This window comes from Dipodomys spectabilis, unplaced genomic scaffold (genome assembly GCF_019054845.1).
Source record: "Dipodomys spectabilis isolate Male_0828 unplaced genomic scaffold, ASM1905484v1 ptg000085l, whole genome shotgun sequence".
In the NCBI taxonomy this organism is placed as follows: domain Eukaryota; kingdom Metazoa; phylum Chordata; class Mammalia; order Rodentia; family Heteromyidae; genus Dipodomys; species Dipodomys spectabilis.
In genome coordinates, this window is record NW_024870762.1 from 8,808,530 (window position 1) to 8,914,823 (window position 106,294).

A 106,294-nucleotide genomic window follows, 5' to 3' on the forward strand; every position below is an offset into this window, starting at 1 on the left:
AGGACACAAACAGCTGGTCATCCACACAGCCCAAAGCCCCAAACAAGGGCAGTCCAAGGTCGAGACCTGAGGAACTGTAGTGAGTGGGACCCTGGAAAGAGAGCAGCAGACCTTTAGCCTGGGAAGCAGGACTGACCAAGGGGCACATATGTGAAACATGTTATACTGCCAGTTCTGTCTGGTGAGAGTTGCAGTGCTGCATTCCCTCTATACATCACAGTCCTAGATTCTTTCTCACTATGCACTTGTCTTTGCCACTCTCTTGCTGTACTCTGCACTCAGGATGTCAGGTTATGTTGGGGCCAACATCACAGATTCTAGAAAATCCCGTGTCTCCAGTTATGATAGTTGAATTCAAGAGTGGGTGCTTGGAACTAATTAGGTCCAATATTTGAGAAATTTGCTGTAGTGATTTTTTTTATTTGAACACTGTTTTTTATCTGCATGTGCCGGGACTAAGGCTTGATTTTAGGGTCTCAAGCTCTCGCTTGGCTTTTTCACTGAAGTCTCTAGCCACAGCTCTACTTCCAGCTTTTTACTGGTTAATTGGAGATAAGAGTCTCAGATTTGAGTGCTTGGGCTGGCGTTGAACTGTGATCCTCATATTTTAGCTTCTTAGGAGCAAGGATAAGAGGGATTAAACCCTGGGACCCAGCAATTGAGGTGCAAATGCTGGCAATGAGATGCTAGAAGATCTGCTGATAACTAGGGGAAAATTCTTTGCAAACACAAAAAGGAGCTCCAAGAAGCTGGAAGGATGAGATCTCCAGGCAATATCAGAACAAGGGAGTTTAGTGATAGGGCTCTACTGCCTAGAAGGGCACCTGGCCTTTGGCAGATGTCCCACAAATTCTTGTTGGATAAATAAATCATGGCTTTTAAATTTCATCTCTGGTTCCAGACTCTAGGCTAACTAACATGCCCCAATCCAGGCTCTTGATTTTTGATGGCTTCCTTGGTCTTCACATATGTGGACATTGCATTATTCAATAAAATAAAAATAAAAAGCCTGGCACTGGTGGCTCACATCTGTAATCATAGCTACTTAGAAGGATGAGATCTGAAGTTTGTGGTTTGAAGTCAGCCTGGGAAGAAATGTCTTTGAGACTCTTATCTCCAATTAGCCAGTCAAAGCCTAAAGTGGAGGTGTGGCTCAAGTGGTAGAATACCAGCCTGAGCAAAAAGCCAAGTAACTGTGGAGCCCTGAGTTCAAGCCCAAGTATCAGCACTAAATAAATAAATAAGAATGCTAATAAAATACATAACAAAATACATATAACATAAAATAATAAAATGCATAATAAAATATATAACATAAAATACATAATTTATAACAATTATATTTGAATTTTTTCTTTCTTGCAACATGTAGATCCATTAGTAACTCTTTCAAATACATGTTTCTTAGCCCTCTTCTGCTCCCACTCAGCCTACTGCATCATTTCTTCTCTGAAGTAGTGTAGCAGCTTACTGTGGTTCCCATCCTTTTGATTTTCACACACAGCAATCTTTCTAGACCTATGACAGATCATGTCACTCCTCAGCTAAAATGTACACTACACTATGTGGTCCTTTGTGACCTTGTCTGTGGACCTCTTCCCATTTCTCTTCCTCTAGTCACTGCCTGTCCTCCTTGTTCTTTCTTTAGGTAAATTACATATACACTTTTCCTTACAAATATACACATGAATATGCCTGCCTGTAATATAGGCATATAAGCAACATAGACCTATTTCTTGGAAAAAAAGAACAGTTGTCAAGAGCCAGTATTTTATCATCCAAGGACACTTAACAATATCTAGAGACATTTCTGTTTGTCACACCCAACTGTGGGAGTGCTAGGAGCTAGAATCTAGAGTACAGAAAATAGAATGGGATGCTGCTAGGCAGACATCGTACAATGACAGTTCCTGTCCCCTGCAAAAAGATAATGACAGTAGCATTTAAGAAACCTGTTTCAGCCCAATTAGCTAGGCCTACCCAGTTTGCCTGGAAAGCTCTGTTCCAGTGTCATCCTTGCTTCTTTCAAGGTCTCAGTTCAAAGGTTACAGATGACAGCATGGCTTGTCCTGAAATCCCCACTTCAAAAGTCTTCCCAGCATTTATCAGCTACCATTGATGATTTGTACCTTTCTGTTCATTTGTTTATTGACATGTCTCCAATTAATATACAAAATATCAGAGGCAGAAAGTTGCTTCCTATTCTCTCCCCTGTGATAGAACAGTACAAACTAGTTGTAGTCACTCTGTATATCTGAACAATGAATATTTCTATTCAACATCAAAGTCTATGGTTCCACCTGTAATTTGGTGTGATGTTTAAGAATCATTTGTGGCCAGGCACCGGTGGCTCATGCCCATCATACTAGCTATTCAGGAGCTTGAAACCAGCTCTAGAAGATATAACTAAGACACTCTTTTCTCCAATTAACTAGCAAAAAGCTGGATGTGGAGGTGTGGCTCAAGTGGAAGAGCACCAACTTTGACTGGAAAAAGTACAAGGCCTTGAGTTCAAGACCCAGTGCTGGGGGAAAAAAATCATAGCTATGAAGTGCAGAAATGGTCTCTGCCAACAAAGCCTGGGGTATCATTGAACAGTGCTACCTGTAAGCAATTGGTGCCTTATTTTGTAAAACATGGACACAGTACATATCCTCAGTCTGAGCACATAGCTAGAAAACAAGGTAAAGATTACTATGAGCTAAGTGTAGCAACAGTGGTAGTACTTAACACCAAAGTTCCAAATTGCTTACATTTTTATAATCTGAGGGAAGTTATTTAACCGGAGAGCCACATAACCAAGAAACCTGTTAATTGCTCCCACTTTCCAATGCATAATGAAAGTCAATTTAGATCACAGAGCTGAAAGTGATTTAAAATTGAGTTCATCACTTAAATATCAATCATTATGGGCATCTTTTACAAATGGAGCAATTAGGCAGCACATTGCAAATCAAAGCCTAGCTTAAAACAAAAAGACAGACCTTCATATTCATTTGAAATCAACACTCAAAAATAACACACACTGGTCTTTCCAGGTAAACAAACGATTGCTAAGAGTTCAAGCAAGCCAAAAACCCTTGTTATCCTCGAAAAGATAACTATGGGTATTCGAATAGGATCCAGAGACCCAACCCCACTGCTAATGAGCCAATTCCCCACGTGGGTTCACTCTGTCAAACATCCACTCTTTCTTTCTCGGCACTCAGGTGTGGAAATACTCAGGGGCACCTGGCCAAGGTCGCCTTTGAGGAGAAATTCCAGGATGACAAAAAAAAAAAAAGTCACAGCTAACCCCAGGACCCATAAACTTGAGATCCCAGTCCTAGGATCTCCTCCCCTCCTAGCCCTAGCCTGAACTGAGCCACAGAGATTTACTTAGAGTCACAGTCGGAAACAGAGAAGGGCAGAGGCACCTGGCTCAGGCTGGAGGACTGGGAGAGGCTCGGGGCTAGGGACCCCCTTTCCTCTCATCAGCACCAGCAGGAGAGCATGCGGGTGTCACATCCCCAGCTCTGACCGCGCCCCCAGCGCGGGGTAGGGCAACCCGGATGGCTCAAGAAGTCATCCTGGAGCAGGGACAGAGCTCCAGGGATGTCAGATAAAACTTCCTGGAGAGCGAGAGCCCTTTCCAGGCCATTGGTGAAAGAAATGAGTATCCAGAACTTGAACTTTCTATCTCCCGAAGCCAAAGTGAGCTGTGGGTGAAAACTTCTCAGGGACTCAGCTGTGCCATGGTGTTCAAATCGGAGAGAATGTTGCTGATTGGGAGAAAATATATATGTCACATCTTTCTGATCTAAATGTTGAACGTTTAAAATAGTAAAACTTTAATTAGACATTTTCAAAATGTCTAAGGTTTAGCCTTAAAATGTTTCTTTATTCTCTCTCTCTCTCTCTTTCTCTCTCTCCAGTATTGGGGCTTAAACTCAGGATCTGAGCACTATCCCTTAGAATTTTTGCTCAAGGCTGGTGCCTTCTAACTTGAACCATACCTCCACTTCCAGCTTTTGAGTGGTTAATTGGAGATAAGTGTTTGTGTTTCACAAACTTTTCCGTTGGGCTGGCTTCCAATGGGGATTGATCCTTGGATCTCAGCCTCCCTTCTTGAGTAGCTAGGATTACAAGCATGAGTCATTTGCTCCTGACTCATCTAATTATTTTGGCATCCATGCCAGAAATCAATTTACTGTAGATGTGAGAATTCATATCTAGACTTTCCATTCCACTTATCTGTGTTTCTCTTTCTGTTAGGAAATATGGTGTGATTATTGTAGCTCTGTATGAAGTCAAAATCAAGAAGTCTGATTTCCCCAAGTTTGGTCTTCTTTTTCAAGATTGTTTTGGCTCTTCTGGGTCTTATGAATTTCCGTAAGAGTTTTAGGATCACTTGGTTGATGTTCATTCTACTTTTGTATATATTTCAAAGTTATAAAACATATTTTAGCCTTTTTTTGGTTTTTAGCATGACAAAAGAAAATAGTGCAAATCAGAACATTCTGATATATCTTAACATTTACAATTAGGAGGGAGATTAAAATTTAACATACAAACAAGGAAGGAATAGCCAATCACATTCTTTCTGGAATGGTTGTAAGTTCTGAAAGCTACAGAGAAATAAGATCAGATGTAGTCCTAAACTTTCCCCATTGTTTTTAGACATTGAGGGACCCCAGCAAATTTTAGCCACAAACAATTAGGAGGACATGTGGGGATAAATGGGTTGAAAGTGCATGGGAAAAAAAAATCAAGAAGCTGAAATTCCAGAACTAAAAATGGATGGAACTGATGGCAAAAAACTCCCCTTCCCAATCTTGAGCCATTTTTTGCTGACATGCAGATGGTAGAATAAAATACTCACAAATGGTGTTTGGCTGGAAATGACACCAAATGACTCCTGGTATATAAGAATCAGAATCAGGTTATATTGAATGGATTTAAGTTTTTATGTATACCTGGGCAAAGGCAAACTATATATTGGCTCCATGTATGTTCATAAGGTCCAGGGATAAGATAGGCCATCAAAGTTGGGAAATACAAATAAGTACATTTTATTTACATTTCAGAGAAGTAGTTGCAGAGCTACCTCCCCCTGCATCCCCAAATTTAGCAGAATAGCAGCAAATGTGTGTTGGAGAAAAGTATGTAAGTGGATGCTATGTAGATGCAAAATAACCTATCCATCCCCTCTATTATGATTTAGATCTAAAATGTAGCCCAAAGGCTGCATGCTAAATGCTTGGTCACTAGCCTATGGCTTTATCAAGGTGATGCGTCCTTTAGGAGGTAGACCTTATTGGAAGGAAAGGAATCTCTTAAAAGTGATAGTAGAACTCTGGCCTCTTTTCTTTCTCTCTGCTTCAGGGCTGCCACGTGATAAGCAGCCACCATTACTACATGCTTCCTCTTGGGAAGCATGGGCCTTGCACAGGCCTAAAGCAACAGTACCAAGTAACCATGGACTGAAACCATAAGCTAAAATAAACATTTTTATTGGAAAGTGAGGTAGAAGGAGGAATTTTCTATGTAGTAACAGAGTAATATGAAACTTGCTATGTAGTTCAGCCTGGCCTCAAACTCTTCATTCTCCTATCTCAGCCCCTGAGAGCTAGGATGATAAGTATGTACCACCACACCTGGTTTTTCCTCCTTTTAAGTGGTTTATCTCAGGTGTTTTGTTACAGTGATGGTAAGCTGACCAGCACACCCCCTACCATTTGCTACAGAATTTTCTAACCATTTATGGGTTGCATCTGAAAAGATAGAGGCCCTGTCTCTCAGTAGCTATGAATGTGATTCTATTTGAATAGGCTCATTGAAGATGTATCTGTTTATGTCATGATGCAGTAGAGTGAATCCTTAATAGAATATGACTGATATCCTTACAAGAAGAGAAGAGAGTTGGGCTCTAGTGGCTCACGCTTGTAATCAGCTACACAGGGGGCTGAGGTCTGAGGATCATGTTTCAAAGCCAGCTCAGGCAGCAAAATCTATGACTCTAATATCCAATTAACCACCAGAAAACCAGAAGTAGAGCTGTGACTCAAAATGGTAGAGCACTAGCCTTGAGCTAAAGAGCTCAGGGACAGCACCCAGGCCCAGAGTTCAAGCCCCACAACTGACAGAAACAAAATAAAACAAAACAAAAAACACACAAAAAAAAGAAGAGAAGAGATACAGAGACAGAAAGAAGAATGCCAGGGAATTATACTGACCCAAACTAAGGGATACTTGAAGCTATGGTAGCTAAGAAGAATCTTCCCCAAGAGGCTACAGATGGAGCCCGGCCCTGACAAGAAATTGAGCTTGTACTTGTGGGCAACACATCTGTGATAGAGTACATTTGTTTTAAGTTTGTGGCACTTTGTTATGTCAGTTCCAGGAAACTAGATACACATTCCCCCCCTTTTTTTAATAGAAGTATTGGATGTTTCAATTTTGCTTCCCCTGCTACTTCAGCATTAATTAATATAATTAATGTACTGCGCTTTGAAAAGGGAACTTTTTTTTGACTATTAGCAACAACAGTGCTTTAGTATGATACGATAAAATATTCCTTCTTAGCTTCAGAAAGAAAATACATCAGGTCAGTCTTGAATTCAAGACCTCAAATTCTCCCTTAGCTTTTCTAATCAAGGATGGTGCTCTACCACTTGAGCCATATCTTTACTGTTCACTTTTTCTTTTTCTGGTTAATTGGAAATAAGAGTCTTTTCTCCTTGGGCTGGTTTAAAATAATCAGATCTCGGCTTCTAGAGTAGCTAGGGTTACAGATATAAGCTACTAGCAAATTGCTTTTGCTAATTACCTATCTATCTGATAGACTTTTCTGTTGGGGCTTGATTTACTGCTTGATTCTCTGTGTCTCCGCCTCCTGAATAGTTAGGATTATAGGCATGAGCCACTGGATCCTGTCTTCAGTTTTATACTGCACAAAATCTCGAAGTATGGGGCTGGGAAGTTGGCTCAGTGGTTGCCTTGCATGCATGAGGCCCTGGGTTCGATTCTTTAGCACCACATAACCAGAAAAAAAAAGCCGGAAGTGGCGCTATGGCTCAAGTGGGGGCATGCTTGCCTTGAGCTGAAGAGCTGAGGGACAGCGCCCAGGCCCAGAGTTTAAGCCCATGACCGGACCCCCCCCCAAAAAAAAAAATATCTCGAAGTATGCCTGAGGTCTCTGAGTCCAGTGTCCTGGTTCAACATCATCAAATGCTGTATTTGGTTTACAGTTAACAGCTATTTATATAGAGAGGTGATGTGGGCTTCCACACAGTTCTAACTAATTAATCCACCTGTTTCAGTCCCATCCATATTCTAGGCCCAAGAGACACCTGGTGTCTTAAAATCTCAAATCCTTTTAGAGTTCTGTAACATGGAATTCATTTGTTTGTTGTTGGTTTTTCACCTCATAGGTATTGGATATAGCTTTCACTGGCCTGACATTTACCTGTCTATCCTCCTGCTCTCTAAATTCTTTTTATATTTGATTGATGAGATATGATGATCACTGGATCTCTTGTCCTATCTTTTTTTTAAATGCCAGTCCTGGGTCTTGAACTCAGGGGCTGAGAACGGTCCTCTAGACTTATCTGCTCAAAGCTAGCACTCTACCACTTGAGCCACAGCTCTATGTTCAGCTTTTGGGTGATTAATTGGAGATAAGACTCTCATGGACTTTCCTGCACGGACTGGCTTCAGACTGGGATTTTCAGATCTCAGCTTCCTGAGTGGCTAGGATCATAGGCATGAGCCACCAGTGCCTGGCTCTCATCCGTATATATACATATATAATGTAACATAGAAAATACGTACATATATATATATTTATGTATGTAAATTTATTTTCTTTGCAAAACCTTTCTCTGTCATTAGGTAAGGTTGAAAAATGGAGCAGAGATGGACATCTAGTCACAATACTTAACTGTAAGTGAATTCCTTTAAATAAACCATAATAATGAACATAGGATTAGTAGGGGTAAATTCTCTTTGCCAAACATTATGTTGAACCTTATTTAAACACAGTTTTATTTCTGAATTTATCTCCCATCTATCAAGGAATTTATAGCCAAGTTGAGAAGAGATGATACTCTATTACCACAGCAAAATAATAATGTTCTGGAAAGCTATGGTATTTACAACCAGTAGGGGGAAATTGATGAAGGTATAAAGATTCATGAGTCTATACTCCCTGACAATTCCATCTAACTATGCAATTATCATTTAAGCATGAGTTCAAAGGCTGAGTCATTTGTTCTTTGACCTCTACTGTTCTGTGAAAGTACTTTTGAGTCTCACAAACTTATTCTGATTCTCTATTAAATTGGGCTAATAATTTTGAATCACAAAGTGAATAACTTCTTAAAATTGTTATCGTATACAGAAATGAATAAAAAACAATTATTTAAAGTCTGGCAGATCAGGAGAAAATTGTCCATAGCACATTTTGGGTTAGAGTGTCATTTTCTTCCATTAGACCTTAAGATATGCTAGTTTGAAATAATTTGAGACCAACACACACAACTATTTTTGTTCAGTGTTATCCCTCAGTTCTTATATAGATCTTAGAAACATGAGAGGAAATGCTCTCTACTGCTGATATTCTTCACCAGAACTTTTATATCATATGTACTAATCATTACGATTGAGGAAAGCAACCTAGTCTACCCTTGCTCACTTTTATGTAATCTAAATTCTATGAACCTAAGCCTTTTTAAAAAAATCTCTTTTTGTGTATATATGTTGCTGGCATCTTAGGCTAAGGTGATGCCTGACTTTAGCCAGTCCCCCCCAAAACATCTGCCAAGTCTTTGGGAATGTCAAACAAAAAGTAAGGATGAAGGAGAAAAGGAATTGTAAACTTAGCCATTGCAAATTGTAACCAAATTGAGAGAACAAGAGGACAGGCATCTTCAGCTCTGTCTGCCAGCATGCCAACATGAATGTTAAATTTAAATATGGAAAGAAATGGGGTAGCAAACAAGAGATATGTATAGTTCAAGCAGTATTGGTCAAATTGTGATCTAGTTGATTATTATCTCACATCTGGTTTTGTAGGTTTGAGAAGTCCTTGTTAAAGGGTTAATTTTATCCCCATCACAAGATGATTACTTCTGTGTAGGGGAGAAAGCTTCAGTTCCCATCATGGGGTAATTGCTCGGATTAAGAGGGGAAGTCTCCTCACAGAGACTGTAAGGCTTATGGTTATTGAACAGAAGAGAGAATGATTCATACAAGGACAAATTGTCTTCAGGTTTAGGGCAAGGACTGGAAACTTTCAGAGGCTGTTTCATTGGTCTAGAACAGGACATTGTAAGGCTAGATACTGACAAGCTATTGATAATGATGTTTCTGAATCTTGAAGATGTCTTAATTACTCTTACCTGATGTTCAGCTGTGAAGGCGGAGAATTACTAACTTTAAATAAATTCTTATATGCATGCACATGCAGGTGAGCAGGAATCTTCATATCTTAAGACAGATAGGTAATGAAGGCTGAGATGCCTTTTATCTTGTTTATAGTTATCTATTGGATATTGGAAAGCCCAAGTGCATGTTACACACATGTACGTATTATAAATGTACAAGAATTATGATCAGTCTGAAAGGTAGTCAGTTATATTGTAAAATGACTTAATATCTAAATATCTAAATTTATAAAGAGATGATATTTAGGAAGATGCTTTTAAAAATAAACTGAAAATAACTTAAAACTTATAAATGCAGCTCTCAACATTATGCTTTTCATTTAATAGGTTAAGTTAATGTTGTTGTTAATACAACTAATGTAATACTGGTAATAATCATATCAATGGCATTGCTTACCTGAGTATGTAGCTCTCCATCATTTAAAAAAAAAAATCAGTTTACTTCCTGGTTGTAAATAGTGAATCTGACTTCTCTTGGTAGTTGTTAAAAATATAATTTTCCTGCCTCCTCATTTCTCTATCCTGTTCCAATCTTATTGCTAAAAGCCAAACCAGACAAAATCCCCCAACAAAACATGTTTTGTGTTACTGGTTTAATTCTTAACTTGCATTTAATACATAATATATGTAAATTCACCATGTGACTGCTTCTATTCCTCTGATTTTTTTTAAAGGCCATTTTTCTGACAGGATAAAACATTGCTGATTACTCTTTATTATGGCTTCTTCTTTTAATGAAACAATAAGCACAAGTGTTAGTTACTTCCTCTGCTTACTAATAGTTTCAAATAGTGAATGAGTCCACTCTTGGGAGTTTCTTCTCCATTGGAAAATTGTTCCTATTTAGGAATATGCTGGTTTTTAGGGCCCTGAGTACCAAAGTTATTTATTTGATTGACTGACTGGGTTTCTTACTCCATTCTTTGTTGGAGCTTTTCAATGCTATAACAAATGTCAATTGTAGGTAACGATCATTCTATTCATCAAAAGACATGACACCAGTTACATGATAAGAGTTCTGAAATTTGTTGAGTAATACAGTGTCAACTCAAAGTTATTGATTAGCCAAGGACATTGATCAATAATTGTTCCCGGACCTGCTCTTTTAATTTGGAGCACCATCTAGAGTTTAGTAGAGCAAACAATATCCTACATTGTTGATGCCTTTAGATAAAAATACATTAAAGTCAGTTTTTTTTTTCAAATTGCTATTCTCAACAATTCCCCTAGCCTTGGAAATTTTAAAAGCTTAAAAAAACTTTTATAGTCAGTAATTTACCCAAATCTTTTTCAAATTACTAGCTAGCACCTGAGTATACATTAAACAATCTATCTTTCCTTTCACAGATGTGAAAGCACCAGTATGTGTGACATGTCCATTGTAGTTGTGGTTTGGGTGTTCTTTGGAGTGTGCTTGTTTAAGGGAATGTGGGTTGGGTTAAGCTTGGTTACATTTGAAAGTCACAACTCCCTTAAATTTCTTTATTCTTATTAGTATAGTAATTATAAATTTGTTATTAGTATTATTAGTACCACTTGGTATAATTTAACAATGAATATCATATTTTTTCTCCTTATCTAGTAAGATACATCTTTGCACAGTGGTATTTTCTTAGGTCATCCTCTTCATTGTGGTTAGTTTTACTAGTGAAAAGAACTAGTTCACTATTTTAAAGATTTCCTTTTACCAGTTCTCTTTTATTTCTTCAGTACCCTAATTTTAACCTCTACCTCCATGCAAAATGAACTACTTCCTTTCATTTCCTCTCTGATCTCTTTCTCACATCCACTGCTATCTATCTTTTGCTAGGTCCCTATTCTCTAGCCCCCACCACAGAGGGAGATAGTTTCTTAATTTATTCTCCCTTGAGTCAAGTGCAGTGTTGAGCTTACTGACTGGGCTGATGAATTCTTTTACAGCGAATGAATGATCACATGGCAGACGCTTAGATAAGAGTTCAAGGCCTTTAATTTATTTTTGCCAACTTCTTTCTGGCCTGTGTCTTCCTCAGAATTATTATCTATTATGGGAATAGTCATTTCTGTGCACTGAAAGGGATGAAAAAATAAGACTATAGGTAAAGGTTAATAATTGCCCAGGTCAAGAGAAATTTGTACTACAGCTTCCAAAAACAAGCATTCCAGTACATCGCTTTCAAAACAAACGTTATTGTATTGGACTGCCATCTAGTGTGCATGAGAACAAACAGCGTCACACATTGTATGATTCTGAGGGGAAGATAAGATGTCCTTGGTGTATCTGCTGGAGTGAAAATATCTCAATCTAAAAATGTGTGGACCAGATTAGTGAGTAATTAATAGGGCTATGTTTTAGTTTTATGTACTTTATGCAAAATTATCTCTTTTGACTTTAGTCCAATTCATTTTAATGTGTGTGTGTGTGTGTGTGTGTGTGTGTGTGTGTATGTGCGTGCGCACGTGCACGCAAGTTTGGAATCAAGCAAAATCAGTCTGCAGTGCTGTGTTGAAGAAGTCAGAACTCTCTATCTAGTTCCTTTTTGGTGATGTGGTAATGATGTAATTGTAGTTATCTCATAGAAAATTTGTAGCTGGGATAACCATGTACATATACTGCGTGTTGCACAGCAAGTGTTCAAGTGTTATCTCGATTAGCATTATTGCTACATAACTGGACAGTTTTAGAATTATACCATTAGTTTATATGTAAATTTATGTATAATATTTTAAATTATGATATATAGATACCTAAAATATGCCAGACATCATTATAAAGACTGTATGAATATTAATTCAAAAGCCCACATAACAGCCTATGAAACAGGGGGTGATATTATTGCCATTGATCCGATGAGAAAACAGAATCACCGAGAAGTTAGTTAAGGCAGATGGAAATTAGCAAAGCTAACTCAGACATTATAGGTTTGAGTTAACCTAATTAGGCTTTTGGTTAATGAACAATGCTGCTCCTGTGGTTTTTCCTGGACCATTTAAAGGAACATTATGTATTTCAATTAACTATGAAAATACAGTTTATGTGTTAATTGAAGCATAACTAAAAACCTGTAGCTAAGTTAACACTAAGAATTTTTTTCCCAAACACAAGTTTTGTTTAGCTTAAGGAGACTGAGATGAAGAAAAGTGATGAAGAATCATGGTGTTTCTTAGGTTTTAAGTAAGCACAAGTGCTTGACATCAACAATATCTGGGGTGGATGATACAGGGACTGGGCAAATATGTGATGATGTTTCTTCACCTCTCCCCAGTGTGTGTTTCCATAAGCTTGAGTGATGGGCAAAGAGTGAGTTATCAAAAGTGCAATGTAGGAATAGATTGCATCTGAAAGTTACAGAGATAACCCTGAATTGTAACTCACCACTCTCCAAGATACATATATAATCACATGCTAATGTACAATGTGCGTACACACGTGCATGTGTGTGCACACACAAACACTTCTCTCTTCTCTGCTGGCTCAGCTCTGTATCCTAGTTAAGCTTCTTAAGGATAATACCTAGTAGGTTCTGTGACCTCACTAGTAGGTTCAGATGCAGGTAAGAAAAGCCATATAATTAGACAGAGTGAAATAGTTAGTTGGACTTGGTCTACCTTTATCTCTTTCTTCAAATTAAGGAACATTCCAACTTTCTCAGAGTTACCTCTCAAATAGGAGCGTCTCATGACACAAAGATCTAATGAGAGGGTATGGCTCAAGCGAGTGGCTGTTCTGAGCATACTCCAATCCCAGGAATGGAATGCATGTTATTTCATGTAATCCTCACAATTTTCTTGTTTTCTTTCCCTAATATTCTGATTTTACAAAAGAGGAAATGAAAGTTGGGAAGGAACGTCAAGGAATTTGACAAGGTCATCCAGATCATCAGTGGAGGAACTAGGATTAAATAAGCCCAAGGCTGATCTTTTATATCTGTAGATAACTGTATTCCCAACTACCAGGCCATTTTAAAACTTTCAGACTAGCCAGGCTGTGGTGGCTCATGACTATAATCCTAGCTACTCAGGAGGCTGAAATTTATCCAGCCCGGACAGGAAAGTCCATGCATGATATTTTTATTGCTAATTAATCACCAGAAAACTGGAAGTGGAGCTGTGGCTCAAAGTGCACAGATCCTGAGTTCAAGCCCTATGACTACCAAAAAAAAAAAAATCTGACTAGTCTGGGACTGCCAGATGTCTGAAATAGAACTTTCTAATTAACCTTCTATGATTACATACATGCATACATAAACACATATGCATAAATGTACACATATACATGTATGTGTGTATAGTTTGCAATCTATAGAATATAGTAAATATGTAATTATATTTAAGTAAATATATAAGTACTTATATAGAGTTGCATATAAGTCATGGGCAAATATTAATAAATGCCATTAAATTCATGATTTTAAGGTCATCAAATAAATCACTATAATAATTATTAGATAATTTATTATTAATTAATATTCTGTACTGATGCTGTGGTTTGAATTCAGGGCTTTGTGCTCTAGCTTGGCTTTTTCTGTTCAAGACTAGTACTTTATTATTTGAGCCACAACTCCACTTCCAGTTTTTTGCTGGTTAGTTGGAGATAAGAGTCACATGTAAGTTTCCTGCCTGTTCTGGCTTTGAACCACAGTTCTTATATCTCAGTCTCTTGAGTAGCTAGGATTACGGGCTTGAGTCACCAGTACTCTGCTTGTTTTTATTGTTTTCACTATTGTATTGTTTCTTTTGTAATAATTTCCATGCATTTACTGAGTTCCTGCTACATGCTTTACTACTATACTCTCTGCTTCCTTATGCATTTTGAGAGTATATCAGGGAATAATGAAGAAAATTTAGTTTTAGCTTTTTAGGTGTCTACAGGCTGTTGGGGTTACCTTAGATTTAATCTCCTAATTGTTGGACACTTGCCTGTGAAGATTAAAAAGAAACACAGAAAAATAACTTTATGTTATTTATATTAAAATATGGTTCCTGAGACTGAAATAAGGAAATAGATGAGAGAGTTTCCAGTGGTTTAGGCTGGAAACCTGTGGAGTTTTTCTTGGGCCATGTATATTTCTTAGCGCAACGTGGATGAAAATACTACTGCTTGCACAGGTGGCTCATACCAGTAATCTTAGCTCCTCAGGAGGCTAAGATATAGAAGATTATAGTTTGAAACCAGCCTCAGGCAGAAAAGGCAGGACTAGAGGCAAGGCTCTAATAGTAGAAAACTAGCTGTGAATAAGAAGGAGAAATGCCAGAGGACCCTAACACCAGCACAAAAGAAGAAGGAAAAAACTCCAACAACAAAGCCAGGACCCAGTGGGTCATACCCATACTTGTAATTTCAGCAATGCAGGAAGTTGAGACCTGAGGATTCAGGTTCAAAGCCAGCCCAGTTAATCTCCAATTAACCACCTAAAAATAAAAAAGAAAATGAAGAAACGAAGAAAGAGAGAGAGAGAGAGAGAAGGAAGGAAAGAAGGAAGGAAAAAGAGAAAGAAAGAAAGAAAGAAAGAGAAAGGAAGAAAGAAAAGAAAGGAAGGAAGGAAGGAAGAAAGAAAGGAAGAAAGAAAGAAACACTAGAAGTAGCACTGTGGTTCAAGTGGTAGAGCAGTATCCTTGAGCTAAATAGGTCAGGGACAACATCTAGGCCTTGAGTTCAAGCCCTCGGTCCTGAACAAAAAGCAAAACAAACAAACAAACAAACACCCATCACTGTAATTGGGCACTCTTTTAGTCAGGCTCTGCTAGTAAACTGGCTGTTATTATTAGCTTCATTTTTTATCAAGAAAGAGCAGTTTCTAATTCTTCAAAGTTGGGGCCTTTACTAGTATTTGTTGATGTTAGTTAACTATCACCAAATGCTGACAGAACCCCACTGGCATCTTAGAAGGAAGATGTGAAAGAAAAAGAATCTGTCATCTCCTGTCTGTCCTTTATCCCTTTCTTTTTCCCTTCTTTTTTTTCTGTCCTTTTTTTTTTTTTGTAGTCTGTGGGGCCTGAACTCTGGGCCTGGGCACTGTCCCTCATCTCTTCAGCTCAAGGCAAGTGCTCTACCACCTGAGCCACAGCACCACTTCTGGCTTTTTCTGCTTATGTGGTGCTAAAGAATCAAACCTAGGGCCTCATTCCCCTTTATCCCTTTCTTAGCAACTCCTCTTACCAGCCTTTGAGTATGTCTTGTTCTTCAGTTTTTCTCTCTTCAGCTCCTTCACAGATTTGGACCTGACATTTTATTCTGCATATTTCATTTTGTCCACCAAGATTTTCAGAACTTGTAGAGTATGCCATGAAACAAATTTAGCCACTCCATAGTATTCACCTTAGGTTTAAATCCAATTACATTGTAATATTTTGACTATGTCCTCAACTTATTGTGATTACCCTGAACTCATCATTGTTAATTCTAAAGAACCCATTCTTAACTTGAACTTTCCCTTGAAGCTCATATGAATAGACTCTTCATTGTTTATAGACATGTGCAATCTTATTTCAAAATTGAAGACTCCAGTGAACTCTAACTACGTCACAGATTCCTTCAAAGTTCATGGTCTAACGTTTGTGTTTCCAATTTTCAGAATGACTACTGATGAGTTTGATTTCATGCTCTTTGGACAAATTGACTAGTGTTACCATATAATTTTTTAACTTAAAAAACATGACTCACATGTAATTGCACATGAGCTCATGAATGGGTCAAAGGATGCTTTGATTAGTTAATAAGTGCGAGCAAGGTGACAAAGGTAGTTTTGGAGGAAGATTTAGGAAAATGAAACATGGATTTATTCAGGGAAAGAAAAAGTGCTGGAAGAAGACTAAAAAATCATATACAAAATTGACCAATGTCCTTCTGGGCAATTCAGTCATTCACTTTAGGTTCATATTTTGTACTAGAAAAATTAATTTGTATCCTTCTGGATAAAACCTTATTAATTCCTTAATTTTTACAATGCAACACCAAATTCTACATACTCTGGGCTCAATAAAAAGTAAATATTAAGTCAAACCACCTTCAACTAAGCCAGCTGTTGGTAGTTTACACCTGTAACCTTAGCTACTCAGAAGGCTGAGATCTGAGCATTTCACTTTGAAGCCAAGCAGGACAGGATCTTGTAGATAAGAATCTTATCTACAATTAACCAGTAAAAAGCTGACAGTGGATCTGTGGTTCAAGTGGTAGAATATTACCCTTCAGTGAAAAAGTTAAGCAGGAGTCTGTGTGAGGTCCTGAGTTTAAGCCCCAGTAATTGTGTATGTGCACACATAGGTACACAGAAGTTACCTTACTCAAAAGCTGTGCTAAGGCCAGGTGCCAGTGGCTCGTGCCTGTAATCCTAGCTATTCAGGAAGCTGAGATTTGAGGATCACAGTTCAAAGCCAGCCCAGGCAGGAAAGAACCTGAGACTCTTATCTCCAATAAGCCACCAAAAAACCAGAAGTGGTGTTGTAGCTCAAGTGGTAGAGTGCTAGCCTTGAGCTGAACTGCTGAGGGACAGTGCCCAGGCCCAGAGTTCAAGCCCCATGACTGACAGAAAAATAAATTAATTAATTAAATATAAAAGCTGTGCTGTCTGCCTAATAATAAAACTCCTAGTTGCAATTTGTTATTAAATACTTGGAATGTGCTAGTCTTAATTGAAATGTTCTATAGATATAAAACACATGAGATATTTAAGACTTACCATTTTAAAAGACTATAAAGTATATCATCTAAAATATTGCTTATAAATTCAAGTAAATATGCAAGTGAAGTAAAATCTATTATTAAAACAAATGTTGTGCTAGGAATGTAGCTCAGTGGTAGAGTGCTTGCCTAGAACACATGATGCCCTGAGTTCCTTGAGTTCAATTCCTCAGTACCACATAAACTGAGGTGATGCTGTGACTCAAGAGGTAGAGTGCTTGCCTTGAGCAAAAGAAGCTCAGGGACAGTGGTCAGGCCCTCAATTTAAGCCCTGTGACTGGCAAAAATAAATAAAACCAATGTCACTGCTGTCACCTCTTTTTTCAATGTCCCTAACAGATTTTTTTTGAAATGTATGTAACACAATTATTTTGTTTTCTAACACTCTCTTAGGTTTCAGTTGAGCCAGAAGTGTTTGTTTTGTATAATTTTTTAATATAGTTTGGAATGGCATAGCAAAATATGTTTGCCTTGTTTTAAAGTTTTATATCTCTTTTTTTCAACACAGGTTACAGAGTTTATGAATGATTTTGTGATCCTTTGCCTTTAAGTCACTTCCACCCCTTGGCCAGGAAATTTTTGAAGTAAGTTTCTGTCTATTTATTGTTTAGAGGTGTGATTAGATTGGTTCAGGATGAGTGATCACATTAGATAACTGAATTACAATCATCAAATTTACAGGCGCGGGATTTAAAAATCAAGATAAAAATTTATAGTGAAGAGAACACTAGAGACCTGGTAATTAAGACTTTACACAGCTATTGTTCTAATGAATATGAACACTTCACTGAGTTTCAATTGAAAAAGGGGCTCAATGCACACAGTGGAAGCAATTTGATCTTATCCTATTTCTTTTACTAAAACTGCTTGTATACTATATTGAAAGTGCTTCAATGATTTGTACATTTTTCATAATGTGTTACATTTATAGAATTCACAAATATAGAGAAGAATGGCAAATCTGAAGTTGTTTTCTACTGCTGCTAAATCATCCATCCCTAATCTCATTAGGCTGTTAATTCCCAGAGGGTATGAATAGAAGTAGACAGTTTCCACATGCCAAACAAATGTTATTCAGTGAAACTATACGGCCATTCTTATTTTAAAAGATTGTTTTGTTGTCTGAACATCACTGAATTTAATTTATATAACCCCTTTGATTGGATTACAATGTAAGGCTAACTTTAATATTTCCTTTCTCCCTAATATAAACACATAATCAATTACATATATAAGCAAAAAGGTTACCTTCCTTCTCTTAAGGAAAAATTTGCAATTTCTTGGAACCAGTGGGTGATTATGAAACAGCAATCTTTAACTAAGGAAAGCAAATGTGGCCAGTTTTAGAGAGGATGAGGAGGTGATATTCAGCTAGTTAACACAAAGGTATAACTTATATATTTTACTACATTTCCTTCTTTTTCTGTTTACAATTTTGGTATTTTCGATTTCAACTCTGATTCATCTCTTAGGTCAAAAGTGCATTTTATTACTGTCAATAAATAAAATGTCAAATCTGTGTTTTAATGATTTTATTTCCACCTTAACATTTCAGCTCATAGTATAGCACAAATAAAGTATTTTTTTTATTGGAAATAGCCTACAATTTTCAAGAATAAAAATTCATCTAACAAATGCTTGTTTTCTTTGAAAACAGATCATCAATGTCCCAAACTACCAGATCGATTGGGAATACTTTACAGGCCTACGGGGTCTCCTTTTCTCCTTTACTTCTTATAGTATCTCTCATTTTTAAGGGTCAGACCCCCTACCTAGTAAAATGTCAGAAGGGAATCTGAGGGCTTTTAAAATACAGCCCAATTTCTTGCCTTTGGAGAAGTGAAGAGGGTGCCCCGCCCCCACCCATAAAAAGGATTAGACGGTTTCAATGTCTTTAACTCAAATATATACGTCCTTAACCTCTCACCCTCTAGGACCCTCGCAAGGGTTATGAGCCCCCTCCCTTCCAGTCCTAACTGCTTTAGAGGGGCCTTGGAAATCCTTGTCCCAGTCCATAGTTACTATGGGTCTGTATGCAGAATTCACCAAGGACCTGTGTTACTTCCCTTGCGAAGAAACAGAATTATCGTGAAAATTTGGGTGGAACCAATTCCGTTTTTGTGCCTAAGATAAGAGAAGCATGTGCCCAACCACCCCTAGGAAAAAGAAGTTTCAGGGGCAAAGGAGCGACCAGGTAATTTAGAAGAAAAACAGAAAGTGGTCTCTGACTGCCCTGGACTTCCTTTAGAGTTGAGAGATTTGGAGACGTCTACACGCGTTGTCTTTGGGGTTACAAAAAAAATAAATGTAGAGTCCGAAGCCTGAGACCTCTAAGATCATTTCTTGGTCAAATCCGGGTGTTTTGGTGCGGGGCATTTTAATATTTTCTCCTTTTTGTGAGGTGGAACAAACACAACTTGGGCGCAGCGCGACGGCTCCGAGGCTGCCAGCCAGGCGGGCGACCGGAGCACCAATCAGCGCGCGCCTGCGCTCTATATATACCGAGGCCCTGCCCCAGCGCAGCTCCATCGGCGTCTTGCCACTTGTTTCCCAGTTCTAGAGCTTCAACATGTCTGAGACTGCTCCAGCCGCTCCTGCTGCCGCCCCACCGGCGGAGAAGGCTCCGGTGAAGAAGAAGGCTGCCAAGAAGCCTGCCGGAGCGCGCCGCAAGGCGACTGGACCTCCCGTGTCCGAGCTTATCACCAAGGCTGTGGCCGCCTCCAAGGAGCGCAGCGGGGTGTCCCTTGCCGCTCTCAAGAAGGCGCTCGCGGCAGCGGGCTACGACGTGGAGAAGAACAACAGCCGCATCAAGCTGGGTCTGAAGAGCCTGGTGAGCAAAGGCACCCTGGTGCAGACCAAGGGCACCGGCGCCTCCGGCTCCTTCAAACTTAACAGGAAGGCGGCCTCCGGGGAGGCCAAGCCCAAGGCCAAGAAGGCGGGCGCGGCTAAGCCTAAGAAGCCTGCCGGCGCAGCCAAGAAGCCGAAGAAGGCGACTGGCTCCGCCACTCCGAAAAAGAGCGCCAAGAAGACCCCTAAGAAGGCGAAGAAGCCAGCAGCGGCTGCCGTGACTAAGAAGGTGGCCAAGAGCCCGAAGAAGGCGAAGGTGGCCAAACCCAAGAAGGTCAAGAGCGCATCTAAGGCTGTTAAGCCTAAAGCTGCCAAACCCAGGGTTGCGAAGCCCAAGAAGGCTGCACCCAAGAAGAAGTAGGTTTTTAGTCCTACTTAACCCAAAAGGCTCTTTTCAGAGCCACCACAGATCTCGAAATAAAGAGCTGCAAGCATTTGGATTGCTTTCCCTCAAATCAGCTTTTGAGTTCTGGCTTAGCGGAGGTCAGGGCTCGCTGGCCTAAACGGGGGTTTGCATTTCCTTCCTATCTGCCCTGGTTGTCCGCTGGCTGAACTAGGGGTGAGCCCCAACCGCTTCCCACAGCTGCCCAGCAGCACAAACAAGTAAAACGCCTCCCCCCTAACCCTTTTCTTAGTTAAAGGTTTTCCTCGGATTGGGCTAAAAGGTAATTCAAAAGTTCCGCCCTGCTCTCTGGTTGGCCCACTCCCTCTCCGCCTCTGGCTTTCTTTCTGGGCTTAATTGGATGGCAGCCGGCATTGTGTTCTTCCCTATATGTTTTGCTTTAGTCAACTTGAAAGTTTACCATCTAGGAGAAATTTAAGTGGTCTTTCGCGCGCTTTCCTTCCGAGTTGTCAAAACGTCTCTCCTTGGGAGCATTTGTAGCCGATGAGGGTGTGTTCTAGCTCCTGTGGTTTGTTTTTCTATGCCGAGAAATTCACTGAAAAGCAGCTGCGGAAAGCCCCCCCCCCCCCTTTTTCCAGAGTATTTCTGGATCAGGGAACTCTAGTATCGCATAGCTTATTTGCAAAGCTGTGGTAGGGTTATAGTGCGTCAAAAACAACTTTTGGTCGGCCATTTTAGATCCGACGCGGGTAAGAATCCTCGCTTGTAGAAGGATTTCAACTTCCCCAAACCGGAGTTGCTTTAAACTTATTTTTGTTGTTTTAATGTGTGAGCTACCCATGTTTTCATGCAATTCTGCAAGTTTAGCCTTTGGTCTTTGTCAGTGTTTGAATTCATATCCATATGCATTCCTCTTTAAATGCAGAAGGTCTAGTTCCTGTTTTTGTATTCTGTTGGAACAGATTTTGGCGAGGCTGGTTACAAGGACCTCCAAAGAGGACAGCAGTTACTCAGTTTCTGCAAGAATGAATCTTGTGACATTTCATTACCTCGTGGGGTTTATTAAACAGGGAGAAGGGACCAGGAGGCAGCAAAGAAAATTTCCCTAGGCTTTCTTCCAGCAATTTTTAATTATCAGTTCTGCATTAATTGTAAGTTTTGACACAACGTATTTCTCATTTCTGCCTCTTCAATTCTGATTTTATTTTTAACATAGGCTGAATTCTATGGACATGTAGACTAAATCTCAACATTCTGTTTTTGTTCCGTTGTCTTTTCTTCACAGAGGTATTTTCATTGCTCAGAACACCTCTGATGCGTAGGATTTACTCAAATAGTAGTGTTTCATAAATTGTGATTTTTTTAAATAAGATGATTCGTTGTGGACAGAAGCTAATTCCATTACTGATGTTCAGAATTTTTGGTTTCCCCCACACACTTGCCTTTCTGCCACAATCACATATATACATATGTACATGTGTACCTTTATTGAGATTGTGTTAAATTTATGAATTGATTTGTGGAAGTGGCAGGATTTTGTGTAAGAAATTTCATGTTTTCTGTTTAACTATGTTATCTGTCTAGATAATTTAAAATTGTTTCCAAATAAAATATAATCTTAATATTTGTTTCCATTATTCTCAGCTATTTATCTTTTTATTGTTGAAAATGACAGCCTGTGAGATTTTAGATTCCTTGAAGCTAATCTCACAAAATAGACATTGAAGACACTTGGAATTTTTAGTTTGGGGGTTTTTGTTTTTTTTTCTCTCTTTGTTTTGAGTCTGGGTCTCATGAATACCAAGCTTGCCTTGAACCAAGCCTGCCTCTGCCTTGCAAGTGCTGGGATGACAAGCATGTATAACCAGGCCTTCACTATTGAAGAGAATGAACTATTGTCCATTTCCATGTAAGATGGACACATGCAAACCATATAATTTTAAACCAACCTAAACAAAAAAATATATATTATTTTATTTATTTAAATTTTTTTTGGGTCCAGTCGTGAGGCCTGATCTCTGGGCCTGGGCACTGTCCCTCAGCTCTTCAGCTCAAGGCTAGTACTCTACCACTTGAGCCACAGTGCCACTTCTGGCTTTTGTCTTTTCCAGGGCCTCATGCATGCAAGGCAAGCGCTCTACCACTGAGCCACCTTCCCAGCCCTATATATTTGTTTTAAATGGGTTTTGATATATTTAAAGCATATAATTAAAACTGATTTCACATGTTTCTTTTCTTGGGCAAGGAGAACTGTTATGTTAATTTCCAATTGCCTTCAGCATAAAATAACCTTTCAGCAATATGTCACATTGGGTGACATTCTTTTTTTTAATTTAATTTTATTGTAAAGATGCTGTACAGAGGGGCTACAGTTATATGAGTAAGGTAATGAGTACATTTCTTGTTGAACATTGTTACCTCTCCTTTGTATCCTTTCCCTACCTCTCCTCCCCTTTTCCCCTGACAAAATTGTAAAGATCGTTTCCATCATAGATCTCCTTTAAAACTTATATTTGTCATTGTTTTCTTTTTCTTTTATTATTAAATATATTTTTTATTTGTAAACATGCTGTATAGAGGGGTTACAGTTATGAGTAAGGTAATGAGTACATTTCCTATTGAGCATTGTTACCCCCTCCTTTGTCATTGTTTTCATTTTCAACTTTTATGTAGTTTTATCATTCTTCACTTTTTAAATCTACTTTTATAAAATTATATTGACAAGTAGTAATAGTATATTCAAAACTCTACTAAAACACTACTAAGTTCTCCTATTATTCTTCTTAGGCAAAACTCCAAATGTTTAGGCCATGTAAATCTATGTGAAATGTAGAAGCCTTTTTTGTGGTTGAATTCAATGCCAGAGCTGAACAGACCTCAGTTAGAGGATTTGATTTGGGAATAGGGATCAAGGATAGTCTCAACAACAACCCATCGAGTGAACGTTTTTTGAGCGCTTATTTACACCAAGCCACTTATTCTATATTTTCCCACACATACATTTTTGTCACAGTACTAAGTAGGTACCATTATTGCTCCCATTTTAAGAGATGAAACTGAATCCTGGCAACATTCGGGTAACTAGTGAGCTGACCAGCAAATCAAAGTTACCTTCTACATACTCACAAAATTCCTCAAGAATAAATAAATCATATAATTTAAATGTTTCTAGTGCCATTTTAAAATAAAATGAAACAAGTGAAATTATTTTAGTATCATTAACCCAATAGATTCCTTAGTGAACTGATTATAAGATTTTGTGTTGGGAGGAGTGGGAAAGAAGAAACAATAGGAGCTGGATCTTATCAAAGCCTTATATGGACATTATATATATGGGCATATCACAATGAAACTTCTTTGTACAAGTGATATTTGCTAATACATTTTCTTTGTTGTAAATGTTTGTGTCTGATATATTTTACGCTTAAAGCGTAGTTCATTTGTCTGGTCATATTTCAGTTATTAAAAATAGTCAATAATGGCTCCTATCTTTTATACATATTATTGGGGGTAGACCTAACACTTGTTCTGAAGCAGAATGTGTGCATGCTTCCAAGGAACTAGTCATTTTGTTCTGGTTCTGGTTCTGAGGTCTAGAGCGCATCACTGAGCTGATGCCCTGAGGGTTCATTCTAACCATGTCTCAGATCAGACTCTAATGTCAGAATTTAGCCTGTCAAGTTACCACAGTCCTCATCAGCTGACCCAGAAACAGTAATTTCTTTTGAGGAAAAAATTATGTTTGACACTATTTTGAGGGTTAAATTTATTAATCAGAAAATGAGAATGAAAATGGATTTGATGTAAGATTGTTGGAAGTGATATTTACTGGTAAAATATTATTTACTTTTAAGGGATTATTAAAATCCCTTGGGTTGGAGTGAGTGAACTTGCCTGGAAATATACTTAAGAATTATACACTATGGGGCTGGGAAGGTGGCTAAGTGGTAGAGTGCTTGCCTTGCATGCCTGAGGCCCTGGGTTCAATTCCTCAGCACCACAGAAGCAAAAATAAAAAAGCCGGAAGTGGTGCTGTGGCTCAAGTGGTAGAGCGGTAGCCTTGAACTGAAGAGCTGAAGGACAGCCTCTAGGCCCAGAGTTCAGGCCTCATGACTGGACCCCCCCCCCCCAAAAAAAAAAAAAAAACAAAAAAGAATTATACACTATAACTCAGGCCAGTCACTTCATGTAGTACTTAACATGGAGAACTCAATTTTGACTATTCCACAAGCACCAAATTTTGATGTTGAAACTAACAAACCCATTGTTTTATTGTTACACCTATTTTATTACCTTCAAAAGTAAATGTTACTCAATGCTGAATGGTTCTGTAAAACTAATGTTGTGTGAAAGAATTTACCTTAAACGAATGCTCAAATTGAATAACGTTAATTTTATATCCATTGAGATGTTTCTTCTTCAAATATCTTTGTAACACACCATCATCCTAAACATCATAGGAAGAGCCTGAAACCTGAGTCTCATCCCAGACAGCAATTTTTAACTCTCTGATTCTACTGAAGTGAAATATAAACAGGTTAGGATGCAAGGGAAGGCTGAATAAATTGAAAAAGATCTTGCTCAGAATTTTCCCTGAAGCTATTAAAACTCAAATGTTGATGTTCTATTTCTAAGACCATAGTAATCTGGAGCTTTACGATGGTATTTTTTGTCAAAAATTTTTTTTGATCATAGTGAATGTTATTTCTATTAATCTTGCAGTTGCAATTGACTTTTTTGTGACTTGTTAGAATGTAGACGAGAGTATTTGAAATCTTGGCAAGAGAAAATTTAGCTGTACCTTATATGGAGTTATATGTGACATGTGAACATATACATACATAGAATGGTTAATTCCTGGCAATACAGAGCTACATTTTTGCATGTGACACTCGCATACTTGACGGTAACAATAAGTATTTTTAGTAATAAAAATGCCCATGATGGGGTTTCGGTTATCATATTAAACACCAACTTTAACCAGCAAGAATCCTGCAGTTGCAAAAAACCGTGGCTTCTTGCGGCTGAATCAACATATTACAGCTACTTCAGTGAAACTGTGGGTGGCTCTTAAAAGAGCCTTTTTCAGTCAGAAACACTTGCTGGACTTTAAGCCCTCTCTCCACGGATACGACGAGCCAGTTGGATGTCCTTCGGCATGATAGTCACCCGCTTAGCATGGATGGCACACAAGTTAGTGTCCTCAAAAAGACCCACCAGGTAGGCTTCGCTCGCTTCCTGCAGCGCCATCACAGCGGAACTCTGGAAGCGCAGGTCGGTCTTGAAGTCCTGCGCGATCTCGCGCACCAGCCGCTGGAACGGCAGTTTGCGGATCAGCAGCTCTGTGGACTTCTGGTAGCGCCGGATCTCGCGCAGCGCCACGGTGCCGGGCCGGTAGCGGTGAGGCTTCTTCACGCCGCCGGTGGCCGGAGCGCTCTTGCGAGCGGCCTTGGTAGCCAACTGCTTGCGGGGCGCCTTGCCGCCGGTGGACTTGCGAGCGGTCTGCTTGGTACGAGCCATTTCGAATAACAGAAGACACACAGCAACCTGTAGCGAAGGTGCCTACAGGTTGGCCTTAAATACGCTTGTAAGCAATGTGATTGGCCTTGAAATGTTTTTAAAAACTCCCGCGCGACAAAATCATTGGCTGAAGAATCTTCCTGCGGATTGGTTCACGAGAAGAACATCTGATTGGACAAATTGTCCTCCGTCATCCTTTTATGATTTTGGTCTAAGTACAGCAGTGCCTAACGGTTTTGGACGTTTTGATTTTTCAGTAAAGGAGTGTGATCTGAGATTCACCACCCACCTCGGATGTTTGAGACAAGACCTTTCTTGGTAGTAAGGTTGTGGCTTTGCGGACTACCCTGCCTCCTCAGTGCTGGTCACGGGTTGGGGTTTGGGGCGTGGTCACCATGCCCCCAAATTAGAATCCTTAGCTGATGAAAGCTAATAGAAAATGCTGTAGAACAGCGTTTTGGTAACTCAGGGATCCAGTTTTAGCTCGTGTACTAAATGTGCCTTCATGTGGCCTTTTGTATTTATCTCTCTGCAAGCTACAATTTTTTTGGGTGGGGTCCGGTCATGGGACCTGATCTCTGGGCCTGGGCGCTGCCCCTCAGCTCTTCAGCTCAAGGCTAGCGCTCTACCACTTGAGCCACAGCGCCACTTCCGGCTTTTTTTTCTTTTTGCTTACGTGGTGCTGAGGAATCGAACCCAGGGCCTCGAGCATGCAAGGTAGGCGCTCTACCACTGAGTCACCTTCCCAGCCCTTCAAGGCTATAATTTAAATACAATATTAACAACAGCGTTAGCGGCTTTTCTGGTGAAAACGTGGGTGGCTCTTAAAAGAGCCGTTTAGGTATCTGGAAACAAACGGCCGGTTGTTCCCTCTTTTGTCCCTATTTACTTTCCCTTAGCCTTGTGGTGGCTCTCGGTCTTCTTGGGCAGCAGCACGGCCTGAATGTTGGGCAACACACCACCCTGAGCGATGGTGACTTTGCCCAGCAGCTTGTTGAGCTCCTCGTCGTTGCGGATGGCCAGCTGCAGGTGGCGCGGGATGATGCGGGTCTTCTTGTTGTCGCGAGCGGCGTTGCCGGCCAACTCCAGGATCTCGGCGGTGAGGTACTCCAGCACTGCCGCCAGGTACACCGGGGCACCGGCGCCGACGCGCTCCGAATAGTTTCCTTTCCTAAGCAGGCGATGCACTCTGCCTACTGGAAACTGCAGGCCCGCGCGAGACGAGCGGGTCTTAGCCTTGGCTCGGGTTTTGCCTCCCTGCTTACCACGCCCTGACATTGTGATTTGACTAGAACAGAATGAAGAGGAACCCGCTTTGGGCTGAAACCCTCTTTTTATAGGTAGCGTAAGGCTTAAGCATAAAGTCAGTCTATTGGTCAAAATCGGCTTAGGGTCTATCCAATAGAAACTGAGACTGTAAATCCACAATTTGCATAAACTTCCTTTACTTCAGGATTGTTTTGTAGCCAATCAGAAGGGACAAATGTTAAACCCTCATTTAAATCACTGGACTATACATAAAAACAGTACATTCCTCTTACTGTCCTGCTTTTTGTTAGTGTAGAACCGGTTTTCTTTGCTGTTGGACAGCCATGCCTGAGCCTTCCAAGTCCGCTCCAGCTCCTAAGAAAGGCTCTAAAAAGGCCATTACTAAGGCGCAAAAGAAGGATGGCAAGAAGCGCAAGCGCAGTCGCAAGGAAAGCTATTCCATTTATGTGTACAAGGTGCTGAAGCAGGTCCACCCGGACACCGGCATCTCGTCCAAGGCCATGGGCATCATGAACTCGTTCGTGAACGACATCTTCGAGCGCATCGCGGGCGAGGCGTCGCGCCTGGCGCACTACAACAAGCGCTCGACCATCACGTCTCGGGAGATCCAGACGGCCGTGCGCCTGCTGCTGCCCGGGGAGCTGGCCAAGCACGCCGTGTCCGAGGGCACCAAGGCCGTCACCAAGTACACCAGCTCCAAGTAATTGCCTTTAGACATTTCTTAATCCAAAGGCTCTTTTCAGAGCCACCCACTTTATCATGAAAAAAGCTAAAACTCTTGGCGTCCAACTCCTTAAGCTCTAAGGTGTGATGTTCAAAATTGGCTCAGGGCTGATGGCTGTTTGTAAATCTATCGTAGTTTGAATAATTTTGACTTAGTAAGTTTATACTGGGCGAATTGAGTTTTTCCTATTGGAAAGCTGTTAAGTGATTGCCTAAGGAAAGAGGCCTGCAGTCATTTGGCATTTATTTGTTCCCTAGAGATGGAACTGTGATGTAAATTGAGTACTATCACTTTAAGGAAACAGTAATTGATTCTCTACTAGATCTTAATGTGACGCACCTACATCTCCTGGAACAATTAAATTCCTCCCTTTTTTGTGTTTACTCATAACTATTTTAGAGCCTTTTGAATTTTTCTGGCGTCTCAGATAATCTGGGCTATTTGTGTACAGGCGTGTGCGTTGGCCAGAGCTCGGCATGAACAATGGGTTTGAATTTCGCGCTCTTTCCTGTCTGAATGCAGCTGACCTGAACTGACCACAATTGGAGAAGTTAGCAGTTTTCTTTTGCAGAGAATCTGGGATTTCAAAAGTAATTATTAGAAATCGGCAAAGGTCTGGATTAAGAAGTTAACATTTGCATCCTTGGATGTGGGAGGGGAAGAACAGGGAGTTGTGTGAAAGGGAAAAAAATTACTACAAGCTTTCCCTCCATCTAGTGTTATTCAACACCGTGTTTAGATGAAATAAAGAAGGGTTTGCCAAACAAGGTAAAAGTTAAAACTATCTTCTGGTCTCACACAAGGTATAAGTAAGTAAATCATTGTATGAGAAGTACTATCAGTATATGCAACATACTGTCGAGATGCCTTAATTTTTTTTTTTTTTTAATTCCCATACTAACTGAGGCTTCAATATCAGAATGTGGCCTTTAGGATTCTTTCTCTGGAAAAGATTCCTAGTAGTAACATTATTTCTCAACATTTTCACTGAGCTTTCTTGAAGTGGAGTTTATTTTCCTATCTTGTCTTCAATAACTTGTCTGCTTGCTTCCTTTCTCCCCACCCCCCCCCCTTCCCCTCTCCATCCCCAACCTCTTTCCTCCTTTTTCAAATAAGATGGGAATAAAACTATACCTAATTTGAAGGATGACAGAGTTTGGCATAAAGAAAAGCCCACAAAGACATAGTTGGCAAAGGTCCTGAGATTGTTTCTGAGATGGAGGAAGATTTAAAAGGTTAAGAATTAAAGGATTTGGAATTCCTTGGCCCTGATCTAGGGCAGGGGACTTGATTTTTAATTTTGCCTACTGCAACACTTGTTAGTGCTTTATTATCTTATTTCTATTAATAGCTCATTCAAGTTAGTTTTTGTGTTTTCTCTTAACATCCTGGGGGAAATAGTACATGACCTTTATTTAAAAGTGATAATCATTTGACTGACAATGGTAACACAGACCTGTAAATCCCAGGTCTCCAGAGATTGAGTCTAGTCAGCCTGGGCATGTAGCAACACTCGGTAGGAAAATTAAAAAGCAATCAAAAAGAAAAAGGGAGGGGAAAAGTAGGGTAATAATCACTAATAATTTCAAGCCAATTCATTGATATAGGACACATTATTAAATACGACACCTTGATATTTGAGAGAAAAGAAGCACAAAGGTCTCACCTTCTCATAGCCATTCTACCCTAAAATAAGACATTAAAAAGTAGCAAAGAATTCCTTGAATTGCTGAAACTGGTCATAAGACCTTATCTTTTCTCTGAAGACAGAATCTCACAGAAGACTCTGCACACAGGTCTTGCTGAGGTCCCCATGTGATCTCTCCTGTTCTGTCAATTTGAAGCAAGATACTTGTAGACACATTTCACAACTATCTACTTCACTGAACTGACCATAAAAATCCACAGGAATCCTTGCTTGTCTGGAGATTTACTTCTGGACTTCATTTTTGAATAAAATCCTCAATAAATTTGGGTACATTTATCAGTTATTTTAGAGGTGTCAGCAATGAATTTAAGGATAGTAAAGAGGGGGAAAAATCCACAAAAATCAATTATAGGTTCATTTTTCTAACCTACTAGAAATTTCCCTTTGTGCAAAAACTTTATACACAGATACATAAATGTTATATGGGAGATACTTTAGCATTGTTATTCTTTTAACTGAAGAGATTCTAACAATCACTTGCACGATTGCATTTCATTTTAAATTTCCTTTCTCTGGTGATCATTTTATTGTTATTCTGAAAATATTTTTGATGTTTTCCTACATGTAATTTATGAGATTCCTTTTGGGTATGTATTAGAAGTGAGATTTATGGCTCCAATCATACAAGAGCAGTACTTCAATCCATATTCCCAAGTTGCTTTATCCTCTTATAGTCTCACCAACAAACCTTTAAATCTATTTGCTGAAGACATAAAAAATTAAGTCTCATTGCTTTATTATTTGAACAATAAACATTTTAGGGCTGGGAAGGTGGCTGAGTGGTAGAGTGTTTATCTTGCATACATGAGGCCCTGGGTTTGATTCCTCAGCACCACATAAGCAGAAAAAGCCAGAAGCAGCTCTGTGACTCAAGTGGTAGGGCGCTAGCCTTGAGCTGAGGAGCTGAGGGACAGTGCCCAGGCCTAGAGTTCAGGCCCCAAAACAAAACAACATTTTATAATAATATTTATTTTACTGTGATATTAGCACGCCTCCTGTCCATCCTTTAGGGATGTTGCTCTATTTACAATCTTTTTTTTTTTTTTACCACATCGTTGCCATGGATGAACAAATTTAAGGATATATTACATATCTACTATATTCCTTATGTCTTATTAAATATAAATTCAGTGAGCTATGAATAATCTTGTTTTTACTTGTTTGACAAGTTGCCATAAGTGACAGATTTCTACAAGCTGGATTTCTATAAGCTGATGAGATGTATCCTGAACACTTTATAGTTGTATATTTATCCTTTCAGATATATCCTTTTTTGCTGCTCTTTGTAGTTCATTGATTTCACACACATTAAAAATTTGATTTTCTTGTTGAACGTGTGTTTTTCTCATTATGCCATATCCCTCTCAATTCCTGGTCATTTTCCTTCCTCTAAAGTCTTCTTATCTGATACTAAAACCTACAGATACTCTTGCAACCTTACAGTTGAAGTCTTTATGGTTTATCTTTTTGTCTCATTTAATTTTATTCTATAGTTACATTTGAAGTTATATATGACAGCATACTGTTGGCATGGAAATTGTTATTGAGTTAGCTAATCATTTCAATTGTTACGTTTAGGCAATATTCATTTAGTATAATTCTGATAATCACAGGGCTTAAGGATGTGAAAAGTAACGTAATATGAGAACTTAACATATCAATTATTATTGACATAATGCAACTAAGTGGATATAGTATAGGAAAAGTTTTCTTGGCCTCTTATTTGTGTAGATACAGGATAAGAATTTATAGGGTGTTCTTTATTTGTTCCACTTGAAAATGGAAGATAATCAAGAAATGTAATTCCCCTAACCTAACACTGCAATTGTCTTTTCTTTTCTCGCTTTTTCTTCTTTTCTTTTCTTTTTTGAAAATGTTATTAATTTGTCTATTTTTCTATTTCTGGTTTTCCTATGAACTTCTCGAACATTTTTCTGTAATCCATTTTAATTTATCTGCAATCTTGCCTTGTTTATACTTACCCTAAATACCTCCTTCACAGACATTAATAATTACTCATTTTGCTCTAAATTTTCAAAAGTATTATACTTATCCATAATTTTTGCAAATAAATTTTTATTCCTTTCCTATACTGTTCCCAGATTTCCTCTGTAAATTTCTATTCCACAAATGTCCTGTTGTTATGCTTTTGAGGATAGGTATGCTGGCAACAAATTCTTTTCTTTTCCCCCATCCTTCATCTGTAAAAGCCTTTACTTTCCCATTCATTTCTTGTAATTTTTGCATGTATATATACGTATATATGTAATGCTTCATCCCAAATCATCTAGAATTTGGTCAAGAAATTAGAAAATATGTACCTTCTGATATTTGGTTTTTGACATCCCTGTTTTGTTTGTTAATATATCTCTCATTTTACTGAGGTATATATTTTTTTCTAATAGGCTGGCTTCATGTCTGAAATAAAGACATGTTCTCTCCTTCTCATCCTGTTCTTGCCTATTGTCATTCTATATTCAATTTTTTTTCCATATCACTCATATGCTACACTTTTTCTATGTATTTACCTTACTGTGAGCCTTCTCAACAAGAACATGATCATCCTGAGGATAATGTTGCTGTCTGCTCACTGCTGTGGCCTTGGGTACCTAAAACACTCTGGCTTTTACCAGGGACTTGTTAAGCACACATTGAATAAACATTGGATATCTCCCTCAGGAATTCTCTTGATTTTTCTAAGTTACTGTGATTGCTCTTTGCTGTGCCCTTGTATAACAATTGCTCAAAACCTTCTTTTGGATGGAAAACAAGCACTGCTACTTAATCACTTAAATCCTTCTCAGAGATTATAAATATTTGGAATAGGTCAATCATAGGTTTTTTTCAACTTTCCAAAAACAATAAGCAGTTATTATTTACTGCTGTTGTTTATCATGAAAATAATAATCATAAAAGGGAGGCTATTAGTAAAAAAAATCATAGGGATAAAAAAAAATGAAAGAAATGAAAGGTTAACAGAAAATGAGTACCTTTACTCTCCTCCTAGGTTCTTTGACTAAAACCATGTACTGACTGACTACACTGGGTTAGGAAGGGATCGGGGGTTTTCTCACACCTGTTTCTTGTCCCTCCCATCATCTTATTTGTAAGTAGATCCTTGGTTCTGAGCCTTTAGAAATTCCTTTAGTGCATTGTTCACCTCCAGCTGGGTACCATTTGCTTAATTTCACAAACCATAAAATTAAAAACAGCAAGATTCAGCAATCTTTGTTGATTTTTCTATTCCTCAATGTATCAGCTTTAAGACCAGGCAATTAATATATAATATTATCATAGTGTGCTGTGGTACATACTCTCACTTTGATTGAGTATTGCCATAGTATAGAGTATTTGTATTCTAGTACCTTAAAAGTCTAGAGATGATTATGTGCTTCAGTGAGTTCAGAAAATTCAAGCCAAAGCATGGCAGTTTAGTATGCTGTTTATCAACTGAGGGTGCTTGGGAAGCGGCAAATGCAGAGGGACTGTCTGAACTCCCTTATCTACCTAGAGACATATCCTTCAAAAGGAAGTCAAATGTCATGAATCTGCTTCCAGGAATCTCAAACTAGGAAGAATAAATTTCAGGAGAGAAAAATTAGAAGTTAATGCAAGACAGACTGTACCAGATTCTGTACTTGTTCCCTTCAGTACCTATTAATGTTTTCAAAAAATCATTTTCTTGGAAGTGGTGCTGTAGCTCAAGCAGAACGCTTGCCTTAAGGTAAAGAACTGAGGGACAGTGCTCAGGCCCAGAGTTCAAGCCCCACAACTCACTCACACACACACACACACACACACACACACACACACACACACACACACACACACAGACACACACTCATTTTCTCTATTATCCCTCCATTACCAATATTCATCCTCCTTTGTGCTCCAGGAAGGTATATAAGTATGTTGATCTCACTGGGTGTTTGAGTATTCGTTTTTATTTGCTATATGCCCCCATACATGTAAACTAATTTATGAAAAATTTCTCGTTCATTTTTCTACTGTCACTGCCTTTAGAGGGGAGTAAGGAAGTGTTAAGTTATTAGCTAACAATGATCAGCTATTTAAAAAATGACCAGGAACAGAGAGGGATATTGAATAATGATAAAAACATACATTGAGTGAGAAAATCAAGGCAATCTAAATATGTGTGAATTTAATTAAATATAAAGTATATGCAACAAACAAACTGACAGATCTGAAAGGAGAAATATCTAATTATAAATGAGGGGTGTACAGGAATAATTATAATGCTATTTTGTAGGCAAGTGAGAAAAGAGCAAGGGTTAGGAAGGTTGGGAATGTCACTTATCAAGGTGTGAAAGGCTTTCCTAGCTAATGGGGGAGACTCTAGTCGTCTTAACTCTGGCAAGGTAAATAACTGTTGTGGTGTATGAAGCTTCGCAATCTCATTAAAATGGGTTTAACACACTACATATCTTCAAGGTTACCCTCACAGCTACATACATAGATAAAATGAAAGAAGACCTAGGTCAGGGACTGATCATCTAGTCCTTTCAGGAACTTATAGTCCTGGCAGTTTAAGAAGAGTTTGGGGGGCTGGGAAGGTGGTTCAGTGGTAGAGCGCTTGCCTTGCATGCATGGGTCCTGGGTTCGATTCCTCAGCACCACATAAGCAATAAGAAAAAAAGCCGGAAGTGGCGCTATGGCTCAAGTGGTAGAGTGCTAGCCTTGAGCTGAAGAGCTGAGAGACAGCGCCCAGGCCCAGAGTTCAGGCCCCACGACTGGACCCCCCCCCCCAAAAAAAAAAAAAAACAAGAAGAGTTTGGCTACAATGAAGAATCGTTTGCTTTCTTCCTCCATTTCTGTCATGAGGCCTAATGAGCAAAATAATCCCAGATCTGAGAGACTGCATGGTGGTGGACAGCAGTATAGACTAGATAGCAAGTTTTGGCCAGCCTCGGCTTAATAAGCCCCTTTCTCCACAGACACATAAAAAAACAATGCCTACCACACTAATTCTACATACTCAGAAATTGTTCTGAATAGATTACTTTCTAAAAATCCAAACCAGACTCCCCCAAAAGGACCACTGGCCAAGAGGCACAGCTCTGAGAATAAAACACTCCCACTCCTTGCTTATAGGTTTTTTTTCCCCCCCCAGTAATGAGGTTTGATCTCAGGGCCTTCCCACCTGAGACACACTCCAGAGCTTCTCCCTTCCCTAATTTTTAGTCTGAGGATTACCCAGTCCAGAGCCAGCAGGGCTGTATCTCAATCCTACTGGGCAGGACAGGGTGGGATTCACACCTTTTTTTGGTTCCTGTTGGCCTCTAACCTTATCTTTCCAATCTCTAGCTTCTTCAGTAGCTAGAATTGCTGACATGAACCATTGTGTCTCCCTAATAGTCTCCCATAGATCATTAAAGTGCTCCATGTTATTGGTATTCAAGTAAAAAGGCATCAAACCTGACTGCTGACTGAAGCAAACATAAATCCACAGGCTTGTATGCAAATGAAGGATGAAAATTCTTATTTTCCATTGGTAGTTAGGTTAGCCAATGGAAAAAGCCCGTACAGGCTCCCTTCCGTTAGTATAAATACTTCTCATTCCCCGTTTATACAGTGCTATACCTGCATTTTTCTTGTGTAGTTCTTCATTTTTGCCGCCGTTATGTCGGGTCGCGGAAAGCAAGGAGGTAAAGCTCGCGCTAAAGCTAAGACTCGCTCTTCCAGAGCCGGTCTGCAGTTCCCAGTAGGGCGCGTCCATCGCCTTCTCCGAAAGGGAAACTACTCGGAACGTGTCGGAGCCGGCGCCCCGGTGTATTTGGCTGCGGTGCTGGAGTACCTCACTGCGGAGATCCTCGAGCTGGCGGGCAATGCGGCCCGGGATAACAAGAAGACCCGCATTATCCCGCGTCACTTGCAGCTGGCCATCCGCAACGACGAGGAGCTCAACAAGCTGCTGGGTCGTGTGACCATCGCACAGGGCGGTGTCTTGCCTAATATTCAGGCTGTGCTGCTGCCCAAGAAGACCGAGAGTCACCATAAGGCTAAGGGCAAATAAGCCTGTTAGGTAACCGCTTTGCAATTCTGAGCAAGACAGATCAGGATAACAACAAAGGCTCTTTTCAGAGCCACCCACTATTTCTATAAAATGAGCTGTCATTTGAAATTTTTTTTTGTACCAATCGTTTTCTTACCGATCTATACCTCTATAAAACACAATTTTTGAGGAGAAAACAGCATTTGGTTATAGAAAGAAGTTGATGTAAGAAAAGGGCGAATGAAGCAATGCATCGCGTCTTTAGCCAGTGCTTTCAAAAATTCTGGCGTCCGAAATTGTTGCCAGTTCAGTAAAGCAGGCGTCATTGTACACCACTGTAGTAGCAGTGGCTAGTGTTGGATCTCGGTGTATCTGGCCAGCTTCACTAAAATGAGATTCTTTCTCAATAGAAAAAGTTACCATTTTACCCTTCACATTTAACATACTGAGATTAACTTTCAAATCCAGGGCTTTCCCCAGATGCTTACAATACTTGTATCATGCCAAGGGAAACCCTTTCATTTTAAGTGAGTTCTACTTAAAAGTAAAACCCATATGCAATTGACTTCAATATAAGTAAGGTATTTCAAAAAATGTAAATTGACGATATACAGGAGATTTTCCACGTTTCAAGTGGTTGCCTTGTTTAAATTTTTGAGTGAGAAGCTTGCTCTGCAAATTTTGTCGATACCTGCTATGTATGTAGAAGGTGAATAAAGGCTATGGTAAAGAGCAGGGCATTGGCTTCATTCACTAAACTGCAAGCTTTCTTTCCCCTAACCTTAAGAGGCTCAGACGCTTGCTCTGCAAATTGTTGTGCATAATAACAATTATACAATGATGGAGTCCATTGTAACATTTTTACACATACGTGAATCAACCACACCCTTCCTACTCTATAGCTCTGCCCTATTCCACTCCCCACTTCGCAAAACATTTAACTGGTTTCATTGTTCCTTTTTAAGGCAGTGAAAGCAGTTTGTAATCAGGGTTCTCTGGTACAGGAATGGACCAATCAGTTAAAAGCGCGCGCACTTTCGAATTGCGTGGGCCCAATCATTGGTAGTCTGATTGTATAAAAGAGGGGTTGCTCGCCACACAGTGCAAGTCTCCTGAGGACGTTCCTTACTCCCTGTCATGGCTCGTACTAAGCAGACCGCTCGCAAGTCCACTGGCGGCAAGGCGCCCCGCAAGCAGCTGGCCACCAAGGCCGCTCGCAAGAGCGCTCCCGCTACCGGCGGCGTGAAGAAGCCTCACCGCTACCGGCCCGGCACCGTGGCGCTGCGCGAGATCCGCCGCTACCAGAAGTCTACAGAGCTGCTGATCCGCAAACTGCCGTTCCAGCGGCTGGTGCGCGAGATCGCGCAGGACTTCAAGACCGACCTGCGCTTCCAGAGTTCCGCTGTGATGGCGCTGCAGGAGGCGAGTGAGGCCTACCTGGTGGGTCTCTTTGAGGACACCAATCTGTGCGCCATCCATGCCAAGCGGGTGACGATCATGCCGAAGGACATCCAGCTTGCGCGCCGCATCCGTGGAGAGAGGGCTTAAATGTAGATCTAAGCTTGTACCTGTTAACCCAAAGGCTCTTTTCAGAGCCACCCACATGTTTCAAAAAGCAGCTGTAGTCACCTGCTATGCAAGCCTTCCAGAACCTGAAGGGTGTCAGGTGGCAGTGTGGGCAAAGGTCCAAGGCTATTGACTCGGGCCTGCAAGTACAAGCTCTCGGCTTGGGTGGACAAAGTTTAGTTGAACTAGGTTGAGGAAGAATGTAATGCAGTGTCAAGTGTATACAGCTGGGGCTTTCGGTGGATTATACGCGTTGTGCCTTAAAACCTACCCTTGCACCTTGGGAGCCTTTCCTGTGGCCTTCAGGAATAGAGGTAGAGTGGTGCACAATAGATCCGATCACTGGACTGATGTGTTGGGAATTTGGATGCATTCCTTACCTGGGTCTTAAGTGACACTCTTCTGAACCAATTACTCCATACAAACCTGAGTACTAAGATGTGTTTATTAGGTGTATGTCCACCTGGATGATTACAACAAACGAGTATGGCTGGGTACATCTGTATTCAAATAGGAAGTTCACCGACTAAATACTTTCACAAATATTTCTCAGAATTTGGGGACTAAGTACTGTAAGGCAGTTAGATGGGAATAGTGTCTTAAAAGTAGTTTCTGCATTTTCAACTATTTAACTTGGGTATTATATGTAATAATATGCTGAAGAATGACAGACATACATCCTAGAGACCTCTTCACTTTAGAATTAGTGAATTTGTGATAGAAATCAACATGGAGTTGATTTCTACTTTCATCTTTGCTATGCACTATAACAATACCCATTTTACAGGTTTGTTATTGGGATAGCAGTCTATTTTTGACACTGCTGTATAGAAATTTTAATTTTTTGAGTTGTGTATTTCTTATACTCTAGGATTTAAAAAAAAAATCAAACCTCTACCTTCTGATTTTATTTGTATTACTTTGGTAGATTCTGCCTAGTTTAGAATAAAAAAACCGTCAACCTACATTGAAAAATCAAAGATAGAAATTTATCTCTCCTGGGCTGGGAAGTGGTAGAGCGCTTGCCTTGCATGCTTAAGGCCCCGGGTTCGATTCCTCAGTACCACATAAGCAAAAAGAAAAAAGCCAGAAATGGCACTGTGGCTCAAGTGTTAGAGCGCTAGCTTTGAGCTGAAGAGCTGAGGGACAGCGCCCAGGCCCAGAGTTCAGGCCCAAGACTGGACACCCCCCCCCACACACACACAAAAAGAAATTTATCCCTCCTTTCCCTCGAGCGCCCCCCCCCCCCCCATGTTAAGGGCTTTCATTTCTCTATGGACCCTAGCCTGTCTCACAAACATGAAATAAATGTGCGGTGCTTTCACCCTGTTAATCAATTTTATGACATTCAGAGACCCAGTAGGAGAGTCTAACCAGATATGGTCTTTCTTACCTCTTTATAATGGTATTGTCTGCATTAAATATTGGTTGTCACAAGGTCTTCAGTTAATTTTTCTTCTCCAAGCACCTTAGAGTGATCTACCAGACAGTAAAGTTTATAGCTAATGTTGTTTGAGTCTAGAAACTGTTTTGATTAGAGACACTGTATGAAAAGATCAAACTTCCCAAAGGAGAGAAACACATCAAAATCAGGGTACATTTTTTTCAGGCTTAAATATTTAGCAGTAGTGTCCAGCACAGAAGGAAACAGCAGTCATCACAGCCTACACTGAGAAAGGAGGATGACATGTCTGAATCCAGCTTGGGCTACACATTTTCTTAGGAACAACAAAAATATTGGCAGTAGATGTTCCAATGTACTCAGTAAAAGTGACTTAGTAAGGTTTTAGTAATTTTTAACCCAAAATTGAGAAATCTGCATGGAGATTTGAAAATTTGAACTGCACTCATGACATGGCTCTGGGTAACTTAATGTGATTGTCCATACACTTGAGAAAGAGAACAATGAAATATTTTGGGGCAATTGTTTTGAACATATACAAATAGAAAATAAAATGTGGCAACATCTTGCACTTTATTAAAAAAACTTTTAATATATATGCACTTTCTCATAGTGACATGGGGCTGGGAGTTAAAACTTGAAATCAAGAGCTCAGGTCAAAATTCCAATTCAAGGCAGATTTTAAAAGTAAAAGCTTAAAAACAATATTACATGTATGTAGCACTACTTTGTGACAGCCTGTTTTGTTTGCATTTGCTGATCCTAATTCTGGCCACCCAAATCCATGAAAGCTATTATTACTGCACAATTTTATAAAGGGAACTTTCTCTAAGGAGAAAGTAGAAGTGCCAAAACATGTTCAAGTGGCAAAACCAGACCTGTAGACTTAGTGTTGCAATTAGGCCTGAAAATTAAGTTGACACGAATAGACTAATAAGGCCTTGAGACAGGTATTTCATTGAGAAGTTACAAAACAAAGGTGCTTAATTACAAGGTTTACTTGAATAGAACCCTTTGACAAGAAGTTCCTTTGACAAGAAGTTACTGATTTTCTACTACAGGCAAGATACCTTTTAATTCTTGAAATAAACCATAGTGGTACATTTCTGAGTCTTTTCTGAGCAGTGTATTAAAGTTTAGGTTCTTACTAAAATGCTAAAACGTACGTACAGCAACTTGAGGTGCAAATAGCAGTGTTGGAGAAAAAAAACAGCAGGGGCTTAAAAAGCGAAAGCATTTCTCAGTTCGTAAGGATTGCTGGCTGAAGGGGGCGGAGCAAAGGCGCGGCAGCAGTACGCTCCCGCCTACAGTTCTCAATTAGGTCCGATTGCAGCTTATAATTACTCATGGTCCCAAAGTGAAATTCAGTGTTCTTACTGGTCGCTCTAGGCAGTTTTAGATATGTCTGGCCGAGGGAAAGGAGGTAAAGGCCTTGGTAAAGGCGGAGCAAAACGGCACCGCAAGGTGCTGCGCGATAATATCCAGGGCATCACCAAACCCGCTATCCGTCGCTTGGCTCGCCGCGGCGGAGTCAAGCGCATCTCCGGCCTGATCTACGAAGAGACCCGCGGCGTGCTGAAGGTGTTCCTGGAGAACGTGATCCGCGACGCGGTCACCTACACCGAGCACGCCAAGCGCAAGACCGTCACCGCCATGGATGTGGTCTACGCGCTCAAGCGCCAGGGCCGCACCCTCTACGGCTTCGGCGGTTAAAATCGCCGCACCCCATCACCTTTAAAAATCTTAATTCTAAAGGCCCTTTTTAGGGCCTCCCATTTGCTTACAAAAAGAGTTGCGCATCTCCTGGGAAGTGGGATTTGTGTCCTGTATGAAGTAGGTTCCCCAGGGCGTCATCGTAGCTCCTTTAGTGAGTTCTTTTGTCTGGCAGCTTTTCACGGCCTCATTATGAGGTGTGTGCTGGTGATAGCTCAGGAAACATTAAAAATGCTAAACTTGTAAAAATTTTTTTTCTGGTCATGGGGCCTGAACTCTGGGCCTGGGCGCTGTTCTTCAGCTCAAGGCTAGTACTCTACCACTTGAGCCTTAGTCCCACTTACGGCTTTTTCTGCTTATGTGGTGCTGAGGAATCAAACCCAGGGCGTCATGCAGGGCAAGCGCCCTACCACTGAGCCACCTTCTCAGACCAGTAGGTGTTTTTTTGTTTTTTGTTTCTGTCGGCCGTGGGGCTTGAACTCTGGGCCTCGGTGCTGTCCCTTTGCTCTTCAGCTCAATGTGAGCGCTCTACCGCTTGAGCTGCAGCGCCGCTTCCATTCCTTTAATCCCTAGGGGAAAACACCTTAGGGAAAAACAATTCAAAAAGGCAAGAACTTCCCACCTGAGTGAGACATTGAGACGTCAGCCAAACAGTTCACCTGGCATTTTGAGGGAAAACTGATACTTGGGCAACAGTACTTACGCATAAGAAAGCGATGTACCAGGCTTTCACCTGTAACTCCCGACACTATTACAGCTCTTTTTGAACAAGTGGGCGGCTCTGAAAAGAGCCTTTGGTTCACAAATGAAAGCGACAGCACGAACTAGCCGCCGAAGCCGTAGAGGGTGCGGCCCTGGCGCTTGAGCGCGTAGACCACATCCATGGCGGTGACGGTCTTGCGCTTGGCGTGCTCGGTGTAGGTGACGGCGTCGCGGATCACGTTCTCCAGGAACACCTTCAGCACCCCGCGAGTCTCCTCATAGATCAGGCCGGAGATGCGCTTGACTCCGCCGCGGCGAGCCAGGCGCCGGATGGCGGGCTTGGTGATGCCCTGGATGTTGTCGCGCAGCACCTTGCGGTGACGCTTGGCGCCACCCTTGCCCAGGCCTTTTCCTCCTTTTCCGCGTCCAGACATGACTGCAACCAGAGAAGTTAGGCGAAGGCGAGAGTTCGCCCTTATATATATCTGCTCCTTCCTTTCGCCCCGCCCCCTTGCAGACGCAGAGAATAGAAAGCGCGCCTGCGGCAATTCTGACGCAAGCGATCCCTCCCTTAACCCCTCCTCCAAGCCAAGAAAACGGCTGTAGGGAGGGGCCTTGGAAACTGGCTTTTAACTGTCCTGTAATTGATTTCAATTAGTACTTTCAGCAGCTGTTTTAGTAACCAAATTTGAAACTAAATGATTTTTAAAACTCGTGGTCACCATTCCATTCTTTTATATGAGGGTATCAGGACCTCGCTTTCTCCTTAAGACTTCTAGCTCTCGGGTCAGGAAACACCAACAGAACTTGGCTGTTTATTTTTGCAAAACAGGAATCGGCTTTCCACAGGCTGCCTTGGATTCGCAGACCAAGCCTTAGCCTATTGTCTGGCCCACGACTCAGGGTTGGGGATGGACCAGTAAGTAGTTAGGGGCGGAGCTGACAAGCGACCCGCCGACCACTTCCTACAGACACCGGAACCACTAACTTTCCCCCTCCCCACTATTACAAGGCCGGGCTCACGTTCATTATCATTGGGTACACTGATCTCACGTTATAGCTTGTCAGGGATGATTTTGTTAAGGCACATAGAGAAGCCAAGGAAAGCAGCTACTTCTACTTGAAAACGTAGGTGGCTCTGAAAAGAGCCTTTGGTGGGTGCTTATAGCAGTGCAACTACGCACGTTCCCCGCGAATGCGGCGTGCCAGTTGGATATCTTTGGGCATGATGGTAACCCGCTTGGCATGGATAGCGCAGAGATTTGTATCTTCAAAAAGACCCACTAAGTAAGCTTCACATGCCTCCTGCAGCGCCATCACAGCGGAACTTTGGAAGCGCAGGTCAGTCTTGAAGTCCTGCGCAATTTCACGAACTAGGCGCTGGAACGGCAGTTTGCGAATCAGCAGCTCAGTAGACTTCTGGTAGCGGCGGATCTCACGCAATGCCACGGTCCCGGGCCGGTAGCGGTGAGGTTTCTTCACGCCACCGGTGGCTGGCGCGCTTTTGCGAGCGGCCTTAGTGGCGAGCTGCTTGCGGGGCGCCTTGCCACCGGTGGACTTACGAGCGGTCTGCTTTGTACGAGCCATGATAGAACAAAGCCAAGATATAGTGGTAAGCAGCCAAGGTTGCTCATATTTATAGTATGCAAAGTGCAGTGATTGGACAAAAATTCTTCCATCTGTGACGTCACAGACTCTGATTGGTTTATTTTTAATCCTTCATTTTCTTCAGATTCACCCCTTACCCGTTTAAAATGTTTTGTTTTGTTTTTTCCTGCTTTTGTGCCTTCTGGTTGTTGTAGCCTGATACGTACTTTTTTTTATGTGTGAAAGCAAAGGAATTAACTTCCATAATTTTAAGATTTATTCCCGGGGGGAAGGGAGGCGGCACAAAACTAAATGTTGAGCACCTGTTCCCCTGAAATATTTTACACTTCCTTGTTGGTCTACACAATATGGAGTTTCTCGAGAGCTTTTTACAAATGCAGTGTCTTTTGTTAGGGAAATCTTGCTGAAATTTACAGAGCATAATCTCGTAGTAAGACACATGATTGCTCGAATACCACTTTCTGTTCAAGACTTTTTTAAAAATTAAATATCCATGCTCAACGTTATGCAGTATATCAACCTTTCTCAAGCTGTTATATTTTTTAAGGGCGAAGGTATAACTAGGCAGACGAAAGGAAGTGGCTGGAGCTAGCACCACTTACAGGCATATAAATGGGCCACCTTCAACCAGGTAAAAGTTGTTGCCCCTGTGAAGCAGGGAAAGAGCCCTACAGCAACCTCAGAAGTCCAGACAGCAAAGGGAATAATCTTGAGAAAGAGCACACGGGGTAGCTTTCTCATGCAGACATTAGCAGCAGGATTCCCGGTACTACCTTTTGATTGGTTCATTACACTTAACTCAGCAGCCATTAAAAAAGTAGATCCAGCATCCTTCATTTGCATGGAGCATCTCATTTTTATCTAAAGGCAGTTTAACATAATAGGAAACAGGAACCCCTATTTGAGTCAAATAATACAGCTGCATTTGGACCGAAGTTTTGCTTATTACATCGAGAATATCTCCCTCCGCCGTTTTTTTGTCTTTCATAAAGGATTTACTTAAAAATGTGCTTTGCGTTTATCCTTCAGACCAGGATTTGTGATTGTTTCCAATTGCTCTCTGCCAAATTCTTGGTACATGACACGTTTGGAAACCAATTCTAAATAAAAATAAATTGCTGAAAACACTGGTAGGGAAAATGGGCCTGAGCCTAGAACTTTATCGGCTTCATAGTTCAAATGCGCAAATCTCAGGTTGGTAGGCTCCTGCGGACTTATTTGAAAACCGCAACAAAACGCGGGAGAATAAGTTGTGGTTGGCTCTCCTGAGCACCGGGCATTTAGGACTGTGGGTGATAAGTCTGATAGCATTTTATTCTCCCATTAGTTTATTGATTCGCAATGTGAAATAGTGGTAGCGTGCTATTTGCTCGAAATGCTCTTTACAGCCATAAACAAGGTAGAACTTAAATGTTGCAATATTGCTCTTGTTAACTAAAGAAACCAAAGTTTGGGACAATGCCTGTCAGGAAAGCGATCTTGAGCCTCATCTTTTTGTGTAAAATAAGTAACTGTGTCCATATGCTATATGCTGATAGTGAACAGTTTGAAAACAGAGTCCATCTGGGCTAAATGTAAGGCGAAATGTTAAAAATCGTACTACTGAACTGTATTACGTTGCAGGAAATGTTTGCTTACTCTTTCCCAAATTGTACGAATGTTAATTTAGGTCAGTGAATTCCAGAGTTTTCTATGGTTCATTTTTCTGGCCAAAACATATTAAAAGTGCACCTTCAGCTTTATCAGGAAAATACAATAAGGATGAAGACCTACTGGCAATGCCTACAATCATATCTTCCTTTTCTGTGTTCCCCATTATTCAGGATAATCTCGCACGTTCCTTGATAAAACACCAGTGAACTTCTCCAAGGACTTTTCTAAATCCAAGTTAAACTGGGTATGAATCTGGGAAATGGCATCCTTTGCTGGTTGCAGTGCAACATTGATCTCCTAAGATTTTCACCTCAAAGAGTTGACTAGGAAAGCTTTGCGGGTGCATTTGCGCGGGAAAGCGAAGCCGAACCACAGTCCTAAACAATCCTCCAGGGGCCTTCCAGAGGCGCGTGGGTGTAGAGGCGGGCTTTAAAACGCCCACCAATCACAGCACACCCCCCTCTATAAATAGGCCTCGCCGGGGTCTCAGAGTCACAACTTTGTCCGATTTTGCTGGCTTGGGTGTTTTCCTGCAGCTATGTCTGAGACACCACCCGCCACGCAGGCTACTTCCACTGTACCTGAGAAGCCTCCGGCGGCCAAGAAGGCGAAGAAGCCTGCCAAGGCCGCCGCCGCCGCTAAGAAGCCTGCCGGCCCTTCAGTGTCGGAGCTGATTGTGCAGGCCGTTTCCTCCTCCAAGGAGCGCAACGGGGTGTCTCTGGCCGCGCTCAAGAAGGTGCTGGCGGCTGCGGGCTACGATGTGGAGAAGAACAACAGCCGCATCAAGCTGGGTCTGAAGAGCCTGGTGAGCAAAGGCACCCTGGTGCAGACCAAGGGCACCGGCGCCTCCGGCTCCTTCAAGCTCGCTAAGAGAACGGCTCCTGAGTCGAAAGCCAGCGGCACGAAAGTGGCGGCCAAACCCAAGGCCGCCGGCGCTGCTTCCAAGAAGCCCGGAAAGGCGGCGGGGGCCGCGGCTAAGAAGAGTGTCAAGACCCCCCAAAAGGCCAAGAAGCCCGCGCTGCCCAAGAAGCCTTCCAAAAGCCCCAAGAAGCCTAAGGTTGTGAAGCCGAAGAAAGTAGCCAAAAGCCCTGCTAAAGCCAAGGCGGTCAAGCCTAAGGTGGCCAAGGCAAAGGTGACGAAGCCAAAGACCCCCGCCAAGCCTAAGAAGGCAGCCCCCAAGAAAAAGTAAGCAGCTCTGGTTGGAAGTTTCTAGCAAACCAACGGCTCTTTTAAGAGCCACCTACAACTACGCAGAAAGAGCTTTAAACACTGCAGTTAGCCTTTGCACTTCTCAAGCAGTGGCTTGCTCGTACTGTTCTCCCATATTGGGAACACCCGGGAAATATTAGGGTCCGCTGGGGACACCCCACCTGTAAACCAGCCGCCCATCAAAGCTGAGGTCTGCCTGTGGTTTAGGCTTAAGCTTACACCTAATGTCAGAAGGCCATCATGGGTCCCCCACAGAACAGTAAGCGTGGAATTAAGGGGCGCTAGAAACTAGGGGGGAGCCAAGCCATACCAAGCTGTGCCCTCAGGTGTGGCTTGTTCATGTTTGTCCCTTACAGGGTGAATAGATGAGCCCCACTAGCTACAGTCCCGTGGGGCCCTAACAGCTGGAAGCTCCAGTTGCTCTTGCGGGGACTTGGCCCTGGACTTCCAGCTTCCAGGCTGTTGGCTTGATTGGAGCCATTGTCAAGTTCAGCTGTGGGGGTTCCAGAGCTGCAGTTCAAGATCACTGACCAGGTTCCTCTCAAAGAAACAAGCGCTCTCCCTGATTGGATATGAGTGGGTGATATTTCATGTGAAGGATTTTCCACCCTGGTGGAGCCACATCACTAAATCTAGTGACTTGTTAGTGGCACGTCCCTTTCAATGGTTGCAATTTTAATTCTGGGATTCAAATGCCAATTTTTTTCACATTTGACAGAATACCCTTCAAACTCCGTTTTAAATTTTCATTTTTACATATGTGTAAATCATACTTCCTAGAAAAAAATAATTTAATGACTGCCTTCCTCCCTCTGTTTGCATGTGTGTGTGTTGGTCATAAAATTTGAACTCCGTCTGAGTGCTGACCCGGAGTTTTTTTTGTTTTGTTTTGTTTTTGCTCAAGGCTAGCATTGTACTCCACCAGTTGAGTCACAGCCTCACTTGCAGCTTTTTTAGGGGCTTACTTGGAGATGAGTCTCAGACTTTCCTTGTTGGCTAGCTCCAAACTGCAATCCTCATATCTCAGCCTCCTGAGTAGCTAGGATTACAGGTGTAAACTACCAATGCCCAGCTGTTTTGAGTCCCCGTACTGGAACTACATGAACCCGTAGCCCCATGCTAGTTCATGGTTGGCATTATACCGCTGAGCCACATATATACGTCTAGCCTTTTTTTTCTGGTTAATTGGACATAGAAATCACAAGGACATTTTGTCTTGGGCTGGCTTCAAACTTCAATCCTCAGATGTTTACTGACAAGCTAGAATTATAGGTGTGCGCCACCAGTGCAGGCTGCTTTTCAGTCCACGTAAAGTTCATAATACAAGTACTTCATGTCCTTGCTCCCCTTTGCCAAACTTTGCCTGTTTTTTTATACATCCATAAACATTTATGGTTATTTTTTTTCCTGGTTAGGATTTTTTTTTTTAAGTTTAAGCTAGGAGCTAGGCACTGGTGGCGCACGCCTGTAATCCTAGCTACTCAAGAAGGCTGAGATCTGATTATTACTGTTTAAAGCCAGCCAGGGCAGGAAAGACTGAGACTCTTATCTCCAATTATTCACCAGATAACCAGAAGGAGAGCTGACTTAAAGTGGTAGAGTGTTAGCCTTGAGCAAAAGAGCTCCAGGACAGGCCCTGGGATCAAGCCACAAGTCCAACAATAAAGAAAGCTAGGTGCTGATAGCTCACACCTGTAAATCCCAACTATTTAGGGTGGTTAAAATCTGAGAATCATGGTTTAAAGCCAGTTAATTCTCTTATCTCCACTTAGCCAGCAAGAAGGCAAATGAGGAGGTGTGGGTCAAGTTGTAGAGTACTACTAGCTTTGTGCAAAAGGTATAAATGGGAGCTTACATAGACCCTGAGTTCAAGCCAGTACCAGTACACACACACACACACACACACACACACACACACACACACACACACACACAAACATAAGAATATACATATTTCTACATTTTGCTTTTCTATTTTAACAAAACTTTAGGAAATCATCTTGTATGGTAGCACATGCTTTTAAGGCCAGCCCCACCTACATAGTGACAAAAATGCCTCTCAGAAAAAGGGAGAAAAGAGAAGAGAGAAAGGGAGAGGACAGGGCTCCAAAGTTGAGGCTGTTTATTTTTTCTTAAACTTTAGGTATAAACATGCCCTAAAAATAACTCATACTTCCAGAAATGTGAGATGGCTTCAAATTATTCCAAATTATTACTTTAACTTCCATTATCATGGCCACTACTGCATCCTTTCAATTTATTGGGTAGTTCAAGTACTAGGGCTTAAACTCAGGGGCTTGTACTCTTGCTTGCCTTTTTTACTCAAGACTCATGATCTACAACTTGAGCCACACCTCTGCTTCCAGGTTTTTGCTGGATAACTAGTAATAAGAGACTCATGGACTTTTCTTCCCAGGCTGGCTTTGAACCATGATCCTCAGATCTCAGCCACCTGAGTAACTAGGATTATAGATGTAAGCCATAAGCACTCAATTGTTTTGGGTATGGTAATGAGCCTTGTATTTCAGTTTCCTTTGATCTTTTACCTCTATGCCCCACTGTTATTATTTGTTGAGTCCCATAGGTTTGCTTTAAAAAAATTTTAAATAAGAGAATATTTTATACTGCTTAAGGATCAGTTTGGCTTCTCCCAGATAGATAATCAGTTATTTTTAACACTATTAGTTGATCCACTTCCCCCACTGAATATACCATCTTCTTTTTTGGATTTTTTGTTTTGTTTTTACCAAACTCTTATTTAATAGGGTCTATTTTTGCAAATGTTTTCCAATGATTTCCCCATATAAGTCATATACTTTAAAATTTTTTTAATCCTAGTTAATTTATAAGAGTTTTTTTTTTTTTGGTCGATCGTGGCGTCCTAGTTAATTTATATTTATTTCTACTATGAACAGAGCCTTCCTGTTATTTCCCTTTTTTTCTTGGTCTTCTAATGAGATAAGAAATATGTTAATATTTTGTATTCAACTGACAAAAAAATTTGAAAATCTAGTCTTTGCTCTTTATGTTCCCTGGCCTGTTCCTTTATCAGAGCTAATTTTTTTTTCATCATTAAACTTCTTTTCCTTCATTTTTTGGCTATTCCATTCCTACACTGAATTTTATTACTTTTTGCAAGTGATTATGCAAGTTTCTCGTCTATGCTTCATAGTGGCCTACAGGCAGGTAGAAGTATCTATGGTACAAGTGTTGATCCTCTCTGTGTATCTGAGATCACAGGGAAGGAGGCACCAAGCCGACTGTGCAGACAATGACCAGAAAGGAACAGAAGGCAAATAAACTGATCAGCTTGTCTGTTTCCATAGAAACTTGTCTAAGTGGCCTCCTGGTGATTTAGGATATAGGACCCAGGTCTTCTATAGATTTTTTTTTTTTTTGAGAACCTTGGCTCAGTTACTATGCAGGTAACAACTTCTGCCACACATGCATCCCATTATATCATTCTCCCCTGTTCACATTTCTGAAGTTACATCTTCAGGTAATAATCACAAAATTATGAAGCTTTCAATGTATGCTTGCCAAGTTCCTTAACAGATCAGGCTTCTAACTCCTTGTATAGTAGATATGAAAACATTTCAATACAGTGAGTCATGCAAGATGTCAATGTAGGTAATAGTAACTAGTAATATCCAATTGACCTGTAAAATGTGACGTTTATAAGGATTACAATAAATATAATTTATCATTTTAAGCAGTGTTTATTCAGATTGTCACTTGTCACATACATGAAACAGTATATCTGAGGGCAAGTTTGTTCCTATTTGCTTAGATCTTCTACTTCATTGTGATAGTGGGATAAGTGCCTAATGATTATGCTCAAGGTTTAAAGCATGAGAGAATACAGATGACTTGTGTGGATGGAAATGGGAGAAAGGGTAGGCAGGCAATGGTCAGAAGGATAGAGAAGGCAAAAGGTTGGGTTGGTGAGAAGCACTATTTAAAATCTGACTTGTTCCTAGCTATGGGGATACACAGATTATAAAGACTGGTTCTAGGCCAGCCTGGGCAAAAAAGGAGACCCTCCATTTCAATCAATAAACTATACATGGTGGAGGTGGTAGATAGAAGGATTATGGTTTGAGATTAGCCATAGGCAAAAAAATTCTCTGAAAAATAACTAAGGCAAGAAAGAGCTAGAGGAATGGCTCAAGTGGTAGAGCATATGTCTAGCAAGCACAAACCCTGAGTTTATGGCACACTAGATAGCAAACCAACATTCAAACTGGAAAAAAATCAAAAACTACGCTGCCACAAATTGTCTCTTTCCAGTGTCAACACCATATTCTACCCACAGCTACTAGCCAGATCTCTGACAGCAGGCTTAAGTATGTTGTATTAAAGGCTTTACACTAGTTATTGAATCATTCATTCACTCAACAAATATTTGTAGTGAATCTAATCTGAGTTAAGTACTTTGCTAGCTAAAAAGGCAAATACTTTCATCTCTATAATCCTTAATTTCAGTATCAATATAACAGAAATGTTAATCCTTTCTTTACACATCATTCTGAGCCCCATCCTTTGTCTTTCTTGATTGACAGAGCTTTTGCTATTTTTTTAAACTTTGAAACTTTTTATCAGTCTATATAAGGGCCGTCTAATTGAGATTTCCATACATGCATGCAACATCCCCCATCAACTTCATTATCACTCTCCTTTATCCCCTTCTCCCTTTTATAATACAATTGACACAGATTTCATTTTGCTAGTTTCATAGATGTGCATAATTACTTCACTCATTTAATCCTCATTGGACCACCCCTATCCTTTCGAGACAAAGTCTGTCTATGTAGTTTAGGCTGTCCTCAAATTCATGATCCTCTGCCTCAGCCTCACCCTTGCCATCAACACTTGGCTTGGCCAAGCTTTATATCTATTTTTCTCAATCCTCTTCCATTTCCTGATGAGCACTGGCATGCCACAGAATTGAAGATGACTGTCCTGAGCACCCACTCCCTTCCGCCCTGCCCCTTCTGCAACACTGTTCTGCTTGTCTACAGGATTTTCCTCACTCTTTAATCTCTCATTACTCTTATACTACTCTGCTCACCTGATCTTATATGTACACAAGGCCCTTCCCTTTTCTATCCATGACCAGGATCTGAAATTCCAGAATTCTCCCTATACCACAGTGAGGGCTAGGAGAATAAAAGACATGAATAAAAGATACTTAGAAGTGGGTATCAGAGAAGACCTCTGTACATATTCATCAGGGGAGACTGGTTTCCAAGGGTGACTCAGGGATGCACCTTGCTCTACCTGTGGCTTTGCCATCTTTAGCACTTGGCTCCCAATGAGGTTTTCATGATAATTTCTAATCAAAATAGTCTATAGATATAGAGCATTGTGAGTATTAAATGATTATAAGCAGGTGTGAAGAATATAGATCCATCACATTTGCCACTACCAAACTCAATTTACACAGCCATAAAGAGTGACAAGTATGGTTTAGCAAGAATCTTTGAGTCTAAGAGAAAATGCAAAACTATGCCAAGTAACATCTGACATAGGAGCTTTGCATACTGTCCCCATGCTTGGCCCAGACCTGGCCCCCTCTCGTGCCTGGTCACAAGAGCCAGCATTTATCCCTGGACCTGATGGGTTGTAATATTCAGACCAGTAATGAACCATGGTAGCACTAAGCAAAGTACCAACCAGTAACATTCTGTTCAAGTCACATGATTCTAATTATGTGTCATGTTAAATAAGTATAATAACGGGTTATTTCTGGTTTTATTTTTTTAAGTCAACTTCTTAGAAAAATAGCTTACATACAATGAATGGTACAGAATTTAAATGTATAGTTGAGGTAAAGGTTAAAGTTTTTTTTTTTTCCTTTTTCCCACAAGGATATTTAGTTGAGAAATATTTGTTGAAAACATCTTTGGTGAGTTTTGATGAATGTATATGTACAACCATGTTATCACCAACCAAACCAAGATACAAAATATTTTAAAGATTTCAATTTTTGTTTTATTAATGTATCACTGAAGTCAATTCGGTAAGATCTAAATAATGGAAATACCTACATGTTCAAATGTTAGAATCCATATTCATGGATTGGTAAAATTCCAACTCCCTTCAAATTGATAAATACCTTTTTAACATAATTACAGTAAAGACTCTAGATGGATTTGTTTGTTTGTTTGTTTCAGTAGAAATTAGCTCCTTGATTTAAAATTTATATAGAAATGAAAGGATCAAAGAAAGACAAACCAAAAGTCTAAGTAAGGACTTACATTATTCATTTTTAAGACTTTTTAAAAAAAGAAATAGTAATCAAGACAGTATCTCAGAACATATTGATGTAAGAATAAACACAAAGGTCCATGGAATAGAGATTCAGTAAATAGACCTATATATCTATGGTGAGCTGGTTTTTGAAAAATATTGACAATATTATAGGGAAAGGTCTTTTCAACAAATGTTTTTTAAACATCTACCTGTGTTTGTGGAAAGCACAAAATTCAACTATTGCAACATTGGAAAAATTAACAAGAAAACATTCCTAATGGACTCAGAAAAAAGGATAACATCTGGAAATATAAGGATAAGAATATTGAAATGCTAAAGAGATTATTTAAAGAGATTTAAATAACATAGTAAGGGGCTGGGAAGGTGGCTCAGTGGTAGAGTGCTTGCCTTGCATGCATGAGGCCCTGGGTTCGATTCTTCAGCACCACATAAGCAAAAGGAAAAAAGCCAGAAGTGGCACTGTGGCTCAAGTGGTAGAGAGCTAGCCTTGAACTGAAGAGCTGAGGGACAGCGCCCAGGCCCAGAGTTATTATTAAAAATAATAAATAAATAAATAACATAGTAACATTAATATGTTAACTTTTAAAAAGTATTTTCCCACAGTGGGGAAAAACTGCAAATAAAACAAGAATGAGATATCACTTCTGTTAGGCTGGCATAAATTGAAATGTTAAAAATGCAATAGGCATTTTTAAGATGTGAGTAAACATAAAAACCTCAGTCATTGGTACAAGAATACTAACCAGAGCCAGGTGCTTGGTGGCTCACACCTGTAATCCTAGCTACTCAGGAGGCTGAGATATGAGGATCACAGTTTGAAGCCAGCCTGGGCAAGAAAAGCCATGAGACTCTTACTCCAATTAACCACCAGAAAACTGGAAGTGGCACTGTGGCTCAAGTGTTAGAGCACTAACCTTGAGCAAAAAAGCTCAGCACCCAGGCCCCAAGTTCAAGACCAACAGAAAAAAAATGAAAGAAGGAAAAAAGAAAAGAACAATCAGACTTTTGTAACTTGAAGTTTGGGATCTTTTACTGTGGGGGAGGGGGGGGTTGGGGGAAGATTGGAGCCCAGGATCCCTGGAGGAGGAGCATACATAATACATACCACAGAAGCAAACTCTGCAGTCTTAAGACAAATTCGACAATTCAACATGGCAACAAGGACAAGTCTCAAGAATATACAGGAGCTGGACACGGGTCACTCACATCTGCAATCCTAGCTACTCAGGAAGCTGAGATCTGAGGATCCAGGTTCAAAGCCAGCCCAGGCAGAAAAGTCCTAGCAAGACTCTTACCTCCAATTAACCACTCTTAAACCAGAAGTGGGGCTGTGGCTCAAGTGGTAGAGTGCTAGCCTTGAGCACAAAGAGGCTCAAGGACAGTGCCCAGACCCTGAGTTCAAGCCACACAACAGACAACAACCACCACCACAACAACAAATAGAGGGAGAGAGAGAGAGGGAGGGAGAGAGAGAAGGAAGGAAGGAAAAAGAAAGAAAGAAAGAAAGAGAAAAGAAAGAAAGAAAAAGAGAGGAAAAAAAGAAAGGAAGAAAGAGAGAGAGAAAGAGTATACAGGAATAAGAAACACCGTGGGATCACAGCGACCAAACCTGTCACTCTCCAAAAACCACATCGTGCAGTACACACTTAAATGTTCATTATGTTCATTAATGGAGAACATATGAATATTACAATTTATTCTTTGGACTTGAAGATTGCCAGTCGGTGGAAAAGATGCAAAATATCTACATAGCTCAGAATCAATACCAAGCCCCCTTTCTCAATATGGGAAGGACTGGGAAGGGCCAAAGAAATGATACAAAAGTATGTGTAAGACAGCAATTGGCAGATACTAATTTAAATGAGGGGATACTGCATCTAACGTGGGAAACTTTTTAATATCTTAAAACCAGGCAACAGAGAAAACACAATCAATCTTCAGAGACATGGATGCCTGCATGGGGGGGGGGGGGGGGGGGGAGATGAGAACTATTTATTTTTGTTTCATTTGTCACATTAAACATCATCTGAAGCAAATGCATCTGAAGTCACATGTTAATCTTCAAACATTGGTGGTGGGGCCTGCATACACATAGTCCCACTAGGTGGTTTTTTTTCTTTTTTTCAACCTATAGTCAGTCTCTCATAGGAAGGCCCAGTAAACTGTGGAGTGCAACTAGGAGGAGGCTGGTCGGGGCATAGCCTAGAGCCCTCCGTTCCTGGCCTCGATTATCTAGTCCTTTCCACCTATCTCCCCGCCATGACAATCTACGTACCTCTCGCGGACTCAGATTTGGGGTCCCCATCTCCAGCACCTGGAAATTTCTTCTGCCGGAGCTCTCTCTGTTAGAACTAGAAAAGTCACAACAGAGATCACCCAAAGCTGCCCTCAGGGTCTCGGATTTTCAAAGTGGCCTATTGGGCAAAAGAACGCTGGTCTGCGCAAAGGCTGGCCAATCAGAAGCGCCAGAAAACAAGCTGCTTGGTGGAGTGTGCTCAGCTCACGGGGAGCATTGATGCCCACAAACCCCAAAACAGTTCTGGCCGCCTGGCCTTTGGGCCCAGGGAGAGCATTTGCAGTGCCTAGACCATTGGGCCTGAGGCAGTCTCTTCTCCTGAAGTTCTTTGTTGCTACTGATCTGAAGCTGCAATCCTATAAATTCTCCTCTGCCTTGGAGCCCCGGCTCCTCCCTGAGCCTACCTAAATGGCCAGAATTTCAGGTTTGAAATACACTGAGACATCAAGGACAAATAGCTTTGAAATAAACTCATGAACATGTTGTCCTGAGTAGACTGGACATCAGTAAGTTATTTTAAAGCTCCTCCTATGCCCAGAATATGTTACAAGGGTCAAAAACTACTGATCTAGGATGAGCCCCACCCAGCAGCAAATATCCTATCTCTAAAGTCGAGTTTTCTAGAGTAATCAAAGGCCAGAGAAGATGCTGATGAATTGTTGATCCTACAGAGTAATGTTGGACCAATAATTCCTCGTTAACAGGTTCTGTATATCAGGTGCTTTTTCCATCATCTTTTTAGCAGGTTTTGTATATAAAAGTGCTTTTTCCTATAAATTTAACAGAAAGGTTACTTGGGTTATGTGCCTTGATGCCTGAACATCTGTCATTAACTGGATTGTTGCCCCCAAAATTTATACTTAATGGAAACAGAAACCAGAGAATTGGTGTCCTTTGTCCATCCCTAAGCACCTGATATGTGTAATCAGAAATTAAGCATAGATCTGGTTGTTCCCAAGAACCCTATTATCTTTTTTTTTTTTTTTTTGGTTGGTTGTAGGGCTTGAACTCTGGGCTTGGGTGCTGTCCCTGCGCTCTTCAGCTCAAGGCGAGCACTCTACCACTTGAGCCACAGCGCCACTTCCGGTTTTCTAGTGGTTTATTGGCGGTAAGAGTCTCACAGACTTTCCTGCCTCGGCTGGCTTTGAACCGAGATCCGCATTATCTTTAATGAAGCTGGAATTCCCAATACACTAAAGCAAATGCTCAGGAATAGCAGCAAGATGGAAAGCCAAATCCAATCCTTACAATACTTCAGTGTTAAAGAGATTAAGTGATACACGCAGAAACAAGGCTAAGTTAGAAGACAAGCAGCTCCTGAAGTCTGAGGACACAACCTTCTCTACCCTCATTTACAATGTTCTTTCCTAAGGCAGGACTGGTAAGAGTTCTGATTTCCAGAACAAGAGATTGGAGGGCTTCCTTCTCACAAAGATATCATTACTTTCCTAATCAAAAAGAGCATTAATTTTTTATCATGCTATCTTTCTGGCGGTATTATATATATTCTCAGTCCTGAGGCTTGAACTCCTGGCCACTGTTTCTGAGCCTTTTTGCTCAAGGTTAATGCTCTACCACTTGAGCCACAGCTCTACTTCTAGCTTTTTGTCCATTGGAGACGTGTCTCAGTAGACTTTCCTGCCTGGGACAAGTTTGAACACTGATCTTCAGATCTCAGCTTCTTGAGTAGACAGGATTCAGGCATGAGCCATCATGCCTGGGTAATGTATCTATTTTATACAGACATTAGGAGTTAAAAGTGATTATTTTGTAAGTTAGAAATTACAGGGGCTGGGAAGGTGGCTCAGTGGTTAGAGCACTTGCCTTGCATGCATGAGGCCCTGGGTTCGATTCCTCAGCACCACATAAGCAAAAAGAAAAAAGAGCCAAAAGTGGTGCTGTGGCTCAAGTGGTAGAGCACTAGCCTTGAGCTGAAGAGCTGAGGGACAGCGCCCAAGCCCAGAGTTCAAGCCCTATGATCAGACCCAAAAAAAAAAAAAAAGAAATTAAATTACAATACTGATTCTTTTAATTATCTAAATCCTATTGGGCATTTGATATTCAATAATGAAATATAATTAAAATAAGTATGGAAAATTTTAAATTCTGATTGGTTTTTGCATTCTTTCAGTGCTGGCAATCAAACCCAGGATTCTTGCCTAGTTTAGACAAATGCTTTTCCATTAAGCTACATCCTTCACTGATTTTTTTAAAAGAAAACTTGCCACCAATACAAAATTCAATGGATTTGCTAAGTGATAACCAACACAATAGGGAAACGAAGACAACTGAAAGAATATCATGAATTTAAAGATAGACAACTGCAATATGCTATTGATAAAACATCAAAATTGTGTATTGTGGAAAAAACACTTTTAAGATGTTAAAGTGAACAATATTAAAAGCCATTTTATTCCAATTTATGATAACTTTGATAAGCATTTTCCTTCCAAAAGTGCTAAATAGTGCTATTTCCTTGCCTGAAATAAAGTCAAATATTCAACAAAAAAATGTAATAGGACATGAACTTGTAACTTTCACCAGCTATAATATGGATTGAATTCTTGCACAAAAAGAGATGGTCGCTGGGCGCCAGTGGCTCATGCCTATAATCCTAGCTACTCAGGAGGCTGAGATCTGAGGATCACGGTTCAAAGCCAGCTGGACAGAAAAGTCCAATCTGGGCAGAAAAGTCCGATCTCCAATAAACCACTAGAAATCCAGAAGTGGCATGCCCACGCCCAGAGTTCAAGCCCCACAACAAAAAAAAAAAAAAAAAGAGATGGTCAAGAGAAAATAGTATTTAAGATATGAGAACTTCATTGCAAAAATGAGAAAAAAAAACTAAAAAATATTTTGTAAAATCTGAAAGTTTGAGTCACCAAACAATTGCTATATATACCTTGCTAAAAACAGCAAACATTAAGTCAATTCAAAATTTCAAAATTTGAGATTACTTTTATGTAGCTTTATAAAGCAAAATAGGGTATATTTTCTCACAACTGCAAATTTTCAAAGAAATGCTGAACATAGATACAAACTGAGAAAGTTTGCCACAGTCATCTGACAGAAGACTGTTATACAAAATATATGAAGAACATGAAAAGAAAATTAGCAAGCTATTTTACAATGGTCTATTTGAACAGTTATATAACCAAAGTAAATATAAAGATGAAAAGCACAAAAAAAAGATATTCAACATCATATATCTTCAAGGAGTTGCAAATTAAAAATATTCCATAACTCAGGAATTTTCTTTCAAAACAAACCTGAGACAAAATAAGAGTAGTTAAGACCTATTATATATAATGAAGCCAATCTGGACATTAGTTACAATTGGAAAAAAAAAAAAAAAAAACCAAACTTGAGCACATATGCAAGTACTTGAGCAATGCTAGTGACATAAAATCACACATTAAAAAAAGTACTTTGTGAAAATTCACTGAGAATGTCAAAATCTACATAAATGAGGTAGGTGATTTATCACATCAAGAATATTTGTCCTTTAGTAAAGGAATATATTTTACGGGACACCACAGTAAGTATATTAACAACCAGGAAGCTATATCTATTTCTGTATTTATACACTGAAAGGGAACATGAGGAGGAAGTAATACTGTGTCTGAAAAGCTAACTAGGACATGAATATGGTTGATCTGGTTATTAAGATGTGACTTCAGCACCAGAGGTGCCAAAATAGGGAGACTAAAGCAGAGATGGTGGCCAACCAGTGCTGTGTGCATTCTCAACAGTCACCATCATCATGAGCACCTTGGGCTCCAGGCATCCCACTGGACAGGACTCTTAAGGAGCAGTGCTCTAAATTTTCAGGCTTGTCCTTCTGAAGGTCAGAAAGCTGGAGCCTTTATCTACTCATGATAGTCTCCCTTTGGTTGAGGGTTCTCTCCTGGTGTTAATTCCCCCTCACTTTCACTCTGCCCAGCTAGCTGGTGACCTGAGTGAAATCTCCAGGGGGAAAAAAAAAAGCTCCAATAAAGAAAGGCGGATGGAAAAAGACTGTGCTGAACCAAGAACAAGGGTTTGATGAAAGGTATTGGAGCCAAAAATTATTTTGACATTGTCAAAGAACAAACAGAAAGCAACTACAAATTGAAAACCAAAGCCCTGAAACCCTCTGAAGAATGATGTACACTATGTGGCTCACTAGTGCTTTAACAATCACTATTATCTCATTGAAACTAACCATCTGTAGGATTATCAGTCTTCATATTCATTAATCCAAAAAACATTAAATACCAAGTAAAAGCCCAACACTGTTGTAGGAACTGGAGTTGCAGCAAAGAAGAAAAGGACCAATTTTCTGCCTTTATGGGATTTTCTCTGCTGGTTAAAACAAGGAGACTATTCCTTTCCTTACTCATCAGGAGGAGGCAGGAACAAAGGAGAATGTTGATAAACCTGGAAATAGGGTAGGAGAGTATCAGAAAAGGAAGCTCTAGGGAAGGTAAACATATGAGAACCAGTAGTCATGTTGTAAAAGGACACAACTCCGGCCTCACAGTCTACAAAAATACCCACAACTAGAGGCTGATCACTCAGACGAAGAGGAGTTGGGGGAGAGGTAAGTGCCACAATCTGTTTACACAATCTAATGGTCCAGAATCCAAACTCAGGTTCCTGCCTCATGTCAGTGCCCCTCTGTACATTTTCCAAACAAACTCCCAAATCCCAACCAGTTCCTTCTCCTACATCCACTTCAAAGTAGTGTCTTCCTGAACTAAAGCCCTCACTGCCCAGGACACAGGGGAAGGCAGTAAATCTCCTGGATGAAGCCTCAAGATTCTCCTTGGAGCACCCACGAGTCACTTGTCGCCGATCATCAGACAGAAATAGGTCAGGATGTGCAGTGCTTGGATCCAGAGTCACACTGACTGCAAAACAACCACCAAAAACCAACATAATCAAAAAATGTTTTTTGAAACTGACAATTTAATTTTAAAACTTTTGTTATTTTTTTAAAATTGTCTTGCTACATAGCTTAGATTTGTCTTGAACTTATGAACCTCTTATCTCATTTCAGCCTCAGGAATGTACCACCCCACCCAACCACAATTTATTTTAAATAAAACAGCCTATACTCAAATTCAAACCTTGCTTCTTACTAGCTATGTTAGCTGAGTATAAAGTGAACATTATATTATAGACAATAGCAGTAAAAACTAGCATGTAAGTTCCTAATTAGAAAATACTGTAGATAATATATAAATTTTTATATGCAAACTCACATTTCAGATTTATAATACAAAGTATATTTTATATGTATATATTTTAGTAGTTTTATTTTTAAAAAGCCAGTCTATTATACATATTCTGTATGTCCTAATATATATAAAATATAATGTATATTACACAGAAATACACAATTTATATATTTTATATATCAAAGTTTTTAATATAAATTCAATAATTGTTATAACTCACTAACTGATAATACTGAGATTATTGAGGTCTTCTGAATCAGAAGTCACCATAAAGGAAAGTATGTCTTAAGATGGGTGTCAGTAGCTCATTCCTGTAATCTTAGCTACAACAGGAGGTTGAGAACTGGAGGATCATAGCTCAAAGTCACTCAAGGAAGAAAAGTCCACTAGATTTCCATTTCCAAAATAACCAGCAAAAAGCAAGGCTAGAGGCATGGCTCAAGTGGTAAAATGTCAACCAAGCAACTGAGAAGCCCTGAGTTCAAACCTCAGTAGCAACAAAATATTGTGGGGTAGGGATATGCCTACCCTAAATATGAAATTTTACTGACCAAAAAGCAGAACAAAATTGTAAAATACCATTCACAAATCAGGAGAAGATACTAGCTACAGTGAGCTCTCAGTACTCAATAAAGAAAGAATCGAATAAATATGTTCATACCACTGGGAATTTTGGATAAATTAGAAATCTCTGAATGCATGGACATATAAAGAAAAAAAACTAAAGATACTTATGTCCATGATTAGCATTATTTGAAACCTTTAGATAGGCATACGTGATCAATTATAAACAAAAATTTAGGGAGCTATATGGTAGGGGGTTTTTGTTGTTATGGTATACAATTTCAACATCTGTAGTATCTAGTGAAATTATGAGGTGCATCTTTCACATCAACATTTGCATATCAGGCATGGTACTCTAAAGGATGTGTCCACCATATTAGGATGTAAGGCAGAGACCCAAGTAAAATGCATTAATATTTCCACAACAAAACATACACTCAAATAAGGGAGACAAAAAAAGACTTCAAATGATCTCATACCATTGCACTTCAGATTTAGCCACTGTGGGAGGCTAACTCCAAGGTGACCCTTCCATGTTCCCTTCCTTCTCTTTAAGTGTGGGAAGAGCCTGAGTACTGCTTCTGACTAATAGACTGTGGCAAAGATGATGGGATATAACTTCTGACATTGGTTAATACACCATCTAGCTAGGAGATTTGTCTTTCCAGAGCTCACTTTGAAGAAATAACTAGTCATATCAAGAACCCATGTACACAAAAGTTGAGGGCAGGACAGGCTCTAATCAACTGTCAACAAAAAGAAAGAGCAGGAAATTCTATTACCCTCAGGGAATAATTCTGCCATCAACCTGTGACCTTAGAAAAAAACTGGTTTCTAGAACACCACTAGACAAATTTGTATTAAACCATTAATTTGTGATAATTTATTTATAGCAACATAAAATTCACAGTCACAAAATAATTTGAAGTTAGTTCCAATAATAGTGAAGCCAAATATATCATTATAAGACTTGCTCTTTTCAAACCAGAAATAATGGTGCATGTCTACAGTTCCACTACTTGAAAAGCCAGCCTTGGTTAAATACCAAGATGGAAAACTCTATAATCAGAGTATTTTGAATTTTATAATTATAAATTGCACAAAAGGCCCAAGCACTGATGAACGCAAAGAAGCAGGAAGCTTAGGCCTTAACTTCAATAAAATCACTTCTTATAATTCTAACATTTACCTGAATATTCTCAGTTAAGATCCTAACATATATTGAAAATATATCTCATAATACTTACATAGCTTGCTTTCATAGCTCTAAGAACTTAAGATATTCATAGTAAGTCTATTCAGTTGTAAGAGCATGAGGTGGCCCTGATCAGATGACAGTCACTGTGCTACAGGCAACCATTAATGTACTCATTTCTCAGATGGGGAAATTCACTGACTAGCATTGCCTATAGTGGCATGGTAATCCAAGAAGACCAGATCTAGAAGGGACAGCAGAGATAACCAGTGTATACAGCATACTAAGTATGGGAACACAGCAAAAAGGGAAAATGTAACAGCACACTGAAAATAAGTGAACCAACTCTGGTTGAGAGCCTGTCCAGGACAGATGGTGACCCTGATTCCTAAAGACCCTCCAATCCATAGCATTTAGACATTATTGGTTCACATACCTTGATAATGCTTTACTGTTTTCTTCACATCAAAATAAAGCTCAGAGACATTACACATAGTATGGATCTCCAGGGAAAAGTTCTCAGGTTCTTCTAGCTTCACAGCTGAACTCCTAGAACGGCAGAGGCCACAGATTGCCTCAGTGTTACATTCCCTTCAGATCCCTATGCCCTCCAGGCTCCCTTCCCACAATCATGCAGGGCTTACCTGACCAAAGCATCTTTCACACCCTGTTATGGAAAAACAAAAACAAAAACCAAACAACAGGTAAGTGTGCCAACATCAAAAATTCATGGGCAGTTTTCCATAAACATTCCTCCCAAGGAAGAGAGCGAGCTACCCAGCCATAAATACAGATGCACACTCACATGGAATGATTCCCATCCCAATCTCTGAGCTGACTCTGTAAGAATCTGCAACCATCTTGTGGAAGCCCATGGGGAACTGTAATGTCCACAGTGACATCAGCCTATGTGCTTTGTAAGGAGAAGACCAGAACTTTGTCATCCTCCCTGTGGCAAAATTGGCTTCCAGTGAGCCCATATTAGAGGTCACATCACACAGGTCCTTTTCAGGTCAATCAAGCCATAGCCTGTGAGACTGGGATCCTGAGGTCAAGCAGCAACTATCACAGGGTGGTAGAACAGACATGCTCTATTCTCAACCCTGGAGAGTCACCACCAGTGCCTTGTGTGGAGCCTGGATTATGAATCTCAGCTGTTTATCTTAAGACGACACACTCATCATGCAGTTGCATGAAGCATGACTTCTACAAGTAAATAAGGGAACAGTTTAACGCTGCCATACTGTCACCATTTGTCACCTGGAAGAGGACTTCAGGAATGAGTTTTCAGTGAGAAATCTGAGTGCATGGGTCAAGGGGAAAACAGGGGCTGGAGTTAGCCCAGGGTTCCATCTGGCTACTGTACATCTGCATAATGAACAGAAATTATTGTATAGTCTAGTGGAGGCTATCTTGGTGAAACTAATGTAGCATCCAAAAGAACATTACCTTACTTCCCCAGTCTAATGTGCCATTTGGGTGGAGGCTTGCCTTCATAATCCTCCCATGCTTCCTTACCGTTCTCTCACCAGGTCAGTGACACATACCTTCTTTGCCTGCTTTAAGGCCACAGCCTCACCTGAAGCATATTCTGGGCTGAGCCTTGACATTTTGCCTCCAGCTCTAGGATATGGCTCTGGAGTTCACTGCTCTTCTGCTCTAGACTGGCCTTGCTGTCCCTCATTCTCTTCAACATCTGCTCTTCTTCTTTCTCCAGCTTCCAGATATAAGATTTCTCTTCCTCACGCAGAAAACTTTGGAGATTCTTGAAGTCAGACTTTATTTTTTGTCTCTTTCTATTTATCTCTTCCTAGAGTCACAAAGTATGGATGAAAAGTAGAGAAGAATCAAATATCTATTCAGATACATAAACAAAATATGGCGCATAAAATGGATATTCAATCTTAAGAATGACCCATGCTACAAGGATGAACCTTGATGATATGCTGCTAAGTGAAAGAAGAGAGAAAATAGAGAATAGATATTTCAAGTTCTTACTTGTATAAAGTACTAGTAATAGTTGAATTCATCGTCACAGAAAACAATACAGTTGTTACAGGTATTAGGGGAAAAAAGAAATACGGGAAAATTCATGTTTAGTGGAAACAGGATTTCAGTTTGGAAGATGTATAACATAATGGAGATGGCCATGGCAATGCGGAGCAATACACAAATACTTAATGCCCCTGAAGTATAAATTAAAATAACTAAGGTGGCAAATTATCCAAGCACTGGTAGCTGATACCTGTCATCCAATTCAGGAGGCTGAAATCTGAAGACTGAGGTTCAAAGCCAGCCCAGGCAGGAAAGTTCATTGAGACTTATCTCCAATTAAGCAGCATCCCCCTCCCCCAAAAAAATCTAGAAGAAGAGCTATGGCTCAAGTTGTATAGTGGATTTAGGTCCTAAGTTCAAGCTCCAGTACTGGCACAAAAACTATTGCAAAATTTGTGTTATGTACATTTTGTCACACACAGAAACAAAAAAGGATGTTCTAAGGTATTAACTTCATGTGGAAGAATTCCCAAGTTTCTTGCTGGCACCGAGCAAGAATCTTTCTGATTCTCTATGTTCATGTGATTTTTTTTTTTTCTTTTGAACCAAGATATTAGAAAGTGGGACGGGAGTGTTAGATAATCTAATCATGACATTTGGGTCAGGCTCAAATATGGACATTTTTCATATATGAACAATTTTCTTACTCATTTGGGATATAAGATGGTATCTCAGTCTGAGGGAATTTTTTTTTTTAAGCAGAAGCTGGCAAAAAACACTGAGTGGATTTTAAGACAAACAGACTGGTAGGAGGAAAGTTTTTACAGAGTACTGATGTGGTATACTTGGTTACAGTTAAGTGAGAAACATTCACCCACAGCTTATGGTCCTGCTCATCATCCCCGTTGCTGTGTGAGTTTCCCATGGAGACTGAAAGGAAGCACATTCCTGTGAGTGGGAACCATGTCCACAAAGCAAAGAATAACCTGAATAAGCCCATCTTTCCACGTGAATGAGTTTTATTTGGGGTAATTTACAGAGCAGTGGGTGATTCTGGAAGAGCTGTTCTTCAGACATCCCACCATTCCTTGATTATGTTTTTCCTTTACTCTGGGCAGTAATCTTTGCTGGGAGTGATGGCCAACCAAGCAGAGAGGGAGTGGTAACTAATCATCTCTCCTTAATAGTCACTCCTGGAGGGCAATTATAACTACACCCTTGTCCTAGGGAAATGGTTAACAGTCTCAGTATTGATTAGTATATGATTAGTCCTTGATTAGTTTGATGTTTATGATCCATAAACATTTTGTTTATGTTCTTGCCCTAATCCAAGGACCTCTGGTATATTATCATGGCAGTTTCTGCCCCAAATTGTGAGATTATGTCAAACAGGGATGACCAGTTTTTCCAACTAAAATATAAAGAAATGGATTTCATGATATTTGGCTCATACTCAAGATATTAAATTGCAATTTCCCAGAGTGCTTCCCAAATCATGCAGTATTTTACTGACCATGATTTTGTGATAGTGCAACTGCGGACTTTAGGAAAGTGAATGTTTTAGACAGGAGACAAGTACAGATCTAGACAGTATATGATAGGCTTTTCATATGTTAAATATAACCAAAGTCTTCTCAGGGCCTCAAATCCAGAATTGAGGGAAGAAAGAGCTTCCCCTTCCAACTCAAGTTTAAAATCTACATATAAAAGAGGTAAGGTTAGCGGGCGCTGGTGGTTCACACCTGTAATCCTAGCTACTCAGAAGGCTGAGATTTGAGGATTGAGGTTCAAAGCCAACCCGGGCAGGAAAGTCCGTGAGACTCTTTATCTCCAATAAACCACTAGAAAACCAGAAGTGGCACTGTGGCTCAAGCGGTAGAGCACTTGCTTTGAGCTGAAAGAGCACAGGAACAGTCCCCAGGCCCAGAGTTCAAGCCCCACGACTGACCAAAAAATAAAAAAGGTAAGGTTGGACAGGATCCCTTGAAAGGCACAATAAGGAATCTGACTGCAAGTTAATAGCATACATTTTCTGTGAAGGTGTTCCTTGGACACTGTGGACAGGCTCTACATTCAGTCATGGGAACTGTCTAAAATCATACTGTATGTGCAGTAGCTACTATGCTCCTTATAAATCAAATAGATTTCCTTCTATGTTCTCATAGGCTGGTTTCTGACCCTGTAAGGTTGAGAGCCCAACTCTGTACCATGATAACGTTAACAAATTAAGAATGATGTAAGCTTATCAGGTTGACATGTGAAACCCAGTAAGGCTAGTACCAGCGAATTCTATATACCAGTTTAGCTTTTCTTGAATGAGGTATGAAGAATCACAGCCCTTACTATTGGGAGATTGAAGGAATTGGTGGGAAAATCTCAGTCACACCCAACCACTGCATAAAATCAATGCTTTTACTATGGGTTTCATCTCTCTGTCTGGTGTGGTGTTGTGGCAATCAACCATCAATGTGCTTAATCCCAATCATCCTCTATGCCTAAACTTCACAATACATTGCATGCTCATTACCTTCCAGTCATCCATCTGCAATGTCAAGAACATTTTGTGTTTCATACATTCCTCTTGGAGTTGATTCAAGTTAACCATAGCTTTCTGGAGCTTTTCCTGAATGAAAATATTGGGTGAGTTAAGTTTAAGCAATTAGACTTTTTATTATCTACCTAATAGGAATCCCAGCATTCCAAGATATATTAAAATCACAGGAAACACTTACTGAGTTCTTAACAATTTCCCAAGAAGCATGTTGATGGCTATATATGGTTACACACAGATCATCTATACATCTCTGAACAGGTGGTATGTGAAATCATTTCGGTGATGTAGAAAATAGGACTTAGAGAGAGATTGAGTGGTATCTCCAAAGAGCTATAAAAGATAGGTAGGAAAGCTATGATCCAGTTTCATCTGCTGATCCAGGGCCTGAGTCCTATCTATGGCAGTCTTACCATAGAAAAGCATCCATAGAATATGATACCACCAAAGGGGGATATTTTATGAAATAATATGTTGACCCAAACATAATATCAGGTGTGGGGAGGGGAGGGGTGGGGGTATACAAGGGACTTTTTAAGTCAAAAATTAAAGGTGAGTATGAAACTTCCAATGAAGTTGAAAAGCTCCATTATTTGGCTACTTTCCTTAATTTATAAGAATTCATGGGGCTGGGAAGGTGACTCAGTGGTAGAGCACTTGACTTGCATGCATGAGGCCCTGAGTTCAATTCCTCAGCACCACATAAGCCGGAAAAAAAAAAGCTGTGGCGCTGTGGCTCAAGTGGTAGAGCACTAGCCTTGAGCTGAAGAGCTGAGGGACAGTGCCCAGGCCCAGAGTTCAGGCCCACGACCAGACCCCCCCCCCAAAAAAAAAAATCATAAAGAAGAGTTGTCACAAGTTCTGAAGAATGGTATTAAGAAACCAATTAGAAAGGACTCAATATACTCATCAAGCTTCTAGGATATTTATATTTATATGCCCATTGAGTAACTTGAAGCTACTGCAAAGTTCTCATTGTGGTCAAAGGTAAAAGAACTGGCTCCTGTCTTCTACAAGCACAAGTATACTCATTAATTTCCAAGCATTCTCAGTAAAAGGCTCTGTGTAAAATTACTTAATGCTTTGTACACTGTAATATCCTTAAAGCATTTACAACTTCAGGTATGTGTGTTAGGAAGGCAGAAGACTGCTATTACCCCCATTTACAGTGGGATGGAGCAAGACATGAATATTTTAATTAACTTGACCCAATATCAATACTAAAAAGTGCCAGAACTTAAACTGAAGCTATGAAGTCTGGTATTGAGGCTTAAACAATTACCCTGTGTTGTTCCTTATTATTTTGCGGAAAAGTACTATAAATGGGAACACCCTCATTAGTTAAGGAGTCAAAGAAGAGCCTCATGTGCTGAGGGGTGATCAGGACTGAAAGATCCTTATGAAAGACTTGGGACCTTCAAAAGAAACAATGCTGCTTTACAGAGGACAGAACAAGAAACCCATACTGAGCACATTTCCCTCACATCAAGCAGGGCAGTGAGAATGACACAGCAGGATTGGCTCTGCTGTTTCCAACTTGCCATTGTAAAGAGTTCCTGCCTTTAGAAGCTCTCCAGAAAGCCAAAGCTTTCCTTGCTCTTAATTGACTTAAAGTAAGTTGACTTGATCACGACCTCTTCAATGTTGGAGGTCACATAGTTGGGCAGTACTTTATTACTTTCCTGGTAGTGGTAGCAAAGCCTTTGCAATGTGGGGTATAACAGTTGCACAGACTACTTCTCAGGGGCCCAAAGGCTGCTTTTATTGAAAACACTGACTTCATTTGGGCCTGAAAATGTATAACAGGTGACCCCAAACAAGATGAAAATATTTAACATCTCTGTCTTCATATTATGTGGATGTCTTTTGTTGCCTTATTAACCTTTGTAGATCATCTGAGAAATACCTTGTCCTGAACTACAACACAGGGTTACAGACCTCTTCCCCTCTTCATGGATAAAGACCACTACCAGCCACCATTACTGGAAACACATGAAAAAGGAGTGACATCTAAGATCCTGGAAAATCTCTGCCTCTTTCCCGAAAAGACATGAATATTCATTCCTTCTATTAGCCAACCTGTCTCCCCAATAATTCCTATTCTGTATCTGTAACCCTTCAACTCCACTGAAATTGAAAAGCTCCATTATTTAGCTACTAAATAAAGCCTTTCTTCCTCAACACTGTTTCTCGAATATTAGTGTTTCTGTGAGATGAGCTCCAAGACCATGAACTAGTAACAAAAAGAAACCTATGACTTGCCCAAAGCGTCCTCTTCCCTTTTACCCTCTACAACCCATAATTTCAAAATCTTTGTGTTATGGTTTGGATGTGAAATGTTTCCTGAAGCCTATGTGGAAGTCTTAGTCCCCACACAATGTTCACAGGTAGAATACTAAAGAACAGATTGGATCATAATAGCTCTGACCTAAAAATGGTTTAGTTCATGATAGATTCATAATTTAGAGCGACTATTTGAAAGTGACAAAAACTTAGAAGTGACAAAAACCTAGCTGAAAGGAGTGGGTCTTTGAGGCATGCCCTTGGGGACCCTCCTCTCATTGCTTCTAAGCTTCTAAGGTGAGCAACCCCCTTCATGACCACATGCTCCTGTGGCCATGAAATTCTGTCACACCTCAGGCCCAAAATAGTTGAACAAACCACTCTTAAGACTGAAACCTCTGAAACTAAGAGCTAAAATAAACCTGTGTTTGCCAGGTACCAATAGCATGCCTATAACGCTGGGTACTTAGGAGGCTGAGATCTGAAAATTGCACTTCAAAGCCAGCCCAGGTGGGAAAGTCTGACTCTTATCTCCAATTAACCATACACATACACCAAAAAAGCCTTAAGTGAAGCTGTGGATCAAGTGGTAGAACACCAACCTTGAGGGGGAAAAGAAACCCAAGGAACACTGCCAAAGTGTCACCAAGGGACACTGCTAAGTTTAAGTCATAGTATCAGCACAAAACTATAGATAAGCAAATCAATTAATTAATTAATTAAACCTGTCCTCACAATTTTTCTAAGGCATTTAGCCACAGGAACAAAAAGCTGACTAGCACACTTGGACTCTCCTGGAATCTTGTTTGAAGCCCTTTTCCCCTCTCAGTGAGAATGTTTCTGTATTAATCAGCCTTTTGTCACAAATATCTGAATATCTTCTTTTTTTTTTGTCGGTCCTGGGGCTTGAACTCTGGGCCTGGGTGCTGTCCCTCAGCTCTTCAGCCCAAGGCAAGCACTCTACCACTTGAGCTACAGCACCACTTCCAGTCACAAATATCTGAGACAAACAATTTAAACAAAGGATTTATTTTGGCTCATGGTTTCAGACATGTCTGGTGCATAATGAACTGGATCTGTTATTTCTGAGCCTGTAAGACTGAACATCATGGTGTAAGGGCACAGTGGAACAAATCCGCTGCTCTCTGGTCTGTAAGAAGCATGAGAGAAGGTACCTAGAAAAGTCCCAGAAATTCACTCACCTTGTAGCCCTGGTATACTTCTTCCAAAAGAGCTGTGGCATGCCCTTGGTGCTGTGACCGTTCACAGCGCCAGCAAATGAGCTGGCCTTCATCTTCACAGAACAGGTGAAGCTTCTCTCCATGTTCCTTGCACAGCATCTGCTGGTCTATCTCTTCCATCTCCTTGATGACTTCAATCATGTTTTCCAGCTCCTTGTTGGGCCGGAAGCTGTTTTTATCAAACAGGCCCCGACAGAGAGGGCAGTCCAATTTTGTCATTGCTGGATTCAACAGGCGTACTCTGTTAAAGAATTCTATTATGCACAATTGGCAGAAGTTATGTCCACATTTGATGCTCACTGGATGAGTCATCAGGTTCATACAGATGGGGCACGTGGCTATGTCTCTCATCTTCTTGGTGCTAGAAGCTGAGGCCATGGCACTTCTTAAGAAGTTCCAATATTACCTCTAGAGATATAGATGAAGCAGGAAGAATTTCCACAGTGTTGGATCCTGTGAATTATGGCCTCCAAAAGCCTTGAAGATTTCTCTCTGGAAAGATTGGAATTTAGATGATGTATAAATATCTTGATGGTTTAACAGAGGAACCATTTTCATGTGAGGCTACTTATATTTAGCTCACTGAAAACTTAATAGTTTTAAAATCCATGTTGTCACTCTTGATTTTATTTACCTAAAAGCCACATGTGGCTAATGACTAATGAGAGCCCTGACATAGAACTTTCCATCCTTGTAGAATGTTCTCCTGAGCCAAGTGCTGAGATTAGAAGGCAGAGTTCCTCACTGAAGCTGAAGCAAGATCAAGAACTCAGTGACGGCCTGGTGACTGTTGCTCAAGCCCATTCCTAGCTACAGGAAAGCCTGACAGTATTGGGATTGATTGTTTTGATGCCAGCCTTGGTAGAAAAAAAAAAAAACAGACTGTTTTGATGCCAGGCTTGGTAGAAAAAAAAAAAATTCTCAAGATTCTCTTTTTTGGTGCTGGTCCTGAGGCCTTGAACTCAGGGCCTGGGTGCTATCTCTGAGCTCTACCACTTGAGCCATACTTCCACTTCCAGGTTTTTGCTGGTTAATTGAAAAAACTCACAGACTTTTCTGCCTACGCTAGCTTTGACCCAGGATCCTCAGATCTCAGCCTCCTGAGTAGCTGGGATTACAGGTGTGAGCCTCTAGCACTGGCTTCAAGATCCCTTGTCAGTAGTGGGGCCTGAACTCTGGCACGGACCATCCCTCAGCTCTTCAGCTTAAGGCTAGAGCTCTACCACTTGAGCCACAGCACCACTTCTGGCTTTTTCTGCTTATGTGGAGCTGAGGAATCAAACCCAGGGCCTCACGCATGCAAGGCAAGCACTCTACCACTGAGCCACCTTCCCAGCCCAAGATCCCTTCTTAATGAAGAAATGGACCCATGGTGGAACATGCTAACTAGCAGGAAGTCTAAATGTGAATTGCATTCTGATAAACACCTAAGGAGGAAGCAAAATCCTCTGAAATAGCCAGCATAATTCAGGGCAGGAGGTGTGGCTAATCCATAAGCACACTTACTTAGTAAGAAGCCCAAAGCTTTGAATTCAAACCCTTGTACCATCACTATCACCACCACCACCACCACCACCACCACCAAAAGCTTCAAAGCCTTAAAGCCTCAGTCATGAAGGGTGAAACACATTCCTAATTCTACAAAGTTCAAAAATAATTAGTACCAAACCTATAGCTTTATCATGGGTAAAAACACTCAAGTAACTGAGGGGTCGATGTAGGATTCCAGTGAGACTACCAATTTGACTCCAACTTGACCATGATTCCCAACCTACATAGATCACAAGATAAGGGGTTCATAAAGTCTCAGTGGTGACCTAACCAGGAGAATAGTGAAAATAACCAAGACAACCAGAAGAACTGGTTTGGTCTTCTTGTGTCCCAACCCTGCCTGAACTGCAGGGGGAAAGAGATTTAGAAAGAGGACCACGGAGGAGGGGACACTGTTTCTAGTGAGCACTTATTCTGGGATCCTGTTTTAGCAGAATTAGGCAGTTGTATGTGTCTTCTAAGGACAGGACTACCTCCCAGAATAAGCCCAGCACCTTGGAGAGCCTCAGATATAAGAAAGGTGGGAAGGAAGGAAGGGGAGGTTGGGCCTAGGTGGGATGCAGGTGCTGGGCCTCATCACGGTCCACCACTGGGCACCTGGCAACCAGAGGCAGTGGAGGAGTTATTTCCATCTCCCCCTCCTCCACTCATCCCACCCCAGACATTGGGTCTGGGGGAAATGTGGCCAGTGATTTTTTCTTTTGAAATGGCAGTGCGGAGAACTGAAAACGGGAATTCGCTGGGTGCCAGCCAAACGGAATGTTAGCTATTCTGGAGGCTTGAGAGCTGAGGATCATGGTTCGAAACCAGCTCTGCCAAAACCGCCCGGTGAGACGAGATCTCATGTCCAACACACACACACGGAATTCTAATCACATTCTCATAACCGACCAGGGCCTTCGATTCTTGTAAAGCCTCAGCTCCGGGCGGTTTATCACTCCGTAAGCGGGACGCTCGAGCGCCCCCTCCCGGGCACAAGGCCCCCTCACCCCTCTTGGGAGGCGCCTCGCGGGACGGTCCCCGGCCGCAAGCTCCTTCCAGCCCGAGCCTGCGCGTAGGAGGCGGGAGGACTCCGGAGAGCCCGGGGAAATCCGAGGAAGGGAGGGGAGGGTTCGGCGGGGTCGCGAACCAGAAAGTTCCGCGGTCGAGGCGGGGACTGGCTCTCCGCCCTTCCACGCACCCACGGCCCACGCGGAGCGGCCTCCCCCGATCCCCCCCCCCCACTACGCACGACCTTTCACCTGCACGGCAGGCGAGGGGCGGCAAGCTTCCCCCGCCCCCTCCCCACGCGTGACCTTTCACCTGTACGGCGGGCGAGGGGCAGCAAGTTGTCCCCAGCTTCCCCCTCAGGCTGCCCCTTCCTGAAGTCGGACCAACCTACCGCCAGACAGCAGCGCCGAAGTGAAACTATCGCGGGAGGCGGGGCCGCGGGACTTTGGGCCAATGAACGCGCTCGCGCCTTGCGCTCTCGGGTTGGTCCTTTCACGGAGGGGAAAGTGAAGGAACGCCTGCCTTCTCGGTCGCGTGCGCTCTTTTCTTTCTCTTTTTCTTTTTCCTCTCTCTTTCTCTCTCTCCTCGCTCTCCTCCCTCCCCCCCCCCCCCCGCTGGCACTCAACCAGGACGTGAGATCGTTTTACTTTGCCTCCACTTCTGTGAGCCTTTCTCATGTACTTGCTCAAAGAAAAAACAAACACAAATAATGAACAGATTGGAAGGATGGATGGAGCAACTCGCCAGGTGCATCACTGAGCACCAGCCCTTATGGCAAAGGACGGGAGCCACTGGGTCACTCAAGCACTACGTTTCCCATAGGTGTTAGCTACTTCTTCCCTGCTATCCTCTCCAGGAATGCCAATCCCTGAGAGTGAGTGTAAGTTTGTCCAGTAGAACAAAACCCCCCACTCCTCAGAGATCGTTTCCAGTAGGGCCAACCCGTAAGAAGGATGCTTTAAGAGGAGATATTTCTGTTAAGAAATATATGCTGACGAGGGGCTGGGATGTAGCTCAGTGGCAAAGCGCTTGCCTAGCAAGTGCAACGTCCTGGGTTCGATTCCCCAGTACCAAAAAAAAAGAAAGAAAAGACAAAAAAAAAAAAAGAAATATATGCTGACGAGAGGGAAGGTGGATCAGACAAACACACTTACGATGACCAGGTGAAGTATTTGCAGGTGAGGCCTTTGAGAAGTAATTAGGTTAGTTCAGTTTATGTAGAATGGGCTCCTCGAGATGGGGTTTTGAGGAAGAAGACAGTCATCCTCAAACCAGGTGCCAAATCACCTAGAAGTTGTATCTGTCTTCCTAGATTCAAGAAACTTCAGTTGTGTAAGTCACTATCTATATTTTGCTATAGTACCCCAAGCTGAGATACTTACAATATGGATTAAATTTATTTTAATTTTTTTATTTGGTGGATCCTGGAGCTTGTACTCCCAGCATTGCACAAGCTAGGCAAGTTCTCTACACTTGAGACATCATGCACCCAGCCCTTTTTTAGTTTTTCAGTTAAGAGTCAGTCTTTGTCAAGGCTAGCCTGTTCTCCCCTCTTTGCTTCCTGAATAGCTGGATTACAAGCATGTACATATCACTCTCAGCTCTCTTTTTAAGTTCTTATGTGAGTGTGAAGGCTTTTGTTTCTTCAGTCCATTAATGAAGACAGTTTACATATCTGAACAGAGTGGAGATTGTTAGCTGTCTAATGCAATGTCTTTTCTCCCTGTTTGTTTTTTTAATTAGGAAAACCTGATTTTTAGCTTGCCACCCTTAAATGTTTGTCAGAACTCTTAGTTGTAGCCAGAGACAAAGTTGGTGCTAATGTGTGGCCCAGGTAGAATTGGTAGTTGGAAGATGCTATAATGGAAGCTAGCTGAGACACTGTCAATTCAAATTCATAAACTGTAAAAATAAAAGAACTATCTGGAACTTTAGAATTGTAATTCAGAAGATACAGGTTCAGGCAGCTTAGAATCAGTATTCCCAGGCAATCAGAAAAGTAGGAAGTGATATGGAAAATTGAACTTTAAGATGGAACAGAAGCAAATGATAGAAGAGTATATAAACAGAATACAAATATCCATCAAACAAGAGAGCTTTATCTCCTTTTTTGACTGCCAAAAATAAAAGTTTATGTAACAAATAAACATCTTTACTTTTGCATGTAAAATACATGTTTGGGGGGGGGGCTGAGATGTAGTTCAGTGGTAAAGCACTTGCTACTCTTTGATCCTCAGCACCAGACAGAAATAAACACCTGCATATACAATATTGGGACAATAAATGCTATTGAATAAGAATTAGATATTATAACAGGATTTGTGCACATATTAATTTATTCTCTACGCTTTCACTGAAAATTTAGCTACTAGGAAAAAAAGAAAAATAATCAAAATTTGAGTTATCTTGGATTCTTCTTCTCTATTTTCAAAGTATTCATCCAATATCTACTCATAAGCTTAAAGTTAACCAGTATAGGCCCAAGAATAAGATTTTTTATGCTGTTGCTATTGTGTTGCATATCATGTCTCAGAAATTCAATTATCTACAGTAAGACTTTTAAAAAATCTAAAAAAATTTCATTTTTTATGGCTCAGTATGTATATCTATGGACATGTCACAGTGAAGCCTCCCCCATACAACTAATACTAAAAAAAAAACTTTTAAAAACTGTAAGCAGCTAGGTGCTGGTGGCTCACAACTGTAATCCTAGCTATGCAGGAGCCTGAGATCTGAAGATCATGCTTTGAAGCCAGCCCAGGCAGGAAAGCCCATCAGACTCTTATCTCCAATGAACTACTACCAAAAAAAAAGCTGCAAGTGGCTCAAGTGGTAGAGCATTTTGCTTTGAGCAGAAAAGCTCAGGGACATTACCCAGGCCCTGAGTTCAAACCCCAGGATTGCTATACACACACACATACACACACACACACACACACACACACACACACACACACACACACACATACACACGAGGTATAAACTCCTGATATACACCTTAAGACTTTAGAATCAATATATTGTTCCATTGTTAGTGACTTTAGGGGTTTTTCCATGTATGTCTGTGTACTAGTACTGGAGTTTGGACTCAGGGCCTCAAGGCTTGACCCCTTAAGCCACATCTGTACTTCCAGAATTTTGCTAATTGGAGATATTTCTTGGCTTTGTCCAGCTGGAACCAGCATCCTAGATACCAACGTCCTGAGTAATTAGGATTACAGGTCCATGCCTGTAATCTTATACTCAAAAGGTAATCCTCATTCTATACAAGCACCTATTCCCCAAGCAGGTCTGAAATCTGGATTTTTATTTGGTATAGGATATGAAGACATAAGTTATGTATGCTGTCATCAAACCTGTTAATTGCAAAGGAAGATTTTCAGGAATCAGAATGCCAACTCTTTTGGTCCTGAATAGTTATAATTATTTTTCATGGTGCCTTCGGGTAATAACTCAAGGTCATCTCAAGTGTCAGTGTGACATCAGAGCAGATGGAGCTCTCCAGAGCCATCCATAGGCAGTAGTTGGGAATATATGTGATTTGATGGTTGGCAGCTAGAAGTGTGTGCTTGTCAGTATTCAGCCTTTGGCTTTTCAAGCAAGCTATATTTCAGGACAGGAAACAACAAGCTATCACAATTTGGAAACTCAATCTGGTGACACCATTGTTCCAGCTAACTAGAGGTAAAAGATGGATGCACCACTATCAGGGAATAGCTAGTACCTGTATAAACCCTGTGTCCTAAAAAGCTTTCTCAATGTTGCTTTCACCATATTTTTCCTTTCATTTTTTCCAGAACAAGAAACAGTGAAGAACTTAGGACTTAATTGACTCAGTATATGTGGTTGGAAGACTCACTACTGTTTTGACTTTCCTGCTCTTTTGTTCAACTGAAAGAGGATTGCTTTCTTTCATCTCCTACACAGGAGTTCAAATGGAATCAAACAAAGTGAGAGGATCCAGATAATCTAGCTATTGGCATTACCCTACTCAACATCCAACCACTATTGAAAACCTAAGTGCCAAATCCTCTAAAGAAACATACAGAGGACAATGCTTTCCCCTCATTGAGGATGACCATCACTGAGACAGCCTTTCACTCTTCATATTTATTAGTTCAATATACATTTATGAAATAAATATTTAAAATCTTAAAATAGCAGCCACTAATCTAGGTACTAGAAGAATAAAAGTGAAGAAAATGGACCCAATACCTGCCTTGATGGGATTTACACATTTTTCCTGTTGGTTGAACAAAGAAAAAGACTTAGTTCCTTTCCTTATTAATCAGGAGGAGGCAGGAACAAATGGTAATTTTGATAAAGCTGGAAAAATGACAGGAGAATATCAGAGAAAGAAGCCTTTGGGAAGGTAAAGATAGGGGAACCAGTAGTCATGCTATAAAAACATACAACTCCTACCTCATAGTCTAGAAAAACTTACCACTAGGAGCTGCTCATTCAGATAAAGAGAAGTTGCTGTAGAGTAAGTACCACATAGCTATTCTCCTTGTGCAGCCTGATCATCCAGAATCCAAATTGAGGGTTAAGATTCATGTTAATGCCCCTCTGTACATTTTTTTTTCCAAAGAAACTCCTAAATCCCAACCAGTTCCTTCTCCAACATCCACTTCAAAGTAGTGTCTTCCTGCCAGGTGCTGGTGCCTCACACCTGTAATCCTAGCTACTCAGAAGGCTGAGATTTGAGGATTGTGGTTCAAAGCTAGCCCAGGCAGGAAAGTCCTTGAGAAAGTCCTTATCTCCAATTAACCACCAGAAAACTGGAAGTGGTGCTGTGGCTCAAGTGGTAGAGCTAGCCTTGAGCTGAAGAGCTGAGGGACAGCGAGCGCCCAGGCCCAGAGTTCAGGCCCCACGACCCGACCCCCCACCCCCAAAAAAAAGAAATCTGAGTGCATGGGTCAAGGGGAAAACAGGGGCTGGAGTTAGCCCAGGGTTCCATCTGGCTACTGTACATCTGCATAATGAACAGAAATTATTGTATAGTCTAGTGGAGGCTATCTTGGTGAAACTAATGTAGCATCCAAAAGAACATTACCTTACTTCCCCAGTCTAATGTGCCATTTGGGTGGAGGCTTGCCTTCACAATCCTCCCATGCTTCCTTACCATTCTCTCACCAGGCCAGTGACACATACCTTCTTTGTCTGCTTTAAGGCCACAGCCTCACCTGAAGCATATTCTGGACTGAGCCTTGACATTTTGCCTCCAGCTCTAGGATATGGCTCTGGAGTTCACTGCTCTTCTGCTCCAGACTGGCCTTGCTGTCCCTCATTCTCTTCAACATCTGCTCTTCTTCTTTCTCCAGCTTCCAGATGTAAGATTTTTCTTCCTCATGCAGAAAGCTCCGGAGATTCTTGAAGTCAGACTTGATTTTTTTGTCTCTTTATGTTTCTTTGTCTCTAGAGTCAAAACTGCAGATGAAAGTACAGGAACAAACCAAATATCCATGTTTATATGCATGGAAAAACAAAATATGGTATAGAGAATGAAACATTTCTCTGCCTTAAAGAATGAAAGTCTGACTCAGGCTACAACAAGGATGAACTTTAATAACAATCTGCTAATAAAATGATAGAAAATAGGGAATAAATACTGTAGGTACTAGCAGTAGTTAAATTCATAATTACAGAAGGCAGTTACAGGGATTTCAGGTACTGGGAGAAAAGGATATTGTTTAATGGGGACAGTGTCATTTTAGAAGCTAATGCAATGGAAGATACCTATAGTGATGCTGAATGTGAACATCTCAATGCCTCTGACCTCTATATTTATAGTCGATAAAAAGCATATCTTGTGTTATATATATTTTAGCTCACACAAAGACAATATGCCTGATCAGCCACTGTGACACAATTTTCTTGTAAGTTACTTCAGCTGAAAGAATCTCCCAAGTGCCAGTTTCCTGCTGGCATTTATATGTGAGGAAGATTGCCTCTCATTTTCTGTAGTTGATAGATTTTCTTCTTTTTCAGCCAAGATCTGGGAAGGAGTTGGGCCTGGAATAATAGGTGATTTAATCACCAAACTAAGGGTAGGTTTGAATATGTTATCCATTATCATGATCAAAGCTAGTTTTCATACTGTCATAATACCATATACCTATAATCCAAGCACTGGAAAACCTGAGATAGGAGGATTGAGAGTTTGAGGGCAGGCTAGACTACTAGGAATACAAAGTCTCACACTCATACTAATAGAATTTCTATTTGAGATGTGAGAAGGTATTTCTGAGTCTGAGGGGATTTCTTAAAGTAATAGATAAAGAACATTGTTAATAGGTAACAATAGGTAATAGGTAATAGGAGAACCATAATGATAAAAGAATTCTTGATTCTTGGTAAAGGAGAGTCCTCTCAATCTTCTTTATGTATAAGATAACCAAAAATGAAGTATCTTATTGGACTGAGAGTTCACTTGGGAAGATATAGAACTGTAATTTCCATGAGTAAATTTTTTTATAGGAGACAAGTGCAGTTTTAAGCCCTTGAGTTGATGGGTCTTCACATAATGTTTGTTTTTTGTTTTTTGTTGGTCATGGGGCCTGAACTCTGGGCCTGGATGCTGTCCCTCAGCAATTCAGCTCAAGGCTAGTGTTCTACTACTTGAGCCACAGCACCATTTCCAGCTTTTTCTGTTTATGTGGTGCTGAGGAATCGAACCCAGGGCCTCATGCATGCAAGGCAAGCACTCTAGCACTGAGCCACCTTCTCAGTCCTTCACATAAGTTTTAATCAAGGCCTTCTACCCAATATCTCAGAAAGAAGGAGAGAAAAGTAAAAGTATCCTCTAGAAGCTTGAGTTCAACATCCACTATAAAAGAAAGGGTCTCTGTCAGAGGCAGAACAGCTCACTGACCCACGGATTTTGAGTATAAGCTAATGGCTTACATATGTGTTTGCACAGAGGAATAACAATCTGGAGGCTGATTGAAAATTTGCAGTTACAAGTGAATAGGTCTACATTGAGGTTCTATGTAAATCACTTAGGTTTCTTTTTCTGGCCTCATCAACCTGAACCTGTTCATGCTTTCTGAATGCTCTCTAAGGTTAGTTTCGGATCCCAAAAGGCTGAGAGTTAGATGCTGCACTATGGTGTATATATATATATATATGTATATATATAAGCAGGTAAGAAAGCTGATGCCTACATACTAGGTTGATGCATTTAAAATGTGAAGATCAGTAAGTCTAGTTCTAAGGGATTGGACATAACAGTTCTGCTTTTCCAAAATGAGTTATGAAGAACCCCAGCCATTACTATTGGGAAGATTGAAGGGTTTGGTGAAGAAATCTCACAGACATGAACCATCGTAGAAGATCAATGGTCCCCCAACCCCATTCCACCTTGGGTTTCATCTATCTGGTGTGGCATTTTGACAAACAGCCATCCATGTACTTTGTTCCAATCATTCTCTGTGCCTAAACTTCAGAATGGAAAATATCTTGAGATCTGTGAGTTCAGATTCTTACCCTCCAGTCAGTTATTTGCATTGTCATGAATATCTTTTGATTCCTACATTCCTCTTGGAGTTGACTCAAGTTAGCCATTGCTTTCTTTAGTTTTTCCTGAATGAAAAATTGGATAAGTTCAAGCAATTAAGTTTTTTGTTACCTCATAGCAATCCCTGAACTTCAAGTTATATTAAATTTGCAATAAACACTTATCGAGTTCTTAAAAAAATTTCCCAAGGAGCATGCTAAGAGGCAGAGTGTTGTGTGTTTAATAACATATTGATGATCTCTGCAACTCTGAACAAGTGATGCTTTATCACTTAACATCATCTGTACTGTAGAAAATGAGGCCTAGTAGGGAGTGGAAATGGTTTTCTAGTCTTCACCAACCCAGTGTCTGAGCCATATAATTGATGAAAGCTATGCCAAGGTAAAGTTGCAATACAATATGATAATCATCTAAAAGAAGATCTTACAAAATTGGTTAAGTGGTTAACCTAACATAATAATAAATCAACGGTTAATCAATCACACATCAACTACTATAGGTCTTCTGGGTAAATCAGAAAGGAAAGACTAGAATGACAGCTGAAATTATTAGACAGAGTTCATTAAGAAAGGTAGTCCTGAAACATTTTGAAAAATAGCATCAACAAACAAATTACAAAGAACCAGTGTCCTAGTCAAGCTGTCATTTATTTCCCAAAATCATTTCTCTTTTTTTTCGCTTGGTGCCAGTACTAGTGCTTGAACTCAAGGCCTATCTCTTAGCTTTTTTGCTCAAGCCTGGTGCTCTACTACTTGAGGCCACTGCTTCACCTCTGGCTTTTTGTTGGTTAATTGGAGATAAGACTTATATGGACTTTCCTGCCCTGGCCAGCTTTGAACCATGATCCTCAGATCCCAGTCTCCTGAGTTGCTAGGATTACAGGTATGAGTCTCCAGCATTTGGGAATTCAAATGTTTGGTTTGGGGACAACATATAATAAAGCAAAGAGAAATTACTCATGACATGCAAAGAAGGGAAAAATGTCTGACTACCTGTCAAGATGAACGCTATGGTCTTGAGTCAGCAAAAACACATCAAAACCTAATTTTTACTACCAGCCATTACTTATGATGAAAGTTGTATTTCACGTTCATAACCTTAGGCTTCAGGCTAGGCATCACGCTCTCTTGCAAGAATCATGAAAGCAGGTATTTGCCAAGACCCTGGACATGCCAACTCACCTTGTATCCTTGGTATATGCCCCCTACAAGCACATTGGCATGCCCTTGGTGATTGCTCTGACTGTTCACAGCACCAACAGATAAGCTGACCTTCATCCTCACAGAATAGGTGGGGCGTCTCTCCATGTTCCTCACACAGCATCTTCTCATCCATTTTGATGACTTCAATTACATTTGTCAGCTCTCTGTTGTTCTGAAGAATCTGCATATTAAATGAGGCACAACACAGGGGATAGTTGAACATCTGAAACCCTGATTGCTTTTGCCTTAGTTCCTTGGAGAAGGCCATCATACATGATTGGCAGAAACTGCGTCCACATTTGATGCTCATTGGGTGAATCATCAGATTCATGCAAATGGGTCAGGTAACTATCTCTTTCACGTTCTTGATACTAGAAGCTGAGGCCATGGGTATTCTTGAGATGTTTCAGTATTGGATTAGTGGTAGATATGAAGCAGGTAGGAAGTTCCACGGTGATGGAACTACACCTCACTTGAGCTGGTAGCAACTGGCCTCCACAGGTCCTGAGGCTCTCCCCCTCCCCTAGAATGAAGAAATAAATTAGTATTTAGAAAATAAATATTTGTCAAATATGGTGGCTGATGCCAGGTGGAGACGTTTCTCTTAATGAAAACTTGATCAAATTTAAAAATCCAGTTTGCTATTCTTGATTTCATTTGCCTAAATGCCACTTGTGCCTGGGGGTTACCTGAGAGCCCAAAGAAGTAGTTACTGTTGTAAAATGTTTCTTGAGCCAAGTGTGGAGAGAAACAAAGCAGAATTTCTTATAGAACCTGATGAGTCAGAACTGAATGAGAAAGTGTGAAACTCATTCCTATTCTGATAAGTTCAACAATAACTAGTACCAATACTATAGTACTATAGCTTTATCAAGTAATTTAGTGGCCTATGGAGGATTCCAGGGACACTACCAAAGTTGATTCCAACTTGACCATGACCCCCCAACCTATATAAATTATGAAGCACCAGGTTAATAAAGTCTCAGTGGTGACCCAACCAGGAAGATAGCAAATATAAACAAGACAACCTGAAGAATTGGTTTCGTCTTCTTGTGTCCTAACCTCAAAATGAGGAGAAGAGACTGGGAAAGAGGACCAAGGAGAGAGAGACTCTTCCTGGTGAACAGTTATTCTGAGAGGCAGAGCTCCTTCAGAACCAAGCACTTTTAGGTATCTTCTGAGGACCAGGACTATCTCCCAGGAGAAGTGTGGGTAGCTGGCACACGGTGACTCTGCAGAGCCAAGTATGTAGAGGGTGGAGAGGAGATAGGAGAGGCTAGGTACAGGTGCTTCTGGGATTCTGGATCCTCTCATGTTCTACCACTAGACACTGGACAACCACAGGCAGTAAAGTGACCAAAACTTGTGTCCCCTTGCCATGGGTGGTAGCTACTTCTGAAAACCATCCAGTTTCTTCTGGCTTCCCCTAACCTGGGGGATGTTTGTCTAAGAGCAGAGAGGAATTGGACAGGTGTTTGATTTGTCCATTTTCTTTGAAATGGAAATCTCTAGAACTGAAAACTGAAAAAAGGAATTTAAGGAACTTTACCAATTAGGCTGTTTTCTTTCAAATTAAGACCAAGCTTCTGGAGAAAACCACCAAGGATTTGTTATAAAAAACTTTCACTCCCTGGCAAATTATTTTCCCCACAAGGATTCACAAGGAGCCTCACACATTTTTATAGTCTAGATTTTCTGAGTTTTGTGTAAGCACTGGTATAAGCAAAGGCAGACAAAATGTGAGTGGTATAAGGCAAAACCCTGAGTACTTTCACATTAGGCAGTGGGGCTCTGTTACCAGGAAATACATGCCCTATCCTTCCCTTAGCTCCCCGCCCCCCACATTGGCACCTTGTGGACCTTCCACCCAGAGGACTCAGGTCCAAAGCTGAATATTTCCTTCAGAGTGAAGGATTTGCAGCTAGTCTTCCTGAAATCTTGAAGCTAAATAAGGCGTCAGTTCAGAAGTGAAAACTGATGTGGGAGGCAGAGTCCGGGGATATAAGATTAATGGAGTTGCTCATTTCTTTTTGTCCCGAAACAGGGAGGAAAGCATAGGAAAAACTGCCTTCTTTTAAAGCAGTAAATACAAAGGTCCAATTAGTAATGCATGAAATCCCTTGTGACTCTACAATGGAGTATATGTACTCCTTCAGAGGCCTAGTTCATACACTGATGTGTGATCTTTCTATTTTGCTTTACGCCTCACCTTAGAAATTCAGTACACAAGCTTTCTTGGTTGAGCTTTTAAAAAATTCTTCCTAGGTTGCTTCTTGTTCCGTAATTGCTTGGCAGGGGAGGGGTGATGTTGCAGGATGGTAGAAAAGGGGGCACAACAGCAGTGGGCTCATTAAAATCACAAAACTCTCCCAGCCAGCTCCCAGGTGTGGGTTTGAAATATCCCAGCTTCCTGGAGCCGGTGGGACTCGAACCCATGATCAGCAAAAGGAGTGACCAGCCCTGTCAAACTGGCTGGGAGCCTTTTATTAAGCCATGTGGTAGCTGGAGAACAGCCCCCATTTGCTTTTCATGGGGGATTTTTATAGGAAGGAGTTTCATGTAGGTGATGTTTACCAAAGCAAGCAAGCAAGGTTACAGAAGCAAAACAGCCTTGAGTCACAAGAGCATAGGCAAAACATAATCTTGACTTGGTCAACATGACCAATACTATCGATGCTATTGGCACTATTGATACTTGATTACAAAAAGTCAAAACATATCCTTGGATTACAAGGAAGTCAAAATACAACCTCAAGTGAGGGCAGTCTATTTTACAGAAATGATTTTTATTATAAGCTGCTGATTAATACAGCCACTCAGCATAGCTGCTGATAAGCCTCAAGGTCATCAGTGGCTTCAGCAAAGTTTGTGGTAAACTGCCAGATTAGTAAACTTGAGTGAGGGAGAGATGGTCTTTTGCTTTCTAGCAAGGATGGAAAAGGTTTAGGCTGACTATTGGCCATTTGACCTAGAGTTTCTCTCTACAGAGGCGTTCTGCCTTTAATATTTGGCCCCATTTTTAATAATGATTTTGTTCTGTTTCTGATTTCACATGTTACAGGTTGTTGGGTCTCTGCCCTCATGGCTTCTCTGCCCAAGTTCAGTACTTCTTATCACCTGGAGTCAGGACCCCAGGACAAGAAGCAAGAGCCCAGAAGTAAGGGCCCTTATCCTAGGTTCCTATGAGTTTTAGAGCTCTGTGCAGAACAGGCTGTGTGTGGGGTTAGAGGTCAGGTTCTGAGTGTTTAGCCTTTACTTCTCCACTTCAAAAATCAGAGCAAAGTTCAGTCACCAACCAAGATAGAATTTATTTTTGAATGGGAAACTACACTGAAATATGACCTTTTTAGCAAACATACAGCTTCAAGCATAACAAGCATTATATGATAAGTGAAAAGTACACAATAAATGCTTGCTTAAGAAACAAATGCAGGGTCTGGGAAGGTGGCTTAGTGGTAGAGTGCTTGCCTTGTATGCATGAAGCTCTGGGTTTGATTCCTCAGCCCCACATAAGCAGAAAAAGCCAAAAGTGGCACTGTGGCTCAAGTGGTAGAGCACTAGCCTTGAGCTGAAGAGCTGAGGGACAGCACCCAGGCCCAGAGTTCAGGCCCATGACTGGAAAAAACAAACAAATAAATAAATAAATAAATGGGGGGGGGGGGGTAGGAGAGGAGGCTAGTGGCTCATGCCTGTATATCCTAGCTAGCTCAGGAGGCTGAGATCTGATTTGAGGATCGTGATTGGAAACCAGCCCTGGCAAAAAATAAATAAATAAATAAAAATAAAATAAAAGCTTGTGTCACGCATATCTTCAATTAACCAAAAAGGTGGGAATGAGATGTGGCTAAATGGTACAGTTCTAGCCTTGAGCAGTAAAATCCAAGGCTTTTCAGACCCTGAATTCAAGCCTTGTACTGGCACCAAAGAGGGGAGGGGAAGAGGGAAGGGAAGGGAAGGGAAGGGTGAGGAGGAGGGGAGAGGAAGTGGGAAAGGAAAGGGCCTAGGACACAGGAAGTAATAGGAACATCATCTTTTGTTTTTCTTCCCATAATGTACTGGTTATCATCTTTTATATAATACTGAACATAAAATGTGATATTTGGAAGTGGCACTGTGGCTCAAGAGGTAGAACACTTGTCTTGAACTGAAGAACTCAGGGACAGCACCCAGGCCCAGAGTTCAAGCCCCACAACCGACCAAAAAAGTGATATTTGATATCCCATGTTTCATTTCTTCCTCATTTAAAAATATTATTACACTGTATGTACTTTATTAGGAGAGCATAACTTCTATTAATCCTAGAAAATTTCAAAACTGCATTTCTCAATTTTGTTTCTGTCTTTCTTTCGTATTTTACACAATCAACATAAGGGGCCCATTACTGAAAGTTTGTTTTGCAAGGCTTAGTGTCTTCTAGAGTTAGTTAATATCTTCACCAATAGATGGCACTCTTACACTTTGGTGGTTATACGTATGTACAGCTTTGCCTTTAAGAAATCATTTTTGGATTAATATTCAAGTAAATTTAATTTTGTCCTTATGGATGATATTAACTGATTAAAGCTTACACATTAAATTTTATAGAAATCAATAAATTTAATTTTATTTTTAAGCATGTTTACTTACTCAAACAGTGACCATTTCTCTAACGTCTGCTCCATGGCAATCACAACTAGACTTCAGGGTTAAAACAATTAAGAAAAAAATTACTCTCTCTAAACGTTTTTCAGAAATCAAAGTTTAAAACAAAACAGAAACACTCCACTTTAAATGGCGTAAAATGGCAAGAAAAAGAGTTCAGGCTAACAAATCAGGATGCAATTCCTACTTGATCTGGATACTTCTTCAGAAATGATGACCAATAAGCCACACGTGTTCTGAAACAGAAGTAAAAGGCCACCAGGAGAAGAATGTAGTCCAGGAATTCCATAAAGATTGTATGTGGACATATCAAAAAAAATAATCTGGTGAAGTTCCAGGACCATGAACATGGAGTCAAGGAATCTAGAAGCAAGATTGGGTTCCAACAAATCTGGGAATGATCCATTGAAGTACCTAGCAGAGCTTATATGTCCTTCCTCCTCTCTTCCTTGTGCATTTGCTTATGGAGTAATTATGTGGATATGGAAAGTTCCAAATCACCACTGAGGCTGAGTACACGGATAAGGTGGAGAATGAGCCAACCTGGCTTGCTCTAAGAGCTTCTTCCTAGAACACACTTCCCTACTAAATCCCCCTCCCCTTGAAGTGATTCAGACAGCCCAAGCCCAGCTCTCAAAGGGCCTTACTTATAGGTGGAATTCGATCCCTCTCAAAACAGCCTAAAATTCAATTTCAGCCAGAACTTTTCCTCTGAAGAATATTTAAACAGCCTCCTGGATTAGAGCCACTAGCTCTGGAATGTGTCCGTCACCAATTTCCCACATTAGTTTCAGGAGGTTGTGTACTTATCAACCAAGATACTGGGCTTGAGAACCTGATAAATATTTATGTTTTGTAAATACAAAAAACATTGATTTGTGTAGCAAATTAAGTACATTTTAGAAGCCGAGTCCTTTTGGACCTTTGATATTAGTTTAGGATCCTTTTTCAATGGATCCTGTAAATACAGGAACGGATCCTATAAGTTAAAAACTGTAGCCAGAGTTGAAGTATGAGAGGTATATGAACTTAGTTGAATGTGGTCTAAGTTTTCAGTTAGGAATTCAGACACATTTAGTACCAAACTTCAGGAATAACTGCATATCCTGGGACCTAAGTTATTATACAAAATTTAGGTAGAAATATGATATTAGGTGAACTTGAGGTTATGATGGATGGAAGCTTTCTAAGAGAAATTTCTGGCTCTGTTTTCTAGAAGAAATAAATTGAGACTTCCAATAGCAGCATCACAGCAACACATGGATGGGGATGTGGCATAAATTTGATAACTAATGAGATTTACTACAGATTAGGATTGCATAAGACAAGGTTATGGACTTGGTTGAAAAGGTATCTGTTAGAAAATTCTTTATTATAATAATATGATTATCATAGAAAAATACTGGAAACAAGTTGGATATTTAAAAAATAGTCATGGGCCAAGTGTTGATGGCTTACACCTCTAATCCTAGCTACTCAGGAGGCTGAACTCTGAGGACTGCAGTTCAAAGCCAGCCCAGGCAGAAAAGTGCATGAGACTCTTATCTCCAATAAACCACCAGAGAACTGGAAGTGATGCTGTGGCTCAAAGTGTTAGAGTGCTAGCCTTGAGCAAAAGGGCTCAGGGACAGCACCCAGGCCCTGAGTTCAAGCCCCATGACAGAAAAAAAGTAATGGTTTGCTAGATGTGGTAGAATACACCCATAATCCCAGTGCTTGGGAATCTGAGGCAGAAGGATTGTGAGTTGGAAGCCAGGCCAGTTATACAGTGAGACTGTCAAAAAGGAAAGGAAGGAAGAAATGGAATAGGAGGCAGGGAAGGAAAGAAAGGAAAGGAAGAGGGAGAGGGAGAGAAGAAGGAAAGAATAAAGAAAGAAATAAGGAAAAAGGAAGGAAAGAGAAAGAAAGAAGAAAAGAAAGAAAGGAAAGAAGGAAGAAAGGAAGGAAGAGAGGGAGAAAAGAAGGAAGGAGGGAAAAGAGAAAGAAAAAAAGAAAGGAGAAATAGTAACTAAATGATAATTCAACTGTATAATATATTTGCAGTCACTGAAACAGAAAATAGCCGGGTGCCAGTGCCCTACACCTATAATCCTAGTTACTTAGGAGGCTGAGATCTGAGGATCACAGTATAAAGCCAGCCAGGGCAGGAAAAGTCCATGAGACTTATCTCCAATTAACAACCAGAAAACTGAAGGTGGCGCTGTGGCTTAAGTGGTAAAGTGCTAGCCTTGAGCGGAAGAGCTCAGGGACAGTGCCCAGGCCCAGATTTCAAGCACCACAACTGACCAAAACAAACAAACAAACAAACAAAAAACCCACAAAAAAACAAAAAGAAAGAAACAAAAACCCCCAAACCCAGAAACAGAAAACATTCATATATTCATAGATTTAAATCCTGTTATTCTATCCTTACATCTTCAATACTATTTATACTTCTGAGTTCTCAATTGTTTCTTTATGCATCATTTCCTGGAATTATAAATGAAGTCGATGGGGACATGAAGTATGCTTATTCATCTTACCCAGAACTAGAACATTTAGGATAATTTTAAATAGCAGTTAATAAGTAAGGTATCTTATATAAAAAATTGAAAAGAAAATAAAACCTATTTTGTGGGTTTTTTGTTTTGTTTTGTACTACAGGGGGCTGAACCTAGGGTCTTCTATTTGTTAGATAGGTATTCTACCACTTAAACCATATTCCCGTCCTTTTTGGGGCTTTAGTTATTTTTTGAATGGTGTTTTACTGCTCATTTGGCTAAGCTGGACTCAAACCATGATCCTCGCACCTATGGCTTCTGCTTAGACAGGCCTGTGTCCACAAGTCTGGAACTCATTTTGTCTTTTATAAAGAATTTTGGCCAAGATAAATATAAAATCAATATTCTTATGTTCCAAATATAAAACAATGATAGTTAAAATAAAAATTAAGAAGAGAAATAGGCTTGCAAAATTTTAAAACAATGTAAAGGAGGAGGAACCCATTGCTTTACACAAGGGTGGGGGTCACAGAACTACCTCAGAATCAGGAGCAGTAGTAGTGTCTGGGAATTAGACCACTACAGGTTAAAAAGACAGAGATGAGTACTCTCTCTAAAGACATGGGACCAGACAAAGACTCACTAGTTGAAATTCATGACTGATAGGTAGATTTTTACTGGTAGGTCTGTTAGAATCTATCACTGAAAAAAAAAAACAAATGACCACAACAGTGTAAAGCAGCAGACAATCAGAAAACAATACACAGTCATTATTACACTGAGTCTGCTGGTCAGAAGCTCTGTCATGGCTTAACTGGGCTCTTGCATCTGGGTCTCACTAGACTGCAATCCAGGTATTGATTGTCTCTTCCATTTTTTCCTTATTTCAATTCAATATCCACGGAATGTTATTAACTGAGGAAAGATTAATAGTTTTATGGTATTTAGATTTCCCATTCAAGAATACACCATTTTGTTTTATTGAGCAGTATCTTTCTTTGCGTCTTTTAATTTTAAAAAGTTCTTTTTTTAAAATCACAATTCTTCAAATTACACTTTTTTTTGTAGGGAACATTAAAACACATTTCTAGAGGTTACTTCTGCTATTGGGAAAAGCAATTGATCTCTTTAAACATTTATTGTGTTTCCTGTGTTTATTACCAGTCATGCTAGTGAACTCCCTTTATGCCTCTGAACTTAAATTGCCAATCATTTGGCACATTCAAATTTCCCACAAGTAGACTCTATGGCTTTGCTCTTTCTGGAAGGTCTTTCCCCCTAGATTGCTGACAAATTTATTCTTCCCATGAGAACTGATCACAACCCCACTCCCTCTGAGAGGTCTTCGTATGACAAAATAGAAAGGTTGACCAGGTCTTGGTTCTTTCCTAGTACCTTATGCAAGCTTATATTGCTCATGTTTGTTACCCTCCATCCTAGTTATCTGATCTTGTGTATAGTCTCAGTCAGTGGACTTTGTTTAATATCTGGTCCATGATCCCATGGGCCAGATATTAAACAACTTGATATTCCCTGAAGTTAAGGAACAAGCCTAGAATGCAGAATGTTTCTTTAAAGAAAGCATGGAATGAAACTATTCTGTTGAGGGAATAACTGATAAATAGTATTAAGCCAGAGAGATCTAAATATTTAAGAATTTCAAAACTTTTCTACTTCATTACTCTTGGTTATACGTGTACTTATGTTTTTTTTTTCTTTTTTGGAGACAAAGTCTCCCTATGTACTGGCCTTTAATTTATTATCACCTTGGATCAGCTTTCCTATTTAAATTCTATAAATTTAAATAGCTCACTGAGTTGATTTACCAATACTGTGTTATATGAAAATAGTAATGGTTGGGCAGGAGTTTGGATCAGCTACAGAAATATTGACCATGGATGGTGAATGTTACTCGAGAATTCATTTAGTAAACTACTCTGAATTGAATACATACCATCTTAGTCTGTTCAGACTTGTCAAACAAACTACCACAATATGCCTCAGGAGATAGCACAGCCCCCTCAATGCTTTGACTTTGGCCCAATGAAGCCCATTTTGGATCTCTGACTGCTAGGACTGTAAGAATTAATATGTGTTGCCTTAGGCCATCAATTTTGTAGCAATTTATTACAGTGCCAACAGAAAATTAATACAGAGAGCAAAAAGCCTGGCTAAGGTGCTGATTTTTAGTAGGTCGTTTTGAGTGGTAAAATAGGACAGACTGTCAGGGGAATTCAACTAAATAATTTAAAGATTATACAGCCAAAGAGGATAGTTTTCCCCCTTGTTTCATGAAGGTCAAGAGTCAAGGTGGGAAGACCCAATAACAACCACACTCCTAATATTAAGAATCATACATATAACACAAACCCATTCCAGTCACCAAGTAGACAGGCATTAGGAAGGACACAGAAAAGAAACAAGAAGGGAGGGCACAGGGTAGCTCTGTGGGAAGTGATCAGTGATCAGAATTCACATCTATTGAGCTGTGAGCACCAAATATTTGCTTCAGGATAGTGTAGCTCACCTGATCAAACTGCTCAATAGGACCATTTCACTTAGTAAGGATCCTCTACTATCTAGCAAATGTATCTTATTTCAATGGTTTAATATCCCGTTAACTGACTATCTCAACTCTTGCTTTACTACTGCAGAAATTAAGTAAAAAAAAAAAAAATGGAGTGACTTGTCCAAGGTCACAGAAAACATCAGGAAGTGAAAGATCAGCCTGACCTAATCTCTTCAAATCTCTTTCTTCCATGCCGTAAGGCCTTCCTCTCAGGAGAAAAGCATGATGACTAAATGGCTGTTGGTATAGTTCAAAGCAAAAAAACACAAGCGACATAGTAACATTTGCAAATGAAGTTAAAAATTAATTGGTAAAGCCAAATCCACCCTCTGTGCTCTGAGATCATAGGGTCATATCTGGTGCTGAATGACTCTCACATGGCTTATTATTTATCCCTATGAACCCCTGCAGCAGCTTTTGAAAGAGAAGGCAGAAATTCTCTCTCTCTCTCTCTCTCTCTCTCTCTCCTTTGCAAATTAGCTTTCTAATTTAGGGCTTAAAATACTGATTTAATGGTGAAGGTAAGTGCTTTTCTTGTTTTGGGGTATGCCACTGGATTTAGTGGGCAGTGGTCATTTCCTGAGGATCCCGTGAGTACGGACTATGACACACTGATGAGTTGAAATGGTTTTGGTTGTGGGATGACATTTGGGATTAAAGCCGGCAAGGATTGGGTGGAGAACTGTGATTTATGAAACTTTTCAGAATTCTATATTGATTTGAAATTACTTCTCAAGAAAAGGAGAATATGACCAAAGTTTAATAAGATGGAGAACAAGAACACTTGTATGTTTGTAGACATCATTTATATGTTTTATTCTTGATATAGCTAAGAAATATTGCCCAGAGAGGTTATGGTTGGAACATATCAATAATATGACAGAAAACCGGAGGGAAGAGATTCAGTGAAGGTAAATGCTTTAACCTATTCAGAGAAAAATTCCAGTTCTAAAGCACAGCTCCTAGCTGGGAGAAAAGGTACACAGGCACTACTGACTACTTCTTGAGCTGTGAGCCCTCCAAGATGCTATAACTGTACCTTAGTTTTGTCATAATCCCTCCTTCTAGAATTGTTCACCATTGGTGCTCAGTAGATAGGTAGATAGATAGATAGATAGATAGATAGATAGATAGATAGATAGATAGATAGATAGATAGAGATAGAGATATAGATCTTTTATGATTCAATTTATAAATGAATTGAAAGTATGATATAAATGATATGTTGGAATGACCACTTTCATTCTGAACTACCAAACATTCAGAAAAGTAAGCAAGTGATGAGTCTGTAGTTTTACTAACGCTGAACGACTTCTTTCTTATGCTCTCTGATATTTGTGACAGTGTCCACCCCCACCCCCAATGTTGTGAATTCAAGACTAGAGAGTTCTCTTCTAAAAGAAAACATTTAAAACCAATTTAGCAAGCAACCCAAAGAATTTTTATAAATGTACTTTTTGTATTTGATGAAAGATCCATGGATCTGAAGGGGTCTGAGGGCTGCTATCCTGGCAGTTACTTATGATTGCTATTTTTAATATCAATAATATTTTATGCCGTCCAAGTCCATTGTTTTCATTTCAAACAGCTGTGAAGTAATAGTGTCTCCATTTTTTTTTATTGTGGAACAATGAAATCTCTAGGAGTTTATGAAACTTTTTGAGGTTTGCATATATGAGAAATGGCAAAGCAGAATTCAGTCCCTGAATACCTTCTGAACTAAGGTCTGATGCTCTTTGAACTACATGTCATATTTACTCTGAGTAAACCAGGAGTCTCAGCTAACAAAGATGATGCAAGAAAGACAAGGCAGGAGAAATCAAAGAGAGGCAGAAAGACCATTGTAATATATGGTCTATGTTCTGGACATATATATATCTATAGATATAGATATAGATATATATTATATATTCAGTAGAGAACTTGCCTAGCTGTGCAAGACCCTGAATTAAAAACTTATATATAAATGTTATGTATATATATATATATACATATATATATATACATACATATATGTATATATATATATACATATATATATATACATACATATATGTATATATATATATATACATATATATATATACATACATACATACATATAAACCCTTTACTGAAACTGAGAGGTGGCAACATTAACCAGGAGAAACTACTTTTGTGTTGTACTTTGTATTATGTTTTCCCATAGATAAAAGCTTGTCGTGGTAAAAGAGAATTGGGGAAGTGGACACTCCACCACAGTGTGGAACTATTTCCTGGAGAAGCTAAATGGATAAGAAACCTACCACTAGGAAAGGTAAATTGTCTGTTCTCATTTTCACTGTTCTTCACACTTCTGCTTTCTCCTCCTTTTTCCATTATGTTGCTCCTGGCAGAGATTCGTAGCATCACAACAGACTCAGCTTCAGCCTCTGAATCTCCCACCTGCTGCTCCTTTCCTTAGGGAACCGCACAGATTTCCTCATTAGAATTTGAGCCAGATGACCAGGGATAAGGATGGAATGAATTTTGAAAATGTAATTTTTACGTATTTGTGTCTCTTACATATTTGTGGCTTTCTACACATTTTTGTTTATTTATTTTAAATTATATTTTATTATTTTAAGTAGTTGTACAAAGGATTACCATTGAACAAATCAATTTATAAGTACAAACGTTCTGATCAATGTCACTCTTTCATCATTCCCCCCATCCCTCCAAGTCCCTCCCCTCCTCTCAGTTTTCCTGGTTTCATTGGATAGGGGTTGGATTTTATGATTGCACTGAAAAAGTAATTTTAAAGCAAACTCCCAACCTATGTGTGAGTCACGCCTTTAACATCAGCCTAGAGGCAGGCTGTTCCTCTGAGCATGTAAGCTTACAGAAATATGGAAGCAATTCATCTGTAAGCAACCAGTTCTACTCCTGAGCCTACTTAGCAATTAAAGCTTATTTCTTCCATTATATTTTTCTCTGTTTCCTCACAGATGCTTTCTTTGTGTCCCTTTGGTCACAATATATGCTGAACAAAACCTAATCCATCTGTCACATGGCAATCTTTTCAATATTGGCCTATTATTTTACTTTATAGGGTATATACATATTCTATCTGTATATTGAATACTCCTATGCACTATTTTACCAGCATAAATAATAGAATGATTCTATATGTTAATCAATTCTTAAAAAGCTGAACATATATGAAGCCAGGGCCAAGTGATACATAGCAAAAATATAAAGACTTATTGAAGGTAGTAGAAATACTCATAGAAATTTAAAGTTCTAGCTTTCAGATGGGCATGGTGGTGCATATTTGTAGTCCCAGCTGCCGAAGAGGCTGAGGTAGGAGGATTACTTGAACTTAGTTGCTCCGGTCCAAGTTGGACATCATAGCAACATCCTGTCTCAAAAATAAGGAAAGAGAGCATTCAGATTAGAAAGAAAATAAATTACTGTATTTCAGATATCTCAAAGGACACTCTTTTGAATTCAAATTTATGCATAAACTCAAATGTTGTGATAAATGTTCATGGCCTGAGATACTCACTTGCAACCAGAGACAAAGGTTTTGTGATTTTCCCCACTTAGTTTATTTTGGAGTAATTTGACATGCATACTTCAAGTGAGGTTTTCCCTCTATTTATGATGTTTCTTACACATTTATAAGAAGATCATACGTGTTTTTCTTAATTATAAGATTTCAGATGTGTTGGGTTGATAGCAGCTGAAGAATATGATAAGGGAAGTTTGTAGAAATTGTTACTTTGATGAAAAAGGACAGTGGTATTACATGATTTTATTTGAAATTCTGTCAGGGTTAGCAGTGGGAGATATGGAAAGAAGAGAGTCTCATCAAAAAACTTATTTGCTATCTTTGTACTATCTAGGTCCACATTTTTGTTCATTACGGTATGGGCTGGCTCTCATCATGCACTTCTCCAACTTCACTATGATAACCCAGCGCGTGAGTCTAAGCATTGCAATCATCGCCATGGTGAACAGCACTCAGCTGCGTGGTCCTGTTAATGCCTCCATAGAGGACCACTGGATAGACACCCTTAACAATCAGAGCAGCTCTATGAAGGAAGTTAGTACAAGGGTAAGTATGCTGGAGAGCAAGATTCTTGGTTGAAAGAAAGGCTTAGATTTTTTTTTTTCATTTTGCAGACTATAGAATTATAACTTTTCAAAAGGCCTGAAATTATTTTTCAGACAGTGTTTGCCTCTTAATAATAATCCTTCACTAAGATTACTATTATCATAAGGTAAAGCAACTGTAAGAAAAATAGGAAAAATTCTAAAAGGAACATATAGAGTATTAGGTGTCAGTGAAGAACTAGTTATTATGTAGGAGCAGCTTTCTGGGTTAATCAATTTGATTTGCCTCCTCTATCCATGACTAGGGAAAGTCTTTCCTTTGAACCAACCAGAGTCACTCTTGGTTTCTGATTGTTTGATGTCATCTCAAATGCTACAACTTTAGTCTTTTTATTTTATCCAGTGAGAATGAATATTCCTTGTCCTCTTCATACAAAGCATACTCATTCTTCAAAAGAATACCCAAATATTGCTTTCTTTCTGGGGCCTTCCCAAATTGTTCATGCTTTTCACAAAGGCTGTATAATGTTTATCTTCAAATATCAATTCTAATAAGAATCATATGCCTTACATTATTTGTGGTAATTTTAAATGAATAATTATTTACTTTACTTACTGAATTTTATCAGAAAAAAATCTTATTTATGTGTATGAGTTTTAGGAATTGGCTCTGCCAGAGCAGCCACACTTTCTTTTTAAACAGATATTTTTTCTTTTTAATCAGAGGCTGATCGTGAAAATAATTCAGTAGTGTTTATCTTTTTCTTTAAAATGAGCATCAATGTCACTTTTATAAAAGTGAAAGGAAACTCTTTAACAAATGGCTTCATTTATTGCTTCCTATCATGGGTCTATGCAATCATTGACCTCTATTTCTTTTCTTTGCATCTCTTGTTTTCCTCTTCTAAGAAAAGCAAATTGCTGCTAGAATTGGATATTTAGGAAGAGTAGAATGGCTTGGAATAAAATGGTGAAAAGCTACAGTAGCTATTTTATAGTAAGGTCTCTTCAACTATAAGCAATTCTACTTAAAAATAGATTTTCATAAAAGGACTTCTTAGCGAAGATTTATTTTCTTTTTCCCTAGGCCTCTGTATATCAATGGAGTCCAGAGACTCAGGGGATCATCTTTAGCTCCATCAGCTATGGAATAATAATGACACTGATCCCAAGTGGATATTTAGCAGGGATACTTGGAGCAAAACACATGCTTGGTGCTGGTTTGCTGGTTTCTTCACTTCTGACTCTTTTTACACCACTGGCTGCTGACTTGGGAGTGATTTTGGTCATTGTGATTCGGACAGTCCAGGGCATGGCCCAGGTATCAAGATATCTTGTCATTCTAAGTAGGTTACAGATTGCCAAATTGTACAAAAGTGCAAACATCATTATGATTTCTATTGTAGGGAATGGCATGGACAGGCCAGTTTACAATTTGGGCAAAATGGGCTCCTCCTCTTGAACGAAGCAAGCTCACTAGCATTGCAGGATCAGGTAAGGTTGGGTTCATGGGTCACAGTTTTTCATCTCTTATTTCCTATTCATTCTATGAATCATACAATTTAGGCATGAGGAGGAAACTTGCTACAGAAAAATTCAACAATACAAGAAGAAATAAGTCATAAAGAGACTAAAACTGAACAGCAGAAAAAGACCATTTTGAGCTAGGAAAAAGGCTAGAGCTTTATGAATTGCACAGATGTAAAATAAAAAGATCAAGTGATGGGCTGAGAAGGTGGCTCAGTGGTAGAGTGCTTGCTTTCCATGCATGAGCCCAGGGTTTGATTCCTCAGCATCACATAAACAGAAAAAGCCAGAAGTGGCACTGTGGCTCAAGTGGTAGAGTGCTAGCCTTGAGCTGAAGAGCTGAGGGACAGCGTCCAGACCTAGAATTCAAGCCCCAGGACAAAAAAAAAAATCAAGTGAGTTTTATCAATACCATTTTATCAAATATGTTGAAAGGAAAAATAAAGCCATCAGAACACAGATTGCTTAAAAATGTTGGGGTTATTCTGAGTTCTTCACAATTCTGAGCAGTAACTATCTGATGTATTATTCTGCAATGCTTATTTTCCAGAGAGGGTAGTTAAGGTGTGTAGAGATTAAGTAAATGGCTCAGGTACAAATATCTTAATTAGCTGAACTCAGCCAATTATGTTTCAGGATTCTTACTAAGACCTCTAGAGTGTTATCACTTTGCCTAAAGACATACTAGTGAGCTGTGACTGCAGAGAATTTAAGTGACAAGCCAAGAGATTATAGAGTTAGTTATAATGGTATTAAGGAGCTCTTGAAGAGTTTTTATGTGATATCACTATTATTTATTAATGCTAATTACCTCCCATGATATTAGAAACATGAGGAAGAACCACCTATAAACCTTAAGAGTATATTCTTGAAAAACAGAACAGATTGTATGAAGCTTCTCACTCCTAAGTCCAATACATGGCCATCCCCTAAGGTCTAGTGCCTCATAGTAACTCTCTTGCTTTCTTGCTTTTTTCCATTTTCATCGTCAGCTCCTCTTTTGTTTCCAGATAATCTCGGTTTGTCTTTCTTCTCTTACATGGTTTCTTCCAACCTTCTCTTCCCATCAAATAATAGGATAGGATGTTGGGATGTTTTGCACTTGGTAAAGTTAACTATTAGTTCATGAAACTTTGAGGCACATGTGAGTGGTATGTATACTGGATTTCTGCATATTTGGCATTTGTTGTATTGACAGTAAAATGCATTTCTCACTGTGAAATTCTGCCAAATATGACTTTTTATACTGACTCTGAAAACTAAATTATATTCCATCTGTAAAAAAATGGTTTTGGTCACATTTTTCTCTTCCCAAAGTTCCGAGGACCGTATGTCCTTAATTTTTGCAAGTCATTCTTTTTCTTCACCTAGTTTTATATTACATCATTGCATAAGGACATACTTATAAACTGTTATTACAAGGAGCTTCTGCGACAAATTAAAGTATTTGAGGTGTATTACATTGGTGTTGAGGAGCCGTTGAATTAGCATTATTCATTAGTGTTCATTATTTCACATGATGTTAATGGGGGAGATCTGTGAGCAGGAACAAGCACCCTTATCACCTATTCATGCTACGCCTACCATCTTGCTGTTGGGACAATGTCCATGGAGGCCACACTGTCTCAACCCTTGTTATTTTTTTGTTTCTCTCTTGTCTTTAGGGGCAGCATTTGGGTCCTTCATCATCCTCTGTGTGGGGGGATTAATCTCACAGGCATTGGGCTGGCCTTTTATCTTCTACATCTTTGGTGAGTCACTTTCTCCTAAATTGCTGACACTTCTATTTCCAGGGAATTTATTTTAATATACACATTTATATTCTTCCATATAAAAGAAAATATCACTTGTTACATAGGAAATGATGAAAAATGTTGAGGACTGTTAGCTTTATTAATATAGTCTAGACAGCTTGGTGTAACACCTTCTTAGTGTTCTGGGAAACCCATATCATGAGGCAAAGGAGTTGACTCTTCACATGATGCCAACTTCTGAGAAATCTGCAGTGAAGCACTACCATTCTGTCCATAGCATCTGCTCAGAATCTCTATCACCACATCTGAAATGCCAGGTCTAATGGCTATATGCAATTACAGTGCTAAGGTAGTAAGTCTTCATATTTTGTTATAATTATTTCTTTCTAATACATGTTTAACCTACTCACTACCAAGTGAGACATGCAAAGCTCATTTCTTCCACGGGACCCTTCAAGATGTATTCCATCAAATGTAGCCATTCTTTCTCTATACTTTCTTACTAGTTGTTATTTATTTCCTCTTTCAGCTCTGTATTGAAAACTGGAAATTGCTCAAGGCAGAGAATCCATAATATAATGTTCTTAAATCACTTTGATGGTATATTAGCTGAACCTTAGCTTTAAAAGAGTAGATTAATCCAATAATACAAGGAATTTACAAAAATATTCACCACCCAACTTCTTTTTAAGTGGAATATTCTTCAAATGACAAATTCCAGTGAGATAAATAAGATTTTATAGACTGTTCTTTTATTATAGTCAAATGATAGCATTAAATATGATTCTTGGTTTGCATGGTTTTCTCACTAGTAGTGTCATTGCAGCCATTTTCTTTCACACATGTTAACCAAGTATTGTTAAGAAGTATTTTCTCTGGGAATCCATAATAGCTGCATAATTTGAAAACAAATAATACTGTCTTGGAAATGTGATGAAAATTTTTCCTCAACTCACTGACTTTAGGGCAGGTTGGGTTCAGACATGTGTAACTACTCTTTGACTTAGATTTTCTAAAACAAGATAATAATATCTGTATTAAGTTGATACGACAAAAAACCCTGTAACACTATAAACATTAGCCTCTTCAGGCTAACTAATCAGCTGTGAAATGATTTATGTTCATGCTCATACCAGAGTTTCTGATATTGACAAAAAGAATGATATATTTGAGAGGTATGTAGTATTTTAAAACCTTCAACGGAAGAAAGAGATTTGTAGGATGGAAAGAGAAAAATGAAAAAATTCAGTAATCATGACTTGATAGATGTGTTGGAGAAAGGTATTACACTTACAGGGAACTCCTTTCTACCAGTACACAAATCTACCTGAAAACTAATTTTGTCCCTACTTCCCAGGTAGCATTGGCTGTGTCTGCTGTCTCCTGTGGTTCACGGTGATTTATGATGATCCCCTCAATCACCCATGTATAAGTATCAGGGAAAAGGAATACATTGTATCCTCACTGACTCAACAGGTAGAGTACATCCACCCTTCTCCCTAGGGACCATTCTGAAATTTTCAGGGGAAGGGACATCCTCTGATCTGTGCTGAGATCTCCTGATTCCTATGTTGATTAGATATTTTCTTCCAGTCCAGTTCTCCTAGACGATCTGTCCCCATAAAGGCTATGGTCAGATGCCTACCACTTTGGGCCATTTTCATGGGGTTTTTCAGCCATTTCTGGTTATGCACCATTATTATAACGTATCTACCGACGTACATCAATACTGTACTCCACGTTAACATCAGAGATGTGAGTATACTTCCTAACCTTTTATGAAAATGGCAGTATTAACAATAATGTTGTGCTGCCTATTATTTTCCAGCATTAAACACAACCATTTAGCATTCACAGTTCCCTTAAGAATGGCACTGAAATGACGCCCTATTCATAGGTGTGGAAATGTGACACATAGAGGTGAGTTTCACAACTTCCAAGTCATAGAACTAGTCCAGCATCTGTGTCTTTAACTACTGTAGTAGATAGACTACCACATTGCCACACTAGCTGGTTCTAAAGTTTCTCTCAGACATTAACATCACTTTTCTTTGGGAATCAGTATGATTTAGTGCTGGTTTTTTCCTAAGACAGTGTTCTCTGAGCATGGGAAAGGACTCTTGTTTCCCTCCAACAACTCAGAACATTGAGCAGTAGACTAATGGCAGTATTTCTTAACTGATCGGTGTTGGTGCTGTCCGCACCTGTGTAATGTATTCCATGTAAATTTTCTTCCTTCAGAGTGGGGTTCTCTCCTCCTTGCCTTTTATTGCTGCCTCAAGCTGTACAATATTAGGAGGTCAGTTGGCAGATTTCCTTCTCTCCAGGAATCTTCTGAGCTTAATCGCCGTGCGCAAACTCTTCTCATCCCTAGGTAAGGATAGACATGTGGGCTCTGTTAAGCAGGGTGTCTGAGAGGGCCCCTCACATCATGTCTTCATTACCCAGGCTTACTCCTTCCATCGCTTTGTGCTGTGGCCCTGCCCTTTGTGGCATCCAGTTACATGACAACCATTATTTTGCTGATACTTATTCCTGGGACCAGCAACCTGTGTGACTCTGGGTTTATCATCAACACCCTTGATGTTGCTCCCAGGTAAGAGATTTACCTATTATTTCCCCTTCTGCAGACCACTTCAGAGGGATCAGACTTAGACTCTCATGGGGCAAAACCTTTGTGTGTTTATTGGCATGCATTCATGATGGCAGGATGACAACTAGGAAAGGCACAGCCATGACCCTAGCTGGCATATTTAGAAAAACAGTTCCCATTCCTGGCTAGGTTTCTCAATCAGAGATTAGACTGTGTGTTTTTGGAAAAGGCCCACAGATACATGTTTTGGAAGTTTCCACAGTGTTCATAGCTAGTGTGATAGTTACTACTTTGGAAGGTGTTCACAATGAGCAAATGCTATGTTAAGACTCTCATATATCAACACATTTAAGCATTATAACTAAATTAAGTAGATTCCATTGTTACCTCTAATCCAAGAGGAGTCTGAGGTGGGGAAGAGGATGAGGGGGGAATGGGTGGGGGTACAGGATAGGGAAGGGAGGGTTATGTGATATGTGTATGGTAGAGATAGGATTTGGACCCACCTGATTTGGCTTCAGCGTCTACATCTAGACTACATCTTGACTACATCTTGACAATCTCCTATTCTGGGGGGTGAGGTGGAAAAACTCAGTTCCCACAACAACTATTTCTGGTTATCCTAGTTATTCATTTACTGGACATGTGGTTTCAGGACTGGCAAATAAACATCTCCCTGAATATCTTTAGGTGAACCAAAAGCTGCTTGAGGCAACATTAGAAAGGAGCTTCATTAAAGTTGAGTTGTTGCACAAACCATGGATGGCTTTGTATATAATATAATCTTCTCCACAGATATGCAAGTTTCCTCATGGGAATCTCAAGGGGATTCGGGCTTATTGCAGGAATCATCTCTTCTACTACCACCGGATTCCTTATCAGTCAGGTTGGGCATGTTATTGAACATCTGCAAATGGCAGGTATTGTTTTAGGCATTGAAGATAAACACTGTGCTCTCAAAGATGGTATGATGGGGGAAGCAAGTGTCAATATCAACATAATTACTCTATTCATGGCAACCTTTAAATCAGATTCTGGTAAGCCAGGTTTCCCAGAGCAAGGAAAACAAAAGCTGAGTTTCTCAAAATGAATAGATTTTCAATTTATGAAAATGAGTTATTTGGCTATAAAAGATAGTTTATATGACTTCCTACTGATAAAAACTTAAGACAATTCATCTATATAACCAAAGTGAATTACATGTTAAGGCATAAAAAATGATCAAGACAGAGATGAGGAATATCATAAAGATTCTAGTCATTTAATCTAATTTTTAAAAATCACAAAAGGGAATGCAAAATATTCCAAGGCCAGTTTCAGAAGAGATTGCGTAGCAGGTTGAAAGAAAACTGTGAGGCTTGTTCAGTTCAGGACATGTGGGATAGCAAGGAAGATGAAAAGACAAAACCAAGCTAGGATTGAAGAACTGACAAGAGTCAACTTGCCAGGCAAACTTTGGTTTTGTTTTCAATACATACTATGTGACCTAATTTCCACGTTAATTTTTGACCAACTTGCTAGAAATCCACTGGGATTGTAATGCTGGCAATGAGCTATGATATACTAGGACATGCTGAGGAGGATCACAGAGGCAGACCAAACGTCAGTCATGTTGTATTGAGATGCCCATCCATCTAAGGGGTTGTGATGATTGATATCAGCAGCCAAGCGCAAAACAAAGCAGGAAGGCTACAAACATGAAATCTTAAGGATATCTTTTATGCACAATTGTGAGAACTATTATATTTTCATGAATATTGAAACCCAAACTTCTAGAAAATGTTAGTGTAGTATAATCTATTTTTTATTCAAAGAAACAGCCATCTCAACTTAGAATCCAATATATATTTCAGAGTCATTTTGCTTCTTGTTCTCTCTATATTTTTGTGATCAGCATTTAAATACACAGAATATGAGATTTCTATAATTAGATGAGAAGGAAATTGTGGTATTAGTAATTGTTATGGATTTGTTTTTGTATTCAGGATTCTGAGTCTGGCTGGAGGAATGTATTTTTCCTGTCTGCTGCTGTCAACATGTTTGGTCTCATCTTTTACTTCACATTTGGACAAGCAAAAATCCAAGACTGGGCCAAGGAAAGACCTCTCACTCGCCTCTGAAAGATGTAGTATTACAAACGTCAATACAGTAACACCTTTAATTTTTTAAACATTGTTTTACTCATCATAGGCCCTTCTTCATATTTTTGACTATGGGCATAGCACTTCTCATCTCTGGCTGTGTATAGATTTTCCTAGGGTACCTCAAAACGTCTGGATACTTGGAGGCTATTCTAGTGATTCTGAGTGACTTATTCAGGGATGAAACTTATCTATCATTAATTTATTTTGAGACTCCCTAGGATTTTCTAGCACATAGCCAATTATTGATAAGTTGCCGGAACAAATTGAAGCCAATTTCTGTTGCCCTCAGATTTTCCTCTTTGGAAAGTGAAATTAAAATATACATGAAAATTATCATTGATAAATACCTTCATGGGTATGGTTGTAAACAGAAAATTTACTGGAGAATGTAGCCATATGCTATAGAATTCAGCAGATGATAAAATTTTAAACACTATAATTGTGTAATTAACATGTTTATTTTTATGCACTATGAAATATGACTGCTTATTTATGGGGCTAAATTCTATTTAAATTCACACACTAAATTTAGACAAACCATTTCAGATTATTTATATCAGGTTTATTTCCATTTGGAAAAATGATATTTATAATTCTAGCTAAATCTAGGAGCTTAATGAACAAATGACTATGAAAAGATTCAGTGCATGAGGCATCTGGAATTTAGGTAGAGAAGTTACAGAATTGGAAATCTGTACTATGAGATAATGTGGGAAAGTCTGGAAGGGATGAGACAGTTTAGATCATATAATGAAAATTGGAGGATGATAATAAAGGTAGTTCAAGTGAAATGACAATTTATACTAGGGAGGAAAATATTAAGGTTCTAACAAGACAGAACAAGGCATAGGAAGCATCACATAAGCTTGTTTTGAATTTTCAAAGTGTGAAAACCTTTTTCATATTTGTCCAAATAGTCTTCTTCAACTTCAAGAAACCAATTTTGCCTCCTAAAAATTATTTAGATTATATCCATACATGCAGCTGATTTTAGTTTTACCTCATCTTTCTTGTAAAATAGTTTCCAACCTTACTTAGAATCACAAGGACTTGGATCTTAGACTAATTTTCAGCCAAAGAAAATGGATTATGGTTATGGTTAGGGCTAGAATCAAAAGGTAATTTCGAGCAGCATTCTAAAGGAAAACAAAGTATCAGGGGTTGAGGGTGAAAATAAGGTAAGAACACATTAGTGTGCTGTTCTTTGGGTAGTTATAATGTATAGAGAAAGAGGAGGTTGTAGAAAAGCAAAAGAAGGATGAAGGAGATTTATTCCACAATGGACAGGCAAATTATATCCAGAAAAAGAAAGAAAGAATGTAGGGAGAGAAAGAAGGGAGGGTGTCAGGAAGGCAAGATGGAAAGAAGGAGGAAGGAAAGGAAGGAAGAAGGCAGGCAGGAAGGAAGGCAGGCAGGAAGAAAGAAAAGAAAAGGAAAGGAAAGGAAAAGGGAAGCGAAGGGAAGGGAAGGGAAAGGAAGAGAAGGGAAGGGAAAGGAAGAGAAGGGAAGGGAGGGAGGGAAGAAGGAAGTAAAAAAGAAAATAAGACACACTGATCATAAATAGAAAAAATGGGTAAATGACTTAGTACTTCCAAAAGACTAATTCTTTATAGATAATGAACAGAATTGTTTTTATAAGTGTCTGTGCCAGTATTGGGGCTAGAACTCAGGGCCAGGGTTCTGTTCCTTAACTTTTTCACTCATGGCTAACACTCTACCACTGAGCCACAGCCCAGATTTTTGGTGGTTAATTGGAGACAAGAGCCTCATAGATTTTGTTGCCAGGGCTGGCTTCAAACCCCAATCATCAGATCTCAGCCTACTGAGTAGCTAGGGTTACAGGCATGAGCCACTGTGCACCCAGCTGATAATAATCAGAATTAATTTTTGAAAATACTTATTATTGAAGATATTAACAGGATATACAAGCTGTATCCTACCTAAACACTTATGTCACTGATTTTTTTTAATGTTTTCATACTTGCAAATATCTAATAAAAATATTGGATATGGACCCGATCTAAACATACATACATACAATTTCTAAGTGACTCATAAATATAAATATAAAAATGAGCTCAACTTCATTTAAAATTAAAAACCACAATGAGATTCCACTAAGCAGTTAACAAAACTGATAAAATGAAGATGGAGAATAGTATTTTGGAAAGGGTATAGGACATCTAAAACTTTTATATGCTATGAATAAGAGAATGAATTAAAAATTTGGAAAACTATATATTGACAATATATTCTAAAGCTAAATATACAATTCCAATGACTCAGAAATTTCACTTAAAATACATATGTATATAAAAACAAACATAGTGATGTTCATAAGAATACTAACTATAATAGTTCAAATATGAAACAACTAATTTACCTGCTAAGGGAATAATAAATAAATCATGGCATATTAATGTAAAATGAAAATTAGCAGAGCCCAAGGCACAACATGATGGATGGTTGTTGAAAAATACAGCAAAAAGACAAAAAAAAAAGACAAAGGCACATTCTCTTAAAGGCTTATAGCGCTCCTTAAAAACAGACAAAATTAATTTATGCTGTTAAAAATCAAATTGGTAATTTTCCATGAGGTAGGAATCATGACTGAACACAAGGTATCAAGAAGGACTTCTGGAGTCCTAATAAATTCCTTGACTTGGGTCCTAATCAAGAACATTTTGTGAAAAGTGTATACTTATAATAATACTAAACCATTTACTTAGAATAAACCCAATATTTCATCCACTTTGACTTAGGTCTGACCAATGGACCAATTGGAAAAGCTCTTGGCATTCTACTTTCATGTTCTGCCTCATCCCTTCCCCTTCCTCCTTTGCTGTCCTCCAGAAATCAGAAAGGAGGGAAGGAAACAGCACAATCTATGTTGTTAGCTTTTGGATCAAAGGATCAATTTTCTAAACAGCAAAAAAGAATGCGCTGAGGATTCTAAGAAAATTATGCCCCCAGAAGCCTGAATTTCCACAGGAGGTAAGAACCACAATGGTCTAGTGCGTCGAGGTTTCCTGAGCAGCTATTCTGTCTTGTGAACTGTTATCTGGTAGAAAGCATTGATGGTCCAGTTCCCCCACCAATTCCCACTTCCTATGGAATTGTTTCTAACATTAATGGTCTTGCAATTTAATTAATTGTCCTTAAATAGCTTACTGTCATCTACTAATGAGATAGTTTGCCATTTCTTTTTGACTATTAAATCTCACTAGTTATATTAACATATTTCTTAACATTAGACAATTTTTTCCTCAGGTATACCTTTAACACACAACTGGATCTGATTTAGGATTGGGCTGCTGTATTGTTGTGTGAGATTGGCACAGTTTTCATTTTTGTGATTTGTGTGTCTTTGCCATGTCTCGCTTCTGCTGATTCACAGAAAGAAAGATAAACTTTCTCAATACTCTGAGAAAACTTATCCAAAATGGAATTTTTACAGTAGCCATTATTGTTGGGAGGCTTGAAAGCACTGGTTTCAAACATTGGCCTTATTGACACATGAAAGTGATATCTCCTTAAGTTTTCATTCTGGAAACCTTTCCCTTACTTTAATCTAGTTCTGGGCACTGACATTTTTTCCCTCATGACCATCGCTATCTCGTCTCCAATTATTTCATTTTTTTTCTTATATTAGACCAGTTTTTGAATAATACTTTGAGTCCCAAAATAGTTGAAAATTTCTTAGTACATGATACTATAATATGGGGCCTTATTGTATTAAAACATTAATTTAGCTTTGAACAGAATTTTTGCTTCACAAATTTTCTTCAAAACACTAGTGACTTTCTTACATATGATGAAGAAGCCTGGTCAGCCACCCAATTTTTGTAGAAGTGTTGAGGTTGATGCTATTAGATTCTTTTCACCTTTAATTCCATATTTTCACTAAGATGCTCCAAGGCATTAATGACCTTTAAACTATGTTGAATCCAAAATCTCCACTTTTCTCTTACTGCTCAATATATAAAGTCTCAATATTTAAGTAATCTGCTTTTCAGCTCTTGCTCTTAAGAGTTTACTTAAGTTTTACTTAGCAGATCTCAATTCTTTATATTTTTATTTATTTACTTTTTGTGCTGGGGCTTGAACTAAGGGCCAGGTTGCTGTCCTTAAGCTCTTCTGCTTAAGGCTTGCACTCTACCACTTTGAGCCACAGCTCCACGTCTGGATTTTGAGTGGTTAATTGGAGATAAGGGTCTCATGGAGACCTTTCTGCCCCATGTGGCTTCAAATTGTGATCCTCA

General features: G+C 39.8%; 11 protein-coding genes across 12 annotated transcripts in view; 6 read left to right on the forward strand and 5 right to left on the reverse strand.

The window, feature by feature from the left end:
* Positions 1-978, reverse strand: part of LOC122111269 (hereditary hemochromatosis protein homolog) — a 2,746-nt gene extending 1,768 nt beyond the window's left edge. The window contains 2 exon segments of the mRNA XM_042683988.1: positions 1-91; positions 919-978. The exon segment at positions 1-91 is cut by the window's left edge and continues 85 nt beyond it. Coding sequence (XP_042539922.1) covers positions 1-91; positions 919-978 — 151 coding nt within the window.
* An 18,634-nt stretch (positions 979-19,612) lies between these two features.
* Positions 19,613-21,897, forward strand: LOC122111528 (histone H1.2). The gene has a single exon (XM_042684394.1). The coding sequence runs from the start codon at positions 19,655-19,657 to the stop codon at positions 20,291-20,293; it is 639 nt and encodes a 212-aa protein (XP_042540328.1). The 5' UTR covers positions 19,613-19,654; the 3' UTR covers positions 20,294-21,897.
* A 3,426-nt stretch (positions 21,898-25,323) lies between these two features.
* LOC122111530 (histone H3) lies at positions 25,324-25,850 on the reverse strand. The gene has a single exon (XM_042684396.1). The coding sequence runs from the start codon at positions 25,793-25,795 to the stop codon at positions 25,385-25,387; it is 411 nt and encodes a 136-aa protein (XP_042540330.1). The 5' UTR covers positions 25,796-25,850; the 3' UTR covers positions 25,324-25,384.
* A 759-nt stretch (positions 25,851-26,609) lies between these two features.
* Positions 26,610-27,082, reverse strand: LOC122111536 (histone H2A type 1-D-like). Its single transcript, XM_042684402.1, has one exon. The coding sequence runs from the start codon at positions 27,071-27,073 to the stop codon at positions 26,681-26,683; it is 393 nt and encodes a 130-aa protein (XP_042540336.1). The 5' UTR covers positions 27,074-27,082; the 3' UTR covers positions 26,610-26,680.
* A 269-nt stretch (positions 27,083-27,351) lies between these two features.
* LOC122111386 (histone H2B type 1-B) lies at positions 27,352-27,830 on the forward strand. Its single transcript, XM_042684194.1, has one exon. It carries the CDS (start codon positions 27,388-27,390, stop codon positions 27,766-27,768), a length of 381 nt encoding a protein of 126 aa, XP_042540128.1. The 5' UTR covers positions 27,352-27,387; the 3' UTR covers positions 27,769-27,830.
* A 7,282-nt stretch (positions 27,831-35,112) lies between these two features.
* Positions 35,113-35,610, forward strand: LOC122111385 (histone H2A type 1-B). Its single transcript, XM_042684193.1, has one exon. It carries the CDS (start codon positions 35,138-35,140, stop codon positions 35,528-35,530), a length of 393 nt encoding a protein of 130 aa, XP_042540127.1. The 5' UTR covers positions 35,113-35,137; the 3' UTR covers positions 35,531-35,610.
* Positions 35,611-36,638: 1,028 nt separating this feature from the next.
* LOC122111387 (histone H3-like) lies at positions 36,639-40,197 on the forward strand. The gene is made up of 2 exons (XM_042684195.1): positions 36,639-36,979; positions 39,867-40,197. The coding sequence occupies exons 1-2, from the start codon at positions 36,647-36,649 to the stop codon at positions 40,188-40,190; spliced, it is 657 nt and encodes a 218-aa protein (XP_042540129.1). The 5' UTR covers positions 36,639-36,646; the 3' UTR covers positions 40,191-40,197.
* An 802-nt stretch (positions 40,198-40,999) lies between these two features.
* LOC122111388 (histone H3.1-like) lies at positions 41,000-42,479 on the reverse strand. Its single transcript, XM_042684196.1, has 2 exons — positions 42,151-42,479; positions 41,000-41,342 (listed from the first exon to the last, which is right to left on the reverse strand). Exons 1-2 carry the CDS (start codon positions 42,477-42,479, stop codon positions 41,015-41,017), a joined length of 657 nt encoding a protein of 218 aa, XP_042540130.1. The 3' UTR covers positions 41,000-41,014.
* Positions 42,480-44,684: 2,205 nt separating this feature from the next.
* H1-1 (H1.1 linker histone, cluster member) lies at positions 44,685-45,353 on the forward strand. Its single transcript, XM_042684192.1, has one exon. The coding sequence runs from the start codon at positions 44,692-44,694 to the stop codon at positions 45,340-45,342; it is 651 nt and encodes a 216-aa protein (XP_042540126.1). The 5' UTR covers positions 44,685-44,691; the 3' UTR covers positions 45,343-45,353.
* Positions 45,354-56,731: 11,378 nt separating this feature from the next.
* On the reverse strand, positions 56,732-71,923 carry Trim38 (tripartite motif containing 38). The gene is made up of 7 exons (XM_042684191.1): positions 71,839-71,923; positions 68,947-69,477; positions 65,438-65,533; positions 62,495-62,725; positions 61,560-61,582; positions 61,352-61,464; positions 56,732-58,826 (listed from the first exon to the last, which is right to left on the reverse strand). Exons 2-7 carry the CDS (start codon positions 69,361-69,363, stop codon positions 58,309-58,311), a joined length of 1,398 nt encoding a protein of 465 aa, XP_042540125.1. The 5' UTR covers positions 69,364-69,477; positions 71,839-71,923; the 3' UTR covers positions 56,732-58,308.
* Positions 71,924-90,367: 18,444 nt separating this feature from the next.
* On the forward strand, positions 90,368-102,453 carry Slc17a2 (solute carrier family 17 member 2). 2 transcript variants are annotated; one of them, XM_042684153.1, is made up of 12 exons: positions 90,368-90,458; positions 92,126-92,233; positions 93,804-94,015; positions 95,102-95,335; positions 95,421-95,508; positions 97,206-97,292; positions 98,653-98,771; positions 98,889-99,050; positions 99,537-99,669; positions 99,744-99,891; positions 100,684-100,774; positions 101,874-102,453. In XM_042684153.1, the coding sequence occupies exons 2-12, from the start codon at positions 92,206-92,208 to the stop codon at positions 102,006-102,008; spliced, it is 1,437 nt and encodes a 478-aa protein (XP_042540087.1). In that variant the 5' UTR covers positions 90,368-90,458; positions 92,126-92,205; the 3' UTR covers positions 102,009-102,453. The 2 variants fall into 2 exon arrangements, with proteins under 2 accessions (XP_042540087.1, XP_042540088.1); XM_042684154.1 differs by having other exon boundaries at positions 100,684-100,808; positions 101,874-101,967.
* Positions 102,454-106,294: the final 3,841 nt, after the last annotated feature.

Excerpts from the sequence above, each read along its gene's own strand:
- LOC122111536 (XM_042684402.1), bottom strand. The coding sequence starts at position 27,073 with ATGTCAGGGCGTGGTAAGCAGGGAGGCAAAACCCGAGCCAAGGCTAAG.
- LOC122111528 (XM_042684394.1), top strand. The coding sequence starts at position 19,655 with ATGTCTGAGACTGCTCCAGCCGCTCCTGCTGCCGCCCCACCGGCGGAG.
- Trim38 (XM_042684191.1), bottom strand. The coding sequence starts at position 69,363 with ATGGCCTCAGCTTCTAGCACCAAGAAGATGAGAGACATAGCCACGTGC. Across the intron at positions 61,465-61,559 it reads GTGAAAGATGCTTTGGTCAG|GAGTTCAGCTGTGAAGCTAG; the intron begins GTAAGCCCTGCA and ends CTGCCGTTCTAG. Across the intron at positions 58,827-61,351 it reads AACAGTAAAGCATTATCAAG|TCAGTGTGACTCTGGATCCA; the intron begins GTATGTGAACCA and ends GTTGTTTTGCAG.
- LOC122111388 (XM_042684196.1), bottom strand. The coding sequence starts at position 42,479 with ATGGCTCGTACAAAGCAGACCGCTCGTAAGTCCACCGGTGGCAAGGCG. Across the intron at positions 41,343-42,150 it reads CTTTTTGAAGATACAAATCT|TTCTCTGGTTGCAGTCATGT; the intron begins CTGCGCTATCCA and ends CCTTCGCCTAAC.
- H1-1 (XM_042684192.1), top strand. The coding sequence starts at position 44,692 with ATGTCTGAGACACCACCCGCCACGCAGGCTACTTCCACTGTACCTGAG.
- Slc17a2 (XM_042684153.1), top strand. The coding sequence starts at position 92,206 with ATGGATAAGAAACCTACCACTAGGAAAG. Across the intron at positions 95,509-97,205 it reads CACTAGCATTGCAGGATCAG|GGGCAGCATTTGGGTCCTTC; the intron begins GTAAGGTTGGGT and ends TCTTGTCTTTAG. Across the intron at positions 99,051-99,536 it reads TCCACGTTAACATCAGAGAT|AGTGGGGTTCTCTCCTCCTT; the intron begins GTGAGTATACTT and ends TTCTTCCTTCAG.
- LOC122111530 (XM_042684396.1), bottom strand. The coding sequence starts at position 25,795 with ATGGCTCGTACCAAGCAGACCGCTCGCAAGTCCACCGGCGGCAAGGCG.
- LOC122111387 (XM_042684195.1), top strand. The coding sequence starts at position 36,647 with ATGGCTCGTACTAAGCAGACCGCTCGCAAGTCCACTGGCGGCAAGGCG. Across the intron at positions 36,980-39,866 it reads TTGAGGACACCAATCTGTGC|GCAGTTTTAGATATGTCTGG; the intron begins GCCATCCATGCC and ends TGGTCGCTCTAG.
- LOC122111385 (XM_042684193.1), top strand. The coding sequence starts at position 35,138 with ATGTCGGGTCGCGGAAAGCAAGGAGGTAAAGCTCGCGCTAAAGCTAAG.
- LOC122111386 (XM_042684194.1), top strand. The coding sequence starts at position 27,388 with ATGCCTGAGCCTTCCAAGTCCGCTCCAGCTCCTAAGAAAGGCTCTAAA.